We start from the raw sequence: 144,179 nt of genomic DNA, 5'->3' as shown, positions 1-144,179 counted from the left end.
TTCCTATTTGGAACTAGTCTGTTGTTCCATGTCCAGTTCTAACTGTTGCTTCCTGACCTGGAAACAGGTTTCTCAAGAGGCAGGTCAGGTGGTCTGGTATTCCCATCTCTTTCAGAATTTTCCACAGTTTATTATGATCCACACAGTCAAAGGCTTTAGCATAGTCAATAAAGCAGAAATAGATGTTTTTCTGGAACTCTCTTGCTTTTTCGATGATCCAGCAGATGTTGGCAATTTGATCTCTGGTTCCTCTGCCTTTTCTAAAACCAGCTTGAACATCTGGAAGTTCACAGTTCATGTATTGTTGAAGACTGGCTTGGAGAATTTTGAGCATTACTTTACTAGCATGTGAGATGAGTGCAATTGTGTGGTAGTTTGAGCGTTCTTTGGGATTGCCTTTCTTAGGGATTGGAATGAAAACAGCCCATTCTTTAAATAGTATAAAAAATAAAATACTCACCAACTACAACACATCACCTGTTTGGGCAATCACATTAGCTATAAGATGCTGATAAAGTTCATTGTTTTAAACTTGTTTAAATTGTTTTAGGTGCTTGTAATTCTTCTGGGAGGAGGCAGAGACAATACAGCAATGAATGAGATAATTTCAGATAATAGTTTTAAAAATATAACAATATAATGGAGTAGAAAATGACCATAGGTGTGGGTGAAAGGCTGTATATTATATTTATTTTTATAATGAAAACATTTCAAGAAATACAAAAGTAGAGTACAATGAATGGTAGTACATTCCCCAGATTTAACGACTATCAGTTTTCCCCACATTTATTTCATTTGGCCATTTTCTGATTTTCTTTCATTTTTCCCTTCCTTTTTTCTGAAATATTTAAAAATAAATTCCAGATTTCATTCACTTCACCCCTACATACTTCAGTATTCATCTGTAATAATAAGGGCTAGGTAAGGTTTTTTTTTTTTAACTTTAGTGGAAATAAGTTTGTAATTCATAAAAATTGTATGAATTATAAACATATGAGAGCACAACATAACCTGCCATTTTAATATTAATAATTGTTATATAAATTATATAACACAATTATAAAGTTATAAATTATTAAATAATAAAAATTATAAAACAACATTAAAAATGAAATTATGTAATAGCTATAATCTAGTCACCCAAACTTAGTAACTATTTGAATTTAGGTGCTTTTTTTTAAATGGGGATGTGAGTTTTCTTATTTCTCTATTAAACAGTTTATTTATTTATTTATTTACTTTTTGGCCACACCACGCAACATGCGGGATCTCAATTCCCTGACCAGGGACCTAAGCTGTGCCCCCAGCAGTGGAAGCAGAGTCACCACTGGACCGCCAGGGAAGTCCCTAGATGCTTTTCCTAACCTCTTTTTAAAAAGATTCTTATTACAGTGTAACAGACTGTTGAGACGCACACTTTATCATGAGGTTATCGTTTGCTGGAGAGTCCTTAAGTGAACACATCTGTGTAACTACTACCCTGGCACTTCGGGGCTTTTCTTTTGCAATTTATTTATTAAAGACATGTCTCGTTGTTTTATAGTTTTCCACATACCAGATCTATTCAATCTTTCTTCTATTTCTATCTGTTCTCTAAAATGGTCTTTAGATCCAGACTCTAGACCAGGGTCAAAATCAGCAATAGTGCTGAGCCGTAATGGAGCCTGGGACAGAGGAGAAACCAGTGATTCTGATTCTGTCTTTATTTAAGCTATTTTGGTCCTAATTGTTTTGCATTAATTTCTATTTTAAAAAACCTGCATTAAAATGTTGTTTATCTTGGCATCCCTTAGTATCAGCTTTTGGCATCCCCTAGTATCAGCTCTGGCTAAAGGCTTGGTTGGTCTCAGGCTCAATTTTTTGTCAAAAATACCTCATAGCTGACTGTGCATCCTGTTAAAAGTGACTTGCTCACTGTCTGGCTGTCTCTCTCTTTGTCATGTTAAAAATGATCAGTGGAGTATAATAACTAACCACAACTGTTCCGTATTGTGCCGGAAATCCTGGCAAGTAATAGACAACCTATAAAAGTAATTGGGGTGGAAAGGTAGAAATAAGACTGTTTCCGATCACAGATGACATTATTGTTTACGTAGAAAATCCCAAGGAATCTATAAAAAAAACACTTCTAGAACTAAGTGTATTTAGCAAGATCAAGGTCAACACACAAAAATCAACCACTTTTCTATATCTACAAATGAACAATTGGAAACTGAAATTCAAAGCATTCAAAAGGTTTTAAAAATTTCAAGAATGTTGACATCTATATTAGCATCCAAAAGAATATGATATACTCAGCTATAACTCTAACAAAATATGTGCAGAGTCTATATGGTAAAAACCACAAAACACTGATGAAAGAAATCAAAGAAAACCTTAATAAATGGGAAGACATATTCTGTTCATGTATTAGAAGGTTTGTTATAGCTAAAATGTCACACTTAACCAATGGATCCGTAAATTTAAGACAATCTTAAGCAAATCCCAGTATGATTATTTATAGATATAGATAAGCTGTTTATAAAATTTATATGTGAATGTAGAAGCACTAGAATATCCAAAACAAAGTTGAAAAAGAAGTTGAGACTCATACTACCTGATTTTAATATATATTATATTTATATATTAAATATATTATATTTATATTAATATAATATGCAATTATATATCTTTTAATATATTATATATAATTATATATAGTTGAAAATATATAATGTATATTCAATTGTATATATATAATAAAACTACAGTGATCAATACCATGGTATTGACTAAAAGTGATACAAAATAGAGGCTTCAAAAACAGATTCATAAAATATGGTCAATTTTAAAGAGTTTTGTTGAGGTACAATTGACGTAACAAATTGCACATACTTAAAGTGTACAATTTGATAAATCTGACATGCATATACATCTGTAAAGCCATCACACCTATCAAGATAATGAACATATCTCTTATCTCCAAAGCTTGCCTTATGTCTGCTCCTCTACACCTTCCCATCTTTTTTTTTTTTTTTCCATTTATTTTTATTAGTTGGAAGCCAATTACTTTACAATATTGTAGAGGTTTTTGTTATACATTGACATGAATCAGCCATGGATTTACATGTATTCCCCATCCCGATCCCCCCTCCCACCTCCCTCTCCATCCGATTCCTCTGGGTCTTCCCAGTGCACCAGGCCCGAGCACTTGTCTCATGCATCCAACCTGGGCTGGTGATCTGTTTCACCCTAGATAATATACATATTTCGATGCTGTTCTCTCGAAACATCCCACCCTCGCCTTCTCCCACAGAGTCCAAAATTCTGTTCTGTACTTGTGTCTCTTTTTCTGTTTTGCATATAGGGTTATCGTTACCATCTTTCTAAATTCATATATATGTGTTAGTATACTGTATTGGTCTTTATCTTTCTGGTTTACTTCACTCTGTATGATAGGCTCCAGTTTCATTCATCTCATTAGAACTGATTCAAATGAATTCTTTTTAATGGGTGAGTAATATTCCATGGTGTATATGTACCACAGCTTCCTTATCCATTCGTCTGCTAATGGGTATCTAGGTTGCTTCCATGTCCTGGCTATTATAAACAGTGCTGCAATGAATACTGGGGTGCACGTGTCTCTTTCAGATCTGGATTCCTTGGTGTGTATGGCCAGCAGTGGGATTGCTGGGTCATATGGCAGTTCTATTTCCAGTTTTTTAAGAAATCTCCACACTGTTTTCCATAGTGGCTGTACTAGTTTGCATTCCCACCAACAGTGTAAGAGGGTTTCCTTTTCTCCACACCCTCTCCAGCATTTATTGCTTGTAGACTTTTGGATAGCAGCCATCCTGACTGGCGTGTAATGGTACCTCATTGTGGTTTTGATTTGCATTTCTCTGATGATGAGTGATGTTGAGTATCTTTTCATGTGTTTGTTAGCCATCTGTATATCTTCTTTGGAGAAACGCCTGTTTAGTTCTTTGGCCCATTTTTTGATTGGGTCATTTATTTTTCTGGAATTGAGCTGCAGGAGTTGCTTTTATATTTTTGAGATTAATCCTTTGTCTGTTGCTTCGTTTGCCATTATTTTCTCCCAATCTGAGGGCTGTCTTTTCACCTTGCTTATAGTTTCCTTTGTTGTGCAAAAGCTTTTAAGTTTAATTTGGTCCCATTTGTTTATTTTTGCTTTTATTTCCAGTATTCTGGGAGTCCACCTTCCCATCTTATCTCCTGTCAATCACCAATTATGCTTTCTGTCATTTATGTTTGCTTACAGTTCTCAAAATTTTGCAACAGTGGAATCATACAGAATGTACATTTTTGTCTTGCTTCTTGAATGCGACATAATCACTTTGAGAATCATCCATGCTATAGCGTCTATCAGTAGTTCACTCTTTTTATTGCTATGCAGTATCCTGTTGTAACCATGCTTATTCATTCTGTTGTTGATGGGCATTCAGGGTTTGCTTAGTCTCCCTGTTAGAGATAAAGATGCTAAGAACATCCTGTATGAGTGTTTGTATGGAAATATGCTTTTATTTCTCATGAGTAAATATCTCGGAGTATAATGGCTGGATTATATGGTAACTGTGTGTTTGACTTCCAAGAAAACTAACAAATTGTTTTCCTAAGTTGTTAAACCATTTTACATTTCTACCAAGAGCATATGAGAGTTCAAGCTCTGTGCCATTCTTGCTAGCCTAAAAAGTGCATGGTGATTATTTATTGTGGTTTTAATTTGAATGTTCCTAACATGGAAATTGAATGTCTTTTCACATGCTTATTTACCATCTGTATATCTTCTTTTGTAAAGTGTCTGTTGAGAGTTTGAAAGCAATTCAATAGATGTCTATCAACAGATAGTGCTAGAACAATTGGGTATTCATATGTAAATTTTGAGCCTCAACTATACCTCAAATTATATACAAATATTACTGAAAATGTGTCATAAATCTAAACGTAAAATTTTAAAAGTTATGAAACTCTTAGATTCAAAATATATGAGAAAATATTTGGACTCTTGGATCACAAAAGATCCTTAAAAAAATTGAGTTTATTGAATTAAAGGGGCTTCCCTGGTGGCTCAGACAGTAAAACGTCTGCCTGCAATGTGGGAGACCCAGGTTCAATCCCTGGGTCAGGAAGATACCCTGGAGAAGGAAATGGAAACCCACTCCAGTATTCTTGCCTGGAAAATCCCATGGACAGAGGAGCCTGGAAGGCTACAGTCCATGGGGTCACAAAGAATCGAACATAACTGAGCAACTAACACCTTCACTCTTCATTGAATTAAAAACTTTTGCTCTACAAAAGACACTGTTAAGGGAATGAAAAGATAAGCCATCGACTGGCATCCGAAGTATAGAAAGAACTCTCAAAACTCAACAATAAGTAAGCCAACAGCCCAATTTTTTAAATAGACCAAAGAATTGAACATGTACCTCACCAAAGAATATATACAGATGGCAAATAAATACATGAACAGATATTCACATCAGTTGTCACCACGAAAATGTAGATTAAAAACCACAGTGATATACCATTATGTACCTATTAGAACAACTAATATAAAAATTCTGATAATACAAAATGTCCACAAGGATATGGAACAAGTGGAACTCTCATACATGGCTGGTGAGAATGCAATATGATACAGGACAGGCCCTCTAGATAATAGTTTGGTATTTTCTTATAAAGATAAAGAACATATATTTTACCTTTTGACTGAGCTATCTTCTCTGTAGGTATTTATTTATTACAGAGAAGCGAAAACTTACATGCACACAAAAACCTGTGTATTAATTTTTAATGGCAGCATTAAGAGCAGCATTATTCATAAATTTCCCAAACTGGAAATGACTCAAATATTCTCCTGTGAGTAAATGGATTGGAAAAAAAAAAGGTGATATATTCCGCAAATGGAATACTACTCAGCAAAAAAAATAAAATAAAAAAGGAATGGACTATTGCTACCACACAACAACTTGCATAACTCTCAAATGCATTATTCTAGATGAAAGAAATCAGCCTCAAAAGGTAATATACTGTATGACACCCTTCATATCACAGTCTGGAAAAGGCAAAACCGTAAGAACAGATGAATGGCTGCCATGGGGAGGGGCCAGAAATGGACTATAAGAGGGCAGCATGACGGAATTCTTTTGGGTGTACATGTTGTTTCGTATTCTGTTTATGGCAGTGATTACAAAAATCTATGCATGTATAAAACCTCATAGGACTGAAGAACAGCAAAAATGGAGTTTACTGTATGTAAATTTCTAAAAAAGTAATGAAAGTGGTTGGTGAGTGGTTTCAAGAGTATATGCCACCTAATCCATCCTAGGCTAGCTAGCTGTGCTATGCTCAGTCATGTCCAGCTCTTTGTGATCCTGTGGACTGTAGCTCTCCAGGCTCCTCTGTCTGTGGGATTCTCCAGGCAAGGATACTAGAGTGGGTTGCCATTTCCTTCTCCTGGGGGATCTCTCCCACCCAGGGATGAACCTGCATTTCCTGCATTGGCAGACCGATTCTTTACCACCTGGGAAGCCCATCCTTATCAGTCCCCCAGACCTGAAGCGTTTGGTACCAAAGCCAATGTGGCTGGAGCTAAGGGATGGGAGGAGATGCAGTGAATTCAGACAGAAGGGCAAGGCGAGCCCATGTAGAGCCATAGAAAGAGTTGGAAAGGAATCTATTCCTGCTGCTATGTGGAAAATGAATCTGTAACAATGAATTATGGGAAAAGGGACTTTTCATTACAAAAAAAAGATTGATTAAAGAGGAATGTTATCATAGCTTGAGAAGAGAGGTCCAAATAATTGAAACATTGAACTGGGACTGAGGACTGGGAGGGACAAAAAACAGTTTGCATTTAAAATGTGGTTTTGTCTTGCGGTTAGAGAGAATTTCCATGTCTGGCTAACTCTGAGGACGAAGGGTCAGGGCTCCTTTCAATGTGTTTTCTTGGCTTTCTGTCTCAGAATAAACAAACGTGGTGTCTCCAAGCTTTCTTGAGGGTCCCAGGTACAGGGTGATCCAACCCAGACCACAGGAGCCTGAAAGCCAGTTTACAATGTGGGTCCTGTTGCTATAAACACACCACTCAGGAGGCCCGGGCAAGTTTGAACACCTACTGGAACTTGTTTCTATGTCATCCTGACTCCCCCTGGCTAAGGGAGGCTCAACCATGGAGCACAGAGCATCACAGGAAGGGCCTGCACCCTGACCTCAGAAAACACTGGAAAATGAGACTATTGGAAGGCCCATGAGTCACCACTTTAGTGTCTTCTCGTTTAATGCAGAAAAGAGATGATGCTTTCGCACCAATAGAAGTGTCTTTTGCTGGACCCTGTGGCTGGTAGCAAAAATGCCACCTCAAATACCAACAAAATGGCTATACAGATATTAATCCTGGGAGAGAGAGTGAGACAGAGAGAGAAAGAGAGGGAGAGAGGAGAGAGAAGTTTAAGCCTGCACTCTAAGAATCACTGAATCCTTCCTTTTGGTCTCCCCCATGTAGCCAATGCCCATTCAAAGGGGGCATTTCATTTAGTTCCTGAGTTGTTTCTGCACCTCTTTCCTGATTTGTTTCTCCTCTTCAAAGCCCTGGTCACCTTGGTCATGAGCGAATGTCTGCTCTTGGAATCACTTAGCGTGAGGACTGCAGCCAAGCTCCATGGCTCAATTTCAAGTTCCCTTTTAAATGGAACCATTGGACACACTTTGCCCATGAGATCCTGGTCACTGAGTTTACTGAAAACAAAGTGGAGTCTCTGACTCAGGGATTTAATTCTCCGCCTACACAAACATTGGTAATTACTCTGCTAAAAACAAAATGAGGCGAAAATAGACTTTAAAAAACTGAAAATAAAAATTTCCTTTAATTAGCACCAGAAAACCCAGTGCAGGAGTCTTGGTTGCTGAGTTCCCCAGAACATCTAACACATTGCCTTTCAATGTGTCCATCAGAGTCAATTTTAAAGTGGAAACAGGACCAGGAAACAGGACTTAAGAAAATAGCAAACAAAAATAAGACTTGGGGATTTACCTGATGGTCCAATGGCTAAAACTCTGGGCTCCCAATGCAGGGGTCCCCCGGGGACTGGATTCCTTAGTCAGGGAACTAGATCCCAAATGCAGCAACTAAAAAAAAAAAAATCCTGCAACTAAAGAAAAAGAGAAAATCAAAGACCCCACATGTCACAGCTAAGACCTGGCACAACCAAATTAATAAATTAATAAAAAACAAAACAAAAAATACAAGACCTGATCTGGAAGTCAGGAGAGGTGGGCTCTAGTCATAGATTTCAGATGTCAGTGATCCTTGCCCCTCCAGGCATTTCAGTTTCCTCTTGTGGAAAATGAGGAACTGGGACTTGACGTGTATCTCCAAAAATTCCTATACCTGCTTGGTGGTGGTTTAGTTGCTAAGTCATGTCCAACTCTTGCAATCCCCATGGACTGTAGCCCATCAGGCTCCTTTATCCCTGGGATTCTCCAGGCAAGAATACTGGAGTGGGTAGCTATGTCCTTTTCCAGCGAATCTTCCCAACCCAGAAATTGAACCCAGGTCTCCTGCATTGCAAGCAGATTCTTTACCATCTGAGCTATGAAGGAAGCCCCATGCCTGCTTAAATGCTCAAATTTTTATTTTGGTCTTAAATTGTTGACCTTCTACTCACCATATACATCCTTGTATCTGTGGGATGTCTCTGCCTGAATGTCCTGCTGTTAAACTGAAACAGTCAACTTAAAAATCACACCTCTGGATCAGCCCTCTCAGTCAACCATCCTTCTCTCCCCCTTCTATCTCTGTGATGAAGGAATTTATGGTACAACCTAAATGATAGCCCTCTTTCCCTTCTTAAGTGTTCCCTCCCTCCCTCTATATTTGGGAGAGCAGTCAGGGTTGTTTCCCTTGTCCCAAGTCTGAGTTTCCCTGCCCTGTGTCCCTCGAGTCTGGCTCTCTTCCTGGCTCTGGGTTCTGTGTGGGTCACGACTCAGGTCAGCACTCACCCCCAACATCCTGTTGCTTACTGAATAGCGGTCTACCTGCAGGGAAAGGCGTAGAAATGTGTCTTTTCTCTCTCCACAGCATTATCACACAATCATGAATAAATGAATGTTTCAGAATTCCCTGTTGGCTCAGCTGGTAAAGAATCTGCCTGCGATGCAGCAGACCTGGATTAGATCCCTGGGTTGGGAAGATCCTCTGCAGAAGGGAATGGTAACCCATTCCAGTACTCTTGTCTGAGAAATCCCATGGACAGAGAGGCCTGGAGGGCTACAGTCCATGGGGTCACAAAGTTGGACGTGATTGAGCGGCTAACACTTTCGCTTTCACACTTTCAGGCTTTACTAAAGGTTGTAAGAGTTAAAGTTACAACAAATGAGACAGAATTTTAAGCAGCCATTAATACCATTTTTTCCTAGAAAAACATCCAAGAAATTAAATGTTTCATAGGAGGAAATTCTTTTGGTGGGGACTCTCCAGAACATGATTTTGCTCCTTTGATCTTAGATCTGCCTTCCTTTTGGAGAGGCAGTCTCCTCTTCAAAACCTCTTGGCTCTGGGGTGTGCATCCCTTCCCATGTTTAAGAAATACCACCTCCCACCTATAGGCACTGGTCTGACACACAGGGATCTCCACCCACCCCCACGCAACTCCCCAGGAGTTCATTAAGCCAAGGCTTAGATATTCCATCCAGAATGGCCCAGCCAAGTCATATAGGATGCGCTTGGATCCTCCAAGTTCTTCAGAGCCAGATAAGCTGTCGGGTATGTGGGGACACCACGGGTGAGTGAGTGAGTCGCTCAGCTGTGTCCGACTCTTTGCGACCCCATGGACTATGCAGTCCACGGAATTCTCCAGGCCAGAATACTGGAGCGGGTAGCCTTTTCCTTCTCCAGGGGATCTTCACAACCCAGGAATCGAACCCAGGTCTCCCGCATTGCTGGTGGATTCTTTACCAGCTGAGCTACGAGGGAAGCCAGTTCCTAGGATAGCATAGAGTACCTGTAGACCCTTAAGGAGAAAACAAACACTTTCCTGCCTAACTTTCCATACATTGCAAGGCTGCCCCCTTGAAATTTCACTTAGCATTCTTTTGGTGACCAGAATATACTTCTATGCTTAACGCTTCCTCCACCCTTTCTTCTTTCCAATTGCACTCCCTTAGTCTGGCTAAGAATAAGAAAACGGGCCGACTGGCCATATACTTTTTATTAGTAGCTTGTGGAGCTTCTCAAAGACCGCCCCCTCTGGAGACCTGGAACATATTCCTTGTAATGTGAGAGACGGATGAAATTCTTAGCTGATGGGCCCTTGCTGTTCTCAATTCCTGTATGAAACGGGTTAGTGAGGAAAGCATGTGTATGTAAGGGAGTCATTCTCCCAGTTATAATAGCAATAAAAAGGGTGATGTCTGACCCATGCTCACCAATTTTTATAGCATGTTTCAATTCTGACTGCACATTAGAATCACCTGGAGAGCTTTAAAAATACCAAGGCCTCACCCTTGAACTATTAAATCAGAATTTCTGGGAGTGAGATCTGGGTATGCTGTTTTTAAAAGCCTGTAGGTGATTCTGCTGGGCAGCAGGGCTGAGAACCACGGATGTGTAGGGGGTGGGAAGTGATCACAGCTGGAAAAGGTCACGTTTGTTGCACCTGGAAAGAATTCTGCAGCCCCAGGCAGTCTAGTTCCATCAGGCTCCTTTCAGCTTCCAAGAGTCTCAGTGAGATTTCAGTGAAGAGGGAGGTTATTGGGTTCCTATGATGCAGCTGTTATGGATGGTCTGGAATGACTGCTATCATCTGTCCCAGTGAGTTTCCCACCGCATAAGCAGACTCTTATTTTTAATGTAAGGAGATGGCTGCAGTTACTAGACAGCGCCTGATAGAGAGTGGACTCTCAACAGATACAGTACTTGTTGAAATAATGAATTATTTCAGCAGAGCATTAATGGGCAGTTACCCTCTTCTACCACGAGATGGTGACCTACAAAAGATCAGTGTAGAACAGTGTTTCAACTCCGCCAAAACAGAAAAAGGGATGAACAGCAGAACCTGAAGATAAAAAACAGCATATTTTGGATGTATGGGTGTGTGGTGGGGAGGGGGGCCATGGCTTTTGTTTTCAGCTCTGTATCCTTTTATTTATTTTCCATTTCTTATTTTTGGCTGCACCGGGTCTTTGTTGCTCTGCGCAGGCTCTCTCTCATTGTAGAGAGCAGGCTTCTTACTGCAGTGGCTTCTCCTGTTGTGGAGTGCAGGCTCTAGGGCGCCGGGGCTCAGTAGTTGTGGCTCAAGGACTCAGCTGCCTTAGGTGCCTCGCAGCATGTAGGATCTTAGTTCTTGGGCCAGGGATCGAACCCTGTGTCCCCTGCATTAACAGGCAGATTCTTAAACACTGGACCACCAGGGAAGTCCCTATTTATCCCTTCAGATAAGTGGATCAACAAAATTCAACGAGGTTTAAAAATAAAAAAGTGAGTATGCAGTGAATTCACATGGCTCATCTCTCTCCTAGGAGGCTAAGTTTCTTGGTTGACATCTGTGAGCTCATGGCATTTCCAGAAGGTAGGCCAGGGCTGAGCGCTAAGTTACTTTACATGTAAGGACAATAAGTGGCCCCAGTTTGGTTGCTCTGCCAATAATCCTCTGCCTGAAAACATGCTTTCAAGTTACCCTGGTCTCTAGCTCTCTTCACCACCTGGGGAGTTTTGGGAAACAGCTAATCTGTGGAAACAAAGATACAGTCAGTTATGTAAAAGAATCTGCCTGCCAATGCAGGAGAAATAAGAGATGTGGATAGGGAAGATCCCCTGGAGGAGGAAACAGCCACTCACTCCAGTATTCTTGCCTGGAGAATCCCATGGACATAGAGGCCTGGAGGGCTATAGTCCATGGGGTTACAGTTAGATACAACTGAATAACTAAGTATATACATCAGTTAATAAAACCTCTGGACAAGCCCCTTTTAATGAAGTTGGCCTTGGCACTGGGGAAGCTTGGTAGGATTTCTTGTCTATGTGTTGGTGCTTGGAGAGGCAGGGGAGTGACATCTCATGAACAATGTTTGATTGACAGGCTGAGATCTACATCCTAGCGTCTAAAGAGCCTGTGTACTCCAGGTGACAGGCGGTTCCACCCTGGCTTGGCTGCATGCTGCTTCTGGAACACTGGGCCCCAGGAAATCCATCATCACCAGAGGGGCAGGACTGCCTCCCTTGCCATCTGCTCCTGCAGCACCCAAGGTGGCCACGGAGCCAGTCACTTGACCCTAGAGGGGAGAGGAGGCAGAGATAGCACATGAGGATGGCCTGCTGGTGACTGAAATCTTTCTACTGCTGGATGCTCTGAAGAGGAAATCATGAATTCAGCCTTCAGTGCCTCTGAGCCCTCCTTCGCTATGTCTGTAGAAGGTATCCTGTCCCTTCTCCAGGTTGACTGTTCTAGATCCTCACCACTACCCTCTCATTCCATCTTGACTCCCCTTGTCAGCAGATGGCTTTGCTGCCTAATTCTCAGAGAAAACTGAGGCCGTGCACCATGAAACCCCTCAACTTCCAGCTTCCCTCCCACAAAGGTATTTATGTCTGCACCCCGACACCCTCCCAGTGATGTAAGAGAGCAGAGGTGTCTCACTCTATAGAGACCAGATTCTCTTTGCCTATGTCCTGGCTTCCAGAGCCTTCAGCTCCTCCCGGGGTTCCTCTGGGGCTTTGCTCTACCAGCTTTCATCTCTCCCCACTTTTCTGGCTCTTTCCACCTGCAAGCTCCCCCATCATGAGAAAATGAAACAGGGGCTTCCTTGGTGGTCCAGTGGTAAAGAATTCACCTTGCAATGCAGGGGTCACTGGTTTGATCTTGTTGGGGAACTAGAATCCCACATGCTTCGGAGCAGGTAAGCACACGCAACACAAATCCTGAGCCTTTGCCCTCAGAGTCCGTGTCACACATAGAAAGCCCTAGTGCTATAACTCCTGAAGCTGCCTGCCACAACTAGGTAGTCTGTGGGCCACATCGAAAGATCCCAAATGATGCAACTAACACTGAACACAGCCAAATAAATAAATAAAATGAAACAAAGCAAAATAAAACCTATTGTAGCCCTTTCTCAAATCTGTCTCAGGTCCCTCACTCCTAAGCACTCAGCTTCAGATGTGGGGGTGACGGAGGGGGAGAAGCCCCTTCCCCTTCTTCTCCCCACCCTCTCTGTGGTCTGTTACCACTCGGCGGTGGAGCATGGAGAGTAGACGCAGGACCCCCAGCAGCAGCACTGCTGAGCTAATGTGACAGTGACCTTGAGGTTGAGCTGTTGACATCTGAGCTGGCGTCGGAGGCTTCTATGGGCAGTGAAAGCCTCTGTCCTAGCTTACCCCTGGCCTCGCCTCCTGCCAAATCTCACCTTCAGTCTCCAAGACTGAGGCCCAAGTGGACACGAGCCAGGCAAGAAGCCTGTCCTTTCTGAGGGTCAAATGGAGGCAGGAACAGCAGCAGAAATAGCACTCAGGGTGAGGAATGGGTGGATATGCTCCAGGCCGAGGTCAGAGTGGGTAGCCAATGGGCATGTGCTGCCTGGAGATGAAATGAATGGCGAGAGGGGGCTTGGCGTAATGTTCAAGTCGCTCTCCATGTTCAAAGAGCAGAGAATCCTCATGCTCAGAATCTCGTCCGGGAAGTCTCCAGGCTGGCCTTGGCGTCACAGTCGTGCCCCTACCTCGGGCTGAGTGTGTCCCTCTCTGAGACGCTGTCGCTGGGCACTGACTCAGGCCTCCTGGGTGCCTGCTCTTCAATTGCCCTGATGGTTGTAACAAAAACAGCATTGTCTGAGCTTATTCTGTGTGTCCAGCAATATGCTAAATATTCTGCATACCTCATCTCAGTTCGTTTAATCATCCCCAACACTATGAAGTAAGTTTTGTGATCCCTAGCTCATAAAAGAGGAAGTTGAGATGGAAAGAAGTCAAGTCACCACCCAAGTTTATGTATGAAACTAATGAGCAATGATGCCAGCCGCACTCTGTTTGACTCTGGGCTTCCCTGGGAGCTCAGCTGGTAAAGAATCCACCTGCAATGCAGGAGACTTTGGTTCAATTCCTGCGTTGGGAGGATCCCCCGGAGAAGGGATAGACTACCCACCCCAGTATTCTTGGACTTCCCTGGTGACTCAGATGGTAAAGAATCTGCCTGAAGTTCTGGAGACCTGGGTTCGATCCCTGGGTTGGGAAGATTCCCTGGCATGGCAGCCCACTCCAGTATTCATGCCTGGAGAACCCCCAAGGACAGAGGAGCCTGGAAGGCTACAGTCCATGGGATTGCAAAGAGTCGGACACAACTCAGCGACTGGGCACAGCTCAGCTGCTTGGCTCCATGCCCTTCTGATTCTGTAGCCCAAATGGCTATAACAAGGATGAGTTTGTTTCAACACACGCAGGCGCAGGAGAAGTGATATACTAACAGCAAGAGGGCAGGACCAGTTGTTACCGGGAGCTCTCACCTAAGCTCATTTTTCTTATTAAAAACAAGAGGCAGAGCTGATATGCCAAACCTTTATGAGGAGGTGAGTTAATCCCAGGGCAGAGACTGAGAGAATTAGGACGTGGGGCAGACAAAAAGCAAAGTGAATGCAAAGCGGTCCATTACTGAACTGACTGTGGCACCACGAGAAATTGAACAGATGGCTCAGCCATGCTGAATGTTTCTGGAAGACCATGTGAAGTCACTGCACCCCGGAACAGTCTGCTCGGGAGAAGAGTTAGGAATCTCTGTTGCTTCCTTCCTGTCTTGGGTCTCTTGTTGGTCAAAATTCACCCTGTGGGGCATTAACTCTCTTGTACTTACAGGTCACAAAGAGTCAGACGTGACTGAGCAACTGAACTGAACAGAACTTATGGGTTGTGTATCTGGGCCCCCCGGGCAGCTTTGAGGCCAGACTCAGTGAGTACAGGTCAGGGTGGACATGTGTTCAGGGGCTATTTCAGTTCCTCCAATGATGGGGGACATAATAAAGGTCATGCCCAAACCCAAAAATGACCCAAGGGTGGCTGAGGCAGTCTGTTGTTTTAGGAGGTAAGTGACAGTCACAGCACAGCTTCTCCAATGAGCAGGGCCAGGAAAAGAGCTTGGTGGGAGGCCTGTGAGCTGGAGCAAATTTACTTTTCATTCCCTTTAAGTCTATGTCCAATTTCCTCAGCATGCATCCAGGACCCTCTGTGGGGTGGCCCTAGCCAATTGTTTCAAGTTAGTCCACTGCACCTCCATCCACACCCCCAGTCAGGGCAACCATCAGCCCATGAAGCGCCTACATATGAGTAAGAAAAAGGCACCTCTCTAAGTGGTCACAGCCCTGTGGCTCTGGCTTTGGCTGGCAGAATGGTGTTTGGCTGTAAATTAGAAAAATAAAACACTTCCTGGTCACAGCTCACACCAGGGTATACAGCTGGATTTTCAAGTGTCCTCTTGCCCCACCACACTGAATCCTGGATGAGGAAACAGGCCTACAGAGGTAGACGCCCTTGCCCAGAGTCGCAGAGACCTGCCAGACACAGGGCTCAGCTTCTGACCTGAATTCAGCCGCTGCCTCCTACTTTACCCAAGGCTCAGCTTGGCAGCTTGGAGACTACCCCTCCTCCAGTCCACACAGAAATAATTTATGGAGTTTCCCAGGTGTGTCTGGCATTGACCCCATGTTCTGGCCTGCTCTAGTGCCCACAGCTGTGAGAAAGGGTTGTACCCCTGCTTTCTCCCAGCCACCACCCCGTAACCTCCAGAGAATCAGCCCCTGGGGGCTGTGCCAATGACCTCATGGGGAACTGCTGCCCACTGACTTCCTGTTTTTATATTCTTTCCTCCTCTGATTGTTTTTTCTGCTTTGTTGCTCTTTGATCATTTTTGGTTCTCCTCCCCCAGCCATTCTGCAGAAACTAAACTTGATTTTTTGTGATTATTTAAAATCCGTGTTTAGAGAAAGAGACCTCATACTTCTGTTTTGTCCATTTGGGGAATTGGAGTTAAGGGTAATTTCCCCCCACCCCACCCCTTTTTCTCTCACCTCATTCCCCATGGTTTATCTCCCAAATGATGTTCTTCAGGTTCCACAGCCCAGGAGAAGCACACTCAGAAGCTGTGTCTGCAAGGGCCATGTGAATTCAGGATTCTGTTTCTACTAGAGACCTCCCTTCTATTGGATGCTGTACTAGATGGAAGGGAAGAGATCTGCCAGCTTCCCCACTGTCATATCCTCAGCTCCAGGAAACTACAGACAGAGTCCCTACTGAAAAAACCACACGGTTCTCCATTTCTTCCAAGATCAAGGGCACATTCCATAGCATGCATCAAAGAGCCTCCAAAGGGTGAGTGGCCCAGGGTCACTTTCCACCCTAGTTCACTGTTATTCCATCTGCTTCTCCCTCCTTCTACCCTCTTTTCTCTATTCCAGCCATGCTAACCTCCTTACCTTTCCTGGAAACACTGTGCTCCTTCTTGCCTCCCTACTTTCACACTTGCTATTCCTCTGCTTGGAATTCTTTTCCCTTTCTTCCTTGGGAATTCTTCTTTACCTTCCAAGCCTAACTAAAACATCACCTTCTCAAGGATGCCTTAACCATGTCCTCCAAGCTGAATTTGTTACCCCTTCCTCTGTGTTCCTTTGGCTCCTTTTTCCTAAGAGGAAATATAAATGTATTATAAAAGTAAATATAGGGACTTCCCTGGAAGCCCAATGGTTAAGAATCTGCCTTGCAATGTATAGGTTCACTCCCTGGTCAGGGTACTAAGATGCCACATACCTCGGGGCAACTAAAGGCCCGCCCACTCTGGAGACCACATGCCACAACAAAGACCCAGCGCAGGAAAAAAAAAAAAAGGAGTAAATATAAATGTTTATAACCTCATTCATCACTTCCCTGGTGGCTCAGATGGTAAATAATCTGCCTGCAATGCAGAAGACCCAGGTTCCCTTGGAGAAGGGAATGGAAGCCCACTCCGGTATTCTTACCTGGGAAATCCCATGGACAGAGGAGCCTGATGGACTCCAGTCCATGGGGTCACAAAGAGTTGGACAGGATTGGGCGACAGACACACACAATTCAACCTCATTTATGTGCTTTCTCTGGTGGTATTTGAGTCACTTGAGCATTGCCTTTTTTTAATTGTATAATAGTTTCCTCCTCTCCTTTATTGAATTAGTCCTCTGTATTTATATTTATATGCTTGTAAGTCTCTGAGATAAATGTTTCTCTTTATTCTGTGTATGCCTAGGAATGTGCATGTGTGTGATATGTATGAAAGTTTTACTGATTACAGTGTTGAAATATGATTTATGCCACGAAGGTCTGTGGGGCAATCCCCCATGGGAAGGCGTGAACTGAAAAGGTTGGTCACTCACAGCGTTGGTCTCCCAGGAGATTATGGTTCATTTAACAGGAAGCCAGAAGCTGGGGCAAGTGGGAAAGGAAATGCTTGTGTCTGCAGGACAGTGCTTGTCAAAATATAGCTTGTGATCCAACCAGATCAGAATTACCTGGGGATGGGGGTTGGGAGGTGGGACTTGTTAAAAATTCAGACTCCGGGGCTCAAATTCAAGCCTTTTGAATCCAGCTCTCTGGGGGTAGTTCTCAGGAATCTGCATTTTAATAAATTGCCGGGAGGTTTTCCTGCACCAGCCTTTGAGAACCACTGATCCAGGTGTTTGGGGAGCTGCAGTTCATGCCACTGAAACCTGTGCTTGTCAAGGTCACACCTTCTGAATGTTCAGTCTACTAGCTGCTTCCAGGCCTCATTCTCCGGTTCTCTGGTGGTTTGGGACTCAGAGGAGCATGGCCTCTTTTTTGAATCTCCTCACCACCTCATGCTCTGTGAAGCCCTCTGTTCCCGGTTCATATTCTGACTCTTGACTCATTCTTTTCCATAGGCCCCACCAGTCTCCTCTTCCTCTAAATGCTCCTTCACTCTTGGGGCCTCTCTCAGGTTTTGCCCTCAGCCCTGCCCTTGACATTCCGCAGCACACCCGTGGCTTCCCTCACTGTCCGTGGACACTGACGGTGGCTAAGTTTATGTTTCCAGCACAGATACTCTCCCCGGATTCTGTCCTATACACATACCTCCCTATGGGAGGGTCCACTGGAATGGTCCAGGTCTCCCAAATTGCACATTTCCCAAGCCTTTCTGTGTATCTTCCTCTTATATTTCTTCTCTCTGTGGACCCTGAGCTGGACTCCTAAGGGTCATTCCACCCCGAGTGTCACCTTGAACAAGTGACCTATTTTTCTGTGCCTCCACCTCCTCATCTGAAATATGGGCATCATGATAGTACCTGTCTTGCTGGATTGTGAGGATTAATTAAATTTGTGCCTATAAAGGGCTCAGGATAGTAGCGGGCGTGGTGCACATGCTCAATAAACACCAGCTATTAATAATAATACTGGTGATGACACTAACTTACTTAACTCTACTTAGTAGTTAACAATCATTTTTATTGTCTGGTCTCCTCCTCCTTCACCTCACTCCCACCCACTAGACAGTCACCATCCAATTTCTCTCTCTAACACTCCCTCTGTCTGATAACTGCCCCATCTTCCCAATCACCTCTGCTCAGGCTCGGCCAGAGTACCCTCGTGTCTTCCCTAGACTTGTCTAAGACTGATCTCGCTCCTAAATTCTTGTCTCCTTTCCCACCTTTGTGACCGCCTCATTTCTCTTTGGGTCTCCTAGCTCCTGAGTGTATTTTAAGTGTTTACAGGATAAATAGGTGAAATAGTGGATGAATGGATGGATGGATGGACAAAATCAATGCATTACGTAGAAATCTTTGAAGGGGGTAAGATGCCTTATAAACCAAGGGGCAATGATAGAAACTTGAGAAAACAAACTCTAATTAAGGTTGAATTCCCAGGGTTTCCCTGGTGGTCCAGTGGTTAAAAATCCACCTGCCATTGCAGGGGACAAGGGTTTAATACTTGGTCAGGGGAAGATCCCCAGGCCCCAAGGCAACTAAGTCCGTGGGCCACAGCTACTGGGGCCTGCACGCCTGGAGCTTTGCTCCACAACAAAAGAAGCCACTGCAACGAGAAGCCCGTGCACCGCAAAGAAGAGTAGCCCCCACTGTCTGCAACTAGAGAAAGCCCAGGCACAGCAATGAAGGCCCAGCACAGCCAAAAAGAAATAAGTAAATAAGTATTGTTTAAAAAAAAAGGTTGAATTCCCATAAGGTGCTTCTGAGTAGAACAGTAGCAACAGCTTCACCAGTCTGGGGAAGCATGTCTCCTAGAAGGAGTGGGATCTGCAGAGATGTTGGAAGAGGAATCCTTGTCTCCAAGCTGTCAATGTGCCTCCTGCTATTCTCAAGGGAGACAGGCCCTGGACCGGAGAGTCTGCGGTTTTCCCACTGCCGGGGAGAGGGCACTGTTGTGAGACAGAGGCATTTCATCCGCCTTTTCTGACTCGTGTGAAATATTCACTCTGAGCCTTCCCACTTACTTTCCTCTCATTCCATCCTCTTCATGGGACTGAGTCTTTGTGATGTCTAATTTAGTCTCGGGAGCAGATAAGATTCATTATACCCTCAGAGAATCCTCACATTTTATTTTGCTATCAGTATCTCACAAATGTGGTTCTTGTTGGTTTCCTCCCAAGAGACCAAGCAGTTCCAGATGCTTTACCAACACTGAACTTCTGGACCTGTGAAGCTGGTGAAGACGTCTGTGGCGCTAGTAAAGTCACTTGGGACTGCTCCAGGCAAACCCGGCTTGCCAGCTAGTCCCACATCGTGGCTTTCCTTAGTCACAGAATTGCGTTCCCTGGTGATATCAGTGGTCCCCAACCTTTTGGGCACCAGGGACAAGTTTAACAGAAGATAATTTTCCGCAGATGGCGGTGGAGGTGGAGGGATGGTTTCAGGATAATTCAAGAGCATTACTTTTATTGTGTACTTTATTTCTAATCTCATGCCACCACTAATCTGACAGGGGGCCCGGAGGCTGGCCCTGAATAATGTCTGGTTGAGTTCACTCAAGTTCTGCCTTCACCATCCCTGTTCCCAGGAAATGTTACCTAACTCATTGGAAAATCCCCTTTTCAACTGGCCCATTTAACATTTAACTTTGATGATTCTGCTTTCCTTACTCACTGACCACTGATTGATAATATGGAAGAAGGATGGCACATTTAAGGCAGACATATTGCCTCTATGCCCACACATGTTCTTTGCACACACTGCTAGAATCTTGGCTTTCTTTTCCACCAGGTTGTCCTCAAATTCTTCTCAACACGGCCTTCTAGAAAGACACTACCAATCAATAAAGTTGATAGATGGGATGTAACTTGTCTATCATTACAGATCTAAAGTCATATGTATATATACACACACACATATATTTACAAAGAAGTAGTATCTCAATTATCTCTTACTGTATAACATGCCAACCCAAAAATCAGCAGCTTAAAACTACAATTACTTTTTCTTTTGATTCTATGGGTCAGTTAGCAACTTGAACTCAGCTCAGCAGGACAAGTCTTCTGACTTTGTCTGGCTGCAGCCACCTGGTGGCTTGGTAGGAACAGGAGGTTCTAAAACGGCCTCATTCACATGGACGGTGGTTGAAGCTGTCTGCTGACTGTGCATCTCTAGCAACCTGGCTCAGGCTTCTTCATATGATGTGCGTGTTCTCATGTGATTTTCAAGCCCGTGTTGTATCATGTTTGCTAAGGTCCCATCGGTGCCAAAGTGAATTATGTGGCCAAGCCCAGAGTCAATGTAGAAGATAAACAAGGACATGGACTCAGAGAGGCATGATTCATTGTGGATCATTTCTGTAACCATACACCCCAGATTGGTGGGCACTTCATTGATCAGGAACTTACTGATTGGCAGATACTATGCTTGGCACAGAGTATAAAATGACAAAGGAATTTGGAAGACCTTTAAAGACTGGAAAGGCTCTGACTAGGTGCAAAGAGGGAAGAATTCAAACTGCTATTTTTTAAAAAATATTCATTTATTTGGCTGCTTTGGATCTTATTTGTAGCACTTCGTTGCATCATGAGGGATCTTTCTTGCTTCACACGGTCTTAGTTGCTCTGTGGCAGATGGGATCTTAGTTCCCTGGCCAGGGATCAAACCCGAGTCCTCTACATTGCAAGGCAGACTCTTAACCACTGGACCACCAAGGAAGTCCCCAAACTGCTATTTGAATCATGATGGATGTAGTTGCCTCTGTGCCCGCATGTGTGTACATGTTAGAAGGAAGAAGAGTGTTGAATCATTCAGAAATTTTTTTCTATTTTCCATTTCATGTGATCTATGCAGCCTTGGTTGAATGAGTAATGCTATTGTTGTCCATCGTGATCTGTCCTCTAAAGCTTTGCTTCAGACTCTAATGTTCAAAACAATCACAGAAGTGTGGTCTTCATGATTACAAAGAGCTACTTCAGGCTTTTTTTTTCCCCCTAGAAACCTGGCCAAGTCCTAGGCTGAGGCCCATGCTTGCTAACTCTGATCTCCCCGCCCCCCGCCCACATTCCTGCCACCCACAGCTGCTCCAATGCAGAGTGAAAGTTCAGAGGCCAAATACTTACTGTCCAAATAGCTCTCCAGCGGTGATGGCAAAGAGACAACTCCACTTAGGAAAACAAACAATCACCCCTTCCACTTACATAGCTCTTGAGCCTGCTTTCCAATGCACATTCACATCCTTCCTCTCACTAGATCACCCCCAAAAGCCTTTGGGATGGGCAGGGCAGGTAACAGATGGGGAAACTGAGGACCAGAGAGGGGAAGTGACTTTCTCAGTGAATGATAAGCAAGGCTGAAAGTAGAGCTCCAGCTTTCCTGTTCTAGATCTTGGCATGTCCAATATGTTACACAGCCATGAACTGAGCTGCATCCTCCTCCCAGGTCTAGGAAGCCTGCTTTGAGATCCTGCTGGGGTTTCCTACTCCATACCCTAACAGTTCTACTGAAACAGAGCGGGGTCCTATGGTCCTTGTTCCCCACCCATGTCCTCTGCCCGCCTTTTGTCTGTGGACAGCTTTAGTCAAAGAACAAGTTTAATCAGAGCAGTGAGAAATGTGGAAACAAGGGAAACAGTCAAAGGAGACTAGATAATAATAATGTAATCATTTAGCAGAGTCAAGGACCTTTAGTTCTTTCTCAAGGGCTATAGCTAATATTCTGAGCCACATCCTGTGAGCTGTCTTATAGATACTAAAACACACAGGTGGAGAAGTTAACTACATGATGACCAGACCATACCCAGAACATGAAGTGCCACAATTCTGAGAACTGGCCTAAAAGAACAAATGGACCCTCGAACAAATATAAGACCCTGAAACTGAAAATTAACTACCTAAAACAATCAAGATCACTGATCAGACCACTGATGACCAATCTGAAGATGACTTCAGAGCTGATTGTGCTATTTTTCCATGTAGCCCCTACCTTTTGTCTATAGAAGCTCTTGCCTCACTGGTTTCTGGGGGGGCCATCAGCCTTTCGACAGACATCTGCCCTCCTCACCCCACAAGTTGCTGGCATCTGAAATAAAGCAAACTTTCCTTTCCACCAACCTGGCCTGTTTATTGACTTTTGAGAAGCAAGCAACTGGACCCTACACACTCTTTCGGTAACACTACTAATAGCCATTTTATTTTCCAAATAAAAATTGTTTATTAATTTATTTTTGTTTTTAGCTGTGCTGGGTCTTCATTGCAGCTCAAGCTTTTCTCCAGTTGCAGCAAGCGGGGGCTACTGTTGTAGCTGTGGTGTGTGGCATCATCGTGGTGGCTTCTCTCGTTGTGGAGCGCAGGCTCCAGGGCAGGGGCTTCAGTAGTTGGGCAACGTGGGTTCAGTAGTTGACGCTCCTGGGCTTTACAGCATGGGATCAACAGGTGTGGCGCACGGCCTTAGTTGCTTCACCACAGGTGGGATCTTCCCAGCTCAGGGGTCGAACCCATGGTTCCTGCCTTGGCAGGCGGATTCTTCACCACTGAGCCACTAGGGAAGCCCTAATAGCCATTTTAAAGTTGCTTTACTTTCATTTCCATGGAAAGATTGAGGGGAAATATCAAACATTTCCGTGTGCACCAGCTTCGAAATTCTTTTGTCACCAGAAGATAGAGGATTCTCTTTGAAGTTCCAATTTCCGAGCCATAAATGATCCAGCCAGTATCTTCCTGGTGGTAAAAATAGGGGCCTGGAGCCAATGGCTTCTGTGATTACCCACCATGCCTCCTCAAAACAAAATGTGATACAGAAGAAAATTTTAAATTAACATCAAGAGAAGGCTTGGAGAAGATAAGTCACATCCAAGAGTAAAAAGCGAATTGATGAAGTCCTTGCCTCCGTGCTGCTAGGAGGCTTTGGTGCTGTGCAGGTCTGCTCTTTTAGCACCAGTCAGCTCCTTCTCCCTAAACTCATTTTTCTTGAGAGAACTGGTTTTCTGTATCACTATCCTAGGGCACAGGAACCCTTTGGAAAGCTGGAACTGGAACAAATACACTGATTTTCATACAGAAGCTCAGGGAAGGAGAGAGAGTGTGGTACTGCTGCTTTCTACATTCCTTCTTTGGGGCAGACATGGCAATCTTTATGGTTGAGAATGGGAGTGGCTTAGCATCCTTTTCGGTATAACCCTTGATTAGGCTGCCATGCTGAACGAAATCCCTCTGTCAATTCCCTAGTCCCTTGTGACCCAAAGGCCTTGCAGAAAGGAAGAAGAAGTGGGAAAGTATTCAAGTACATGTGAGGTGGGCATTCCTCTCTCCTAAAGGCTCCCATGTGCTAGGTTTTAGATTCAGGGGGCATGATCAGTTAGAAACCAGAGCTTGTGGCTATAGAAGAGGTGACTGAAGGATTCTGACACTCTCATCAGAACATCAAAGTTTGCCTTGGAGTCTTTCCATGCCATTAGTGTAGGATCAATACCCACCTGTAAGATTCAGAAAACACAAAAGGTTGTCAGTTGTCACAAAAGGAATGTTCTAAACCAGGTAACTAAATAAACTCATCATGTGACGGAGGAAAGCAGTGGAGCAGCTAAAGGAGAAAATGATAGCAGAGCTCATCTGGTCTGGTGCTCCTGGTTAACTGATGAAGGAACAGGACCAGGGTAGGAAAGCAACTTCTTCAAAGCCACACAGCACATTGGCAGAACTGGAACCCTGTCTCCTCACTCCTAGCGTAACACTCTGTGGATTCACTGCACACCCTCTCCTTTCTTCTATACCCCTCACCTTTCATTGTTTAGGTGCTAAATCACGTCTGACTCTTTTGTGACCCTGCAGACTACAGCCCACCAGGCTCCTCTGTCCACAGGATTTCCTAGGCAAGAATACGGGACTGGGTTGCCACTTCCTTCTCCAGGGGATCTTCCCATCCCAGGGGTCGAACCTGCATCTCCTGCTTGACAGGTAGATTGTTTACCACTGAGTCACTTGGGAAGCCCTCCCCACACCAGTATTTCTTTATAAACCTGTTGCCTGCACCAGCACCCATTCCCTATCCACCCACCTCCCTCCTTGGTGGGGAAGATTACTAGTTTAAAGAGTCAGCTCAATTTAATTTGTACTAGGGAAACTTCCCTGGTGGACCAGTGGTTAAGAGTCCATCTGCCAATGCAGGGAACATGGGTTCTACCCCTGGTTTGGGAGATCCCACATACCGAGGAGCATCTAAGCCCATGAGCTGCAACTACAGAGCCCACATGCCCCAATGACTGAAGCCTGTGCACCCTAGAGCTGGTGCTTTGCAACAGAGAAGCCACCACAATCAGAAGCCTGGGCACCGCAACTAGAGAGTAGCTCTGCCTCACTACAACTAGAGAAAGCCTGCGTGCAGCAACGAAGACCCAGCACGACCACAAATAAACAATTTTTTAAAAATTGTGAAAAATAAATAAATTATACTAGGAAGTTGGGGTGGGGGATGGTGGGTGGGAAGAATCTTACCCTGTTGCTGTTGTTCAGCCGTCAGTCGTGTCTGACTCTTTGCGACCCCGCAGACTGCAGCACGCCAGGCCTCCCTGTCCACCACCAACTCCCGGAGCTTACACAAACTCATGTCCATCGAGTCGGTGATGCCATCCAGCCATCTCATCCTCTGCCCTCAGTCTTTCCCAGCATCAGGGTCTTTTCCAATGAGTTAGGTCTTTGCATCAGGTGGCCAGAGTATTGGAGCTTCAGCTTCAGCATCAGTCCTTCCAGTGAATATTCAAGGTTGATTTTCTTCAGGCTTGACTGTTTGATCTCCTTGCTGTCCTGCTTTCTAACAAATCCGGCAATTTGTGTTTCTGTTCTGAGCCCGTTGGCTTGTTCTCCAAATGCTCTCAGGGCAGAGGTGAGACGTGAGAAGTAACCGAGTAGCCCGAGAGTACCCGGGACCTGGGGCGCTAGAAGGTGAGTAACTCCCACAGATGACGCTGAATTCAGAGCCTTGGCTTTTCCAAGAAGCTGTAGTGCAATCGAGTCCTCCGTGTGCACAGCTGGCCCCCTTCCTCTGACACCAACAGTCAGAGGAATCTGGCGCGTCCCTTCCTCATCTCACAGCGCAGACAGCACTCTACCTGAAGCCAGCAGGTCTGGGCTCTGGGCCTGGGCAGTCTGTTCTGCCACCACCCCCCACTTTTATTCCTTTTGTAGCACTTTCGGCCAATCTCTGGGTTTCATTTTCCCAACATATGGAGATCAAAAAGCTGCAAGCAATTTGACTTCTGGGAATGGATTCCAAAAAAGCATTAAGCATTTATGCAAATATTTAGCTGCATGAATGTTCATTACAACACTCTTATGAATAGAGAAAAAGTTGGAATAACGTAAGCGTTTAGCAATGAGGGACTGGTTAAATAAACTGAGTAATTCAGGTAATAGGAATGCATGCAGGCATTAAAATGATGTTGAGAAATATATCTATAGCCTCATAAAATGTTAGGTAAGAGGCAGGGAAAAAAATCACGAAAACAGTATAAACATGATGAACCCATTTTTGCTTGAAAAAAGTACATTTGGTGTGTGTGTATATATAATTATATTATACATAATATAATATATAGTACATTATGTATTTTATATAGTACAATATATTCCTTATATAATAACATGTGTACATATATATATATATATATTTACTGAGGAGGGTATTCTAATTATCTAACCTGGTGTTAATAGTGTAAAATGTTATACCAATTATAAAAAAAATTAACATCTTTATTTTTATAGGGGGATATTTTCGTTATCTAGCGTGGTGTTACTGGTGATTGTTTTAAACAGGTAAGATTATGGATATTTGACCATTTCTTCTTTTCACTTGTCTGTATTTTCTCATTTATCTCTAATGAGCAGTGGTGCTGTTTAAAAAGAAAACAATAGGACGTCCCTGGTTGCTAAGGTAAGGATTCATCTTCCAATGCAGGAGACTTGGGTTATAGTCCTGGTCAGGCAACTAAGATGCTATTAATACATGCTGTGGAGCAACTAAGCCCTCTCGAGACAACTACTGGGCCACAACCAGAGAAAAGCACATGCCGGAACGAAGACACAGTACAGCCAACAAATAAAGGTCTTAAAAAAAAAAGCCAATAAAAGAAATTGTATTTTGACAGAAAGGATTGCTTGACTATGATTGTTGAAGTTCAGTCATGCTCAAGAATTCTGGAAGGAAGATGCACTTCCTATAGAATAGTGGTGGGATGCCTCGCCCTGGGCTGAGGGCTGGGGAAGCCACCACCACCTTGACTTTGGCCTGTACTCTCCCACGTAGATATCCTCTCCACCTGGCTCGTGCACCATCCTGGACTTACTCATCCCTAGCTTTCTGCTTATTTTGCCTTACTCCCCAGACTTCATCTAAAAGGAATTTCTGTTTAACCACAGCGCCCACATGAAGAATTCTAGTAAAATTTCATTTTAACTAAATTCCAGCAGACAGATGACTTAAATAAGCTACAGTGGGCTCAGAGAAAATGATGCCGCAGTTGTTGCTCACAGGCCTGACCAGCAGATGGGCAAACTCCATTTTATACACACACACACTCGCCCCCTACATCCACAAAGTCCAGGCATCAGGGGGCAACATGTGCTCTTCATTCTTGAATCCCCAGCGTGGACCCGTCTCCAGGGCTGGCTCCTGGTGTGCCCCTGTCTCCACTCCGGCAGCTGAAGGGAAGCCCCTGTGGTACCAGGGACACTTATAGCCTTAGATCCAGACTGACTTTGAGAGCTGTGGATGCACTGGTCCATCTCACAGGGAACTCTGCCATTTTCCCTGCATTTGGCTTGCCTGAATGCTGATTTTCCTTTCTGTTTATTTTTCCCCTCAGGCCCACCCAAGGAAACTTCCATCGAGAAATGTGCGTGGGCTTCAGCATTTACTTGGCTGGCTCTTTGGGAAGGCCTTGATGTGCCGTTATTTTTCCTTTAATGTTAAGGTCCCCTGGGGTCCCCTCAACTCTTGTGGCCTGGTTACACTTGGCTTAAGACTGGACCCCGCTGTGTGTGACCAGAAGCGGTGTAGCAGGGTAGGACTGGTGGGAAACGGGGGTGGGGGACTTTTCCACATCTTTAAGGATAAAATAATAACATCATGCTTAAGACGAGAATGGAAATATCTTCAGTTCAGTTCGGTCGCTCAGTATGTAAGAGAAAGCAAGACTGTGAGACAGATGGGGAAAAGCTACCCCACCCACCAGTGGTGGAGGCTCCGCTGCCCCAACTCTGCCAGCTTAGCTCTTGACCACCCCTCTGCCTGTACACCAAAGCTCTCCTTGGGATTTCTTAAGAGTCCCGGGGCTTATTTCCCAGGATTCCTCTGCTCCCTGCATCTGCAGTCTTTCTTTCTTTCAATTTTTATTTTCAATTTATTTTTAATTGGAGGATGATTGTTTATAATGTGTTCGTCTACCATAGAGCAATGTGAATCAGCTATAAGTACACATATACCCTCACCTTCTTATGCCTCCCTCCCACTTCCCCCCATCCCAACCCTCTAGGTCATCACAGAGCACCAAGCCCCCTATGTTGTATAGCAGTGTCCCACTAGCTATCTATTTTACACATGGTAGTGTGTGTATATATACATAATATACTCTCAATGCTACTCTCTCAATCTGTCCCAGCCTCTCCTTCCCCCACTGTGTCCACAAGTCCATTCTCTATGTCTTCAGTCTTCCTTGCAGCGTGTCTCTGTTTAGCCCCATGACAACAGAGGCTCACCTCAGCCCTCCAGTGGTTTCCCAACAGCATCTCCACACACCTCCATCTCCCATGCCTGGCCTCCCGGACAGGTGCTCCACTCTCTTCCCGATCCAGCACACTCTCTTGCTGACACTTAGGGTCTCCACTCCTTGCCCCTGCATCTCTTCACTCTATCCCCGGAACAGGCACTTTCTTCCTTTCTCAGCATCAGACTTACGCCTTTTCTGCCTTGAGGCACCAGGTCCTCTTCCTTTAGTTTTCATTCAACTGTGAATCATTTGTCAGGCAAATCGCTTCTCTGCCAGTATCTGTTCAAAGGTGAAGACTTGCCTCACCTTTCCCATCCTCCTCCCCCACCCCTCTCAATTCGAGGTTTCCAGGGACTACTTGGCACCAACTTCTGCCTTTTTTTTTGAAGCTTATTATTATTTTTCTTCTAAGGAGGAAGCGTCTGGAAGAAAAGCTATGACCAACCTAGGCAGCATATTAAAAAGCAGAGACATTACTTTGCTAACAAAGGTCCATCTAGTCAAAGCTATAGTTTTTCCAGTAGTCATATATGGATGTGAGAATCGGACTATAAAGAGAGCTGAGCACCAAAGAATTGCTGCTTTTGAACTGTGGTGTTGGAGAAGACTCTTGAGAGTCCCTTGGACTGCAAGGAGATCCAACCAGTCCATCCTAAAGGAGATCAGTCCTGAGTGTTCATTGGAAGGACTGATGCTGAAGCTGAAGCTCTAATACTTTGGCCACCTGATTTGAAGAACTGACTCATTTGAAAAGACGCTGATGCTGGGAAAGATTGAGGGCAGGAGGAGCAGGGGACGGACATTAGAGGATGAGATGATTGGATGGCATCACCGACTCAATGGACGTGAGTTTGAGCAAGCTCCGGGAGTTGATTATGGATGGGGAAGAAGCCTGGTGTGCTGCAGTCCATGAGGTCGCAAAGAGTTGGACATGACTGAGTGACTTAACTGAACTGATTATTATTTTTAAAAGAACACTATTTTATTTATTTATTTGGTTGTGTCAAGCCTTAGTTGTGGCGTGAGGGATCTTTTGTTGTAGGGCACAGGCTTCTCTCTAGTTGCGTTTCTTGGGCTCTCGAGTGAGTGGGCTTAGATGCCCTGTGGCCTGTGGGGTCTTAGCTCCCTGACCAGGGATCAAACCCATGTCCCCTGCATTGGGAGGTATATTCTTTTTTTTTTTGGATCTTTAGATGTAATTTTATTTTTTTTCCAACTATTTAATTTAGAACATGAACATGTTTCCGTACCATCATCATACATCTTCACATAAGTACTTTCAAGTGGCTACTTTAAATTCACATGCATGGATGTAAAATACATTTGAAAACCAATCCCTAGCTGGCAGCTGTTTTAGTATTCTATTTTTCCCCTTGACACAATGCTATCATAAATATATAGATTTCATTCTTTTTAATACCTATTAAGTAATCTCTCTTTCTCTTATAATTGCTGCTTCCTTCTCATCTTTAGTTTTATCTTAAATGTTACCTCCTCATAGAATTCTCATCTATTTTATTAAGTTTTCTTTCCCATTATCATCTAGCATAAGTACATTCTTTACCACTTTCATAGAATCATGTGCAGCTTGTATTGCAAATATAGTTCGTTTTACTGCCTGTTATTTCCACTAGACTCTAAGTTGCGTGGGGTTCCTGGCACAATGGCTGACAATATAAGTGCTTAGTGAATATTTGTATTGCTCAATGGTTGCATGTATAGATGAAGGAAAGAATGAATCCATGACTGTAGCCCAAGTTAAATTACTGAAAGGAACTTCATGGAGCAAGGTCTAAGCTACGTGTGAATCATTACTTAATTCCCACCGAAGCCTCCAATGGAGAGATTTCACAATAGCCCTTATAGTTGTTTGTATCTCTTTACAGTTGGCCAAACAATATGGCCCTGTTTACACTCTGTACCTTGGATCCCAGACCACTGTGGTCTTACATGGATATGAGGCGGTAAAGGAAGCTCTAATTGACCAAGGTGATGAATTCCTTGGCGGGAGGTATATTCTTAACCACTGAAGGAAGTCCCCAGACTTCTGCTTTATACCTAGGACTTTGAATCATAACTAGTTTTCTCTCCTTGGACTGAACAGTGAGCTTGGTACAGACAAGGACTGGGTCTTTCATCTATGTTTCCAGCTCTGCTTATGACCTATGTCTTTAACATGCACTTGAGCAGGTATTGAATGAAGTTGGGCTGGTGACACTGGAGACAAGACTGAATAATGCCTACTTGTAGGCTAGGTTGTCCATTTTGTGCCCGCCCACCAAGAGGAAATCCAGAAAAGTGCCTCCATGGATGGAAGAGAACTGGTCTGCAGTAAGTGGTGTATGGGTGTGGTAAGGAAGGGAGCACCATCCCATATGTCTCTTCTCAAAGGGGAGAGGTTCCCATAGCCTTCCCCAAGGGCCTGTTTGATGAGACCTACCCTACCTTACCCTTGTCATTCATTCAACACCATTTATCAAGCATCAAATGCTTCCCTAGTGGCTCAGATGGTAAAGAATCTGTCTGCAATGCAGGAGACCTGGGTTTGATCCCTGGGTTGGGAAGATCCCCTGGAGAAGGGCATGGCTACCCACTCCAGTATTCTTTCCTGGAGAATTCCATGGACAGAGGAGCCTGGTGGGCTGCAGTCCATGGGTTGCAAAGAGTTAGATACAACTGAACGACTAACACTGTCACTACCTGCCAGGTCCTATCTCAAGTTTAAATGGGGAAACTGAGGCACCAGTCAAGCCTCTTGTCTGAGGCCTTCCATGTGACTCCCACTGCAGAGCCCTCATTTTTTGCCTCAGTGCCAGATGTTTGAGATGAAGAGCAGAAGCCTTGAGTGTTATCCTGGGTTTTGTTCAGCTTGGAATCTGCTGGGAATCTGACCTCCCTGCAACTTCAGCCTACCAGTCTTTGGAGCCGCAGAGAGAAGGGACAATCTCTAGTGGAGTCACCTGTCCAGCTGGCAACTGGCCTCAGCTGACTCTTGCTGGTGGTGTATGGGCTGGGCATTTGTGGGGATCAGTGAGTCCACCTCCAGTTCTCAGGATAAACAAGCTGCACTGGTTGGCCAAGATGTTTGCAAGCGCCGTTTCCATTCAACAGCACAACCCAGATTTGGGTTTCTGAGACCTGCTAAGCAGCCGCCCCCTTGGATCTTTATCCTTCCTCCTATGTCCTTCCTGCCACCTGTAGTCTAAATTTAGAGATAAGCACAGCAGAGCACCTTCCGGCCTGGGGCGCTCTGGCGGGCCCTTGAGCTGCTGATGAGCACTGAGGGGCTGGGGAGTGTGTGGGAGCCTCCTGATAATCATCCCGGGAGGGTCTCCTGAGCTAAGGGCTTTCTTGCATTGTTTTCCTTTGATTATACAAATGATATATAGCTTGGAAAATGCAGAAAAATATAAAGAAAAAATAACAATTGCATTCCCTTTGTTAGGAGGTTTCATTGTTAATATTTTGTCCAGGTTTGCTTCTTTATATTTAAATCATATTTTTATTCTGATAATAATAAAACTTATTGATTAAAAAAAGATGATTATGAGCAAGGAAGAATCCTAGCCCCCAGAAATACCACTGCTAACATTTTGACATATTAGGTTGGCAAAAAGTTTGTTCTGGTTTATCTACAATGTTACAAAACAACTGGAATGAATATTTTGGTCAACCTGATAATTTTTTAAGGTATTTAAAAATTTTTCTTTTTTTGACTTACAGAGTTAAAAACATACATACAATCAATTTTGTCTCCACCCTCCCCACTTATCACTTTGCAAAATAAGCAGTCTCCAAGTTTTTGTTTCAAACTCTATAAGATCATTTGTCAACACAGTATTTTGTTGCTTCAATAAACTATGATTTCCTTAACCATCTTGGCTTCCTTCCATCTCTCTCTTTTGAGGTTGCTTCTAATATTTTGCAATTATAAATTATACAACTTGATGATGAACATCTTTATGCCTGAATGTTTAATGACGTTTAGAATTACATCCTTAAGATTAGTGTCTTAGGGTTATAAAATAAAAGACTATGAATATTTTTAAACATTGTGATCCTTCCTGCCAAAAAGTTTTCCAAAAGACCTGGGTCATCATTCGTGATCTCCTCCCAGTAGTGCAGTCAGCATTTTGATGTGCGTGAAACCAAGTTCAAAGAAAGAGAAAAAGAAATTGAATTCTCTGGCAAATAGTAACCTAAAGGGAAAAGTCAGAAAGGGAGAGAGTGAAGCATTATCTTTGCAGTGTGTTAATTGTTCAGTCATGTCCAATTCTTTTCAACCCTTTGGACTGTAGCTCTCCAGGCTTCTCTGTCTATGGAATTCTCCAGGCAACAATATTGGAGAAGACGATCCAGGGGATCTTCCTGACCCAAGGATCAAACCTGTGTCTCCTGCACTGCAGGCAGATTCTTTACTGTCTGAGCCACCAGGAAAGCCCACAGAGAGAACAGTTTTCACAAAAAAAGTCATAGGAATGAGACTTTTGGGACTTTTTCCAGATCAGTCGGAAAGTCATCTGCTATTCCTCCCATCACCATTATGGATAACGCCCTTGTCCACCTCTCTTAGAACAGCGAAACAGCAGTCAGCTCCCCTGCGGACAGATGGCTCTTCCTAGCACAGTCACCTTCCAAAAGGCAGAAACTTGCCAACAGAAAGAGATCTGAAAAATTCTTTGGTCCAATCCTTCATTTTGTCAGATCAAAGTCTAGACAAATGATGTGATTTTCCCGAGAAGTTATTCACAGCTAGTTTGTTGGAATATGTTGGACTAATACCCATATTTCCATCCACAGTTGATGATAAATAAAAGTCATTATGTAATAGTTCAGCACAATCTTTGTATATGTGATTCCTTGTATATATTTCCCTCATTAAGTTTTGGGGATGTATGTAGTTGTCTACAGTTCTTAGAAGGTGCACTTTAAGAAATCTGAAAAAAGTTCAATTTTAAAGTCTCCTGACTGATTGGCATACATTATTGATGTGAATGATTTCTTATGTCTTTGCAAATTGTCTGGAAGCTCTTTAAATTAACCTGAGGTCTACATCCACCCATGCTCCAATCCATGTGTGTGCTTTCTGCTCTTGAAGTGTCATGACCTCTCAATGGAAGGAATTGCAGCATGTAGGTATGAGGCATTTCTTGTGGCCTTTCTCCTTTCATTTGCATTCTTGTTGTTTAGTCATAAGTCATGTCTGGCCCCGTGGACTTGAGCTGGCTAGGTTCTTCTGTCCATGGGACTTCTCAGTCAAGAATCCTGGAGTGGGTCCCAATTTCCTTCTCCAGGGGATCTTTCCCACCCAGGAATAAAACCAGTATCCCCTGAATTGGCAGGCAGATTCTTTATCACTGAGCCACCGCAAAAGTCCTTCATATACACTGCTGCTGCTAAGTCACTTCAGTCGTGTCCAACTCTGTGCGACCCCATAGATGGCAGCCCACCAGGCTCCCCCATCCCTGGGATTCTCCAGGCAAGAACACTGAAGTGGGTTGCCATTTCCTTCTCCAATGCATGAAAGTGAAAAATGAAAGTGAAGTCGCTCAGTTGTGTCCAACCCTTAGCGACCCCATGGACTGCAGCCTACTAGGCTCCTCTGTCCATGGGATTTTCCAGGCAAGAGTGTCGGAGTGGGCTTAATATACACTAGGACATCTGAAATGGGTTGAGCCTCAGATACGCCCTTGCTGTTAAAAACTTAATCATTATTCAAAGATGAATTAAAATCCCATCTCTTTCAGGTAGAAAAAAAAATCCTTTGACCCACCTAGGCTAACATGTTCACTTTCTTTTCTAAACTTGGTCTGTCTATACCAGTGGTTTGCACAATCCTATTTGGGTATGATCATCTCTCTTTTTTAACTTCAAAAAACCTTTGCATAACCTACATCACAATAATTGTTCTTTTAGTACCTGTTATAAAAATTCATGATGACCAAAGGATAGCATGGCAAATAGCTGTGTATTTTGTCAATCATAATATGTATTTGAAAAGTAAATATATGCATTTTTTGAGATGTGTCTAACGCATTTTATAGATATGTGGATTTCTGAGGCTTCGTTCAACCCATAAATTACAAGAGATTTGAGGTCCAAAGTTTGGGAATCACTGGTCTATGGATTTATTTGCAATGAATCACAGGTCAAGGGAACTGCTTGCATTGTCACACAGTTCTTCAGGTTGGACTGTATCCTTCATTTAGACTGAATCCTCCCTGAGGACAAGAACTTCCTCTAACATACCTTTGTACATCCACCATGCTAATGGACCAATTAATCAAGGATCATTAATTAAGCACTAACCATATGCAGGACACTGAGCTTGATCCTGTGGGAGATACAAAGTGTAAGATCCAGTTCCTACCTGTGAGTTCTCACAGTTAGAAGAGACACGACATATGTCTCTATAAATGGATTAATGAATGAAGGCTTTGAGAGCAAGGCTTGAGATATAAAGCAACAATTGGATTGTTAAACTCCACAGGCCTATAGGACGAATTATGAAACGAGTTGAACAGACACCAAAAGGAAAGAGCACAGAAAAGAAGGAAAGTGTGCCAGCGAGCAGGAAGGCTTTGTAGAGGAGAGCTCTGAGTGTGAACCTTCAGGTGATCAGGACTTGGCTGCTTGCCTCAGCCCTGGGAGGTGCTCAGAGAATAATGTAATGAATGTGCACAAAAAGCATTTTGGGTCATTTATACCTCTATAGATCCAAGTGAAATCCTTGTTCTTTTAAAGAACTCCAGTGGTGCCATGACTCATCCAGGATCATGCAACCAGTTAGTAACACAGTCGGGACTTGACATCTGGGAGCTGGACTTCAAAGTTAGTGTACTTTCCACTCTATCCTGTTACCCCTAGAATTCCCTTCCTTTTACCGAACTTTCCAGAACAACGTGTATAAGTTAAGTTTCCCTGAGGCTAACCATTCACACCTCCTTTTTCTAATCTCAGTGCTAGACAGGCGTTTCTTCTCTTGCTATCCAAACATGCCCCAATTAAAACTTAGAAGCAACTTCTGGGCACTGGCCAATGCTTCAAAGGGACTGTGTATTGGCGCCCACTATGCCAAAGCCATCTTGTAAAAGACAAACTATTAATTACAAAATCCAAACCATTGCTTTGTGGATTGTGGGGATCTCATGAGCATGGTGGGGTGTTTCTGGAGGGCCCTCCCCACTGCCATTAGGTTTCACCCACAACAGAGAGATTTGCCTCCTTTAGGATACCACAAACCAATTAGTTTGGGACCCTTCCAAGGAAACTATCACCATCTATTGAATATTCAGGCAGTTTGGGTGATCTGAAAAGACAGTGGGTGGTCACTGGGATACACAGACAGGACTTACGGCCAAGGATGCTCCAGGCTCAGGAAACTGGAAGGCAAATACCCTTAAGAAATTACCCTGGGCATCTGTGGCCTGAAGTCAAGTCATTGGTTTAGCTTGTTCCATTGTGAAGTATTTAGCAAATTCTTTGTTAAGAGGTCTTGGCTTCTCCTAACTGTACACTTTTCTTATTTCAGTGATAACTATCTTTATTACTATCAAAGACTCCTGGGCCTTCATACTTTCTCTTTTCTGATCTACCTCAACAAAGCCTTGTTCTCAGAGCCTGAATCCATTAGTCCACTCACAAAATGTATCTACTTCGCTGGCTTAGTACAGTGAAGTCACTACTTAAAGACCACTGGGATATGTGAATTCCTCTGATTCTACTGCTCACTGTGTGGCTTGGGCAAGGCATTTACTCTTCTGGTCCCTCTGCTCTAACCTCCTTCCATATAAAGTGAGGGAGTTGTACAAAATGATGCTTTTTCACTATCTTTGCCATTCAAGGTAGGAAACCGAAACCATACTGTACTAGGAACAGGGAAGCTTTCATATGAAGATTTATTGGCTAATAACAGAGAACTAGCAACTCAGGGGTAAAGTAAACTTCTAAGAATACTGGAACCATAGACAGAAGGACCCGCTTAGGGCCTACCCCAAGGGCTGAGGCAGAGTACCCAAGGAAGGAACACATTTGGAGAATACCCACCCCCAAGGCTGAAATAAAGACCTTATAGGTGCATCCCGACCAATGGCGTAGAAATTCACTGGGGTATTACAGAGTGGGGCTGACAGGTGAGAGGTACTAGGAAAACTCACTGAGGAGCTGCCTGTGACAGTGCTGCTGGGCTCACGGAGATGTCAGCTTGGATGCTGGTGGAATTCCACAGACGTGCTGTGGGGCTCCCCTGATGCTCACCTGCCCCCAGCCCCATCCCTTGTCTCCACAAGAGAGCTGCAGGAGTAAGAAGAAAAGAAAACACACCTGGGAATTCCCGGGTGGTCCAGTGGTTAGCACTCCGAGTTTTCCACTGCAAGGAGCTCAAGTTTGATCCCAGGGTGGGGAACGAAGATCTCAAGTCAGATCAAAAAATAAAAATTAAAAAAAAGAGAAAGAAGTCACCCTAGAACTAGGAAAAGAAGTCCCTTTCCCGTACTTCCCCCAGTATCTCTTCAGAACCCTCTGCTGTCAGATAGAGGCATGTTTTAGAGGGTCCAATTTGCTGGGTAATGAAGGGTGAATTTGGAGATGAGAAGCAATAAGTCAATAACTGACATATCATCATTATATAATGTGTGACTTTGATTTGTTCAGTTTTTACATTAAAATGTAAGAAAAAAAGTGAATCAACTATATTGTACCTAGCCTAGACATGATCTTAGCTTATTTTTCTATGCCTCCCTCAATAGTTAACGAATTGTTTCAGACCGAAACTACTCCTGAGTGAGATGACCTTTGACCTTGACACTCTAAACATGCCACAATCATGTAAGATCTAGAATAAATTCATATATGATTCTAAATATTTATCTATAATTGGTCATTAGTTATTAGTAATATCTATGCCAAGGACAGAAGTGGATCTGTGAGCTTCCAGCAAAATGACTAGAAGATACCAAGGCCTTCCATATCCTTCCTGGTGACAGCAAATAACTCAGAGTTATTTGATTAAGAGTGAAATTAATCTCAAACCAGATATTATCAAGAACCAGGTGAACAACAGAAACTGTGATAAAAGTTCACAGGAAGGAAAAAGATTCAAACACTGAAATGGTCAAGCAAAGGTTTGTGATGGCAGCGAAACTTGAGAATGTTGAACCATGGACAGAAGTTACACATAAATTGCAAAGGAAATAGTCCAAGATGTGGCTACAGGTGAGAAACAGACTAATGGTCCCTCGAACCCCAATTGGCTAGCTTCAGGTCTGAACTGAGCCAGTTCATTGCCAACAGATGAGTCATGCACGTAGGACAGATAGTAGGGACATCAGCGTGCAGGACCTCCAAGCGTCAGGCCTGTGGCCTCTGAGGAAACCTCATTACATGGACCTCCTCCATCATGTAGATAAACCTGTGGTTCTCACATCAATGGGTTGAGTGTTTGCTGGTAAAGAGGATTTACTGTTCTAATAACTTCTCTGCACATTGTTTAACTGAAATATTGAAATACCAAGAAGTAAAAGCAAACAAATGTCCCAAATAATTGTGATCAACTGTGCAAATACATGGAGAAGGAAATGGCAATCCACTCCAGTACTCTTGCCTGGAAAATCCCATGGACAGAGGAGCCTGGTAGGCTGCAGTCCATGGGGTCGCTAAGAGTTGGACGCTACTGAGTGACTTCACTTTCACTTTTCACTTTCATGCATTGGAGAAGGAAATGGCTACCCACTCCAGTGTTCTTGCCTGGAGAATCCCAGGGACGGGGGAGCCTGGTGGGCTGCCGTCTATGGGGTCGCACAGAGTCGGACACGACTGAAGCGACTTAGTAGCAGCAGCAGCAGCAGTGCAAATAGAGTCTTGCCATGTCAGGCTGTGTTGGGTGCCTTAGGTTTATTTGTTCTCTCACGAGTGAAGATAGGGTGTGGCTCAGAAGTGTTCTGAGTGTTTGACAAGCTGTGCTCTGTGAGAATGACAGTAGAAAAGTAGCTGTTGACTTCCGTCTGTATCACTTGCACTTAATATTTACTGACATTTGGCCTCTTGACCCTGAAGTTTGCTGGCCTGCATTTCTCTATCCATTCTCTAAAGACTACCATTCCTTAGGCTCTGTCCTATGGTTTACTGGGTTTACTCTACATACCTCCTGGGCCTTCTTATCTATTCCTGTGGCTCAGATTATCATTTATATTTGCTGACAACACCTGAGATTTTTATCTTTAGTTCCAGGCTGGAATAGCCTCCGTGCTGCTAGATAAGGGTGCATTATAGGCAACGCTAGCTCAGCACCAGAGAAAAGTCTTGAGCCCTTACAATATCCTACTGGGAACTACATGATATAACTTTTTACTCCACCTTACTTCTCTCATTTCATATCCATCTCTTGCCCTTTTTCATGTTGTTCCAGTCACATGGGCATGTTTCACTTTCTGTTCTTTGTCCTTCAGGAACAATGATTAATCTCAAGGAGTCTGAAGAGTGCCTGGCACTTAAAAAGTATTCAGGAGTATTGAATAAATGAATGAGTGAATCAATTTTCTCAATCACGAACTCTCATATTGCTTAATTTTTCCTGTTTTTAATGATGCTGTTTGCTATTTCAATTGCTTTTTGAAATGTTTATGTAGAATCTCAATTTTAGACAGCATTGACTAGATATTTGCTTAAAGTGGACAAGAGAATGCAGGGCTCCTACAATACCGGGAACATTAGCCAAAAAACCAAAAAAATCTGGGGAACATGTCTGAAAGAAAACTTGCTTTCACTCTAGAGTCTTTTTCAATCCTACACTCTAAGTCCTGCTTGTTCTGACATGAATCAGGAATGAAAGTGGGAAGACAATCTTTTGGAATTTCACATAACAATCACCAATCACCTGTGACTTTATAAATGCACCACTTTGGTGAGTATTCATAATCTTAAACCTGAGACAAGATGGTCAATGAATCCTTTGTTTAAGATGACATTAACCTAAATCTTTGTGTTTGAGTTGTTTTCAGACAGAAAACTCAGTCACTTACATTATCCAATGTCAACACCAACTTCTCAGCACTTATTTGTGGAAGCTGTAGGCCTCAAATTATACAGATATATTAAAACACAGAAAGTTACCACTCTGAATCTCTGTATGTGATTACACCTTATTCATTTCATTAGTTCAATATTTTGGAAAAAAAGACAGAAGATCTGAACAAAATTCAAACACTGGAACAAGATGTTCTCTTACACCTATTCCTAATCCTAGTATCAAAAGTACATTAGAATCAGTGCTCTTATAGTTAGAGATTTCCTTTTATTTTATTCATTTAGCCCATAGAAGGGGTGCCACAATTTCAGAACAACTGAAATTCTGAGATCTCAAAGTCATCCTTGCTAAACATACCCGAGGAAGCATGACATCTGATGGTCCCAGAAGGTCTCTTATTCACTTTTTCCAGTGGTGTGCTATAAGAGCTGATTCTTAAATTTTAAGGAATTTTTACAAGCTGAACTCCATGCTGACTTGAACTCCATGCTGACTTGAACTCCAAAGTGGGATTACTTACACTATGGAACTGGGCAATTACTGCAAACCCATTAACCCCACAAGAAAATTTAAAAAGCCAACTGTTAAACATTTTACCAATTCTGCATCACCAGTTGAATCACTTCTTTGACAGACTTTGTGGAATCGACTGGGGTTTCTAAATTCCGTTTATCCATGTTGGACTTTCTGAAGGATTTTAACTTTCTATAGCAAATCGTATACCTTTATAGGTACAGGTCTTTTATTCCAGTTTTGGCTTTATAGTTTTTTTCTCTGTGGGCAAATTATTAACAAGCATGAATACCTTATTTACTAATAGATTTGGTTTTGCATTCATTTACACACATCTTTTCTAATTATATGGCATGATTAATAATTGCTGACTCTCTGTCTTTCCCATCTCATGGACAACTTCACTGTCTCTCATGTTGATACAATTTAGCCTTTGTAAGCTTCATATGCATCACTTATAAAACTGAGGTAATAATAGTACATGCTGCTCAATTAGTTGTTGGGAGTATCAAAAGAAACAACATATGTAGAGAACTTAGCACTGTGCTTGGTACATGGTGGTATCTCAATACTTGTGACTCAGGTAGTAAGCAAGTCACTGGGACTTCCCTGATGACTGAGCAGGTAAAGAATCTGCCTGCAATGCAGGAGACACAGGAGATGCAGGTTAGAACCCTGAGTAAGGAAGATTCCCTGGAGAAGGAAATGGCAACCACTCCAGTATTCTTGCCTGGGAAATCCCATGAAGAGAAGAGCCTGGTGGGCTATGGTCCAATGGGATGCAAAGCGTCGGACACGACTGAGCAACTAAACACAAACACAGTAACAGCAGTATTCAATAGTGGCACTTTGTGTGGTGGGGTCCATACACACAAAAGGTGAGAGGTGGTCCTTTGGTGGCTCAGTATCTTAACCGATCCCTGCTTTACAGCCTGGGAACCCAAAATAACCAATATGTGCTGATTGGTGGTTTAGGTATTGGGGGTCCCGGTCTGAATGGATCCCTTTACTAGTAGAAATTGATCAGTTGGATAGTTGTTTCACACTCCCAGAATAACATTGAGGATCTCAGTTCAGGCAGAGAAAATTGATATTTTTGGAGTTGTAAGACTGAAAGATACTGGCTCTTTCATAGCTTCTCATTTCTCCTCAAACTTCCAAAAACCCCATTTCCTCACTGCTCATCTTTCCTTTAACTGATGAGCATGATTCATAAGAAAATAGATGTAACCCACTTGAGACCTTCTATTTTTCTTTCCTCTAAATATACCAACCTCTGTGTATCTGTGCCTGTATATTTTTGCTTTCCTTCTTGTTAATACAGATGATGACTTCAGGCTTCTGTCTGAAGAATCAGACCCTCTTTTCACCTTCTCAAGGACTTAATCCCTATGAATAGCTCCCTTCTCTGTTTCATGAGTCCTTGCCCCTCTCCTGGATCATTCTCCTTCCAGCTTACAGAAAAGCTTTAGTAGCAATAGCTCCCACCTTAAAAAGACTTCTACTGACCTCTTGTTGCCCTCTAGCTACTATCCCCATTTCTCTGCTCGCTTTTACACCATGTTGGTCATAATCTCCTTCCCATTACTTTCCATTCTGTCTTGAACCTATTTTAGCCAAATCTGATGGAAATTGTTTTGTGAAGGCTGTTCGTACTGTACTTGATGCCAAGTCCAATGGTCTCTCGTCTGTCTTCATGCTTCTCCATCTTGCAGCACTATTTGGCGGAGCTGACCTTTGAAAATCCATCCTCTCTTGGCTGCTGCATCACCACCCTCTGGGTTTCTGCCTGCTCTCTGGCCATTGTTCCTCAGTCTCCTCCTCCTCACCCTCTCTCTTGTTTTCTAAGTGCTGCAGTATCCATGTCTTGGCCTTTGACCCTCTTCTTCCATCATAGAGCTCATCTGGTTCCATGGCCTTACATTTCATTTATTAGCTTTTAATTTCCAAATCTGTGTCTCCAGCCCCATCTCTCCAGTGAGTTTGACTCTGGCTGTTTAGATTGTCTAGTTAAATACTGCTGTTTAGACTGTCTAGTTAAAGTTCTTTTGGGGTTTTTCTATAAGATAGTTCATTCATGGTTTTTCCATAACATCTTAGGGGAAAACTCCAAATGAACTTTTTGGCCAAACCAATATATCCCCACTGGGATGCCCAATGGGAAGTTCAAACAGCATGACCAAAAAATAACACTCAAATAACATGCCACAGTACACAAAATTTACACAGTTCCCTTTGAAACAGAACTCCTGTAGTCATTCCCACCCAGTAAATGGCACCACCATCCACTTAGTTGATTAATGTCTCCTCTCCGTATCCAGTCTGCTAGCAAGTTAGTTCTATCTCTAGACTGTGTTCCAGTCCTGTTCATACCCTCCTGCTTTCCTTCTTGGTCATTTGTGATCAGTTCTTCCCCCATAAAAAGAAAGATATTTTTAGTATATAAAATGATACCATCATCTCTTGCCTAATTAGCTTCCTGTTAGAAAACAATCCAAAACCTTACATTGGCCCACAAGGCCTTACTTGTGTTGGCTTCAGCCTGCATCTCCAAACTCATCTTGCTCATATTCTTTCCCCATTATGTGCCAGTCATGCTGGCCTTCCGTGTATTCCTTCAACACATGAACCTGGACCTCCCCTTAGGGCCTCTGCATTTGCTGTTTCCTCTGCCTCCACAGTTACACTTTTTGTTGTTGTTGTTAAGATCTTTTGATGTGGACCATTTTAAAAGTCTTTATTGAATTTGTCACAACATCTGTTTTATGTTTGTTTTTTTTTTTCTGCCACAAGGCTTGTAGGATCTCTTTACTCCCCGACCAGGGATGGAACCCATACCCCCTGCATTGAAAGGGGAAGTCTTAACCACTAGGCTGCCAGGGAAGTCCTGTCCATATCTATACTTGGCAGGCTCCTTTAAGCCTGCCTGAGGAGGCTTAATTTGATCTCATCCAAACTTGAGGTCAAATTCATTTCTCTAAGAGATCTTCTTGAGTACCCAATCTGTGGTAACCCCCTCCTCCCTTCTTCTCTAGCACATGACTCTTCCTATTTTCCTCAGGTACCACTATCTGAATTTATCTTGGTCACTTATTTGTGTGTCTACATTTTCTCCTCCCTTCCACCACTCTTGCGAGAATTAAGCTCCATGAGAGCAAATCCCTTGCCCACCTCGTTCCCTTTTGTTTCCTCAGCACTGTCTCACACATCATCTGTGACTAACACTTGCTGAGTGAATGAATGAACATCCTGGATGCTTAACAAAGGTATTTCTAAATACTGCAAGGGTAAACATAAGCGAGGAGATTGTCTACCATACTGCTCACTGCTCTGTATGTGACGCCACACCCATACGAGAAATATATTCTAGAATGCAGCATCAGGAAAACTTGACTTCTATGGAGAACCTGTTGTGCCTCTTCCTTTCCTCATATTAAAGCTGTCAGTGATTGTTTCCATTTTTGTTTTGCCCTAGCTGTTAGGAAGTGGAAAGCCAAATTTCAAACCCAGAACAGTGGGACTTCCCTAGTGGTCCAGTGGCTAGCTAAGACTCCATGCTCCCAGTGCAAGCGGCCTGGGTTTGATCCCTGGTCAGGGAAGTAGAGCCCACATATCACAACTAAGAGTTTGCATGCAACAACTAAAGATCCATATTATGCCACAGTGAAGACCCAATACAGTCAAATAAATTAATAATAATAATAATTAAAAAAAAAACAGGCCATCAATTATAGTTGTTTTAACAGTCCCTTCCTCTGCTTTATTTCCTACTTTTCTTAAGGAAAGTATGGTAGTAAGATTTGTTTAAAAAGTGAGTGTTAGCCTTTCAGTCATGTCTGACTCTTTGTGACCCCATGGACTATAGTCAGCCAACAGCCTCTGTTCATGGAATTCCTCAGGCAAGAATACTGGAGTGGATAAATATTCCCTTCTCCAGGGGATCTTCCTGACCCAGGAATGGAACCTGGGTCTCTTGCATTGCTGGCAGATTTTTTACCATTTGAACCATCAGAGAAATCTTTTATGTCACCTCAGTTTCTTTTTGGAGAGAAGTGTGATTTAAATAAAAGCACTGAAAGTGTGGACATCTAGTGTTTACTTGGAGCAATGTGATATCGGATGGGAGCTTTCTGGCCATAAGGGTTCATATGGTAGTGTGAGCTTTGTTGTTGTTAGGAGTTTGTTGTGATTCATATTTGGGGATTCTCCAAAGTCACTTTAATTAGGATTTACTCGGCTAATCAGAGCCCAACCCTTCAGGCATTAGGGTTATTTGTTAACTTGATGACTGTCACTTCAGAGTTACCAGCCGAAAAGTTGATGCATCTTGAGAGTTTATTATTCTCTTCATGTCTCAGGAGTGGAAGAAAGATGCCTTTTAGTTTAGCCTTAAAATGCTATGCCTTGATCTTTGGGTAATTCATGAACTACACCCTGCTAAGATTCAAAGGAACAGTTCTTAATTGTTATTTAGGTCTAGGGATGGTCTTGAAGTTTATGGAACACAATATGTAATGCTTCTCCTTAGTATTACAGAATTAAAATGTAACTCTTTGAAGTCCAGACTGTGATGATATTTTAACTGATTAGTTATTTTATATATTTTGCTTGTGGCAACATCATTCATAAAACAGCAATTGTGAAAGCAAAGCATAAATTGATCCATTATTATTGAATATCTTGATGCTTATACTAAATTGATATCACTGATGTAAAGAATATATACATGGTTAATTCACGAGGGCATCAGGGTGGACAAATCTCTTTGAACAGTTAAAGAATGCTTTTAAAACTTCCCTTATTGCTTATGTCCAGTGTGGAATAATGCCACAGTACACAAAAACTGTACCTTAATTTAAAATTTTCTCTCAAATAAGCATTGTAATTAAGCATTACTTAGAAATTTGATACAAAATTAAATTTTAATTTTTGATAGTAATTTAAACATTGACACAAATAGTTTTTAAGAAAGGGTACAGACAAAAATTTTTTGCAAGCTTTTCTTATACAGGAAGCAAAAGTCTGAGTCATTTGGTAACCAAATCAAAACACACATAAAACATAAATCCTGTATGATACTGTGCAAGTAACTGATTTTGAAGATTAACCTTTTGAAATACAAATTTACCCACACTAATATGGTTCAATTTTTTATATGAAAACTAGGACTTACATAAAGATTTGCTAATTTGTGAAGCTATTTTAAGAAGAATTCCATTTTCAGTCTGCTGACTTTCTGAATAAAGTCACTATTGCCTCAAAAAAATGGATCCTAAATAATGCTTAAAAATAATAATATAATATAATCTTGTATAACGTGAAGTACAATAATATAGTATCTAATATACGTAATAAGCTGTGTTTACATATACCTTTTTTAGAACATCTATTTATTCAGCATTTTGCTGTGACTTTTCTTTCAGCATAACCTAAACCACTATAGTTTTAATTCAAATGACTGTAAGATCATTGCTAAATATGTACCATAAAGCCTGGGACCTTTACCAAGCATATTTGAACGTGAGATTTACCTTGACTTATTGTCTGGAATGTTCTTTCATTAGCTTAAGTAGCAAAGATTGGCATGGAACAACTTATGGTATACCAGTAACATAATTTATTAGTAATTATTCAATCAAGACTATCATTTAAACTCTTACAGAGATATTCTTTATTTGCCATATTTTCAATGTAAAAGCAAGAAACTTTTCTATTCCACTTCGACAGTGCTGAAGTCTTGAAAGTTTTTTGGCTCATTGTGAATATCCTGGTGTGCTGGCCAAGATAAGAAAAATCCAGGGTCTGGAATCCAGGAAAGTTTATCATGGAAGTCAGATGCTTACTGGTTCCTGAACCAAATGCCTTGAGTTTATCTGGGTTCCAGGTTGAGTAGCCTGTTTTAAAAAAGGCAATCCAGAGCTTCTACCACTCACACTGAGGGCCATCAGTCTCACAGAGAGGGGCCAGTGGTGTTTCTGGAGCTTTGTGTAATCAACACTCGATAATAAAGGCTACTTTTCACCAAAGGAGATGGGTTGGACTTTCTGACTTTAAACCTGACTGAGTTCAGAGAAAAAGTTAGGGCTGTTTTCAGGTGTAAGCTCAGTTATGACAGGGAAGTCTGGTTTTGCTCCTGACAACGCCGCTCCCTGCTTTTCTGCTCCCTCTTTCAGTATTGAAACTAATGACACATTTGATGTGTCATACATGAATGACAGTCTGTAAATGCCAAGGAGGACAGGGAGACAGAAAGCAGTCCTCTTCAGGAGATAATTGGTAGGCTCAAGCTTGCTACAGCAGAACACAACACAGCCCTCAGCAGGAGATTAAGAGAGTTTCTGTAAGAGGGAAGCAGTTACCTCCTCTGCCTACTTTTCTTCTCCCCACTTCTTCATCCACTTTTCCAGGATGGCGTCATTGGAGAGCTTACTAGAAATGCAGATAGTTTTAACATTAGTGCCAAAGATGACCTATTTATTTTTTTTAAAGCTCTCTTATGCACCGTGCTTTAGTTCTGACCGTGGCAAGGGAAGAGGTGTGAGAATTGCCTCTGGTCTCTCATTCCTGGGGCTGCCCTATAAGCTGTGGGTGGAGGTGCCTTTCCTCTGACCCTGTGGCCACACGTGGTTCTGCCACTAATCTGCTTTGGCATCCGAGCTGGGAGAGAATGGCTGATGTCCTGGGATTCTCCACCGAATTACTGACTGACTTTGTTGGCAGGGTTCTCTGGGGTTACCAGGGGAGACAGGAAGTTCTCAAAATGAAGAGGGAAGTTGTTGGACATAAAGTTCATAAAATGCGTGATTAAAAGTAGATCATTTTAACTGTAAATTTTTGATTCTCTGTGCTCAATTTGTCTTTGTCATCATGTTGCCATTATCATCACATGGTTATCAATGAGCATCTCCCAACCGAACTCTCTTATCTGCTTTGGCTGGTCCCCAGGGAATCCTTTGCCTTCTTGGTGTTCCTTCTCAGTACACTCACTGAATCTTCTCCCAACCTTGGCTATTCTCCCTACATGCAAACTTATTTCCTGATCTTTCCTTCCCTAAATACCACCCACATCTGCACTCTACCATATAGTTTAGTAAGCAGTTGCTCTCCAGTTGAGCTATGTGTTAGCTTTGTCCCCCAGGCTAGAATACAAGTTCCTTGACTGCAGGAGCCAAAGAATAGAGGTGGTAAGCAGATTCACTTCCCCCCTTCTGTATTACTTGAGGTGTCTTTATATTATGAATGTATAACCTATTAAAATAATTTTAAATGCATTTGCCTTCCAGACCTCATATATTATAAGAAGCAAAACAACAACAAAAAATCACATAGATTCAGCATGGTACCAAATAAATTCCATCTGGATTTGATAAGTGTCTTTTGCTCTGAAGAAAATAAATAATAAAAAATAAACAACAGTAATAAAATGATAAAAAATAAATAATAGTGATAATGGTTAAAAAAAAAAAAAAACACCTGTCTGGTTGAATACTAATAAAAGTGCCTTTACTTCATGTGCAGAGCTTCTAGATCAATACAAAAAAGATGTACTGCACATTCAAACCAGTGCTATTTACTTAGCAGCTCTGGAATGGGAATACGCAGACAACAGCTATCAAGTTTCCAGCCTGGAAAAATCCACAAAGGCCACTGAACACAGACACCATGGGGCATCATGCAGACAGTTTATAAAAATAACTTGCCCACGCATTTTTGGAAACTGATGTAAGCTGTACTTGTGGCTGTCTGCTTCCTTTGCTTTATCCAGTAACAACTGAAAAGAGACCAGTTACTAGGACTCCGAGAACTTGGATGCTCAAGAGACACCCAGCATTCACCACAGGGAAAGCAGCAATCCTGTGTTACATGAATACAAACAAAAAACTGTAATGCAGTCTAGTAACAACAACAACAAAAAATGCATCAATCTATTCAGAAATATTTATCAAGCACCTGATACATGCTGAGCACTCTAGAGAATTCAAACATGGATCAGTTACTCCCTGGGTTTAAGGAGTTTGAAGTCTAGTACTGAAATAATGCTTGTTCAGAACATATGTGTTAGTATCATCTGAGAAGTTCAATTTAGTCATTCTGAAGATGGAGAAATCACTTTCAGTTGAGTGATCAGAAAATGCTCTATTAGAGGGGAGGACACTTGGAATGGATGTATGAGTTTAAAAAACTTTTTAAATTCAAGTATAACATATATAAAAGTGCACATATCATAAAAACTACAAGCTAACTGATTCTATACAAACTGAACACATTAGTTATGTAATCAGCACACTAGTTATATAACCAGATAGAATAGTACAATACTCCAGAAGTTCCCATTGTGCTCTCTTCTGATCATTCTTGGTGGGGGGGCAGTAGAATTTTGTTAGATGAATGTAGACAGAGAGAAGATTACTGGAGGAAGGATTAGCATGCATAAAGATGTGAAAATTAAAAGGCAAGACCCATGCTTGAGGAATGGGCCGAAGAGTTTGCTTGGAGTGTCAGCTGGAGGACAGGGTTGGGTACATATTATACGGCCTTAAATGCCAAGTAAAAGAGTTAAATTTTATTAGCGCTGAAGCTGTTTGAGCAAAGGAGGAATATTTTGTAAAATCTTTTGACGATTGGTAGTTCAGAGGTCAGCAAGCTGACCAACACTCTGTTGGAAAGCTTCTATAACATCCAGGTATGAGATAATTTTGGATCTGCAGTGGCAGATGAGGACAGAGAGTAACTAGCTATCCACAGACACTATAAACAGCCAACAAAACTGAATGACTGTAGATCTTGAGGAAGGAGGTGGAAGAAAATTTACTTCCATAGAACTAATCAAGAGAAAATTTAATAATTTTCTCAAGTAGTTAACTGTTATTTAGTGTTTTGTTAAGGGTTAACACGGGAATGTTGTCTCTCCAAAACAGTTCTGAAAACTTTCTTACACTATTTGAATAAAATCTTTAGTTATTCTAAGGAAACTCCAAAGAAGCAACTGACCTTTCAGACAAAAGGAGCCCTTTGTTAGTGGGAAATGGGGACTGTTTATCTTTTCAAATGGGTGACTGGTAGAATAAATATTTCCCTGGGAAAAACTGACTCCCAGGAAGACTTCTGAAGATGTCACCATAACAGCAAATTATTGGGTGTTGCTCACTTGCCTGTTTATCCATCCAGATTTCTGGACAGGATGAATTAATTTCATTGTATACTTTCACCTGTAACGTGTTTCTACAGGAAACACCATAATTTTGGGGGGAAAAAAGACAATTTTTTTTTCTTTGACAACTTTCTATGTAGCACTTTGACCGTGTGCGTCATTTTTGCTTAAAGCTCTCCCCCTCCAACTTTCAACTCTTACCCTCCAAAGCAGTGGACTCTGGACTCAACAAATAATTATTGAGCACATAACATGTGCTTTGATTTTCTATAACGTTTTCAATCTGTTCCTAACACTTCTGTACAACTGTTACCTTATTCTTCAAAGTCTGTTTTTCCTTTTTTTTCCCCCTGGAGTTTTGGATACGAGGAGTTGTTTCCAGATACTGGGATCTGTCTAGCGAAACATCAACCGATGTAAGGGAAGTTGTTCTTGGAAGCCGGTGAGTGTGCAGGTGACCAAGAGTCTTTTCTTTTTTTTTTTTTTTTTTTTTTTTTTTTTTTTTTTAATATTATTTTATTAGTTGGAGGCCAATCACTTTACAACATTTCAGTGGGTTTTGTCATACATTGACATGAATCAGCCATATAGTTACATGTATTCCCCATCCCGATCCCCCCTCCCACCTCCCTCCCCACCCGACTCCTCAGGGTCCTCCCAGTGCACCAGGCCCGAGCACCTGACTCATGTATCCCACCTGGGCTGGTGGTCCGTTTCACCATAGATAATATACATGCTGTTCTTTCAAAACATCCCACCCTCACGTTCTCCCCCAGAGTTCAAAAGTCTGTTCTGTATTTCTGTGTCTCTTTTTCTGTTTTGCATATAGGGTTATCGCCACCATCTATCTAAATTCCGTATATATGTGTTAGTATACTGTAATGTTCTTTATCTTTCTGACTTACTTCACTCTGTATAATGGGCTCCAGTTTCATCCATCTCATTAGAACTGATTCAAATGAATTCTTTTTAACGGCTGAGTAATATTCCATGGTGTCGCAGCACTGTTTATAATAGCCAGGACATGGAAGCAACCTAGATGCCCATCAGCAGATGAATGGATAAGGAAGCTGTGGTACATATACACCATGGAATATTACCAAGAGTCTTTTCTGGGATCAGACGGAAGAAAGAGAAATTTACTTGGGAAAGAGCACGTGGGTGGAGAGAGGAGGGGAGTCCGGGTAGAAGAGAGCTGGTGTAGGCTAGGCTCCATGCTCTCTCTAGACCTGACGCTCCATCACCCAGGTAGTCGGGGTGCCCATGGCCTGGAGCTTCTAGACTCGCTCCACATCGCTGGCTGCTCACCTCCATCGCTTCCCCAGCTGAAGTTCCAAACTTTTTCCTGCGTCGAGAGGAAGGGTGTTATTAAGTTTGAAAGGGAAGTCCCTCCCCCTTCCCGGATTCCTATTGGTCAGAGCCAGCCCATCCCCACCAGGGTCGTGGGCGGATTGGCTGTGGGAGGGGAGTCCCGCCGCAGGCTCGGAGCCGACGGCAGCCCGGGGCCCCCAGGTGGCAGGTGGGGCCGGGACCGCCCGCGCCGCCGCCTCCTCCGCGCGTTTCCAGCAGGCTGACTTTAAGGTTCGCGCGCTGGTCGGGGGCGCCGCGCTCGGCGGGAGCGGGACTGCTAGGTCTTGGCCATGAAGAGCCTCAAGTCCCGCCTGAGGAGGCAGGACGCGCCCGGCCCCGCGCCGTCCGGCGCCGCCGCCGCCGTCAGCGCGGTGAGTTCCGTGGCTAGTGCGCGCCCCGAGCGCCCGGCGCTGCCCTCCCGCGAACCGCAGAGCCCGTCTCTGCTCGGCTTTCCCTCACAGCGTCCCGCTGGGTCGGCCCCGGCGGCTCCTCCTCCCTCCTCAGACCAGGGCTCCGCGTTGGCCCGGAGACCCCGGGAACCTCCCCGCCGCCGCCTCCGGGGCTCTCCGGCCCCTTCCCCACCCTTCACCCTTAGGTCTCCAAGCTCCTGGCCTTTAGGACTGGATCGTCCCCTCTTCCTCAAGTCGGTGTTTTCGGGGTTGTCCACCACCTCGGCCCTTCTCCGGTGACCCCAGCCCTGCCCTCTGCCCGGCTGACCCCCGCATCCCACGCGCGCTCAGTCCCGGCCCGGCTCTGCTGGGCACAGCGGGCGCCCCTCAGTCCCCGGGCCTGCGGGTCGGGCGGGGGCTTGGCGCCCCACGGTCCAGGTGGGCAGGGCAGTGGACCCGGCGCCGCCCGGTCCGGAGTCCGGACCTTTCGTGGGTGAGCGCTGCTGGGCTGGGTGGACGCCGTGTGCTGGCCGCTGTTGCGGGATCACAGGGACTCAGAATCAAACACAAAAGTTTGATATCTGAGTGAGGCAGATGCATCTGGCATAGTTACAAAGACAAAGCCCCAAATGGGTGATGATCCTGAAAGTGGTGGTGAAGTTGGGAAATTGTAAGTCTCACCTGTGGGACAGACAGACCCCGGAGACCTGCATTCGGCCGTGATCCGCAGCCCGGCCTCTGCTCGCTGAGAAGTTCTCAGGGCCTCTCTGTAGTTGGCAGGAGAACAGAAATGTTGAGAAACAGCCTGACTGCAGATGTTGGGATTTAGATAATTTGGCAAGTAGAAGAACGGCTATATCTTCCACATTATATATTATTGGAATAAACGTTATTTTAAAAGTCTTGAGAGTCAGAAACGTTTACCGAGATGTAATATTCAAAACTGCCTGGTTGTCCGTTTGGAGTCATTAAAACAGATCTTAATAATTTTACATAGGTTTTGCCAAATGATTAAATGCTTTTTTTGAGACTACTCATTAATCTGCTTTGGCTTTTGAGTGAATTCAGAATTATGCCTTTCTCTCCACTTGACTACTTCTAGGATGATTTTACTTGGGCTTTAAGGAAATTGTGGTGAAACTTGGCTCTTTACTTCCCAATTGAAAAAAAAAAAGGGATAGTTTCAGATAGCATGATATTTGATGATTTGATATTGGTTAATATGGCATGAATTTGTTTAATTAGCCCATAGAAGGGACGATTACTTTCAGATTTTTTAAAAGAAAATAATTGACAGACTAGTGATTCAATGATATCAGATCACTATACATAGTTGAGGTGAAGATTCAATTTCTTTGTAGTGCAGGTTGTTTTCAGCTTTACCAGTATACTTTTCTAGGATTATTCACAATGTTTTACCCCATTTGGTTTGCACTAGGTTTGTACACCTTAATTTTAGCCTGTTTTCTCTTCTAGAGATGCAGAGAATGTAGTTGTTATTGATATTACCGGCATGCCAGTTTGCATTTTATACATTCAGCACATAAAATGCATCTTTCTGAATGTAAATCTTTAGCACTTGTTACACTGGGCATTCTGTTATTTTTTTTTTTAAATACCGTCATAAAAAATAAAGAGAAATACATGGTATAAAAAAATAGAACCTACCTGCTTAGAAAAAGTGAACATCTCTCAGTTTTAGCTAAATTTTCAAATATGTTTTGTAAAATATTTAAATGAAACTATATAAGTATGATGAGTAATAAAACCAAACTAAATATTGATAGAGTTTAATAAAGGAACAGGGGGAAATAGATTCTTTCTGCTTTTCAGTCTATAAACCATAAGCCCTAATGTCCTATTTGGTCACATGTGTGTGTATTGTTATGATTGAGCATTTAAAAAAATCTTTTTGCTTTCAAAGTTATTTAAAAATTTATTTGTTTTTGAATAGATAATATAGCACATGGCTTAATATTTAAAAGGAACAAAATTATTTACAGCAGAAAGTCCGTCTCCCACCTGTGTACTTCAGTTATTCTGCTTGCCCCCCACCATTCCTCAGAGGCCATTGGTGTTATTATCAGTTGCTTGTATATCCCACCAGAGAGAGTTTAGCATATACAAGCAAATATTAATATAAGTATTCACTCTTTATATAAATGGTAATACACTGTACTTGCTGTTCCATATATTTTTTTAAACTGTAGTATCTAGGCCCATTTAGAGCATCCCCAATCAAATCTTTTGCTATAATGTACAATGCTATGATGAATAAGCCTATATATATTGCAAGCATGTGTGTGTATACTTGTCAGATCAATTCCTGAAAGTGTAAGTGCTAGATTAAAGGACATGTGCATGTGTAGTTTTAAAGAATGTTGTTAAATTTACTTGTGCATCATATACCCAGTGTATAAGAAAGTATTATTTCACATGCTTTATTTAAAGTTTGTTCAAATTGTTAAGTTTTGCCAGCCTGATAAGTAAATATGGTATCTCGGGATAGTTTGAATTGGATTTCTTTTACTGTGGGTGAAGTTGAGCATCTTTGCATGTTTTTAAGAGCCCCTTCCATGTTCTTTTCTGTGAAGAGTTTACTCTTTCCATTTTTGTATTGGGTTGTCGATTTCTTTCCTTTTCGTTTGTATGTACTTTATATCGGGGAAATTAGCCTTTTCAATATGAATTTTTCTTCTTCATTGGTTTTTGTCTTATGACTTTGTTTATGGTGGCTTTTGCTATGCAGAGTGTGGCTTATTTTTATACAGTTGAATTTATCAACCTTTTATTTTGTGACTTTTTATATCTTGGCCTTTCCACTCTGCCATATTAAGCAAAAATAAAGAAAAATCTCTAGATGGTTTCATCTAGTCTTTGTTTCATTTTTTAAAATATTTAACTCTTTAATCCATATAGAATTTTTTCTGGTGTAAGATAAGAGGTATACATCTTGTTTTCTTCCTTCTCTCCCATTTTCCCCTTGTGGCTGCCTAATTGAATCTTAAAGCATTCATTTAATCATTACGGAAATGATCACAATTTGTACTTTAAAGATTTAAAAAGTGTATTTCATAAATAGTTTTCTTCATGCATTTATAATATTTAAGCTTATTTGGAGACTCATTAGAAATAAACAACTATGTAAATATTTTATGATATTATAGTATGTATGCAAAATACAGCATATTAATGTAACATGCTAAATTATAATTATATACTATATAAGGAATTTCAAATATTCTGAGTAGTAACATGGTTATAAATATGTCAGTGAGTTTTGAGTTCACTAAAAGAGAGTGTGTTTATACACATAAATAAATATAGTTCACAATTTTAAATTGTGCATAGAATACATGTGTGTGCCCTTTACTAGCTAAATCTAGAGATAGCTGCATCTTTTAATCATAAAATAAGACAATTTTTGTTGTCAGATTTATTTTTAATTACTAAATTGGAATTTCAGATTTCTGAAAGGGATAATTAAATAACTATAAATGCTACTTCAGATCTAGTCAATTATACATACAGTCAATTATGTGTACAATTATGTGTACAATGAGAATAGGCTTGTTCCATTTTCACCTAGTTCAGATTAGGAAATTTGAGTAGTAATTAAAAGGACTACTGCAAACCAGTATTACAAGCACACATTTTGGAAGGAGGTTCCGTTTTAAATTGTACCTATACTACTAATCTCTGACCTGGGAAGTTCCGCAGTGATGATTTTTGCTGTCCTTTCTTTAGGCTGCTCTTAAAATGGGGCAATCAGTTTTATAAATCAGCAACCAAATATGTTCTAAAGCATCTCATTAATGTCTCAGTACCCTGAAAAAAAATTTGGTATTTCTAAAAGAATTTAGAGTTACAAATATAGCAACTGAAAAATCTTCAAAAAACTTCTTTTGGTTCCCACCAAGAGCAGAAGTTTGAGATGTTTTGAAAAGCATAAAGGACTAAGTATTATTTTGTTTTAGTTGTAATTTTGAGAATGAGGCATTTGTGTTTTCCACTCAGTGATATGGGTGTGTTTGAAAGGATGTTATTGTTATTTTTGTATTGATGATTTTGTGGTAATGTGAAAATTAAGATCACAGGGTGGGGTCAGGGATAAAGGTAGAAAGGTGAAGCTTGAACATGGGTCACATAGAGTTTGAAGGGCATTGAGGGCAAAAGAGAAGTGAGCACAGTGTTTTGGGGTTGTGAAATTATATAGCCAATTGTGGGAGTATTAGGTTTGAAAACAAAATTTGGTGTTCTTGTAAAGGATGGTACAGATGAGTTACAAGGATTCCAGTGAAAGTCAGGAGTTAGAGGGTGACAACTTGCGAGAAGAGTGAAAGGAAGATTTTCTTTCTTTCTATTTTTTTTTTTTACCTTGAATTAAAACTTTGAATTTCTTGACAAGTTTTAACCATTGTTTAGAGGGATCTCTGACTAGAGTCAGTTAAGTCTCATCTTCAGAAATTATCCTGTTAATAACAAGTTCATGTTCCCACTCATCCCTTCTCCTCTAGAATTAGCTAACAGCCAGCAAAATTTTGTTCTCATCAAACTGTTTCACTTATGGTTGTATCCTTGCTGAAGAAATCTAGATCCCAGAATATTAGATTTAAACATAACTCATGTAGTCTCTGGGTCAGTATCATATGGAAATCTTTACTGTCCTGTTACAGATCATGCAAACATTTGTCTGTCCTCTCATAAGGGATCTAACAAACTGGTGAAAATTTCCACCTGCATGAGCTATCTGTGTGAGAGAAATCAAATTGATTTCTGTAATGAATTTGCCTAAAAATAGATGTTTGAAATTACTTCCTGAAATTATAAGCAAAATGATAGGCTAATATATGCATTTTGTCTCTTCCTAAGTCATAAAACATGTAAAAGCTTTACATAGTTTTTATATAGTTGGAAAAAGTAATAGGTCTTTAAGGTTTAAAAATATAACACAAAAACACAAGAGTAAACTTACTTGTTTGTAGTTACAAAAATAGTTTTGTCTGTTGGGCTTTTTTATATTCTCGGGAATCCTGAATATTGTTGATGTGGACTAATTTATTTCCACATAGTGTAGTCTCTAAAATGAAGTGTAAAACATGAACCAGTATAGTTGAGTGACTAAAGCTCTGACCAGGGCTGTGATTTGATGAGCTGTGTTTATGTAATGGAATCAGACTGGCAGGTGCCCTTAAGAGAGAGGAGATATTTGACTGAACCAGTGAGGATAAATGGCTGTTGATTTTAAAAATCTTTTTTTTCCCATAAAAGTCACACATGCTCATTGTAGTAAACAAAATATAGTTGAAGATAAAGAACAAAACAAGTCAATTGTAGTTCTGTTCATCAGATTTGAAACCGCAGGTAACGCTATTTATTGAAAGATTCCTTAGTACCTCTTTGTTATTCACTTAGCATTTAGTGACCTTAATGCCACAGTAATGATATGTGTATGTTTTTGAATAATATTTGATTCTAAGACATTTTGTACTTAAAACTACAAGTAATTTGAAATGATTTGAGCAGATTCAAATGTCCCATTAGGAGAACTCAGTAAATGCTAGTGAATTTTCTTAAAAATAAATAGCCAATATTTATTGAACATGGATGTCCAGGCATCATTTTAAGTGCTTTGCATGAACTCACATACTCCTCACAGCAACCCTAAGAAGTGAGTACTCTTGCCATCATTTTATAGATGGAAGTTAAATAATTTACTTGCCCAGGTGCTATGGCTGTAAGTGGAGAGCCAGGTGGTCTGACTCTGGAACCATGTTTTTAACCATCGTGAACTGATATAATTTCAAATTGAAAGCTATGGAATTTGTGTCTTAAGCCAAAGACCTAAAAAATTGGGAGGCAGGGTATTTGGGCAGAAGGAAGACCTTTAAAGGTAAGCCTCAAAACCATTTTGTGTTCTATCCAGCAGTTGCATTCCCCATACCCTTCCAATAATCATACTATGATTTAAAAAATATTTACTTATCAGCCAAAATATTATTGCTTTAATCTGTGTCTTTATTGTCCGGGGAGTATGACAATATTCTTGTGATTATTGGTTCTTTCATGTTATTTGACCATTTCCTTCTGTTGATACCTTGTTCACATTGATCTTTGAGAGCTCTATATCTCTATTTTTGCTATTTTATGGCCCATCATAGCTTTGAGAGTGGTGTATCTTTGACTATACAAAGATAGTCCTTTCCCCTTTATATTTCAAATAGTTTTTGCTTTATGTGCTTAATTTTGTTTTAATTGATATATTAAGGTTCCTGGCTATTTTATATTCATTGTAAAGTCTAACTAGTGATTATACAAATCTTGAATTTATTTGTCCCATTATAATTTTGTCTTGAATTGTTGATATTAATACTGTCATATTGCATCCTCTTTGCCTTTTGCTGTTGTGTGTATGTGTATGTTCACCCAATACATTATCCCATCATCCTTAGTTTTAGCGTTAGTTGGAGGATGTATGGGTGAAGTAAGTCCTGAGTATCCAATAGAGCTAAAAATTGTTGGCTTACTGTCTGGAAAGGGGTGTGTGTGTGTGCGCACACACGTGCATGCATGCTTGTGTACATGTGTGTCTAAAAGGGTATATGCTTTTTGGGGTGGGGGGAAATATGTTTTTAATATTGACCTTATTGATATGTTGTCAAGGTCAACATTACTTCTGTAGTAAAGTTTTTCCTTTCGGATGCACAAGCATGTTTTAAAAAGTCTCATTGGCTTCTGGTTAATTTTTTTCTTACCAAATACTGGTATTATTAAAGAGGGGGGGAGGGAGGAAGGACATAAAACAATCATGCTTTCTAAACTAAAAAAAAGTGTCTGTAAATTTTCTTCTAGCTTGTTTTGGTTTTCTCTATAGTTTTCTCACCCACATGATACTTAGCCTGTGTAGAGGGTGGGGTATCATGAAAATACCCCAGCCTCACCAGTGGGGAAGTCTTGTGGCTGTGGTTCTAGTGAGGCTGATGCTCTCTGATCTTTTCTGCTATGACATGAGAAATAGCTCACAAACATGTGCTGATTGACACGTGAGAGGGTTTTTTTTTTTTAATGGGAGATTTTTTTATGATTCACCTCTATTTTTTTGACTGTTGGATTCTTTTAAAAAGTTAACATTCTGTATTTTAAAAACATTTTATAAAATATAAACAACATTTGTGGCAATGGATAAGTAGAAAAATGTGGAAAGTAGAGTGTTTTCTCAGCCTTAGAGAAGGCACACTGGAGGCCAGACGGTTCATATTTTTTGAAACTATGCCTGGAGCAATGTGAAGGGGCGGGTAGTGTGTTAGCGTTGTAGGGTCAAGCTCTGAAGTCTGGTAGCCTTGAACTTGGATCTTGCTTCTCCCAATAACCAGCTTTATGACCTTAGGCAAGTTACTTCAATATACTTTGTTTCCTTATTTGGAAAATGGGGTTAATAATTGCAGTTAACTCAATAAATGGTAGTTCTTTTCATTACTCCCTGAAAAATCTCACCTGAGTTTTATAACCAGATAGATAGCAGTCTTCTTGATCTTTTTCTTTCCAATTAATACATGCTCTTATAGGCTTTTTATAGAACCTAAATCTTCAAAAGATCATTTGCCCCTCGCTTTTTGCCCCCAGGGAGATAAACGGTATCTCTGTTTTTTATTTATTAAAAATTAATTCTTGAGGGCCTAGGCCAAGCCCAGGGAGATGAGAAGATGAAGAAGATAAAGAGGCTCAAAATACTGTGCAGGAACTCTATAAATGGATCATACAAGGTAATAAGTGCTGTGATAGAGGCGTCACAAGGTGCCGATCCAGTCTGGGGCTGAGGAGTTGGTGAAGGTTTTTGGTATTTTTTTGTAGGGTGAGCTGCTGCTGCTTTTTTTAAAATTAAGATGAGAGTCACGTAACAAATCATTTTAAAGTGAACAATTCAGTGGCATATGATATATTAACAGTATTGTGTTAGCACCATCTCTGGTTCCCAAACTTTTTCATCACCCCAGAAGAAAACCCTGTACCCATTAAGCAGCTGCTTCCCAACTCTTCTCCCCTACCCCTGGGCACCCCCAACCACCAGTCTGCAGGATGAGCCTCTTCATCTGAAGCTTAAAAGAAGTGGGTAGGAGTGATCCCGGAGAGGAAGACATTCCTTTCAGAGGGGACAGCAAGAGCAGAGGCATGAAGGGGAGAAATGTTGGAGTTGGGGGAAGGGGCAGTCGAATTGTCAGCTCAACTTTTTGCCACCAAAATAATCAGCAAGGGATTGAAGGGGAGCTAGTCAGGAAGGGAGGTTGGGGCTAAATCTTGGAATGGCTTAAAATAGGCCACGTTGTTAGTGTTGGACTTTGTCCTGTGTATGCAGAAGTGGCGAATCATATGATCACCGGTGTTTTATTAGATGGATTACTGTGTAGCTGTGTTCAGGATGGATTTGAGGTGGTCTGTCTTAGAGGTGGGCAGATTGTTTATGAGTCTGCTACCATAGGATAGGCAAGGGTTAGTGAGGGCCTGAATCATAACAGTGCTGGAAGGGACGGAGAAGAGGGAGTACATTAGAGAAACAGGGGTCATCTGAGACCAGAGAAGTTGTGACTTGCCAGTCATCCAGTTAACTTGCCCTGAGCCAGTCCCACTAAGCCCCCTGCACCTGATTGCAGTGTGGGGAAGGTACAGTCCCAGGCTGGAGGTAGTAACTCTCAAGGCGGGAGTGGAGGGTGGCCGGAGAGAATGCTGTCTCCATGCTCCTGTATCCTGACATCTTAGCCTTGTTTAGAGTACACTGATTCATAGCTTGGATGAATAGTTCAAAGTTCTGATGATGATGTTTGAAAAATATGTTTGAAAGCTTAAGGTGCTTGTTAATAATCATTATAAGCACATTAGAAGCATTATAAGCTTACGTTGCTTATAATAATCATTATAAGCAATTCGTATAATTCTTATAAGCATTGTAAGAATCCTCGATTTAGACTGTTTTGCTAGCTGTGGAAGACATTACTCGTGTATTTGATAGAGTTGAAGCTATAGTTGTATTTTTATTTTTTGGCCTCACCACATGGCATTGTAGTTAGTATTTTATATTTACCACTGTATGAGCTTATCATTCCATGGTGTCATTCACATCTATCAGTGTACTCTTCCCACCGGTTAATACAAATAGGCAGAATCTGGCTTATTTTGCTGGGAACAAATCTTTGGAATTCTGTTGAGGAACATGCAATAGCTACTTGTATTGATATTATTTGTCATTGTATAAATTATAACTACTTTGAGACTGAAAATTTCAGTTCTGCTCATATTTGTCAGACTTTCTTTCTTGGGCTTAAAACTTCTAATGTTGGCCTTCATTTTCTTCTCCGCTCTCAGGAACTGCTCTCCCGTCCCCTTGCAGATTGCCCCACCTTGGACCCATTGTCAGTCTATCGGTAGCCAATTGATAATGTTTAGCCCATTAGTAGCTGAGATTTAGAAAGAGTTCTCTTCTCTGTCCAGAGGAGTGAAGTTCCTGAAGGCTAACAAACGTAGCCTTTTCCTTTTTTTTTGGCTAGATTTCTGTGGTGAGCATGAGGACTGTCTCATACCAAAGTCAGTTGGCTGAGTCCCTCTGAGACGCCCAGCTACCCTGATCCCTGGGTTGTATCTTTAGTCGTAGTTTTTCTTAATGGACCTTGGGTGGAATAGCCTAAGAACCCGGTTTTCATTTGGCCCATTTACTCCTCTGCTCTTTATAGCAAGAATCAGACTGGGGTTTTGTACTATAGAAATTGTCACTGGTGTTAGGGATCTTCGCTTCTGGTTTACCCAGTCATTATGATTTGGCCTAACCTTTATTTCTATAGCCATACTTTGCCTTTTGGTGTAGAAAATTGGCTCCAAAAGGTGATGATTTTGCAAAAACATGTCTTACATGTTGTTTTTTTAACTAGGGGAAAGTTCAATTCCCTTTTTAATGTGACTAATTTTTAAATTCATATAATTTGATTTTCTTAATGAGTTTTAAAATAGCCCTTCACTTTATCTCTTTAATTTGTTTAAATATTAGATTTTTAAAAAGCATTTTAGGATTAGAAAGGACCTTAAAGTTTAACTGTTATCCACAGTTGGAAATACATTTTCTATTGTGACAGAGAGGTAGTGGGCAGAATTCTAAAAATGACCTTCCATAATTTCCCACCTTAATCCCCAGGACTTTGGATTTGATGAGATACTATATCCATGGTTATGTTCTGTTACATGGCAAATGAGTTTTTGCAGATGTAATTTAAGGTTACTAACAACTGGACTTTGAGTTAGACAATAGGGAGTTTATCCAGGTGGACCAATTCTAATCACATGAGAGTGAAAAAACAGATTTACCTCTGGCTCACAGCAGAATTGGAAAGCAGAGAGATTTGAAGGACAGGAAGGACTTGGTATGTTGTTGCTGGCTCAAGGATGGATGGGGCTGTGTGTCAACAAATGCAAGAGGCCTTGAAGAGCTGAGAGAGAGGCTCTGTGCTGACAGCCACCAAAGAAAGAGAGTCCTTGACCTACAGCTTCAGGGAACAAAATTCCACCAATAACCTGAATGAACCTGGAAGTGAATTCTTCCCAGACGAGAACCCAGCGTGGCTGGCATCTTGATTTTGGCTTTTGAGAGACCCTAAGCAAAAAACCCAGTCAACCCCACTGAACTTCTGACCTGTGAACTCATAAATAAGTTTCGTGTTTAAGCCTCTAAGTTTGTAGTAAATTTTTACACAGCAGTAGAACAATGCGTATTAAAAAGCATATAAAAAAGTGGAGACATTATTTTGCCAACAAAGGTCCGTCTAGTCAAGGCTATGGTTTTTCCAGTGGTCATGTATGGATGTGAGGGCTGGACAGTGAAGAAAGCTGAGCACCGAAAAATTGATGCTTTTGAACTGTGGTGTTGGAGAAGACTCTTGAGAGTCCCTTGGACTGCAAGGGGATCCAACCAGTCCATCCTAAAGGAGATCAGTCCTGGGTGTTCATTGAAAGGACTGATGCTGAAACTGAAACTCCAATACTTTGGCCACCTCATGCGAAGAGTTGACTCATTGGAGAAGACCCTGATGCTGGGAGGGATTGGGGGCAGGAGGAGAAGGGGACGACAAAGGATGAGATGGCTGGATGGCATCACCGGCTCGATGGGCATGAGTTTGAGTAAACTCCGGGAGTTGGTGATGGACTGGGAGGCCTGGTGTGCTGCGATTCACGGGGTCGCAAAGAGTCGGACACGACTGAGCAACTGAACTGACTGACTGGGAACAATGCAAGACTTTTGCCATACTCTTATTCTGCCATATAAATAAATTCTATGGAAGAAATGGAAATCTTATAAGTGAAAAAAATCAGAATAAAAAATATAGGTACAACTTGATAATAGCCATATAAAAATTCACATGGGAAAAGACCAGCAGGGGAAAACACAAAGATGATCATCGTTATGGATTATGAAATATTTATGTTTCACTTCTTTGTTGTGATTTTAATTTTTATAATAAAAATAGACTAATATTAATACAATTTTAATACACTTATTTATGAAAACTAGCAGCTTAATTTTATTTGGGGATTTATTACTGGGAACATGTAAGTCCGTAGGCCTGAAAGATTCTTGCTGGCAAGAGTAAAAAGCTTCTGAGTGGTTTCCCTTGCCTTAATTATTGAATGTATATAATTAAGATAATTGGTAGAAAGAGCCCATTGACAATAAGCTAAAACCCCTATGTTCCTTAGGATTCACCCCATCGATAATTTGCTGAGGAAATAGCCTTTGCTGTCCTGTGTTGTTGAGGGGAACACATAGGCCTGCACAGTTTTGGAAAAGAGATTCTGTGTAGGGGTCACGAGGTGGCTGTTGGAAAGGTAGATTTAAATTGCTTATGTGTGGCCTTTAAAATACAGATGGGAAAGGACTTGTACCGAATATGACTCGTCTCCAAGCCACTTAAAGTGATCTAGGCTTAATAAGTAGCTTTACTGCAGGGGGTTGGGCAAGTCAAACTTTGTTAATCAGAACTCTTTCTCTGCACAGCTGAGGAAATGGAACAGCAGTTTTCCTAATTGCTTAGATCTAATAGCATTCCTGCTGTTGAACTGTTCGATAGCGTGGGAAAGGGTGAGTCACAACAGAGGAAGGAACTATACTTAGGACGCTTGACAAACACCTCTGGGTGTGGTGGCGTGTTTGGGTCTACTCCTAAGACAAAAAAGTGTCTCATTTTATGTAATGAGGCTATCATGTGGGGTTTTTGTTGTCAGTGGTTCTAACTTATAAATTTCCTCTGTTTTGCTCCTCAGTAGCATTGAAGATACTTCTTAAGACTGTAAGTAGGGGAAGGATAGTATTGCATTATGAAGATGAAGTCCTACCCTATAGTTAGTTTTGGGTTGAAGCTGATTTATTAAAACTAATATTGCTAACCACAAGGTATACTACTGTTTTTCAGTGTTTCTAGTCAATAACACTGATTGAGTTAAATAGTGATAATTGGGAAAAGATGTTGAAAATGATAACCTTTCCATTGAAAGTGTGAATACACATGCTTAACAATTATAAACCACTTATAAACACAAGACCAGCTTTATGAAGGACAATCTTGGAGTTCCTGAAATGCCCCCTTTTTTTCCAGCGTTCAAAATTTCAAAATTTAGGTGTTCCAGTTGTATCCATCTGGGTGACTCTTTCTGCTGCATTCCCCAGTTCCTTGTTTGGTACCATCAGACTAACAGTTTAGGCAGGCCCTGTGGTTCTTTGAGGGCTCTCAGAGATAATGAGAAAAGTGTAAGTGCCAAGGCTTCGGACAGGACAGAACTTGGGGGTGCGGAAATCAGGGTGCCGTTTCCTGCTGTTAAGTGCAATCCCTGCTGAACCGGAGGTAAGATTAAAACAGCAGTTGCTTTCCTCATATTTTAGCTTATTACCTGGCCATCAGAATGAGTCCTGCCTTAAATTTGGTGCCCTTAGCACTTTACTCCCCTTACCGTGGTCCCAGCCCTGCTCATTGGTGCATCACTGGGTTAGCAAGTTACCACATTTTCTTTTCTCTGAAGGAGAAACTATTAGATTTTTGCCCAGAGAATCCAAAAAGAGGGTCTTTAAGTTGGTTCTTGTATATATGACTTCACTTGGCCAATACCATCACAGATATGTATATGAGTATAAGTTAGAGGATATTTAGTTTATGCATTTGAAGTAGTTTGGCTTGTGTGTAGCGTTTCCAGAACATAAGTATTGTGAGAACAGTTTAGATCAATACATAGTTCATGACTGTGACTGCAAGGTCTTCCAGTGTGCCCAGGAATGTTCTAATTTGTTACTTTCTTCCTTCTTTTATTGAGATTTTGTTCTCCTGTAATTTATGACAGAGGTTTTCATGGTGTGTCTCATGTTTGTAATTGCTGTTAAGAGTGAGGGGTGGAAATGGGACGTATATTGCCGTTTCCTTGAAATGGGGAGAGAGAGGATTGGACATGAACTGCAGTTTTGAGACAGAATTTTACCTTTGGAGATTGGGAGAGAAATGCCATCGTTTCTTGGTATTCATTTGTTATAAAATATAAATAGTAAACCAATCTGGGATTTATTTATGCACCACATACCAAATCCTAGAGGTAGCACTATTAGTTTAGTTGAACTTCTGATAATTAAATTCTTTCATATTGATTGCCAAAATATAGTTGGTTTTTGGTTAAATTGGCAGGAATCTTAAGTATTATCAGTGAAATTTTGAATTTTTAATATGTAAACTGTTAAGAATTTGGTATACATCTTACATATCTGTAAATAAATTTGCCTTTTAGACTCATTTGAATGGCCTTCTAAAGTAAAATTAAGTTATATTGGCAGTAATAAGACCAAGTTGTCCTTACTTTATTTCATTCCTTTTTAGCTGCAGTTCGGAGCTGTGAGTGGTTTCTGTTCCCTAGGAGATATTTGGCAATATCTAGAGACACTTTTGGTTATTACAACATGGGAGTGTACTACTGGTGTGTAGCAGGTCGATGCCAGGGAGCCATCCTGCAAGCATCCTAGAGTGCATAGGACACACTCTTTGGTTGAGAAAGCATGCTTTATAGGATTTATAGCAAAATATGTTTATATCATCCTTTGTATATTTTATTCTCCTCACCCACACATCTTAGATGAACCAGCGTTTTGAAATCATGTTCTTGTCATCCGTGATGTGTGGTAGACACTTACAAAATGGTTCTATTCTTTACCCTTCACTGTACCCATAGTCTTTGCAATGTGACTTTGCCTGTTTCCCTGCTTCTTGTATATAGGTTGTACAAGCAGCTTGCTTTGGACAGTAGAAAATGTTGGAAATGATGTTGAGCCTAGGTCTCAAAAGGCCTTTCATGCTTCTATTTTCTCTTGTGATCAAGCCCACACTTGTCTGGCTAGACTGCTAGTTACTAGTTGCTCCTATTTTCCCAGGAGGCATCTCACCAATCACCAGACACGGGAAAGAGGCCATCCCAGTCCAGCCAGCCGGGCTATTTGACGGTAGACACATGCATCGCCGAGATTACCCAGCCTCACCCAGCACAGCAGAACTGCCCCGCTGACATGTAGACTCATGAGCAATAGTATTACTACATGGTAGCTATTTTAAGTCTCTGTGTCTGGTTTTGCAGCAGTGGAAAACTGATAAATTATGATATAGTAAGCTTTTTGAAGGGAATGAATGTATCTGCTTTTTCTTCTAATTATTAATAATTCTAGGCAGATGTCTTGTTAAAAAGCCTTGAGATGCAATTATATTTGTTTTCTTTGTAATTTGAAAACAGGGAGACCATTAAAATTGAAGTGAAGTGAGCAAAGGGGAGAAAGTGGAAGAAAATTTTGTCAGTGATCTCTTGCAGGTACAGATCATGTATGGGTAAGGATTTTGGATTGTATTTGGATCCCAATCTAAAAAATCCAGTAGGCCAATTCTTGTTTGTTTGTTTGCTTTTTACAAAACATCCCACAGTTTGACTTTTCTTGATTTCTTCCTAATATTACTTTCAGATTAAATATTTAAGAATACTAACTACTAGAAGATTTTAAGCAAAGGAGCAATATGATCTGACTTAGGTTTTAAAAAGTATTCTGACTACTGTGTAGAGTGTAAACTGTAGCTTACAAGTAGTCAAAGGGCACAGATAGAATGGGGAGGCCAATTCATAGATTACTGTAATAGTCCACAGTGATGCAGAAACTAAAAAAAAAAACAGAACTCCCAAGCAAAACCGTGATGTGTGCCTGTGCTCAGTGGCTCAGCTGTGTCCGACTGTTTGTGACCTCATGGACTGTAGCCCATCAGGCTCTTCTCTCTGTGGGATTTTCCAGGCAAGAATATCGGAGTAGGTTGCCATTTCCTCCTACACAGGATCTTCCTGACCCAGGGTTTGAACTTGCATTGGCAGGTAAATTCTTTACCACTGTGCCAGTTCTTCTTATTGCCATTAATTAATATAAATCAATTTTATCATAGGCTCTTTAAAACTTTTTCTGTATTTTCCATATACTCTCACTTAAGAAAGAATGAAATGTTTAAAAATTGGCCTTTTAAAATAATAAACTCATGGGTTTATTTAAAAGCTCATCTCTCCTCCAAACACTAAGGAGAAAGGTGAGAATGGAATAACAAATTATAAAATGTGTGAGGCTGTGTTATATCTATATTTTTGGAAAAGTCTAAGCAAATTTTTTATTGTAAGAGTGAACCTCTGAATTTGGCTTGGTTTGTACTTAAGTACTATAACCACCGAACTTGTTCTTTTTAAAAGAAATTCTTTCATTTTTAAGGAAAAGGCTGTGATTGAAGTACAAAAGATATTCTTAAAAAGAATTGAACCGTCTCATATTTAACAAAATAATTATATTGTATAAATACATATAAGTAAGTAGATTTAGCAAGTGTTTTTGAATATGCGAAAAAAATGCTGTGCAAATTTAAAACTGAGTAAAACTTATTAGGAAAAATGTAACAAAGTTTAAGATTTTTACCTCAGGAGCATACAGGTTTTTTTCTCTTTAATGTGTATATTTTATATAAGACTTTGAATGAAATAGCTTGCTCTTCTTGATTTGTTCACAGTATGGAAGTTGTCCCCAAAAAGGGTCCTGCTACACTCTAAAGGGATAGACAGTCTTCTCAGACAGTCTCACACCCTGAGCCCTGATAGCTGCCTATTCAGATTTGTTTCCCAGCTTTGAACAGTAATGATTTTAAAGCACCGCAACTCTGCTAGATCTCAGATCTCCTCATCATTAAACATCCTTGAAATTCAGAAAAATATGGTGATGAACATGAGCCACCCTTATACCTCTCACAATGCCTGAGAGGATCACTAGGCAAGAGTTCCAGTGACCTGAAACTCTTATTACACGCAGTGCCCAGCCCTGCCGTTAGTAAAGTCATGAGCTCTGTCACTGTCAACCAAGAGGTTATAAACATAAGCATTTATTAACTCCAGTTAGAGTAATCACTGCAGTACAAGTAACTACAATCCTTTGTTAAGAAGAGAATAAAGATACTGAACTTTAAGCTCCATAATTTCTCAAGTACAGAGTACTATTTGAAATCTATTGAATATGCCATCATTTTATTAAAATCAATACAAAGTACCTCAGTTCCAATTGTATAGTGAGATACAATTGTTAGAATAGTTTGCTATAATTTAATTATAAAGTAATACTTAAATCATACTAATTTGAAAACTACTTATTCATGCTAAATTCAAATTATTCTTCATATGCAGTTACTTGACTGATGTAAAATATGTGAAAAATTCAAAATTGCTTGTAAGAGTTATTAAATATTTTCAAAACATGAAGACTATAATTAAACTAATTAACCAATTTAGAAGTCTGCCAGGGCTTCCATAGTGGCTCAGATGGTAAAGAATCTGCCCGCGGTGCAGGAGACCTGAATTCGATCCTTGGGTTGGGAAGATCTCTTGGAGAAGGGATTGGCTGCTTACCCCAGTGTTCTTGCCTAGAGAATCCCATGGACAGAGGACGCTGACAGGCTATAGTCCACGGCGTCGCAGAGTCCGACATGACTGAGTGACACTTTCACTTTCAGTGAACTTCCAAACCCGAAACCAGGAATGTTTCCCATAAAGGTACCTTCCAGTACAATATTAATATTATAATCCCCAACATTAAATTCTAAAATCAATTCAAAGTACTCAAAATAACAAAAATAGCAGTGGAAACATTTGTTATTCATTCCTTCTTAAAAACTTTGTTTTCTCTGATTATAGAAAATTGTAATCCTTAGAGATTATCATTTAGACTGTGGAACATCGTCATATTTACATATATGTGACACGTCAAGATATCCAAGATATATTTATTCTGTGAAAAAAGCAAGTTGGAGGAGAGCCTGTTAGTATAATCCTAGTTTAGTTAGTGGAGACTTTTTTTTTTAATTGGAAAAATATAAACTAAATTCTTTATTAAACTCTTAAAAGTAGTTTCCTGTATTTAAGGAGTACAGGAATATGGGGTTCTCAAAGATACTCTGCACCACACTTTTAAGAGATGCGTTAGACTTGGTATCACTCTGTGTGTTGAATAAACTCATGTACCAGGTCATTTTGATGCTGGTGGCTTCCCTGCTATAGCTCAGCCTGCAGGCCTGAGCTGCTCTGTGGAGTGTCTTAGATGGTAGAGGACAAAGGAAAGAATACAGCCAGCAAAGGGACCCTATTTTCAAAGAGAAACTCCTCTTCTTTATTCACTTCAGGACTTCTTTGAAAAAATTTTCTGAAATTAAAAAGATATGAAAACCACCGTCCGAGATTGCTGTCCACATCAAGCAGAAGTTCTAGAACAGTTTGAGGGTAGTTAGTAATTAAAACTTAAATGTCTCTACCTTATGTATATTTGGAGTTTTTAGCTTTTGAGAACATTTTCTCAGTTATTTTCATTTTAATCAATTTAATCTGAGCAGGACAGATGGTAAAGCATATTAGGAAAGAAGATATTTCTCCCATGATGAAATATTTCACATAATTTATAAATAGGTTGCCAATATAAATTAATCTGCTCTGTGGACAGTAAAGTTCAGAAAAAATATCTATTTAAAATGGAACCAGTTTTATAGTGCTTCATATTATTTATATGTGATGCAATATCAAATAATTTCAAAGTAATCTGTTTTGGTTATGTGTATTTTCTAATTGTTGTATAATCATTGTTTATGTATTAAAATGAGAAGCTAAGGATATTGTGCTTTCTTAAATAATATTTTTACAATTTTTAGAAATATAAATATTAACTTTCCTTTTATAGGTTATTCTTCCCCACCTCCAAATATCAGGGAAGATGAGGGAGACTTTTCCTTTTCATATTCCTTTTTCTATACTGTCTTGTTGTTGTTTAGTAACTAAGTTGTGTCCGGCTCTTGCCACCCCATGGGCTAACTTGTCAGGCTGCTCTGTCCATGGGATTTCCCAGGCAAGAATCCTGGAGTGGGTTGCCATTTCCTTCTCCAGGGGATCTTCCCGACACAGGGATCGAACCTCTGTCTCCTGCGTTAGCAGGTGGATTCTTTACCCCTGAGCCACCAGGGAAGTTGTACTGTTGGCTCTTTCTAAAAACCATGTGTGTGTATTCAATACATAATCTTAAAAAGTACAGTTCAGTCCATAAGCAAAAGCTGCTTATTTTCCCAACCTTCTTATACCTTAACACATAGCCTTCTGCTTAAAATGAAGGAAATATGGAGTTTAAGGTGGAAGCAAAGAAAGCATGTCCATGGCTGGCTGAGTGGAAGACGTGCATGGGCTAGAATTGAGCAATGTATGTGGCAGAGCTTTGGTGGGCAGCTCCACTCAGTCCTCTTCTTGAGGTTCCTGGAGCAGAATTGATGCCGGGGCCACCTCAGCTCCAGACTTGTAGAGCTCAGCTCAACTGTCATTTTCTGTGAGATTTCTCTTGCAGCTCTTTGTTTATATAGCTTTATGATAAATTTAATTTTTCTTAAGGCAACTGAATGGATGTTTTTTCTTGCAAGTAAAGAAGCTTGAATAGAACAACATTCATTGTAGAAAATACAGAAAATATAAAGAATTTAGGTCTTCTCTAACCCCATATTCCATTGCTGTTAACTGTTTTGCTATTTCCTTCCATTATTTTTCTGAATGTTTATTCCTTAAAATTGTGATCTTACAACCTAGATTAATGTTTGCATGCCTTTTCAGTGTACTGAGCTCTATGATCTTATTTCTACTTCAGATGAAAATTAAAGCCAAGTGAAACAAGAATTGGAGAGACTAGTAGGTATGTACTTTTAAAACCTGAATTTTGGAGAGATTTAGTTTTACTTTTAAAAGAGCAGCAAAGAGGATGCTTCTAAGCTAATGAGAAAATCAGTGCTGTTTACAGTTTTTACAGATTTCCTCTGTGTTGCTCATATATTATATGTCTTGTAAAAGTTTAAATTAAAAGTTTTGTTAAGGGAGACCCAGTTTCCTGTTGTCAGGTGAAGCCTTTTTGTCACCTTAATAAATTCACATTAGGCTTGTTTGAGCAGAAACTCAATCTTGATTGGATTTGAAGATGCTGAGTTACACTGAAAGTTCACTGAAGTATTAAATGTCACCTTATTGTATTATAAGAAGTAAGTAGCTGACTAGTGGGCTAGATACTTCATCCAGTTTTTCCCTATAGGGAAGCAAGTTTATCAGAAGTTTGCTTGGTGAAGGTAGCATCAGAAGAGTGGGAATGAGTCACACCATTCCAATGCTTAAAGCCATCATTGTGTTTTGATGATTTGGTGTCCCGTCATCTTCCTTGGATTGTTCCTACAAGGTCAGTACTTGAATTTCTGAAAACTTTCCCTCTTAATACACCTCTGCTTTCATTCCAGTTTGTTCACAGGTACTTTAATTGTGCCTGTCACTCTTGATTCCTATTTTTTGGTTAAATGACAACCTAGGAAATGGAAGGTTGAACCTGATTACAGCCCATCCACCTCTGTGGAGATTGTGGTGCATTAAGAGATCTATCACCAGAGATCCTCCTCACGGCTTAAAGTTCATCGAGAAAGTTGAAGGATTTCCTTTTCAAATGTGGAGGAGGGAGATTACCAGAATTTGTTGGCTATCTCCTGTCAACCATCAGCAGCAAATGTTCCCTGTAACAATTAAAATCACTTGTTTTTCTCACATTTTTGACTACTGCTTTATTCTCAGAGAGGTCTATGGACATCCTTCATCAAAAGGAAAGAGTGCCAAGATTAATTTATCTATATTTGCCATGGGAGTGGCCACATATAATGCTAAGTATTTATCATTCCTGAACTGGATGATCCCCCAACAGCTTGAGTCTATTATATATATATGAGCTTATTTTAAAATTTTAATTTTCCCTAACATAACAAGGGAAGAAATTAATTTTTAATTTTGTATATGTCATAATGCAGCTTTAGAGTCATAAAAGTGAAAGTGAAAGTCACTCAGTCGTATCTAACTCTTTGGGACCCCATGGACTGTACAGTCCATGGAATTCTCCAGGCCAGAATACTGGAGTGGGTAGCCGTTCCCTTCTCTGGGGTATCTTCCCCGTCCAGGGATCAAACCGCCAGGTAAGCCTATTTTGGAGTCATAGGATCTGCTAAAATCATTAGTAAAGAGAAAAATCTATCCAACACATCTGTCAAATGAATTTATCAAATATCCTATCAAATAAAATTTGAGTCTAGGAGGTATGTTGCAAACGTTGCTTTGTTGGTTGGGGCTTTCCTCGTTGAGGGAAAGCCATTTGGGGCAAAACTTACATACTTGGGAATGCTTACTATATAAGGAAGGAGCTAAATCTATAGAAAGGTCACACTCTTTAAGGCAGGTGGAGGTAGGTGTTGGTTTAAAATAGTGCAGTACACATACTTCTGGAAGAAACCATGAAGCACAGCTTTTAGCTGGTTATTGCTAGCTCAACTAATTCGCTAACCATAAATTCCCTTGGAAAGCAAACCTCTTAATACCGTGTAAAACATCAATTTTAGACAAATTTTCAATTGAATATTTGTTACAAAGACAAGCCATTTTAAAGACATTAAAGACATTTAAAGACATTTTACAGACATTAATTAAAAAAATTAAATCGTGTTAAAGGATTATCATATATTTAGGTTTCTGTGTTCTTAAAAATTCTTCTCTTTTAAGTGTGCAACTTAGTTAAAGATATTTCTGTGTATTATTGTCTAACTTCATGAACAGGCTTTATGAGCAGCTGGCCTGAGAAGTTAAAGGAAAATATCCATAATGTTGTTTTACATTACGTGGCCACCTTTCCGTGTGAAGTAGTCAGGCTGAGAAAGAATTCTTTGATTTCAGTATTTGTTAATTAAGTTTATTCAGTCACTCAACAGATACTTAAGTGCCTACTCTATGCAGCCAAGAGGTTGTGAGGATACAGAATACTGCTCCCTGATCTTGAGGAACTTGTAGATAGACAAGGGTGGGTCAGGAGGCAGTATTACAGGGCTAACACATTTAAATGTACAGTGACAGCTCTGTGTGATAATATGTAATAGAGATAATACATAATAGGGAAAGTCTGACTTGGTCTGGGAAAGCAGAGCAAGTGTCTCTGCAAAAGCTGAACTGAGATCTAAAAAATGAGTTATTGTTAAGCAGCATTGAGGAAGGAAATGCTGTAATTAGGTAATCTGTGAAGGAACCTGGTACTTTTGAAGAACTTCACAATGAAAAGAGATTGGACGACTGAAGGGAGAGTATCCAGGTTCAAGATTACACTTCAGAGGTTAATAGGGGCCAGACCATGAAGAATCTTAGAGGTCATTTTAAGGAATTTGGTCTTGAGAGCAATAGGAAGTAGCAGAGAGCAATAGGAAGAAGCAGAGAGTAAGTACAGTAAGTTTACATTTTAAAAGTTAATCTATTTGAATTTGATAACTGTATAGTATTAATAATTCTTTAGAGGGTATGCTGTCTAATCCCAACTTAACTCCTTGGTGGTGGTGGTGATAGTAATAGCAGTAATACTTAACAGCCATTTAGCTTGCATTTAGTCTATTAATTTGAATTTTTATAACTAATTGTGTGATTATAAATGCTAAATGATATTAGCTTCATTTTGCAGATGAGGATACTGAAACTCTGAAGGGATAAATAATTTGATCACAGTCATTAGCAAATAAGTTATCAAGCTGGGAACTTGCTGGGAACTCAGTCCAGGATTTTTTTATGCTAAATCCCTGTTGGCTAATAGGAGCACCCTCTTTCTGGCCACATTATACATTCAAACAAGTTCTCAAAGATGTTTTTAATAATGATAAATGAGTGCTTCTCTGAGACTGAGTTTTTTAAACAAAATGAATAATAATAAAAAGCTTCTCTTAGTGTCCAGCAGAGGGAGCCAGAAAGACTGATATTTGAATACAGTGAAATTCTCCAGGTTAGGAATATACATTTATAAGCAATTCTGTTCAACTCATATTAAAAATAACTATGTAAATGAAATATATGTATTTTGATTTAAAAGTAATTGTGTATCTATCTATGGAAAATGAGGAAGGTTGTGTAACAAAATGTAAAGTTGTTATTATCTCTTTAATTGTGGTTTTGCTAGCTTGTCTTTTCTGCTTTTTATGAATTTATATTAGTCTTGTATAATTTGTCTACCCTGAATGTGTGTTATATGATAAAATAGCTGTCGGTTTTTGTTTATATGGGTGAGATAAGGGCTATTAAATGGTTCTTAAAGTGTTTAAAATGTTCTTCTAATCTAAAATGCATTGCCAGTCATTTTCTTGCATTATTGATTTGCTTGGGAAATCTCTTTCATATTAACTAGGTAAATTTAGGCCATTACTTGACCTGAATCTTCAAAATTTTGAATTATTATAATATTTTATATTTTCAGTTAAGAAAATATATTCAGTAGAATTAAAAGATGTATTGTTTTAGATTCTTGATTGTCATATTAATAGGGACATCTTAGAGTATAAAAGAAAAAATTCATTATGAATAATATGTTTAATATGATTCGGATTTAGAACTGAACTCATGACATCAGCTTTCTCTTACATCTATTTTGTAGAAATGTAAAAAGTATAAAACCAAAATAACTCTTCTATGGACTGATGACTTGATAATCTTTGCCCTTTTTTTGACAGCATGGTATACAAAAGCATTGAAATTTAGAATTAGAGAGTCTTGAATTTGAATTTTTACTCTGTCATTTGGTAGCTGTTTAATGTTGGCAAGTTACTGAATGTCTCTAATTTTCTTTCTCTTTATATGGAAAATGAAAATGGTAATAAAAGTCTTTTTGCTCGAGTTGACGATTATGTGAAGGGAATGTGAAGTGCTTATTATTAATAATAAATATTAACTTATTATTAACAAACTAAGGTTTGCAACCTTAGTTTTATTTTTGCTGCAACCTCACTTCCAACAACTGAACTGAGCTGATTTATCCATTATGGAATCTATATTTACTCATACCCCCAGCTGCTAGAGAAATATAGATCTTTCACTAACTGTGCTAGCCTATAATCATAGGTATCCTGCCCTATATTCAGCTACTAAAGTAATAGCTACCCATCACAGAATCCCTCCACCTTTTACCTTTTGCTTCATTTGATTTCTGTGTTAATCAACTTGGCTATAGAAATAGATAACTCCCAGATTTCGGTGGCTTATAATCATATTACCTTACATAAAGAGTTTGTGCAGAGTGGCTCTCCTCCACATGTTTTCAATCTTAAGACCCAGACTGAAGGAGCAGCCTCTGTCTGGACCTGCCATTTGCATGGTATTGAGAGCTCAGAGGGCTGACTGAAACTTGTGATAACGCTTAAAGCTTCAGTTCAGGCGTGGAGTGCCTCATGATGGCCAAAACATGTCGCCTGATTAGGTTCAAAGTCAGATGCACAGACAAATATTGTTCCCACTGGAGGGTGTAGGCAAGTTATGAATTAATGGGCAGGGATATAGAGCCTCTTCCAAGGATGGGTATGGTAAAGAGTGAACAGTAATATAATCTGCCACAATCTCGCCTCTTAACTTCCTTCCTTTCTGTGTACTAGATTTATTTATCCTTTCCTCAAGAAAAATAGCTCATGAATTTCTTCCAATCATGTTGAAGTCTTGAAGCACAGCAAAATTTCTACATCATTTCTGTATGTAGACTTTCTTGACCCAGAGACAAGTCATCTTGCACCCTGTCTCCCCAGCGTACAGTGATGGAGCGGGGATAGGCTGTCCACAGTAAACCCGTTTGTTAAGAAAGGGGAAGAAAGGAGGCATACAGCAGTCACTGTGCTGTGCTCAGTCGCTCAGTCGTGTCCGAGTCTCTGCGACCCCATGGACTGCAACCTGCCCGGCTCCTCTGTCCCTGGGGATTCTCCAGACAAGGATGCTGGAGTGGGTTGCCATGCCCTCCTCCAGGGGATCTTCCCAACCCAGGGATCCAACCCAGGTCTCCTACATTTCAGGCGGATTCTTTACTGTCTGAGCCACCAGGGAAGCCCAGGAATACTGGAGCGGGCAGCCTATCCCTTCTCCAGGGATCTTCCCGATCCAGGACTCAATCTGGGGCTTCCTGCATTGCAAGCAGATTCTTCACCAACTGAGCTACCAGGAAGCCAGAGCAACACATTCTTACAATTGCCAGAGAGAGAGAGAGAGAGAGTGAGAGAGAGAGAGAGAGAGAGAGAAAGAGAGAGTGCGCGCATGCTCAGTAGCTCAGTCATGTCTGACTCTTTGAGACGCCATGGACTATAGCCCACCAGGCTCCTCTGTCCATGGGTGGGTTGCTATTTCCCTCTCTCAGGCATCTTCCTGACCCAGGGGTTGAACCCACATCTCTTGTGCCTCCTGCACTGGCAGGTGACCTGTTTACCACTGCACCACCTGGAAGCCCCAATTATAAGAATATTCTTGGGTAAATATAGCGAGGCCTCCTTTTCTTTGGACTAGGGGCTGCTCCTTGTCTAGGCCCTGGTTGTGCTCCTGTGTGAGGCTCCCTCGTTCATCATTTTCCATGGCCATTGGCTATGCCCTCTGTGAAGTGTTTCCTTTAATATATCATACTCATCCATATTGGAACAGTATTGGAGGGTATACCCTTCTCAGCTGGGGAATGAGGTAAGTGTTGAGCAGCTTTCCTGGCCTGCCTCTCATTTATAGAAACTTGGGGACCCAAGATGATCTAGAAGAGTAATAGACCCTTAACTCAGGCTGGGGATTGTTTTGGAAGTTGTCTTTTGTCTTTTTATCTATTTGATTTCAGTCAGATCCATGTGCTATGAACTACACCCTCAATTCTTTGAGAAATGCATTTTTCTCTAGACATCAGTACAATTATCTTGAGCTTATCAGGCTTCTGTGGCACCACATCCTTCGACTCTTCCTGTGGGGAGTTACCCTCCAAGCCATTTTGTTCCACTGAAGGAGTTTACTGGATGAAAGGAAAACATTTGTTTCCTTTACTCACAACTCACTGAATAGTTTTGTATTCCCAAGTATGTGTGGGTTTTTCCACACCAAGCAGTTCTCTGTGGGTACCAGCTGGGTGTCCTATAATATAACTCAGTGTAGGCACTACCCAGAACTAGCTCAGACCTCACAGCTTCAGGGATCAGTCATGTAACTTTAGATGCTCCTCTCCCACTTGGTGGCTCTGGTTAGCTCATGGGGTCGCAGAAGAGTCAGACACAACTTAGCAACTAAACAACAACATTAAGGTAATAATGACCTTAAATTTTAAAAAGGATACTCTGATTTTTTGTACATTATCCAAAACTATGGAAGGAAGTTGTGGTAGACAGTATTATTATTTGAGATTATCCAATCCCCTACTTCCTCAAAGATGATCATATGTGTGTGTGTGTGTGTGTGTGTGTGTGTGTGTGTGTGTATCCCCACATGTATGACTTTTGCATACCTCACAAAGACTCTACCTCCCATGGTTATTGATTTGGAGACTGCTCATGTCATATGCAGAAGAAGGCAATGGCACCTACTCCAGTATTCTTGCCTGGAAAATCCCATGGATGGAGAAGCCTGGTAGGCTGCAGTCCATGGGGTCACTAAGAGTCAGACACGACTGAGCGACTTCACTTTCACTTTTCACTTTCGTGCATTGAAGAAGGAACTGGCAACCCACTCCAGTGTTCTTGCCTGGAGAATCCCAGGGACGGGGGAGCCTGTGGGCTGCCGTCTATGGGGTCGCACAGAGTCGGACACGACTGAAGCGACTTAGCATCAGCAGCAGCAGCATGTCATGTGCTGTGGCCAAATCTGAGCCAGCCTTCTTGTTTCAATACTTTTATCAAGAGACTGCCATGTTTCCTGTAAGGGGTGTTCCTTCAGCCTTGGTTCTGGAGGGGCATCACAGGCTATTTCCACAGAGCTGACCCACAGTCTGCAACATAATGTTAATAGGACATACAAGTTTGTTATTTTGAGAAACCACTGAAATTCGGAGGTAATTTTTACAACAAAATGAACACTGCAGGAACTGGAACCAGAAGTGGGGTGCTACCTTTAATACCAGTACCACCAAAAATAATAAAATTATGTAGGCATGGAGGACAGGAGGCTGAAGCAAGGAAGCTGTAAGGGCAAACCACATAATGTAGTGGTAAACAAAAATGTTAGGTGTAAAATATTAGGCAACTTGGTGAAAAGACTGGAATTGTGATTGGCATCTACAGTGGGAGTATGTAAAAGTGAAGTGTTAGCTGCTCAGTCATGTTCAACTCTGCAACCCATGGACTGTAACCTGCCAGGCCCCTCTGTCCATAGGATTCTTCAGGCAAGAATACTGCAGTGGGTAGCTATTCCCTTCTCCAGGGCATCTTCCTGACCCAGGAATCAAACCTGGGTCTCCTGCATTGCAGGTGGATTCTTTGCCACTGCTGCTGCTGCTAAGTCGCTTCAGTCGTGTCCAACTCTGTGCGACCCCATAGACTGAGCCACTAGGAAAACCCTATTATTGTATCAGGTAGGGTTCTCCAGAGAAATAGAATAGAAGATATCTATGTATCTATATCTCAAAGATATCTGTATCTAAGAGAGAGATACTTATTTACTTTAAGGAGTTAGCCTACATGAATATGGGACTGAAAAATCTGATTTGTAAGACAGGCCAGCAGGCTGGGAACTCAGGCAGGATTTCTGTGTTATAGCCATGAAGCAGGATTGCTTATTCTCTCGAAGTTTTCTGATCTTGCTTTTTAGGTTTTCAAGTGATTGGATTAGGCCCTACCCTACATTATCAAGGGATATCTCCTTTACCTCAGATCAGCTGATTTCAGATGTTAATTACATCTACAAAATACCTTCATAGCAACATCTAGACTCATGTGTGACCAAACAACTGGACATCATAGCTAAGCCAAGTTGCCCTATAAAATTTACCCATATATATGTGTGTGTGTGTGTACACATACATATATAGTGCTGTTTTGAAGAGAGTGGAATATGAATACAGAAGGTACTTTCTAATAAATCTCATGATAAGGCAGCAAACAAATTAGTTTGATGACAACTAATAAACTAAGGATGTTTGAGCATCTAAAACAGAGGTTGGCAACTGTGGCTCACTGCTTGTTTTTTATAAATAAAGTTTTATTGTAACACAGCAGTGCTTATTTTTTGTATATTGTCTGTGGCTGTTTTCATTCTACAGTGACAGAGTTGAATAGTTACAACAGAGACTGCATGGCTTGCAAATCCTGAAATACCATCTAACCCTTTATAGCAAATGCTTGCCAATGCTTAAAGAATACATAGAAATGTTGCTTGTGGTTCTTGCTTTGTTATAGTTCATTCCTAGCTCAATATTTCCATTCAAGTATGAATGTATACTTATTAAACATTACAGTAGCAATGTCTTGTTTTTGAAAGCCACAGATTTAACTAGTTTCATAAAATTTAATAATTTCTTAACTTTTCGTAGCATAGACATTCAAATTTGCTCTTAGATCACTTGCTGAATTCAATTTTTATGGACAAAATATATTTGAATGCTGTTAGTTTTTAAATGAATACTTGTGTATCTTTGGGAATGAATAGAAAGTATTTTTTGTACAAAATTTTGTCAGCTTCATATTACAATTGCAGAATTCATTGTTTGTATCTATCTTCCTTCTTTTAAGATGGTAAAAAGGTGTATTTCTATGTCCAGCTCATCCCCTTTTTTTAGATAATGGATTTAAAAAAAAGTAATCTATTTTTTAATTTGCTCCTTTATCTGTAAAACTGAATCAGACTACAAGATGCATTTGTTTCCCAACCAAGTAATAAATTGCAGCTTTGGTTAGTAGAGAGAGTCCAGGCCCTGGATTCAGACAGTCCTTGGTTTAAATGTAGTGGTTTAAAACAACAGCTATTTTACTTGCTGCTGACTCCATAGGTCAGCAGTTTGGGCTGGGTTCTGCTGCTTGGTTGTCCCACTGGTCTTGTCTGGGATTACTCCTGAGGCTGCCAAGTCATCTGGTAGTGCCTCTAAGGCTGGGTGGTCTAAGTTGGCCACGCTAATGTGTCTGGCAGTTTTTGCTAGATTGCATGACTGGGTGGTTGGGCTCTTTCTCTCATAAAATCTCTCATGCTCTAGGAGGCTAGCTTGCTTACCCTGTGTCAGCAACAGCCCCAGAGGGGAAGCTGCAGGGTCTCTTGAGACTTCGATTCAATGTTCTACAAGATCACTTCTGCCACAGTTCAACTTCTCAAGTCCAGCCCAGATTTAAGGGATGAGAAAATAAATGCCATCTTTTGATGAGAATCATGGCAAAGTCATATTGCAAAGAATGGGTTTACAGGAGAGGAGGGAATTAATAGTAGCTGCCCAATCTAACACCATCAGTTGCTTAGTTTCTTTATGCCCTGTTTGGAAAGTAGAAATAGCAATGTGACTTAGAGAGTTTTTCTTATAGTGTAACAATTATGTATATAAAGCACTTAGAAGTATTTCTTAAAGAATTTTGAAATTGAATCTTTATTTTAAATGCTGTGTTTTATTATTGTATGCTTACATGTCATGAGAGTATTCATTCTTCTTCATTATTAATTTGGTCATGTATTTTTAATGAGGAGAAACATATTAAGACTCATTGGGAGCAAATCCTGTGTAAAATAACAATGCAGGAAGAGTTAGGCATATGTGTAGAACTATTATCCTTTTCATAATTAAAAAGAAAAGCCGCTAACTTCTAATGTGTTTGTAAAAACATATATTTTCTTATGACCCTCTGTCTATACATATCTTTGTATTTCCAACTTTCAATTTTAAAAATACTGGTTAGTAGGGTAAGATTTATTATCAGTTTAATTCTCGAAGGGTCTTTTTAGTTCTAGCAAACATATTTTTATTTAGCTGTTTCTCTGCAAAGCCAAGAATAAATAGAAAACCAAAGAAACAAAAATAGCTCTTACTTTTCACTGTAGTCAAACACCATCAGAGGCTCTTTTATAAGTGTATCTGTTTTGCTTTTTACTTTGTCAAGAATAAACATAGACTGTTTCCTAAATCTGTCCTGTTTTCAGACATTAGCAGAAATGTTTGTTAAAACTCATCAGAGGTATTACTGTGTTCATTGGTGTGTGTAAGGTAGGGTAGGAGGCATAATAGACCCTTCTTGGTTTTTACCTTTATACTGAAAAAAATTCACTCATGACACTTAGATGTTTAAAGAACTCTAATTTGAATACACTTTTCTCTAAAATTTTCTTGGGAGAAAATTTTCTCCCAAATAACCAATTGCTTAGCACTTTAAAGGGAATCTTAAATAAGATCTTATATATCCAGCCTAAGAGCTCTATTCTTGTATGATACACATTTATCATTTGTTGTGTTCAAGATCTATGTATATATTTACTTTAGAATTTGATGCTTCTTCTGTTGCCAGAAGATTGTTAAAATAAAACAGGAAGGGTGAAATATGTAATATTATTAAATAAATGATACTTATTAAAATTGGAGAGGCAATTTCCTATCTATTTTAAACAACCTCTTTTGGGCCCCTAGACAGCTCTAATAAAGGAGCAAATACCTGCAATAGTTAGTGGTAGACAGTCTGGTATTTATACGACAGACTAAGACTAGAATAGAATGAAACGGAGTGGTGAGGAAATCTTATCAAGGCAGTGCTGAGTCTTTTAGACTGCAGTTTGTTTAAAGTTATTATATTTGTTTTTAAAATTTTATAGCACCTTCAGTATTTAAGATATTCGATTTGTTATTTAAGTAATAATAACAATAATTGTTGTTGTTTTTTCTTGACATTTTTATGTAGAGAAATTCAGTAAAGCAGGATTTAGCCTGTTAATGTCTTGGTCAGAGAAATGGTTGACAGGATAAGTTTTTCCCTTCCTCTAATTGTTCCATTGAGTCCTGACTAAATAGTACTTTCAGATCATGTAGTGGAGACTTGAGTAGATAACATGGGGCCTAATTAAACAAGGAAAAGGGAAAATCAGAAGGGAAGAGTCTGGAATGTAGGAGAAAGATACTGGATGTACAGTTTGTGTTTTCCTGTTTTATTTTAGCATTCTTTTTTTTTTTCCTTTTTCTGTTATGTAAGCTCTAACTTGCTGTTATATAAGAAAGAAGAGTAAATAACCTTTGGACCAAATGGAATGGGGGAAATATTTCTAACCATCATCAATCCAGTGAACTGGAGAACAGTCCTTAATTGTGCAGCCTAATCTTCAAGGAATGTTTATGCTTCATGAGCTTTGCTTTCTGCTGCTCGGTTGTGGCAGGGCTTGTCTTGGGTTTAGTAACGAGAATGGTGATAATTGTAGGGTACCGTGGAAGCCTTAAACTCATTGAGTTATGTGCTCTAAATATGTATTGCTTTTTACATGTCAATTATACTTTAATAAAGTGGTTTTAAAAAGAGAGATTTTGGCTATCTTATTAACTTCTATATCTCTGGTGCCATGCCTGACATATTATTAGGTGCTTCATTAAAGTTTGTATCTGCAAATATGGAAGCTTTTATTTTTTATTTTTTTGATGTAAAGGACATCTAAGTTTATGTTGCTTAATTTTTTTAAAGATACTTGCATTTTTATGTCAAAGATTTATTTTGAGATGATTTGAGAAGTTGAAATTTCTTAATTAGTAGAAACCACTGGATAAGTCTAACAAAAGAATTCTCTAATCATTCTGTAACTGCAATTGCCTTAAACAAAATCCCGTAATCTCCCAGTGACTCAGTTTCTGCATAAATAATATGAGAATCAGTTAGCATTTCAATATGAGGAGGCTGAAGGAGGTAGTGGGGATAACACTTTTCAGGGATTTGTAGACATCATGATCATAGCCTGGTGTGCTACAGTCCGTGAGGTTGCAAAGAATCGGACATGACTAAGCAACTGAACAACAAGACATCATGAAGGAATTTGTTTTTCTCCTCCAAGAATAGGAAACTACTGAAAGATTTTAAGTGAGGTGGCAGAGGGTGCTTGAAAGGGAGTGCTGGTGATGTGACTTGGTTTTCATTCTGAAAATCACTTTGGCTACAGTGTGGAGAATACAAGGGAAGGGGCTGGAATGAATCTGGACAGACTGTTTAGGACATTAATGCAGTAATCCTGGTGAAGGATGGTGCTAACTTGAAGTAGGGTGATGTCGGTAGACATGGAGATGAGCAGGTGGATTTGAATAATGGGGAGGTAAAGTCTCTGAGATTTGGTACCAGGGGAACAAGGAGGGTCAGTTGTCAAGACTCATCTCTATGTTTCTGTCTTGTACAATTAGATGGATGATAGTACCATTTACTGTGTTAGTGAAAGTTGGAGTAAGATCAAGCTTCAGGAGGAACATGTTTATAGTTTGAAACATGGAGGTACTTTTAAGACACTGAAGACGAATTGTCACAAAGGTGTTTGAATATGTGGGCCTGAAGCTTAGAGAAGCCTCGGTTGCAGATGTGTATATGACAGTCATATGTGAACAGATTTTTTAGTTACAATATGATGAAGTGCTTTGTCTACAAGCTCTGTTTAGTTTCCTAATTTGTGGTGTTATTTCAAACCTGGTGATTTTTCTACTCATCTTTTTAATTTTTTTAGAATATGTATTTAGAATAAAATAATTTAATTTTTTAGAATAAAAATTCTTTAGAATTTTTTAGAATAAAAATTTTTAGAAAAATTTTTATTTTTTTAGAATAATTTTTTTAGAAAATATTTTACTAAAACGTAAGATTTACAAAAGTTTTCAGATAAGCCACACAAAATGATCACAGGGTTTTTCCTGAAGGGAGAATTCTACACTTGACAGGAGGGTCACAGTGTTACTCATAAGGGCTGTGATATTTGTTTAATGTTTCCATTTTGGTTCAAACGATAGAGCTTGTCCATCTACAGTGTCTAAATGAAGTTAGACTTGGCTGGAGAGCATATTCTAAAAAACTGGCTAGCTGTTTTTACCCAATGCAGTTAGATCACCATAAGACAGGAGAAAGGAACTCATAAAATAAACTAAAACTACTTTCTCCCCCACCAAAAAAATAAAGTATAACACCTGCACCCCTGCTGCTAACCCTGACAACTACCTTTATTCACAGTGCTTTCTATTTAAACCATGATGGGGGAAATGAATAAAAGCAGAGAGGGGTCACTGCTTTTGAATGTTTTGCAACATCCAGATGGTACTTGTAGCCTCTGCTCAGGCTTTACAACAGTGAATCAGGGCAAGACATAGATTTGCTAATGTACATTTAATCACCAAAGGACTGAAGCTGTCTGGGCTTTTATTCTGTAATGTTTTTAAGACTGTGTCCATTAAATGCAAACAAAAAAGGAAGAAGTCTTGGCAGAACAGAAGTCATGCAGACTTGATGATCAGATCAATGTAAATATTATTCATGGCATATAGCCTAGTCCATGCTCTGGCTGTTTCAATGACTTGGGCTTGGTTGGCCTTCCACTGCTCTTAAATTGTTTGCTAATGGATTATCTGGTTTGGAAACACTTAACAAAGCCAGGATCCATGGCAGAACTGTTCATATCTGCAGTGCTGGGGACCACTTATTCAAAATATCTAAACATATTCTTCCCAGCTTGTCTACATTAGGATGATAAATTTTGGTTATAAAACATACTTTAGGGCCTGCCATTGGGTATTCTTCTGGAAGGAATCGTTCAAGTTTAAAAGTCCCTTCCTCAAAGGGGGAATCCTGTGGGCCAGCAGTGACCGCATGAAAATAACAGGCATTACTTTTATCTGGTTCTCTTTATGCCAGGAACTGGTTCTGCCAGCAGATGCTGGGTTTCCTTGATAATCTTTTGGGGCAGCCCGGCCATCTTGTTAGATCCCGAGTTCGGCCTCTGATCTTGTCTCCCTTCTCATCTTTTAGTATATAGTTTGCTAAACTATCTACTTTTTTCCTACCATTTTTTTTTTCTGATTTTCTCTCTTTTGCTATACTTCTATACCTTCCATATAATTAATGTCATATTACAGCAGTGTATGAACACCCCACTCCAGTATTCTTGCTGGGAGAATCCCATAAACAGAGGAACCTGGCGGGCAACAGTCCACGGGGTCACAAAGAGTCAGACACAACTGAGCATCTGAGCATAGAACATAGATAGATAGCATTGTATTATGATTATTTGCATGTTTACATATGTATCTTTTTCATATTGTGAGAGCAATTGAAGAAAATAACTGGGTTTTATTCCTGTGAATTGCCTGAGGCCAGGTCTCATGTATGTTTCGTTCCCTGTTTTATATCCTGCACCTGACATGTGGCATAGCACATACCAAATGATCATGTATATTTAAATCCTGAATTGAGTATTTAAATATATCCCTTTACACATAATGCTTGGTAAATTTTTACTGAACAAAATAAATTATCCCATCTTCTGACAGTTATTCAGTATTTTAGAAATATTGTATGAAAGACAGAACTCCTTTGCAGCTTCTCCTTGTCTGTGTTAGCGGTTTTTGACTTGGGGTTCATGGATTCCATATTTGTAGAGAGATCAGTGACCCTCCAAAAGTAAATGTAAATTATTTTGATTATGTGCTTATATATACTTGTAAAAAGAGCATCCATTCCTTTCATCTGATTCTTGAAAGGGTCTGCGACACTAAAATGATAAACAACTGTGAATTAGGTACTTTCTTTTAGCATGACTTTTCTTGGTTTTAAGCAGTTTTCTATGAAAGTTTTGTAGTAATCTGTGAAAGTTTTGTGTATGTTTCTCTTTTGGATAATGCATCTAGAATGGCCTTTAGGCTAAAACTGGTCTTCAAATAATATTACCTGTGATCTGTTGAGTCTACCCCTTAAATATATAAATACTTTATATGAATTTGCATATATTTTAAAGTCTACTTGCTTATTTGCTTCTATAAAGTACTTCTCAAGAGACCTTTTATCCTAAATATTGAATAAATGAAGCAGCTGTTGGACTCATTTACATTTAAAAATCTTGACTAGACCTTTTAACAGAGAAGAAATTAGAGGTTAGTATACAAAATTTTTAGTAATTTTTCTGCATGGTGGAATTTCTATTTTTATATGTAAAGTTAAATGTATTACAGATTTTCTACATTAGAGATATATTACTTAAATATTTTAAAAATTTCAGTTAATTTCTGAAAAGTTGTGAATTTGCAGTTAATGCTAATATGAGGAAATCACTGTCAAAACTTTTAAGTGATTTTCTTTATGGTGATTTAGTGTTTAAAGATATCTCTTTAGGTCTACCTAGAATACTTTGTGTTAGAATGTTTTATTTATTCTCTAGAAACAACTGTATTTTGATTTTTACCATAGATGTGTTGGCTTGGTACATTCTGCGTTTAATGAATAGCTTCTTTTCAAATAGTACAGTCCTGAAGTACAAAAATATATTTATTATAATATGTGGTAAACATTTAATGCTTTTTTTAAAAAATTGCTTCTTTTCAGAATGCTTTCATTCCATAGCACAGGACTTATCTTGTAAGTATATGGCTGTGAATGAAAATGGCTTCATTTTAATCCAGAGAGGACTGAGTGGAAAGGATATACTGTGTTTCCTGCCAATTTAATGAAGGGCCTTGGTAAGAGGCATGTAATATAGTTTAGAAATGTATGCATCAACCAAATTTATTGGAAAAAGTGTCAAAAGGGCATGAAACACAGAAGTTTAAAGAATAGTTTAGCATAGTGAACCCCTGATGAACCTATAACTCAGCTTTAACAATTATTGACCTGTGGTCGATCTCATTTCATCTGTATCTTCACCCTCTTAATTTTGTTTTTAAAAGTTTATTAATTAATATAAAGCATGCTAATGATATTGTGAGATTGCAGTTCTTTTATTTTTAATTGTGGTGAAAAGCACAGACAATTCACCATCTTAACCATTTTTAAGTGAACATTTCAGTAGTGTTAAGTATATTCATACTGTTGTGCAAATTATCACCAGAAAATTTTCATCTTATAAATCTGAAATGCTAAAATATATTCATTAAATAGCAACTCCCCATTTCCCTGTTTCCCCTAATCCATTCTATGTTTTGTTTCTCTGAATTTGACTACTTTGGATACCTCATAAGTGGAATCATACAGTAGTTGTCTTTGGAGGGCTGGAGTTTGTTTCACTTAGCATAAAGTTAAGATTCATCTGTGGTGTAACATGTGAAAAATTTCCTTCCTTTTTATGCCTGATTCCTATTCCATTGCATGTATATACCACATTTTTTTTTTTATCAATTCATCCATCAATGGACATTTGAGTTGCTTCCACCTCTTGGCTATTGTGAATAATGCTACAGTGAACATGGGTGTGCAGATACCTCTTTGAGACTCTACTTTCAATCCATTCAGATATATACCCAGAAAAAGGATTAGTGGATTGTATGGTAGTTCTATTTTTAATTTTTTGAGGAATCTTCATCTTGTTTTCTGTAGTGGTTGCACCATGTTCATTCCCACCAACTGTGGTAAGGTTTCAAATTTTTCCACCATCTATGGGAAGGGTTCAGGTTTCTCCACATCCTTAGCAGCACTTATCATTTTCTAATTTTTTGATAGTAGCCATCCTAATGGGTGTGAAGTGATATGTTATTATGATTTGATTTGTATTTCTAATTTAATGATGTTTAACATCTTTTTATATGCTTGTTGGTCATTCATATATCATCTTTGGAGAAAGGTCGATTTAAGTCCTTGGGTCATTTTTTATTGGGTTATTTGTTTCTTTATAATTGAGTTACAATTCTTTATATAGTCTCCTTATTAACTGTTTATCAGATACATGATTTGGAAATATTTTCTCATTCTGTGTCTTTTGTACAGGAGTTTTTAAGTTGGATGTAGTTCCATTTTTGCTTTTGTTGCCTGTGCTTTTGTTGTCATATATAAGACATTACTGTTAAATCCCAAGTCATAAAGCTTTTCCCTGTATTTTCTTTTAGGAGTTTTATATTTGAATGTTAAATTTAGGTCTTTAAATTTAGTCTTTAATCATTTTGAATTAAGTTTTCTATATAGTGTAAGATAAGGGTCCATCTTCATTCTTTTGCACATGAATATCCAGTTTTCTCAACAGAATTTGTTGAAGAGACTGTCCTTTCACCATCAACTGGTCTTAGCACCCTTGTTGAAGGTCATTTGACCTTATATATTAGGGTTTATTTCTGGTTCTTTATTCTGTTTCATTGATCTGTGCTGTGTGTGTGCTTAGTTGCTCAATTGTGTCCGACTCTTTGCAACCCCATGGACTGTAGCCCACCAGGCTTCTCTGTCCATGGGGATTCTCCAGGCAAGAATACTAGAGTGGGTTGCCATGTCCTCCTCAAGGGGACCTTCCCCAACCCATGGGTCAAACTCAGGTCTCCCGAATTGCAGGTGGGTTCTTTACTGTCTGAGCCACTGGGGAAGCCCAATGATCTGTGTGTCTGTTTTCATGACAATACCATACTGTTTTGATTACTGTAACCTTGTAACATATTTTGAAATCAGAACAGGTGAGACCTAAGACTTTTTCTTTCTCAAGATTATTTGGCTATTTGGGTTCCCTTGAAAGTCAATATGAATTTTAAGGTGAATTTTTCTATTTCTGAAAAAAAATGCCTTTGGAATTTTGATAGAGATTATATTGAATCTGTGAATTGCTTTGAGTAGTATTAACATTAACGATAGTAAATCTTCCAGTCGAACATGCTCTGTCTTTCCATTTATTTGTATCTTCTCTAATTTCTTTCAATAACGTTTTGTAGTCTTTGGTATACAAGTCTTTCACTTTATTGGTTTAGTCCTAATTATTGTATTATTTGTGATGCTATTGTAAGTGATATTGTTTTCTTAGTTTCATTTCTGGATTGCTCCTCGTTAGTGCATATAGAAGCATAATTGTTGTGCGTTGCTTTTGTATAGGATTTACAGCTGGTATGGGCTTCCCTGGTAGCTTGGACGGTAAAGCGCCTGCCTGCAATGCGAGAGACCCAGGTTCGATCCCTGGGTCGGGAAGATCCCCTGGAGAAGGAAATGGCAACCCACTCCAGTATTCATGCCTGGAAAATCCCGTGGACAGAGGAGCCTGGTGGGCTACAGTCAATGGGGTCACAAAGAGTTGGACACGACGGAGCGACTTCTCTTCTAATTGTGCTGAATTCATTGATTAGGTCTAAATTTTTTATTCTTGTGGAATTTTTAGGATTTTCTGCATATAACATCAGGTTCCCAGGTGGCTCAGTGATAAAGAATCTGCCTGCTAACACAGGAGACATGGCTTTGATCTTTGGTCAGGAAGATCCCCTGGAGAAGGAAATGGCAACCCACTTCAGTATTCTTTCCTGGGAAATCCTGTGGACAGATGAGCCTGGCAGTCTATAGTCCAATTGGGTTGCAAAAGAGTTGCAATACAACTTAACAACTAAACAACAAAGAACAACATGTAACATTATGTCATCTGCAAACATATAATTTTGCTCCTCCCTTTCCAATTTGAATGCCTTTTATTTCCTTTTTTTTTTTTTTGGTCTAGTTGTTCTGGGTAGAACTTCTAATACTTTGTTGAATAAAAGTAGTGAGAGTGAACATCCTTGTTTTGTTCCTGATCTTAGAGGAAGTGTTTCACCATTGGATATGATGATACCTATGTGCTTTTCATATGTAATTATTATTATGTTGAGGTAATTTCCTTCTTTTTTATGATTTAGTTATTTTTGGCTTTGCTGGGCCTTCATTGCTGTATGGGCTCTTCTCTAGTTGCAGTGCAAGGGCTTCTCGTTGCCATGGCTTCTCTTGTGGAGCACAGGCATGCAGGGCTCAGCAGTTGTGGCGTGTAGGGTTAGTTGCTCCATGGCGGTATGGGATTTTCCCAGACCAGGGATTGAACCCGTGTCTCCTGCATTGGTGTATGTGGTGTCATGGTGTATAATCCTTTCAGTGCGCTGTTGAATTCAGTCTGTCCCCCTGGTTATTTTAATTATTTTTGAAGTAAATACCAGAAATAGGAAGTAGGCTAATAAATGGGTAAACATATGATATACTGGCAGATACTGATAAGTATTATGAAGATGGATGAAACAGGGCAGAAAGATAAAGAGTGGCAAGGGTAGCATGGGGCTAGTGCTGTAGATACAGTATTTGAGAAGTTCTCTGAGGAAGTGATGTTTAAGAACTAGAATGAAGGTAGGGGAAGAACCTCATTGGCACAGGGGGCAGCAGAGGTGGGAATTTGTCTTGAGCTCTCTGGAAACAGCTGAGGAGGAGAGAGAGTAGGAAAAGGAGACTGAGGAACAGAGGAGGTTCAGGATAGCCACAGTTTAGGAGGTCCATACATCCTGTCTCCTGAGCCTTGGTTATTAGCACAAGACAGCTCCATATACGGCTTTTATTACTTCTGCAGATTTCCTCCTTTCTATTTCCTTTGCCTTTGCTGTCCTATTTCTAGAAAGAATGTGCTTGCTTTGTTAACCAAAGGATAGGACCTGAGTTCTATCCCACCCAGATTTCCCTGAAGAAGGGTGGAATCGAGTGGGCAGAGTCTCTGGGTCCAGCCAAGAATCCATTGTGATGTCTAATGTGATTTGGGGGGAAAAAAAAGTTGTTTCAAAAATAATACATTATGGTATGTGATCTTATATATCTTAGAATATGTACCTAATATTTTACATAGTAGGAAATGGATTTCTTGATGATATTCATAACAGAGTTTAGCTGGCGGCATGATCTGTAGTGTAGCCCTTACCTCCTCCTGTAAACAGTCGTGTTGGGCTGTTTTTCATTTCCATGAAATAGTTTTCCCAAATCTGACTTTTTGGAGGAAGTGTAAATTACTCTTGTGTTAATGTGGGAACTAGAACAGAAAAAACCCCTGGAGCTTGTGGAAATTTGTCACCATCCTTGATAATGTAAGGGATGTTGTGTTACATGGAGGTGAAACATCGCGGAGGAGAATGTGGAGAGGGTATTTACTTTGTCCCCAAGTGGAGTTTTATTTACAGTCTAGCTCAGTGATTAATATGCATTTGCTTCTTTTAATATTTAATCATCTTACTTGTTTTTTAAAATCCCTGAATCCAGATAATTTGATTTTCCACTGATAAAATATTTACTTGCTATATCAGGCAGGGTGCTAAACTTGGAAATTAAGAGCAGTGAGTTAAATTTAAAATTTGTTGAAAAGTATTCATCATAATGCAGACTATTTAATGTCTTGGCAGTGCTTCACTCTTCTCATTTCACATGTTAGGAGACAGGCTGGCAGCGGTTGTAAGCTGAAACCTGGTTGCATGCAGAACGAGACTGAGAGGGGTACAAGGAAAATGGAGAAAAATCTGAAAATGTTTCTGTGTGTGTGTGTGTTTCCTTAAATTAAAGTGTGATTCTATTTGCCAAAAGTAGAATTTTATATTCTGTTTATCATGGTTATTATAACTTCTGTTTAGACGATCCTAAGACTGAAACTGGTTTAAAATATTTTTTTGTGGGAATAACCAAATTTGTCTGTTAACAATATTGTTGTAATGTCACGCAAGTTGCTTTGATATAATAAGCATGTTTTACAATGTGTTTGAGTCATTTTTCCCTTGCAGACCTTAAGTTTATTACTCAGAGGAGAAGCATGCATTTACAGTATATTCTTAGCTGCTTTTCTCTATCTGTCACTCAGCTGTCAAGGCCTATGGAATCTAAAATAGATCCTGACCAATGGGAGGCAGTCTACACACTGTTTACGGGGATGATTCGGATGTGGACAGCTTTATTGTGCACAGGCGCTGGTCTGTGCCGCAGTGTTGAGGCGGCAGGATGTAGAGTGCTGTTCCAGCTTTCCAGTGGAGTCCCCGAAAGGGAAGGCAGTGAAAGACAGCTTCTAAAGAATAACAAATAGGAGGAGTTACAGTACCTGATTTGGGGCTGCTCTTAATCAAGTGCTGCCGCTGCAAGGAAGATAATTTTCAAGCGTTATGAAGGCGGAGAAGGATTCCGAAGACGAAGAAAATATCCTTAGAGATCCAAGCTAAGCGTAGCGCAGCATGAAGATTGCAGAACAGGAAGAGCTGTAAGAAGAAGGACTGAGTCACTAGTTAGGAGTTTCTCTGAGGGCTCGCTGTGTGAGCCACAGTGATTTGTAACTTAATGCGAACTAATTTGCTGTTAGCAACAAGAAACTAAATCCTGTCTATGATGAGCTGTTGGTTTTCTTGTGCTCCTAAGAACAGAGTAGGTATCCCTATAGCCAGTGAAACAAGAGTCTTGGCCAGGCTTTCTGAACTGTGTTCTTTTAAAATGTATTACTTTTTAAAAAATTTGGTTTCTATGTCTTATTCTATTCTCTCTGGTTTATTTGATTAGCAGACTGGGGCTAGTGATCGAAAACAAAAGTGCTTGTTTCTTTTTCTGGATTTAAAAAGCTCATAATAGAATTTTAGTAATTGAGCAGTATTTCTGTTAACTGACAGTGGGCCAAAGTGCTTGGTAGAGTAGAACTGAAAAATCACCGGATTAATACCAGACTTTAATCTTATTTAGTTATCTTTTAAAGAGCCTTACTTTCGGATTTTGCAATTGTTCTAGTGTTTTAAATAGCTCCTTTCTCCACCAGCTAGTTTACTTGGAAATAAAATTGAGATTGTTCTAACTGCAAGGGTAAACTAATCAATTTAGAGCAAGGGTTTGTGTGCTAAAGGTGACTTAATCCCTTAGGCATTTGAAATCACAAAGCCTGCATCTACTACCACTCCCCAAATTAGAGCCAGCACACTGATTGTTTTGTTTTAAAGCTAAAGAAAGGGGAAGCTGAAAATGTTGTTTAGACTGAGGCAGTAAGTAGAGCTCATAGGACTCATAGCATAGTTGATAATTTGAACTTTTCAAGTTAGAAGGAAGTAGTTCATCTCCAAATTTGACTGCAGACAGCAATTCTGAAGTCTTTGTAGATACTTGAACCAGATTCCATTGAAATGTTACATTTCATTGGTGGGTTAAAATTTTAATTTATCTTTTTTCATATTCAGTTTTTATATTTTTCACTTCAAGTATTTAATGAATACATTATTTATTTAGCTAGAAAATTGGTTACTTTTTTTGTTTTGTTTTAGAGGAGAGTAGATATAAAATAATCCTATTGCTCAAACGTTTAGAGGATATGCTTTATATAAAGTGATTCATTTTTTCCTCCAGAGATTTGTTATTGTATTTGTGGACATAAGAATTGCTTTGTAAGATAAGTGAAAGATATGTACATTATTTTTTGTTCTAAAAATGATATTGGACTTAGCAAAGAAGAATTTAGCAATAAGTTTACTGTACAGAATGTTAAAAGGCTAAAACCTTACTTGTTTAATGTATATTTTAGTTCTGAGTTCTACATTTCTACTTACTGAGAAAAGGTTAAAGTTATTGGCTTCAGAATATCTAATGTCTTGAATGTATTTTCTCCAATTAAAACTTGATAATCTTGATATAATTAAAATTATATCATTTGATATGTTTTTCTATTTTTAAAAAAATTGCCTTTACTGTTCCTTTGAAATACATATGCACTGTTTTTGTTGAAATCAAACATTTTTTTTAATAAAAAGCATTATATGTTGAATGTAAAGAAGCAAGAAAATGAAAGTCGTCTCTGATCCTATAATTTTAGGATTTTTAAGTAGTTAATATTTTTAGAGTTTTAAAAAATTTTTTTCTATGTAGATGTTTCTTTTTATCCTAATATATAAGCATAATGGATTGCTTTTTTAATTGCATGTATGTGTGTACAATTTGCTTCTATAATTATATTTCCAATAGTACCTTTTAAGCAAGTGATGCTGGGGGGAGAGGGGTGGGTGTTCTTAAATGTGTACAGAATTTCACTGCCTCTAAAGGTCTTGGGTGATAGGTAACCAGAGCCAATTTCAAAAGCTTGAATTATAGAACAGGAAAACAAGCACACTGATTTGGGAAGTGATGAGAAGTCATAATTGGGCTTGGCCTGTTAAGTCATTTGATATCCCTGGAGCCTTGATTTTTCTCATCTGTTAAATGGAGATGATAAATCTAGTTTATTAGGGTTGTTCCAGTAATTTATACCTGGCACATGGTAGGTATTCAACAGTTAATTCCTTTCCTTTCTTTGCTCTGAAGGCAAAGAAAACAGGGCAGAAAACATGAGAAATTCCCTTTTTCTCAAATATATAATATATAAATTATTTCTTGTATGTTGTATGTTTTGGAAAGGCTCTTTTCATCAAGTTAGAATAGTGAGGAGAAAGGAATTTGAGATACATTGGGCAACCCAGTGATGTATTATACAGCACTGTTTTCCCTTCTCTTGTTTCCCCTTCTTTGGAGAGCCATACTAATATAGTATATAGTATGCTATGTTTACTTTCTTTTTTCTTTATTGTAGCAAACAGCAGATTGGAACAAATATGATGACCGACTGATGAAAGCAGCAGAAAGGGGAGATGTAGAAAAAGTGTCCTCAATCCTTGCTAAAAAGGGAGTCAATCCAGGCAAGCTAGATGTGGAAGGCAGATCTGCGTGAGTATTACTCGTGGTAATTCTCTCAAGGGTACACCCTTGGCATACAAATGAAATTTGTGAATTATGGTTATCAACATGTAATTTAAAAAATCTTTATCAAAACCCACACTCTAAAATCTTTCAGACATCACTTTCATAAATTTGGACTAATAATTGTCCTCAATATGAAAGATTTTCAAAGTGAGAGAGAGAATACTAGAATACCACCCAGTGGTCTAGTTGTTTGGGCCCTATGGCAAATCACAGCCTGGGTTATTTGGTGCAATTTTGTTTTATAAGCTTTTTTTTTTTTAATACTCCTTATCATCTTTGATCCTCACAGTGGCCCTCTGAAAGAAGTAGGAAGAAGTTTACAGAGGCTAAATAACTTGGTGTCTAGTCTCATTAAAAGTCACAATCTGGGATATAAACCCAAGTTTTCTATTTTGGAAGAGTTCTATAAATTACACTACCTTTTCCCCTTAACCCCAATCCATTTTTTGTATTGGCGTAATTAATTTAAATGAAGATGTCTAGGACAACAGAAAGGCAGAATAACTAGTGTGACTTAGGGAGATATAGGCAGTGATCCTGCCCTTTTGTTTTGTGTTACTGAAGGCTGCTGGCTTGTCTATATGCTTATAAACCAGGTATCTTTTTTTCTACCTCTTCCTAGTCTTCATCATTTCCCTTCATGTTGAGGATAGGGAGCAGTTGGGTTAAAGGGTAGATCTAGATTCTGTTACTATCCTCTATAAATACAGCAGTTCAAACCTTATCTGGGAAACCTTCCAAAGTTAGAGGTGAAAAGTCTCATTTCCTTAAATTCCTCTCTGCCTTATACTTGGTTGAGTTTTTTTTTTTTTTTTTTTAGAATACTGGAAACTAGATACTAAATATAGAAATGAATATTAGGAAGTAAATAGTTAATGTTTGATGTAGGTTACTATCTTAGAATGCTTAGATACATAAATATAGTAAAAATAGCAGAGCATGACTTTAAGTTGTTTATAAGAGCACTGAAGTTTGAGGAGTCCCAATTTTTTGTACTGTTTCAGTTTTGTAAAGTAGGCAATTTGATAGCTACAGAAACTGGTTATTTTGAGTCCTGCTTCTATTTTTGCTAAATTTTAAGCCATTTATAGGACTCGCAGTATAAATAGTAAAAATTTAATATCAAAATTGTTTTTCATATTTTTTCCCCGAGTGCCATGATTTTAAAAGTTTAATGAAAATCTTCAGTGAAACCTTATTTCTTCAGTTTTGTCTGCCCATGCTTTGAATGTTTTGAATGAATGGTTACTTGAGATTTTGTTCAGACTTTTTTGATCTAAGGTTCAATTTTGAGGGAAATTACTTATATTAATAGAGTTATGCAAATCTGGTATAATATGATGAACTGTGGACTTTAGTTTATGATGAACTCTGAGCTTTAATTTATGAAATATTTGAGTAGTGTAAGTTTTTGAGGTATTCACTATAGAAGTAGAATTCTTTCTAGGATTCATAGGATAAAATATTTTCCTTTTGTTATTCACACACAAAGTGTTTCTTAATTAAAGCATTTTATATTTAGTCAAGTACAGGACATACTACAAATATATATTTTCTATAGTTATAAAAATAGTTTAATTTTGAATGGTTTTTTTTTTTGTTGTTGTTCTTAATTTTTGAAATTTAAGGCAAAATTGACAAGTCCTTCTTGATCTCTGTAGTGAAAGTGTAAGTCACTCCATCATGTCTGACTCTTTGCAACCCCATGGACTGCAGCCCCCAAGGCTCCTCTGTCCGTGGGATTCTCCAGGCAAGAACATGGGAGTGAATAGCCAATCTCTTCTCTAGGGAATCTTTCCGACCCAGGGATAAAACCCAGTCTCCTGCATTGCAGACAGATTCTTTACCATCTGAGCCATCAGCAAAGCCCCTCTTGATCACTATACAGTTTCAAAAATGAAATATTTGAGGCCTTGTGATAGTCATTACAAGAATCTATTTTATTCCTGGTCACCTCCTTCCCAGGGATGTAGCCCTTTGCCAGTACAAAACGGGGCAGGTTCACCTAGAATCCGTATTGCCTCCTGGAGAGCTGTGGGTTCCAGTTCCTGACTCGCCTTCCCCTCAGGCTGTCAAAAGTACTGTTCAACCTGTCAGTTCTTTTCTCTCTAACCAGCAAATGCTCCTAGAGAAAAAGTAGCCCCATATTCCAAGTTCACCTCTCTGGGCCTCTGTGCTTCCCTGCATACTGTCTTAGTAATTTTTCACTATCATGTTAGCTCACTGATACCTTTAGGCAGATTTCTTATTTTGTATGCTTTTCTGGTTGTCTTTAAAGGTGGGGACTGTCCAAATTACCTGGATCTCCTATTATAGTAGTAATACTTGTCTTGTTTTTAAAAAGAAAAAGTTGATTTTTTAATTGAAAAAGCATATTTCTATAAAGCAGTTTTCCAGATTTCCCTTGCAACTCTGCATACAGTGTAATGATTGATATATCTTCTTTCTGAAGCACATCTACTATTTATAGCACACCCATATTAATAATGCATTGTAGATTTGCTCTGATTTCTGCCCTCTTAGTGCATCATCAGTATAACGCTAAGTTATTTTGGAGAAAGAAGTCTTTCAAATTTTGTGAGCCTAAGAAGTGAAAACAGGTAGACAAACAATGAGATCTCCAAAGTTGTTTGAGGATGAAAAACCTTTGCTTGAAGTAAATTATCATTCTTCAAAAAGTTCTCAGTGCATTGCATAATATAATTCCCCACTTCAGTGTTGCAGATAGAATTGAGACCCTCAGCCTTATAGCAGTTTAATTCTACTATATAAGGAGAACTTACCTGACTTTTAAGAACAGTGTATTCTTTTTATCAGAAGTACCTCTCTCTCTCTCATTTAAACTGTACGCAAACCTGATTTACTTTACTTAGTAGTGCTCAGTCTCTGGTTTGCATTTATATTCATCATAATGCTAATGGAGACATAATTTAATATCTGAAAATGAATTTGCAAGGTATCTCTATATTTTGTTCCTAAGCATTCAGTTATTCAAATATTGAGGGTCCATCATCTGTCCGGTGAGCTTCCCAAGTGACTCAGTGGTAAAGAACCCACCTGCCAATGCAGAAGACACGGGTTTGATCCCTTGGTCAGAAAGATCCTCTAGAGGAGAAAATGGCAACCCACTCCAGTACTCTTGCCTGGTAAATCCCATGGACAGAGGAGCCTGGTGGGCTACGGTCCATGGGGTCGCAGAAGAGTCTGACACGACTTAGTGACTGAAAAACAACACATCTGTCTGGTACTTTAATTGGTTCTGGGAATATAATAGGAAGCAGAACAGCCAAGAATCCCTGATTTCTTAGAGGAGATTAATAGACCATAAAATAAAATTTGAATTTATATATATTAGAAAATGCATAGTTATATTTAAAATAATGAAGGCAGGAATGAGGGAGCTAGGAGTACTAAGGTTTCAAGGAGTGGGAAAATGTAAAATTTTTAAGTGGTATGGTGAGGGAAGACCCCCTACTGTGGGGTATGCAGTGTGTCTGTATCCAGGTAACTTGCTGAGCCTTTATCTCCTGGCATCTTCACAGTAGTTACTGTACTTGTTTATGGCCTGAATTCAATGTCCTTTGCCAACAAGTCCTACTGTATTTACGTACAGTATCAGTTCTTAATGCACACAAAATATTCTATGTTTGTTCATTAAGAAAAAGTATTAGATGATCAAAAAAACAATGGGATATTTTATCCTGTTTCTTGAATACTTGATGACTTAAAGTTATGTTTTTAAGTAGGCTTTGCTTACCTTATTAGAAAACATGTTCAATTCTGCCTGTTTATGTGAAATTTCAACCAGTCACACAGATCTATTGAGTGAAAGGAGGAATTATGTGGTGGTACTTTGGGGGAAGAAGATGATGCCAGATCTTTTGTGGCTTTCAAGTATAGCTTAGCTTGTTTTGAAAACTTTTCTATGCCAGCTTTAATATGATAATTCTAAAGAGCTGGATAAGTGTTTTGATTTCTCTTTAGCCTTAGCATTCTGTGATATCTTCATTTGTTTTGGCAGTTTCCGTATATTTGAAATTAAGTAAAATAATCTGATAGAAATTTTTCAGTGCATTTAAGGTCTAAACCCCAGTGCCTCTGTTATTGAAATGATAAACTATAGGGGTAGTGATATAAATTTGGATTAAAATGAGTTTTTCAATAATGTGAAATAAGTTTCTTTTTTTCTTGTATTAAATATGTAGTATTTAGCCTTTAAAATGCATGTGTGTACGTGTGTGTATGTATGAGTATTGAATATAAGATGACATGAATGTGACATTAAAGTTAACCTTGGGTAGTTTCCATGGCATAACAAAATTTTCTTTTTGTTTAGCTTTCATGTTGTAGCCTCAAAGGGAAATCTTGAGTGTTTGAATGCCATCCTCATACATGGAGTTGATATTACAACCAGTGACACGGCAGGTATGTTTGCCTCCATAGTTAGTGCAGAGAAGACAAGCATTGTCCACTGATAATGCTCTCAGTCCAGTTCAGTTCAGTCGCTCAGTTGTGTCCGACTCTTTGCGACCCCATGAATTGCAGCACGCCAGGCCTCCCTGTCCATCACCAGCTCCCACAGCTTACTCAAACTCATGTCCATCGAGTCGGTGATGCCATCCAGCCATCTCATCCTCTGTCGTCCCCTTCTCCTCCTGCCCCCAATGCTGTCAGTCAGACTTAAATGTGATTTTCAGAGAGAAGGCCTTAACTTGGCTTCTAATTAGTTGAGGTATTGTGGGGGAGAGGGCAATGTAGCGGAAAGCATGAGTGAACAGATTAGCAGCTGGAGGCCTGAAGTCTAGGGCTTGTCCTGGTAGTGTTATAGGATTCTAAAAATCTCAGACTTCAGGGAATCTATAGGGGCCATTTAATTTATACTTATATGCTATCCATGGCTCAGCAGTAAAGAATCTGCCTGCAATGCCGGGAGCCGTAGGAGATGTGGGTTCGATCCCTGGGTCGGGAAGATCACCTGGAGGAGGGCATGGCAACTCACTCCAGTATTGTTGCCTGGAGAATTATTCTACGGCCAGAGGAGCTTGGTGGGCTACAGTCCACAGGGTCACAAAGAGTCATGTGTGACTGAAGCAACTTAGCACAGATGCATGTACTGTTCAGTATGCAAATTCTTGCTGTCCTGAGGTCGTTTGGCCTTTGGTTAGACTTGTTGGGGAACTAATTAGGTAACATTTTCACCAGTAGTGATCATGACAAGAATAGATGATGCTTTTTTTAACATGATAATAGATGACGCTATTCTGCTAAGCACTTTGCATGTACTAACTCATTTTATCCTCACATCAAGCCAGTGAGCCTGCAAGGCACTGAGTTGTTAAGTGGTGTGCCAGGGTCCTTCAGTGTACGAGTCACAGTCAGAGTCTGTGTTCTTAACCGTTATGCCTCATGAGGAGACCTGGTCTGTGGCTAGCTGTATTTATAAACAAGCATTTCTTCTAGACAGGCCTCCTGCTTAAACTTAGTCATACCTATGTCTGTCTTTTAAAATACTATAGCATATGTTTGTTTGCATATCACAGGATAGATTTTAAGCGTTTGAATATAGCTATCACTTTTCTTTAGTGAATGTTTTAGTTTTCTGTTCATCTAGACAATCATTCTCAGTTCTCTGAGATCCTTTACAACTTGTATCTCTGAGCTTATACTTTGTTACTCAATGAAATATGGGAGTTGACCTAGAGCAGAGAGTTTCCTTAATAACTTGAATGTTTTATCCTGTGACTTCCTGTGTGGACGAATAAATGCATTGCTGTTAACAGCATTCTGTTTGGAAATGGAAGGCAAGGAGGGAGAGAAAGAGAGACATCACAGATGAGTTAGTGAGATAAATCTTTACCTAAAGGTACATCAAATTCTTAACTGAAGACCAAACTTTATTTACTTGCCAGCTTTGAATGAACAAAAAACTGTTTATTACACACACACACATATATACACACACGTGTGTGTGTTTTCCATTGAAGCAGAATATTTATTTTTAGAAGTTTTGTACTAACCATACCTTTTCAGAACTCATAAAACTTTGTACGTGTATTGTGCTGATTCCAGCTCCAACATATGTCTTTTTTGTTTTTGTCTGTGTTCTTTCTGCTCTGGATGCTTTGCCTAATGACCAATCTGAGTGATTTTTGCCCTCCCTCCTTCAGTGCAAATAAAGCTCACACTTAAAGCATGCCTATAAATAAAGTAGTCTGTCAACTGATTTTGGAAAAATCAATCACATTTTTAAGGGGAGTTCACATGTGAAGAAAATAACCCTTATCATATATTTAAAATTATCTCTTTTCTAGGAAGGAATGCTCTTCACCTGGCTGCCAAGTATGGGCATGCGCTGTGTCTACAAAAACTTCTACAGGTAGTAAAAGTGGTTAATACTTTGACTTTATTACTTTGACTGCAAATAGTAGATGTGTTTTCAGTGCATTTTTGGAACTTGAGATCAAAGAAAATAGTAGGCTAGCTTTGACTGTTAGCTTACATAATATTTTTTCCATCATTTGTGAAAGAATGTGAACAATAAAGAGCAAAAACTCTGAGGGAAGTGAATTGCATAACTCAGTGTATTAAAAATAAACAACAAAGACTTGACCTTCCTGTTGACATTAGCTAGAGATTGGAATTTTCTGTGGTCTGGTATATGACTTGAGATGAAGTGGCACAGCATAGGATCTATATGTTTCTATATAAACATCAGTAAGTCAGACTTATTATAATAGCATCATTAGTTAAGCTTGTAATCAGGCAGCCACAAAGTTCTATGACCTAGTGGGCTAGATTAAGCTTTTAGTTGAAAAGTCTAGTCACATGTTTCCTTGAACATGTTTGCTACTGAGTTTCACAGCAGAGCTCATTTGTTTTTTCTGATTCAATTGTTCAAGTTTTAACTGCTACAGAAAAAAAAAGCAAAAACCCAAACAATAGCCGTTTCTGTATTCCATGCTTTTGTAATATACCATATGTTTTCCTGTTTGCTGGGATACTGTTAAATTTATAGTACAATGTTATTATATTTGTCACATGTCAAAATATTTATGAGTTGTCTAGTACTCTTTATAGAGTTTTTGATAAATGCAATATTTTTAAGATGAAGTAACAGCTGTTCATTTGAATCATGATATTTAATTTGAAAATAAAACTTCCTTACATGACTAAATTTCTATGTTTTAACAGTACAATTGTCCCACTGAACATGTAGACCTGCAGGGAAGAACCGCACTTCATGATGCAGGTAAGCAAAGGTTTCAGTTGGACTTAAATCTTTGTTAAAATGGCTGGGCATTTAAATTAATTTCAGAGTTTAACATGCATATATTTATGTAATCCATGGAGAAACAGAATGTTATGAATTTTTTATTTACTCAAGTTTGAAATTGGGTAGATTGTACAGCTTAAAAAGATTCATTCAGCCAGTATTTCCAGGCCAAGATGCGAGATATTGAGAGTCCAAAGATGAATAAACCATAACCTTGTTCTCCAGGAGCTGTAAATACCATGTGTGTGCTTGGGGACTGGTAGGAGAAATGGAAGAAGGAAGACTTGTCTCTTTCTTAAAAGCTGTGTTTACCTCATTGACATGTCTGTGCCTCATTTTCCTCATCTGCTGAATGAAGTTAAGACTACTACTGCCTTGTGTGTTTAGTCGCTCAGTCGTGTCTGACCCTTTGCGACTCCAGGGGCTGTAGCTCAGCAGGCTCCTCTGTCTGTGGGGATTCTCCAGGCAACAGTACTGCAGTGGGTTGCCAAGCCCTCCTCCAGGAGATCTTTCCCACCCAGGGATCGAACCCAGGTCTCCCGCATTGCAGGCGGATTCTTTACCGTCTGAGCCACCAGGGAAGCCCAGTAATGGTTATAACTATTCATGATTAGTGAATAGTGCCTGGCATGTAGTAACTTCTCAATTAATGGTGGTGGTGCTTGTTTTGGTTTAGAGGTATCAGTGCTGAATTTGATATCATTGTAATGTGCTCTATTTTAAAAGAGTTTTATATTAGTAATTTCAAGAATGTTATTAATATCAAAGTTTATCTGCTTTATTCTTTAGGTGTCTTAAACAAAATGATTAGAAAAAGTTAAATATTTAAGGATTGTTGAAATGTAAGATATTCTGACCCCTGGCTGGACTTTTCTAAGACTGAAATTCATAGTTAACTAGAAGTTCAAAGAAAAGGAAAAAAAAACAACACACTGTTTCCGTTCATGTATATGGAGTAACTGTGGTAGTTAGAGTGGTCCCTTGAAAAATGTATTATACTTCAAATTTCCTTCAAACTTTCATAACTTGATTTTCTTCCTTTGGAAAAATATGTACTTCTATGATAGTTTAATCTCTTACACAGTGCATTTAAAAAATTTTTGGAACAGAGTAGTGTTATTTGCAAAGCATTTTTACATACATTATCATTTGAGCCTCACAATGACCCCTCCCTGTGAGTTTCTGTAGTTTTTTATTTTTATGATAATTTTGTATTGCTACTTGTATAAAAATAAGTAGTTAAAAAAACATAAACCTAGATTCATATGTAATATGCTTATCAAGCTTGTGTAGTTACAGAATCACCAAACAGATTTATTTAAATTTAACACCATAAAAAAAATACAGTTCATTTCTGTAGCACTAATTTATTATGCTTGATAGAAATTTTAAAATGGTTTTGCTGCTTAATGAAGTATGAATTTGTGTCATGTGATATTTCTGTTCTCCTACCACCTTTTCATAGTTATCTTTTAATCAGGCCAACCTTATTAATAATCATTTTAAAAATTATTTAAAAATTTTTATTATGGAAACTTTCAACCATAATGTTAAACTGTCATATTAAAATACCTTATACTGTTCATCCAATTTAGACAGTTGTGATCATGTGGCCAATCTTGATTCATTTATACCAACACCCATTATTCTACTCTCCTGACATATTTTAAATCAAATCCAAAACGTCATATAATTCTATCCATAAACAATTCAGTTTTTATCTCTGAAAGATAATTATTCTATTTTGTAACCTAAATGTAACATCATTATTGCACTTAGTGTGTTTGAAAATAGTTTCAATATCATCTACTCAATGTTCAGCTTTCCCCAGTTATTTTTACTTTTTTAAATACCTGAGGTATAATTATTATACAAAAATTTAGATAATTATATAATATAATAATGTATTGCATATTATTAACAACATGATATTGTATAATTTAAAATATATTAAGAAGCAGAATATTTTAATAAGTATTCTCACCAAAAAAAAAAAACCCTCAAACCCCAAAAACACATACGCACAAAATGACACAAGGAAATTTGTGGAAGTGATCCATATGTTTAGTATCTTGATTGTGGTGATGGTATTACAATGTATTCTCTAGTCCATACTCATCAAAATGTATACATTAAGTGTGTATAATTTTTTCTATATTATAGATTTTATTATCCTTGTTTTTAAAACTGGTACAACTTAACCAATTGAAATCTAAATATTTGTCCATTAGGTATATTGATGAAGTTAGGATGAAGACTGAGTTGATATAATTAAAGAACTTTAGTACCAGTTGCTTATTTTAAAAATGTTGAATGGTATATAGGTTAGCACATGGCTTGAGGTCTCTGATGCACTGAATTCCTTCCATCTTGTTGCTCCACTTTCCTCTGGTGTCTTTCTCAGCTACATCATTGCAGCTGGGTTGTAGTTGTATCTGTGTTCCAGCCAGCAGCAAAGGGAAGGAGAACTGGGGGAGCAAATGCCCGCGATCTAAGGCCCAGATTTGGAAGTGGTAAATAGCCCTTTATTCCTAATCCATCAACAAGAGAAAAGTCAGTTGGTGGCCTGCAAAGGAGGCCCAGAAATGTAATTTCCAGATAACTAGTCACGGCCCAGCTGCCCCACTGTAGAAGAAGGGGAGAGCAGGTTGGTGACAGTCGCCACAGTCCAGCCCTCTGGCCTTCCAAATATCCCCGCAGCCGCCACTTCCCACACACAGAACCTCTGCCCCCCACCCCGCCAAGGAGAGGATGCATAACCAGTTCAGTTACGGAGGCCACCTCAGAGTCGGGCTTCTGGGCGCTGTGCTCTTGTTGGCTCTGAGATGGCTCTTCATGGTCCAACAACTGGTAAACGCAAAGACAAGAAATGTACTCTTCATAATATATAGTGATGAAACAAGACCAGGATAAATAAAGTCTCTGTTCCAGAAAAGGGAGAACTGGGAAATACACAGCAATCACTAATCAATAGCGGGTACCACATGCTGCTGAGCAAAACTTGCAAAGGCTTTCAGCTGAAGTCTGGGAGTAAATTTCTTGGTTAACTGCTCCATGTGCCCCCCTGGTTCTGTTTCCCATGAGAAATCCCTTGTCATTGTCATCTGTGGGCCCTAGCGCTGCCATCTCAGAGGTTCTTACTTATCTGTTATCCTCAAAGACACAGATAAATTGGATGCTGGAAGGTGTGCCTTCTGTATAGGCAGCTTAAGTGCAGGAAGAGTTATTGGTTTGGCTGCCTGGGCTTTTGGATTTGGGATAGTACATTCATTCCCTCAGAACCTTGGAAGGTTTCTCACCTGTTGTTGCCAGTCACTTTCATATTTATTTCACCATTTATTTTCTGGACATAAAAAATTTTAACCCTCCTTTATTTCTTGTCTTTATTTCTAGAGTCATGATTCTCTACCTCATTTTATTTCTTTGGCCAAATTTAGAAAATTTATTTATTTATAAAATGTTCCATACAGTATAGAACATTAGGTTAATTTACAAGGTTTTAAAAAATTGTTATTGGAGTATAGTTTATTTACAATGTACAAGTAAGTGTATAGCAAAGTGAATCAGTTATGCATATTGCCACTCTTTTTTTTAGATTTTTTTCCCATATAATCCACTACGGAGTATTAAGTAGAGTTCCCTGTGCTGTAGAGTAGCTCCTTATTAGTTATGTATTTTTATAGAGTGGTGTGTATATGTTAATTCCAATCTCAATTTATGCCTCCCCTCCACCCCCTGGTAACCGTAAGTTTGTCCTCTATGTCTGTGACTCTACTTCTGTTTTGAAAATAAGTTCATTGGTTCTCTACTTCATTTTAATACTGCTATCTCAAAGTCATCTGAAATAATAGTCTTGTATAGGAATATAGTATCCTCAATTCGATCTTTATTCCAGGACTGGACCTTTTTTTCCCCCCTTTCTTTATTTTCCTTATTGCGCAGTCTTTGAGAAAAGTTGTGACCAGCAATAATTTTAGATCTTGCTGTTTGGTAAAGAGAAATAATTAGCTTCCCTATACCTGTGAGTTCCCAAATATCTAGGGATTCTGTTTGCTTCCAACAGTGGGCATAACTAATTTTTGCTTAACCTCATCACTTTCTTAAAATATCTTACTAAAAGCAGTAAGCAGCTGTCAATATGTACTAAAATTTTGGCTCCTGTTGCTTCACCTAGAAAGATTCCATAGTCACATGGTGTACCTTTTAAATTAGAACACATGATAAATCTAGCAAATGTTTTGCTACAGCATGAGAAAAATCACAAGGTTCCTAGCCTGAAATACATTTTATTGACCACCTAGTATCCATCCAGTAAACTGGTGCCATGTAATTTAGTTATTTGTTTAGTTATTAGCAGGGCCTGACTTCTAGTAGCAATTTTTGTCTTGATTAAGGATAAGATTCTACTGCTGTGACAAAATAACATTGGCTTTTAAAAAACACAGTTTCTTTCATGTCACAGCCCTGATGATCAGATTGGCTTCTTCCTCTGTTCCATATGGTCCTGCAGGGACCCAGATTACTCCCATTTTGCAGTTCTGCCATTGCCTAGGGTGTTGTCCTCTTCTTTAAGGCTAAAGCTGACAGCAGGTATCTGTTTTCCTGCTGACAGGAAAGAGAAAGACTATGGAGGAATGTGTAACCACATTTTGCAGCCCTAGCCTTAGAAGGTAGCACATATCCCTCCGGTCAGACTCAACTGGTGTGATCTAACTCATGTACTCTTGCCTGCATGCAAAGGAGACTGGGACCTATGGTCTAGGTGAACCACCCTGTGACTGGCACGGTTTTATTACCACGGAAGAATGGTGAACAGCTAACTTTCTCCATCATAGCACCTTTAATACTGACTTGACTTATGCAATATGGTATAACTCTCAAGTTTTTTTATCCATTACATTTGTTCATTATTATTTGGACCTGAATGGTTGTTTATTTCATAATTCTGGAATTAATATATTTGATTTCAGTTTTATCTTTTTAAAAAGGTTGATGGTATATTTTATATAAAAGATTGCTGGATTAAAGACGTCAGAAATGAAAAATTTACTTGATTTTTTAAAATGTATGTTTGGTTTTACTTTATTGAATTTTACAAAAAAAAAAAAGAACATTGACTTAGTTCTTTTTGTGCAGATAATCTAATATCAACTCATAAAATTTTATAAAAAGTCATGGGAAGTATAAACAAATTTTACGAATTTGACCATTTTTTCCTGATATAAATATGAACTCTAGTGTCAATCAGAGAAGAAGCATGATGTGACTTTGTAATATAATTTTTAGCAAAATGACCCTGCTTTTTGCATAATTAAGGTCAGATATTGCAGTTTCTGCTTTGAAAGGGCATGTGAACTATATGAGTCATACTTTATTAACTGTAGCTCTTCTATTTAAAAAAAAAAAAAGAAAGGATATGATTCTTTAAAAAAAATCTCAGCTAATACTTCAAGGGTCCAGTCAGTTATAGCCATATTTTAAAATATACTCTAATAGAAAATTTAAGTTTGATTTTCATTGTCAGTGTTTACCCTTAGAACAGCAGTATATTCTTATCTTCTATAAGAATGACAGTATTCCTTGGTTCTAATAAATTATATAAAACTTACAAAATGATTTTGTCTAATCCATTTTCAGATAGAAAAATCAATGCTTATAATGCTAAACTGAGAGTGAAGGATGTAAAGCTTGGTCTTTTAGGGATTGAAGAATTTAGGCCTTATATGGGTCTTGCAAAACACCACGTGTTACCAGCAGATGTTCACCATTTATCATTTTCCTTTGTTCCTCAAAGCTATGGCAGACTGTCCTTCTAGCATACAGCTGCTCTGCGACCACGGGGCCTCGGTAAATGCCAAAGATGTAGTAAGTCAGTTTATGTTTATTGTCGTTCCAACTCATGGATTCTAACTTTCACATTTTGGGAGATTTGTTGTCTTAATGCTGTCTTATTTTTTTGTTGCTTAGGATGGGCGGACACCACTTGTTCTGGCTACTCAGATGTGTAGGCCAACAATATGTCAACTGCTGATAGATAGAGGGGCGGATATTAATTCCAGAGACAAACAAAACAGGTAATTCTTTTATCAAGGTTCCTTAGACACGAACTGGATGCCCAGTGATCCTGAAGCTCTGCTGTTGTGACCTGGCCTTCCCACCCCCTGTGGTTCTCCCTTCCTTGGAATTAGCATTCACTACTTATTTTTCTTCAGAATTGTCTGAAGAAGAGGGGAGAGGGAAATACTCGAAATATATGCAGTGACTATGGCCTGTGTTTGAGTCAAAGAACTGAAGAAAGAGGAATTATATCCTAGTTATTTTTAACGTTTAAAATAACCTTTAGTGAAATGGGCTCAAATAAGGAAGAAGAATAAAAAGCTACATCTACAATCTACTTCTTTATTAGTGAATCTTTTGAGAGTAAAGGAGTTCTTGGCTTTCCTGGGAATGGACATGTTTCAGTGTCGATTTTCTCAAGGTATTTTCTCTCCTTTCTACCTGGGCACAATGCCACCTCCTTCTCTGAAACTGAGTTCATTTCTGTACCCCAATACAGATCCCATTCATTTACTTCTGCGTCTGTATTTGATGTTGTTTTAATTGATGTGCACTAACAATTTCTGTCTGTGTTTCTCCTTGTCTTCTTTTCTGGGCTTAGTGTATCGTGCCACTTGTTATAATGTAATTCTGATGTTTATAGTCACAGAGGTTCTGACAACAAAGTATTCCAAAACATGCCCATTTCACCAGGTGAAGCATTATAATAATTTATGACGAGTTTCTGAGATTTTTATAGATGAATACTAGTAAAATTGTTGGTTTCTTTTCAGTTAATTTTATTCTTTTAAACATGCATTCTATTGTCTGTAGTTCACTGGAAGTAGATAAGTATAATAGTCTTTGGATGTCAGGTTTTATAGCTCTGATCGTTTTTACTGTTCAGGCATCCCAAAGGAGGAAATTCTTAAGCAATTTAATCATTAGTGTGATTTTTAAGAAAGTGACTTTTTTATATTACTTTGTTTTTGTGATACTATAATCTGGCTCCAAGCATGATTAATAAAATTTGATATAAAAACAAATTTTAGATCAGAGAGGCGTGATCTGGCTGATCCATGTATATAATGTCTTATTTAATAGATCTTATGTTTTTCCAAGTATGTTTGTCTTTTTTTCATTGCTGTGTTATGCTTAGTCATGTCTGATTCTATGTGATCCGATGGACTGTAGCCCGCCAGGCTCCTCTGTCCATGGAATCCTCCAGGCAAGAATACTGGAGTGGGTAGCCATTCCCTTCTCCAGGGGATCTTCCTGACCCAGGGATTGAACCCAGGTCTCCTGCATTGCAGGAAGATTCTTTACCGTCTGCGCCACTGTAAACTAAGGGAAGCCCTGCAAACTAAGACACAAGCACATGTTTTTATAAATGCAATGGAGTTAAAATATAAAACAAAAATATGAAGTCAAATCTGTGTGTGTAACAATATAGCTTTTATTTTATTTTTTTTTAACAATATAGCTTTTAAAAGTCATATCTGTTCTTTAGGAATGGGGCCTCTGGAAGAGATTTCTGAAATATTTTTTGGATCCTTCTTATGGTCTTTTATTCTTTCGTCTTCCCTTATAGGACTGCTCTCATGCTAGGATGCGAGTATGGTTGCAAAGATGCAGTAGAAGTCTTAATCAAAAATGGCGCTGATGTAACCTTGCTGGATGCCCTTGGCCATGATAGTTCTTACTATGCAAGAATTGGTGACAATCTGGACATTCTAACCTTACTGAAGACTGCATCGGAAAATTCCAACAAAGGTACCAGCAGTTTTTTGTCACTAGAAAGTGCTAGTTAATAAAGTGTGCTAATAAAGAACAGCTTTTTAAGATTTACATGGTAGAGCTACAGTATTTGTAAGGGGCAAAACACTCCTTAATTTAAGCAGTACTGGTTCATCTCCCTCTCTGCCCCAGCTGTGCAGGTTTATATTATAGTCACTCATTTTGAGGCAGTGTGTGTTACATTTACTGTCTAGCTTATCCAGTCAACCCCCCTCTACTGCGGAGTAATTTAAGAACTGAAAAGAAAGACCCAAATAAAGGGCTTTACTAATACATGTTTTTTGATGAGGGGTGAGGAATTTAAGGTCTTAAAGAGTTTTAAAGAATCATTGTTTAAACGTGTATATAAAATATTCAACCAAGATTTATTGAATACTTGTGTCAAGTACGTTTCTGTGCTTATTAAAGAGAAATTGGAAAGTACAGAAAAGCACAGCAAATAAAATTAGCCAATCACTCTGCCACTTCCCTGCTGCCTCAGATGGTAAAGCGTCTGCCTACAATACGGGAGACCCAGGTTCAATCCCTGGGTCAGGAAGATCTGGAGAAGGAAATGGCAACCCACTCCAGTACTCTTGCCTGGAAAAATCCCATGGATGGAGGAGCCTGTGCAGTCCATGGGGTCGCAAAGAGTTGGACCCGACTGAGCGACTTCACTTTCTGCCACTGAGGAGCCTCTACTAACATTTTGAGGAATATTCTTCCCCGGTCTATTCACTATGCATAAAATTGAAGTCACCTGTAGTAAGCTGTAGATTACTTTTTGTGTAATACAGTTTAAAGACTTTTCCCTCATAAGTATTTTTTCTACAGTATGATTTTTATTGATGCATAAAATTCAATCTGTTTACATTTAATTTGGTTAAGTAATTTTCTATAGGTGTTATTTAAGTTGCTTACAGTTTTTACTAATGTAAATAACCATTTAGTGATTGTCCTTATGTGTAAATGTTTTAGCATGTTTTTATTATACCCTTAGAATCACTTCCTAGAAATTGAGTCAAGAGGTTTCAGGTTATGCACATTTCTTTAAGCTTTTGATATATATCAACAAGTTGCCTTCTCATTTAGGAGTGTTTTCAGTTTTGCATTTTTCACCTCCCTACCCTCCCTAGCATTGAATATTATCTGCATAGATTTTATCCTAGGAAAAAAATACTTTACCAATTAGATAGGCAAAAGTGATGTTTCACTATTGTTTTAACTGTAAGGTAGTAAGCTATAAAGGAAGAAATTTATTTGTTTAATATTGACTTAATTATATAATTAGGGAATGGAAATCTACCTGAGTTAACCTTCTGTCTCACTGTTCCTCTTTCTCCTCTCTTTCCCTCTCTTTAAATCTTCAGGGAGAGAACTTTGGAAGAAAGGACCATCTTTACAACAGGTTAAAAATTATGTATATTGTACAATTTAAGTAAAGTGCTTAGCAAACCTGGTTAATGGTTGTGTTTAACTGTTTTGAGTTTAAATTCATGTTGTTCTCTCTTCTCAGTTAATCATGCCCATGTAGAACCTAGGTCATGAGATCCTGAGGCTTTATACAGATACTGTCACTCAGCTTCAGACAGTGGGTCTTAATTACAATGAATGTATCCAGTGGGCAATAAGCAACCTCCTGATCGCTGGTCTTGAACATACAGCCCTTTCAAGTGTGAAATATTGCACCTTGTTGAGATTCTTTGATGATGAATATTAGTCTGGCAGACCATAGACAGTTTTCTATTTTCACTTAGTAACAGAACCAAATATATCCTGAGGTGGGAAAATTCTTACAGTGCAATAAGAAGTGAAGAAAACAATTCAAGGAAGATTATATATGTGACTTCAATGCCATGTTAACATTTTGATTTTCTTTTTTCTTTTTTGCTGTGTGTATTTAATTTAATGAGGACTTGACTTTAAAGGGGGCTTCCCTTGTGACTCAGCTGGTAAAGAATCCGCCAGCAATGTGGGAGACCTGGGTTTGATCTTCCCTGGGATGGGAAGATCTCCTGGAGAAGGGAAAGGCTACCCACTCCAGTATTCTGGCCTGGAGAATTCCATGGACTGTATAGTTCATGGGGTCACAAAGAGTTGGACACAACTGAGTGACTTTGACACTGACTTTTAAAAAAAAACACAGTACATGAAGTAATTCATCCCTTGTACTAACTTTATTATCAAATCACTACTTAACCCTGGTTTTGTGTCTCAGCAGATGTCTGATGATTTCCCCTATTCTCTTTGAATTAAAATGAGTGGGGTTGCTTTATGCACTCTAACCATCTTGCCCAAAGCTAGTGTAGGCAACTCTCCTCTTCTGCTGGCTGTTCCCTTCCAGGCTTTCAGCTTTTCTCTAGTGAGAAGGACCTGAACATTTCCAAACCCTGAAGAGAAAGTAATCAGGTACCTTCTCAACCATCCTGTCATCATTCTGCATCATTTCTCTAGCCCGCACCTGAATCTGAAAGCTATATGAAAGCATGCTGCCTTTTCAGTCCATCAGAATTAAGTAATATGTCCATGCATGGGTCATGTCTACTTGTCAGTTTTTTTTCCGTCTGGAGCAGCTGTCTCCTTAGGTAACCTAAGTTGGGGTAGAGGGAAATAAAATGTACACTCTTATAACTGTACCAATCATCTCACCCAGCTTCAGAGAAAAATGATTCTGAAATATACAGGTATTTAAAAGAAAGAATTATTGAATATTAATATGGGACTAGTATCTTAATGAATAAGTTATCTACATGAATTCATGAAATTAATATTCTACTAAGAACAATGAAACTTATTTCAGTTATTTATTAAATACATTTTATATTAGCTGTCATAAATAGGATTTGTTTCCGTACTAAAGGACATGTAATCCTTGTTATCAAGATGCATATAGTTTAAAAATAAGATGTATTCAGTTACTTACTTATTACTGTCCTAAGTGCTGGGGATATCAGTGTTCCAAGTCCCTGCTCTCATGGAGCTCCCAGCCTAGTGAGAGAGATGAATAATAAACAAGTAGGTATTTAGTATCCTAGGAGATGCTTTGAAGACCAGCAGAACAGGATGAGGGGAGGCAGAGACAGAGGGCAGGAAGCTATTTTAGATGGTGTGGTCAGGAAGTAACATTCCAGCAGAGGTCTGAAGGAAGTGACGAGGGAGCCAGGGGCTCTGTGGGTGAAACCTCAAGGGCAGAGGGAGTGGCAAGTACCAAGCCTCTGATGAGGGAACGTGTCTAACATGCCCAGGGGGGCAGTAGAGGGCCAGAGGGACAGGGACCAGAAGGGAAGGCGAGGGCAGGACATGGTATGATGAGACTGGTCAGATTCCACATGAGAACTGACCTTTGGTAGAAGCAGTGAAGCTAGAAATGTAGTTTGGGCCAAATGGTGGATACGAAGTATCATCTTAATGGGAACTTTTTTCCCCTCCAATTCCAAATCCAAGCTCATTAGATTGAAAGTTTAAACACTTGATTAAACAAAACTCAACAAATAATGCAAAATGTAATTACCTTAGAGAATTAACGCGTTTACTTTTTTATTTGGTTTTTTAGCTGTCAAATTATTGTGTAGATTTACAGATCAATTTGGGCAAAAAGAGGTTATTTTCTCTCTTGTTTAATGATTGTGTTGTGTTTTTATTAAAGCAAATCTCTAAGCTGGAATAAAGTTTCAAAGCAGTAAGTGTACAGAAACAGATCATGTACCAACCAGCCAAGTCATGTAGCTTTCGTCAGTGCATTGTCTGTCTCTTTCTTTTCATGCCCTCTGATATTTTATTTCATCAGTACTCAAATAATTTCCATATTTTTCTTTCAATATTAATATAACTCTCCCTTCTCTTTTTAAACACCAATTCCCTTGTTTTTGGGAATAGTTTTGCTTCTAGTATAAATTCTTCTTTTTAAAATTTTGTGACTTTGGTGAAAATAAATAGTTAATAATAGAGATTTTAAATTCTGTTATTTTTTAGTATTTAAAAATAGACTATATTTGTTTCATTTAAAACCTATATTGTTAAATATTTTTTCCATTTGGAGTTTTAAGTGGAAACACTGCCACCTTGTGTTTTGTACAGGAAAATTAAAACTTGGTTAAGCTGAAAATCACTAATTGGGTATATTTCCTATTGAGGAAAATGTACTTTTCTTTATTCTCACACTTGCTAACCTGTGTTTTCCTATGTTTTACCAAAGCGAAATTTGTCTCAGATGCTAGATGAAGTAAATATGAAGTCAAATCAGAGGGAGCATCAAAACGTTCAGGTAAAAAGAAAAACATTGGTATCTTCCTTTGCAGAGAATTCCAGTGTTGTTTATAGTGAGGTTTGTGACAAGAAAGGAAGCAAAAATGGGAAGTGCTGTGGATAAGTAAGGGCAGGAAGAGAAGCTTATTATATTTTGTGATTCTATTTCTTGCATAATTCCTTCTAAAAGAATTGACTTTTGATATGAATGTTTGTGTCAGTTTTATCTTACAGAAAGTATTGTTTTAATATACTTTAGGAAGTAGATAACTTTATATAACTTTTTGTTGATTTAAATATATCTGTTTTAGGCCATAAATCATACATTTGTATTTATTTCAGAAAATTAATTATAATGACAAAATGATTATCACTGTGAATAAAACAAAATCTGAACATTTTCTTAAATTTTAAAATTTTGACTAAAAAATATTTTTGTTATCCACACAGTAGTTTTACCTTTTATGTTCATTAAAGTGTTCAAATAATAATTATTATTTGGGTTGCATTGGAAGATGAGCCATAATTAAATGATTTGCTTTGTGACAAATACTATTAAAATATAAGTTGAATAACCTTTTCTGTACAGTGAAGCAAAAGCATTTGGGGGGATTTCATAGTTTACTATGTAGTGTTAAGAAAGTGAACTATAGCCTTAAATGTTTTATCAGAGCACTGAAGTGATGATGATTAGGTTAACAAAGTGTAAGAATATTCTTCACTTTTTTAAACTCGTTAATTTGAGAGGTGTTTGGCAAAAGTTAAAATGACATATTCTTCTGCTATTTTCTATTTCTAGATGATGCGTTTATTTCTTATTTATTAGAATCATGATTTGCTGTCTTATATATAACTATGTTTATTAGTTATCATAGAACTGTAATTTTCTACATTATTTCTCATGTATAGATTTTGTGGTTTAAATGTCATTGAAATTATTGTATCTTTATACTTAAAGCTCTTTGTATATGTGTATATTTATGATAGTGAGCTGCTTTCAGAAATTTCTTCCATAAGAGTTGCTCCTTTAAAGTTGGCCTAGTACCTGTTTTCTTTACTGTTGAAGGATCTGGAGATTGAAAATGAAGATCTGAAAGAGAGGTTGAGAAAAATTCAGCAAGAACAGAGAATATTATTGGATAAAGTCAATGGTTTACAGCTACAGCTAAATGAGGTAAATAATCTGCACGATACCAAAAACATCCAGAACTATTTTACTGTGAGTCATCATCCTTGTCAATAACAAATTGTTAATGATCAAACCCTCCCAGCAAGTCATGGTGTCAGATGCTAAAGGAGGTAAAATCAGATCATTGCCCTTGAGGAAAGTTAGATCTTATTAAGACCTTTACATGAAGGTGAAGGTGAAGTCGCTCAGTCGTGTCCGACTCTTTGCGACCCCATGGACTGTAGCCTACCAGGCTCCTCCGTCCACGGGATTTTCCAGGCAAGAATACTGGAGTGGGGTGCCATTTCCTTCTCCAGAAGATCTTCCTGACCGAGGGATTGAACCCGGGTCTCCTGCATTGTAGGCAGACACTTTATCGGCTAAGGCACCAAGAAAGTTTCATTACATGAAACTTAATGTCAAATCTAAGAACAGAGAACCCTGTTGGTCTATGGTGATAACACTGGAGTTGTGGGATTGGAGAGGAAGGAATGGACAGAAGTGAGGAGGAAGAGCAAGTAAGAGTTGTAAGGAATTGACAGGCTGTCAGATGAGTCTGAAGTGCTTGTGAGCAAGGTTAGTGAGATGAACGAATGACAGTGGGAGCATAGGAGTGGGGGCACAGGCATCTCCTCACATCCTTGACCCCGGGCTCAATGACATGCACGTCTGTTTAAAAGGTATTTGCCAGGCTCATGCTTCTTAAAATAAGCTTTCAAGAGTGAAAATATTTCTTCTTCTTTTTAAATTTAGGAAGTAATGGTGGCTGATGATCTGGAAAGTGAGGTAGGATGATTAAGTTTTACTTTAAAGCTGTAAAATATTATGTAAATTGAAGAGAATATTGCAGTAGAAGTTTTAAGTCCTAAATTGAGATGGAGACAGAATTGCTTTTTCGGTTAATTGTTCAAAGGGAAAAACAAAACCTATGTGTGACTGTAAAATTATGTTTTGAGAATAGTGGCATGGGTTATTGTAGGCATTTTGTTGTTACTCTTCTGAATGTCTCATTTTCCATGAGACTTGTTGTGAAAAGATATAAAATTCTAAGCATTATAAAGAAAATGTCTGAAAATAATATGACTTAAACCACAGAAATTTGAATTTTTCATAATGTTATTTGTATATTTTGTGTATTATTGGTATATTGGTATGAAGTTTGACTAATAGTTAAAAAATCAACCAGCTTAGAGAATTCATTAACAATAGTCCTCAAAGTAATTCTAATGTACATTTTCTGTAATACATTTCATGAACATGTATTTCAAGCACAGTATGATTTCAAGCACAGTATGATTTTGTGCTGTATTTATTCCTTTTCATTTCAGAAAGAAAAGCTGAAGTCCCTTTTGGCAGCCAAAGAAAAGCAACATGAAGAAAGCCTAAGAACTATTGAAGCTCTGAAAAGTAGATTTAAGTATTTTGAGGTACAGAAAGCTTAAATAAAGTATGTTGTGTAACCTACAATGGAAGTGGTAAATGGCTTGAAGTCAGACTTGAATTTGAATTATCACTCTCTCTTTTATAGTGTGACCTCAGGTGATTCATTTAAAGTCTCTGAGCTTTTTGCTGCTTTGGCAAAATTGGGGTGATTGTCCCTTTTCCCACGGAGTTGTCGTAAAGGTTAAATGAAATACTTGAAATTGACTAAACCAACATTTAGTTCAGTTCCAGTTTCTCTTCCCCAACCTTCCTCTTTGTCCTTTTTTACCATTTCAAGATGTCATACTTTTACCTGTAAAATTACAGTGATTCTGATAGTGTTAATAAAAATCATCATTTAAATGAATAGTGGTAATTCCAGGATTATCTCAGAAAGAGCCTGGTGCATGTACAAACTTGTTTGGTGAGGATAGTGTGTTAATAAGGCTCAGATCATATACTTATCTTTTGTTGACTCAGTTAGCTCTTAGTTTTTCCAAGACTATGTTTTTCTAAAAACTTTTATTCAAAATACAATATATGTTAAAAAGTATATGTTAAAGTGGATAAGTTGAAGGATTTTCACAAATTTCACAAATCAAACCTCCTAGATCAGGAAATAGCACATCACCTTTATCCAGAAGCCTCCTCATGCTCCCTGCACCAAGGGTGACCACTTTCCAGACCTGCAACTGTATAGATGTGTTTGGCAAGGCCATAATACATATTTTTATAAATGTTGTTCAGCAATGGGGTCGCTGAAGAGAGTAGCTGATTCAATGTGAGTCTTTTATCTTTATTATGAGATATAACTCCAAAATACATAACAAAAGTCAATTTTTTCTTTGTAAATAAAAAAACGGGTATTGCTATGCTATGAAAAAGAATATAAAGACATGGATGAAGCTCACAGATATAATGCTGGATGAAAGAAATCAGACGCAAAGAGCACATACTGCATAATTCCTTTTTTATGAAGTGCAGAACTAGACACAGCTAATCTATGCTGACACAAGGCTAATCTATGCTGATACAAAGCTCATCTATGCTGATGTGGTATTCTTAGCACCTGACCATCTTTTCAAACCTTTCTGTGTACATGTGTGTGTGTGTGTGTGCTCAGTCTCTGAGTCGGGTCTGACTCTGTGACTCCCATGGACTGCAACCCACCAGGCTCCCCAGTTCATGGGGTTTTCCAGGCAAGAATACTGGAGGAAGGTACCATTTCCTCCTCCAGGGGATCTTTCCAACCCAGGGGTTAAGCCCGTGTGTCCTGTGTCTCTGGCGTTGACTGGAGGATTCTCTACCAATGAGCCACCTAGGAAGCCCCTTCTTTGTACATAACTTTTGTTATAACATGAATTCATCAGATGGAATCTTATTATACATCCTATTTTATAAGTTTTTGCATTCAGTATAATGGGGACATTTTCCCTAATCAAATGAATTTTTATGCTGAAAATGATTTTTAACCATCCAAGAGAAAATTACAAGGTCTGCTTCATTTGTGACCCAGTGTTTATGAAAGCCGTTATTAAAAACTAAGGAATCATTATTTGTAATATGGAATATCCACTGCTATCTCACCTCCCTTGAAAGTCTTCATAAACTGCCGCCAGCATTGCTGTATTATGTGTAATACTTAGTTCAGTTCAGTTCAGATGCCCAATCATGTCCGACTCTTTGCGACCCAATGGATTACAGCATGCCAGGCTTCCCTGTCCATCACCAACTCCCGGAGCTTACCCAAACTCATGTCCATTGAGTTGGTGATGCCATCCAACCATGTCATCCTCTGTGGTCCCCTTCTCTTCCTGCCCTCAATCGTTCCCAGCATCAGGGTCTTTTCAAATGAGTCAGCTCTTCGCATCAGGTGGCCAAAGTACTGGAGTTTCAGCTTCAACATCAGTCCTTCCAATGAACACTCAGGACTGATCTCCTTTAGGATGAGCTGATTGGATCTCCTTGCAGTCCAAAGGCTCTCAAGAGTCTTCTCCAATACCACAATTCAAAAGCATCAATTCTTTGGCGCTCAGCTTTCTTTATAGTCCAACTCTCACATCTATACATGACTACTGGAAAACCATAGCCTTGACTAGACAGACCTTTGTTGGCAAAATAATGTCTCTGCTTTTTTATATGCTGTCTAGGTTAGTCATAACTTTTCTTCCAAGGAACAAATGTCTTTTAATTTTATGGCTGCAGTCACCACCTGCAGTGATTTTGGAGCCCCCCAAAATAAAGTCTGCCACTATTTCCACTGTTTCCCCATCTATTTCCCATGAAGTGATGGGACCAGGTGCCATGATCTTAGTTTTCTGAATGTTGAGCTTTAAGTCAACTTTTTCATTCTCCTCCATCACTTTCATCAAGAGGCTCTTTAGTTCTTCTTCACTTTGTGCCATAAGGGTGGTGTCATCTGCATATCTGAGGTTATTGATATTTGTCCCAGCAATCTTGATTCCAGCTTGTGCTTCATCCAGCCCAGCATTTCTCATGATGTACTCTGCATATAAGTTAAATAAGCAGGGTGACAATATACAGCCTTGACGTACTCCCTTTTCTGTTTGGAACCAGTCTGTTGTTCCATGTCCAATTCTGACTGTTTCTTTCTGTCCTGCATACAGATTTCTCAGGAGGCAGGTCAGGTGGTCTGGTATTCCCATCTCTTTAAGGATTTTCCACAGTTTGTTGTGATCCACACAGTCAAACACTTTGGTGTAGTCAATAAAGCAGAAATAGATGTTTTTCTGAAACTGTCTTGCTTATTCGATAATCCATCGGATGTTGGCAATTTGATCTCTGGTTCCTCTGCCTTTTCTAAAACCAGCTTGAACATCTGGAAGTTCGTGGTTCACATATTGTTGAAGCCTGGCTTGGAGAATTTTGAGCATTACTTTAGTCTAGCATGTGAGATGAGTGCAACTGTGTGGTACTTAATATGTAAGCATTTTCTTCATTTTTACAGAACAAGTTTGGGAAACATGGATATTTTAGAACAGGGCTAATTTTATGTTGTAACTCATGCATTTGTTGTCATTTGAGTCATCAAGGCAAGGTAGTAAGTCCAAACTAAGTTTTTCGAATTTCTTCTGTGCCATGGCCTCCCTTCACCCATTCATGTATAAGCCCATTTAGTACCTATTGCAGATTCTAGTATTACATATTATTTAGAACAAAGAGCTTACCTAAGTTTACAGATCTTTTTCCATACCCTTGGGGCAATAAGTATTAGTGGGACATTAATTTAGTTATTGAACTGTGGGCCATTTTTATCATGGTTTGACACACATCATTTTTACCAGAGTTTGACACACAGCCATTTGTATGAATATAGACAAATATAGAAACATGATGTACATCTGCATATCTTTACTCTTGACAGTATAGTATTTTAATTTCTGTTAGGTTCTTTGTACTTGGCTAACTTGGGATATGGATCAATCCAAGTATACTTTAACTCAGAGTATCTAAATTTTCTCTATTTTTCTCCTTTTCCTTACTGATGCATTGGTGGATTTATTATGAACTATATGCAGTTCTTTGCTTCAGTTTTATTTCCTGCTCTCTGTCTCTGTTACCTTCAAAGGTAATTAGCATTTTATAAATTTGAAATAAAGGGTTAGGCTAATGTTTCATAGTTGATGAGTTAAGGTTTCTGCTCCCCAACAGTGATAGAGTAAATTGATTTCTTGGTGCGAATGGGGCATTTCCTTCCTTTTGAGGTAAAGAAGCAGCAGAGAGTATGTGTTCAAAGTTGTTTCAGTTCATTTGGAGCTTGCTTTTCTTTTGAACAGTCAAAGTTTTTTCTTGAAATACTTGTCTGCTTTTATTAAAATGCTTAATGAAGTAGTTTATTCCCAACTGATCTCGCTAATTGTGCTTTGCCTTTTTATGAGTTTGAGTAGAATAATACCCAGGAGAAACAAGGAATGTTGAAAATGTGGTTTTATGACTGGATCATTTAGAGCTAAAATAGATACAGAATTTAACAAAATTGAAGCAGTATTCATCTAAAATGTTTTAATGTATTCTTCTGATTTCAGAGTGATCATTTAGGATCAGGAAGTCATTTCAGTAAGTATAAAAGTATAGATTATCGTTACAGTTCACCCAGTTTAAGCAAAAAAGAATGCTTTTTCTGACTATAAATGTACTCCTGCTGCAAAACTTCATCAACTACTTGTATCTTATACTTCAGCATGGCACAGGGAAGAGGTTAAAATGACTCCTGTAGTCTCTTAGCAGAAAATCTGCTAATCACTAAGGCTCTGATTTTCCTTAGGACCTAAATTTTTAAATTGTGTGCTGTACAAATTACCAGATTTGCATATTAATTGTTAAGACATTTAACCTGTGATGTTTGGGACTTGCTCTTTATTGAAAGAGATGTAAACATAGTTTTCTGATTTGGAAAAATCTTTGGATATAGCCTCATGCAGGTAAGCATTTTAGAATTATTTAGATGTTCCATAAATACTTCTTTATTATTTTAAGACTTTACATAATTAATCTTCACTGTGTTTATTCTCCAACTTTAAAGTTTCTCTATAAAATCTAATTTTTTGCTTCCTATTGAATATTAAATTATTCCTTAGCTAAGTACAGTTGTAATATTTATCCTATAAATTGCAAATGATACCATTTTTATTTTGACTATAATATACATATTTTATAATAATCATTTAACTTATGTAGCCTAACAGTTTTACATAATTCTAAAAACCAACTTCATATCTACTCAAAAGAATATACATGCTTTCCTTATGTATATAGAAAAATAAGTTAAAATATGGCCATTTTAGAGCAGGGTAATTTTATTTTGTAACTCATGCTTCTTTTTTATTTGAATAATAAAGGAGATAACAACAAATTAATGCTTAGTCTTCTTTGGTATGGATATTTAAGGTATCCTTTATTTGGATTTATTTAGGGAAAGAAGATATGCTTCTTAAACAAGGTCAAATGTACATGACAGAATCACAGGTAATGTTTTATTTTAAAAAATATTTATAAAAATATTTGTGCCTTTTTAAAAGGAGGAAAGCAGCATTGTTTATTTATCATCTATATATACATTGAATTAAGTTTTCATTATCAAAGAAAAATTGGTCTTACGGTCTTGAGTTTAGTAAAAGCAGATACGCTGTTTAGTGCCGTCTAGAGTATTTTTGGTGACAGTGACTTAAAAGATTTGAATTACAGTTTCATTGTCTTTGATATTAGGCCTCTATTCTTTAACAGCAGTTGGCCAACTCTTCGTAGTTGCCTGTTTACAGGGGAGACAGGTATGAATAATTCAAAAGGCTTTCATTTTGACTTTGAGATGTATTGTTCCTGGAATTCAAATGTGTATTTTATATTTGGGAAATTTACCTGAAAATAATGGAGAAGGAAATGGCAACCCACTCCAGTATTCTTGCCTGGAAAATCCCGTGGACGGTGGATCCAGGTAGGCTACAGTCCATGGGGTCGCAGATAGTTGGACATGACTGAGCGACTTCACTTCACTTCACCTCAGAATAAAGCTCCAAGAGGGAGTGTTGTCTAATTCTATTGCTTAACTGCTCTTCACTTTTAGTTTCCAGTGGATACAAGGTTTGCCTTCCTAGTACCCTCTATGAACTGCAGAACTGATAAATATTTGGACTTTTAAAGGTTTTATATATATACCTTCATCATCCGTGGGCAGAGTGAATTAGCCTATATGATGTCTAGGGTCCCTGTAAGTTGGAAACTTCTAAGATTCTAAGTTGAGAGAATGGATGTCAATTAACTGAATAATATTTAAGAAGATAAGATAAATATTTGATTGTAGTAAAATAAGTATGAGAATTGTGAAACTGTGTAAGTAATTTGTTGGTGAATTACAGTAGTCTTAGTCCAAAGATAATTGGTAAGTAGAAAGCAGACTGAGCCTGAGAAATTATTCCATGTTGTTAATTTTCTTCTTTGGGTTTCCCAGGTGGCTCAGTAGTAAAGAATCCACCTGCCAATGTAGGAGACATGGTTTTGATCCCTGGGTTGGGAAGATCCCCCAGAGGAGGAAATGGCAACCCACTCTAGTATTTTTTGCCCAGAGAATCTCATAGACAGAAGAGCCTGGCAGGCCATTGTCCATAAAATTGCAAAGAATCAGACACGGCTGAGTGACTAGGCACAGCATGGTTTTCTTCTTCATCAATGGGAAGGCAGTGTTAATTGAAGTGAACAACAGTTTTGGGACATACTCATAGCACATGGCTTTTATCAGTATTTTAAAAGAGCCCTTACTGTAATAGGGTGGATAGGGAAAAATAGAAAAGTTAAATTTAATATTTCATGGTTATATGTTTTGTGTTCTGGTACTTATGAAATATTTCAGTGAGAACTTAAATTATACTTCTTTTTGTCAGCATTTAGTAGAAGAAACGATGTTGATTCAATTTTGTAGTAAGAGCATATGGTAAATTCTAATTTATCATTCTGTTTGAAAGAAGAAAACATGTTTATATTTTGTGAATTTATTAATATCATTCTCTTGATTCTTATTCTAGCTAGGTTTATTTTGGTATTATTTTTGTAATTTAAACATTACACTGGCGTTAGCATTGAGGGAACTCAGAGGTCAATATATGTTATTAGATAATAATATATCATTCTATAAAATTATTTGCAGATTTAAAATTGCAAAATCCTTGTTTTTGCTCAAGGGCTTTGATGACTTTCTTCAGAATTTGAAGTTCTAAGCAGATTATGTGCCATAAGACATAGAAATAGTAAACGGATTTTGATCAGTTGACATTCATCGGTAGATATTATAAAAAGAGAAAGAGAAAAAAGTCCCCAGAGACTACAACTGTTTCCTTCTTTGGTCTGCCAGAAACACACGTAAAGTGAACAGGCTTTCAAAATGTCACTGCATCAAGGAAATCATGCTTAGAACTGTTTTTCTTACCTCAAAAATCAGTACTACTATATTTTTCTAATACACTAGTCTGGAAATCTGTTGGCTACTGATGATGTGGCACCTTTATAAGTTTGGTAAATAAGTGTCTTCTTTAGGCTTTTGGGATGATATTTTATTGTGTTACTGTTATTTTTGCAGTGTACTTCCGCAGGCGTGCCAATCCATATGCAAAGCCGATCTATGTTAAGACCACTGGAGCTAGCCTTACCTAATCAAGCCTCATATTCGGAAAATGAAATTTTAAAGAAAGAGTTAGAAGCGATGAGAACTTTCTGTGATTCAGCAAAACAAGACAGACTCAAACTCCAAAATGAACTAGCTCACAAGGTGGCGGAGTGCAAAGCCTTAGCACTGGAGTGTGAAAGGGTGAAAGAGGATTCAGACGAGCAGATAAAGCAGCTGGAAGATGCCTTGAAAGACGTGCAGAAGAGAATGTATGAGTCAGAAGGCAAAGTGAAACAAATGCAGACACATTTTCTTGCCTTGAAAGAGCACTTGACAAGTGATGCAGCTACTGGGAACCACAGACTGATGGAGGAACTGAAGGATCAGTTGAAAGACATGAAAGTGAAATATGAAGGTGCGTCTGCAGAAGTGGGGAAGTTGAGAAACCAGATCAAACAAAGTGAAATGTTAGTTGAAGAGTTTAAGAGAGATGAGGGCAAGCTGATGGAAGAGAATAAGCGACTGCAGAAGGAGCTGAGCACGTGTGAACTGGAGCGGGAGAAGAGAGGAAGGAAGCTCACTGAGACGGAAGGCCAGTTAAAGGACTTGTCAGCCAAGCTGGCCCTTTCTGTTCCAGCAGAGAAATTTGAAAACATGAAGAGCCTGTTATCAAATGAAGTAAACGAGAAGGCAAAAAAATTAATAGATGTGGAAAGAGAGTATGAAAGATCACTTAATGAAATTAGACCGTTAAAGAGAGAACTTGAGAATTTGAAGGCCAAACTGGCTCAGCAGGTCAAACCAGAGGAACATGAGCAGCTCAAGAGCAGATTAGAGCAAAAGTCAGGAGAACTTGGGAAGAGGATCACTGAGTTAACATCAAAAAATCAGATGTTGCAAAAGGAAATAGAAAAGGTCTGCCTGGATAATAAGCTCCTTACGCAACAAGTACATAACTTAACAACTGAAATGAAAAATCATTACGTCCCTTTAAAAGTAAGTGAAGAAATGAAAAAGTCACATGATATAATTGTTGATGATTTGAATAAAAAGCTTTCAGATGCGACACATAAATATACAGAAAAGAAGTTGGAAATGGAGAAGTTGCTTATGGAAAATGCCAGTTTAAGTAAGAACGTCAGTCGCCTGGAAACTGTGTTCATACCTCCTGAGAGACACGAAAAAGAGATGATGGCTCTGAAATCCAGTATCACTGAACTTAAGAAGCAGCTGTCTGAACTTAATAAAAAATGTGGTGAAGACCAAGAGAAAATATATTCACTCATGTCTGAAAACAATGATTTGAAAAAGACCATGAGTCATCAGTATGTGCCAGTGAAAACCCATGAAGAGATCAAAACTGCCTTGAGTAGCACATTGGATAAAACCAATAGAGAATTAGTAGATGTGAAGAAGAAGTGTGAAGATATAAATCAAGAATTTGTGAAAATAAAAGATGAGAATGAAATATTAAAAAGAAATCTGGAGAATACTCAGAACCAAGTAAAAGCTGAGTACATCAGCCTAAGAGAGCATGAAGAAAAGATGAATGGCATAAGGAAGAGCATGAAGAAGGTCCAGGACAACAGCGCTGAAATACTGGCTAACTACAAAAAAGGCCAGGAGGAGATTGTAACCCTGCATGCTGAGATCGCAGCCCAGAAGAGAGAACTCGACACGATACAGGAATGCATCAAGCTCAAATATGCTCCGATCATCAGCTTGGAAGAGTGTGAGAGAAAATTTAAAGCCACCGAAAAAGAACTTAAAGAAAAATTATCCCAGCAGACACAGAAGTATCATACCAGCGAAGAAGAGGCCAAGAAGTGCAAGCAAGAGAATGACAAGTTAAAGAAGGAGATCCTCACTCTTCAGAAGGATCTAAAGGATAAGAATGTTCTCGTTGAGAATTCTCATGAAACAGAAAGAGCATTAAGCAGAAAAACAGAAGAGCTGAACAGACAGTTAAAAGACCTGTTGCAGAAATACACAGAGGCAAAGAAGGAGAAAGAGAAGCTTGTGGAGGAAAATGCCAAGCAGACTTCTGAGATCCTTGCAGCACAAACTCTTTTGCAGAAGCAGCATGTTCCGCTGGAACAGGTTGAGTCCCTGAAAAAATCTCTTGGTGGTACAATTGAGACACTCAAGGAAGAACTGAAGACTAAGCAGAGATGTTACGAGAAAGAGCAGCAGACAGTGACCCAACTGCGGCAGATGCTGGAGAATCAGAAGAACTCCTCTGTGCCCCTGGCTGAGCATTTGCAGGTTAAGGAAGCATTTGAGAAAGAAGTTGGAATCATAAAAGCTAGCTTGAGAGAGAAGGAAGAAGAAAGCCAAAACAAAACTGAAGAGGTCTCCAAACTCCAGTCTGAGATTCAGAATACTAAACAAGCGCTAAAAAAATTAGAGACTAGGGAGGTGGTTGATTTGTCGAAATATAAAGCAACGAAAAGCGATTTGGAGACACAGATTTCCAACTTAAATGAAAAATTGGCCAATCTGAATAGGAAGTATGAGGAAGTATGTGAGGAGGTTTTGCATGCCAAAAAGAAGGAATTGTCTGCTAAAGATGAGAAGGAATTGCTCCATTTCAGCATTGAGCAAGAAATCAAAGATCAGCAGGAACGATGTGACAAATCCTTAACAACCATCACAGAGCTACAGAGAAGAATACAGGAATCCGCCAAACAAATCGAAGCAAAAGATAATAAGGTAATGATAATACTTTAGGGAAGCATGGCTTGGTGTTGGCAACCCCAGGGCAGAACTGCCAGGGTACATACGATAGGACTGTTTACTGTAGCACTCCACAAGACAGGTTTACCAAAGCATTTGACAAAGTGATCATTAAATGCCGCCTTTTTAGTGTGACTGTGAATATGCCGAAAACAAAAACAAAACAGAGTTGAGAAAAAGGTAAAGTTACACAAACAGAAATCAAAAACAGTTTTCCTTTTGTTTTCTCATCTGGTTCAGGCAAGAACTGTGGAAAAGATAGGGAGACTCAAGATTCGCTTGCCTCAAAAATGAATAATCAAAACCCAGGGGTTTTTAGGGCGCCTAAAGAATGGGAAAGGAAAAATATTAAACCATGTTTCTGGGCTGCAAGAAGCTGAAGACACTGCAGAGCCTCCCAGAATTTGAAGCCTCCTAGAATCTTGAAACTCACTCATACCAGTAAATTGAGCCCTTCAACTCACTGTACATTTTATCTTCCTTTAGACAGAATGTCTTTGCCCCTCCTTTCTACCTACTCAAATTCTCTACATTTCTTAATGCCCACATCTTCACTTAACTCTCCTTCCTAAAGCCTTCATTGGCCGATCTAGCCTACAGTAAACGGTTCCTCATCCAAAATGTATGTTGTGTTTTGACATCCATTTACAGGCCTTCCCTGGTGGCTCAGAGTTTTAAAGCGTCTGCCCGCAATGTGGGAGACCCAGGTTTGATCCCTGGGTCGGGAAGATCCCCTGGAGAAGGAAATGGCAACCCACTCCAGTATTCCTGCCTGGAGAATCCCATGGAGGGAGGAGCCTGGTAGGCTACAGTTCACGGGGTTGCAAAAAGTTGGACACGACTGAGCTACTTCACTTTCACTTTCACAGCATATATATTACCGTGTCAGAATGATATGGGTGATCTTCCCAGCCAATTTTTAAGAGCAGATTCATAACTTATGTTTCCTTCTTACTGTTCATTCTCATTGTACAATTTACAGAACAGGTGCTCAATAACATTTTCAAAACTGGTAGTTGAATAAAGTATGTACTAGGAAGATGGGAAATCAGGGAGATTGAATGCAGTTTTATTTTACCCATTCAAATAATTATTAAATGCCTTCTGCCTGCCAGGGGCTGTGTTTAGTGCTGGGAATACAGTGACACAGCCCCAGCTTCAGCCCAGTGGAGTGGTGCAAGTACTGACCTTCTGGCATGTCTGCTCATATGACCTAGAACTTTAGTGCTCGCACCTTGTTTGGAAATCAGTTATGGGTATAATATGAAATTATGATAGCAAGTTATTAATTTCCCACTTATAATTGTTGCCACTTAGTAAGCACTACTACATACCAAGGAGCTTGCCAGGCGGCACTAGTGGTAAGAACTTGCCTGCCAATGCAAGAGACATAAGAGACACAGGTTCGATCCCTGGATCGGTAAGATCCCCTGGAGGAGGGCTTGGCAACCCGCTGCAGTATTCTTGGAGAATCCCATGGACAGAGGAGCCTGGTGGGCTACTGTTCATAGGGTCGGACACGACTGAAGTGACTTAGCACGCACACCCACATACCAAACATATATTAGGATTTTACTTGATTTTCTTAACTATGAAAGATTCTCCCTGTACTGGGAGAAAATCATATACTGCACATACTGTTGAAACAGTCTTGACAGTATTCCTTCCTCAATTTTCTGGTATATAAAGGTGAATTTTGTGTCTCAGAGAATGAGCTCTGTGTAAAGATGTTCCTTACAAGTGAATATGTGACTAATAACGTGTTTCTCCCACAACCCTTTTTCTTTTTTCATAAGATAACTGAACTGCTCAATGATGTGGAGAGATTAAAACAGGCCCTCAATGGCCTTTCCCAGCTTACCTATGGGAGTGGGAGTCCCAGCAAGAGGCAGAGTCAGCTGATTGACGGCCTGCAGCAGCAGGTCCAGTCCCTGCAGCAGCAGCTGGTGGTGAGTACCTGGGACCTGCAGGGCTTCATGCTGATATGTGTAGAGTCACCTTTGCTTGTTTGTAAAATCTTATTTACACTAGGAAGACCCAGAGGAATCAGGTGGAGAGGGAGGTGGGAGGGGGGATCGGGATGGGAAATACATGTAACTCTATGGCTGATTCATATCAATGTATGACAAAACCCACTGAAAAAATAAAAAAAAAAAACAAAAAAAAGGAAAAAAAATCTTATTTAGAAATCAGATTAATTTGTGGCTGTGTTCAGATCCAAGAATGTAGTCATTTTTACTAGAAATTATTTATACTATGATATGATATTTTTGTGTGCTTGTTATGTACCAGGCACTATACTAAGCATTTTATGTGCTTGATCTTTAAACTTGATCTTCTTCACAGTCCTACAAGGTTTTATTTAGCCCCCCATTTAATTCTTAAGGAAACAAAGATGAAAATATGCCTGGGATCATACAGCTAGGATTTAATCCTGGGACTTATTCCAAATCTGATAGCTTTCCAGCTGTTGCAGACTCTAAAATTTTGGTCCACTACTTGCCTGATGGCTAAATTGGTAAAGAATCCACCAGCAATGCAGGAGACCCCTGTTCGATTCTTGGATCAGGAAGATCTGCTGGAGAAGGGATAGGTGTGCCCACTCCAGTATTCTTGGGCTTTCCTTGTGTCTTAGCTGGTAAAGAATCTGCCTGCAGTGTGGGAGACCTGGGTTTGATCTTTAGGGTAGGAAGATTTTCTGGAGAAGGGAAAGGCTACCCACTCCAGTATTCTGGCCTGGAGAATTCCATGGATGGTATAGTCCATGGGGTCACAAAGAGTCGGACACGACTGAATGACTTTCACTTTCACTTTAAAGCAAGCTTCCCAGGTGGCATAATGGTAAAGAGCCTGCCTGCCAATGCGGGAGATGCAGAAGACCGCGGTTTGATCCCTGGGTCAGGGAGATCCCCTGGAGTAGGAAATGGCAACCTACTCTATTCTTGCCTGGAAAATGTCATGGACAGAGGTGCCTGGCGGGCTACCATTCATGGAATCACAAAAGTTAGACACAACAGAGCACACTTTTTAAAATAATCTTTTATCCTTATGAATAAAGGTAGGCATTCCTATGGTTTTTATACATTATATCCTTATATATTAAAAGACAATATCTGTGTGTGTGTTGTGTATATATATATATATATATATATATATATGTATACATTCATAAATACCTTTGTGGATATGTTATCTCCTTTATATATTAAAAGAAAACATCTGGATTAAGAAGGTGAAGTTGGGAGCTCAGTTCTAAGCCCTGCCAGTTAAAAGAGAGTGACATGATACATTTCCCTTAATCCTTGGCTTCCTCATCCTTAGAATAGGATAATATGAACTGACTGCTTGCTTGTTTCCTTTTTTTAGTTGAATGAGCTGTGAGGCTAAGTAAAATGTAGCCCAATCAAATGTAAATTGTTGGCTGCTATTTTTCTAATCTATAGGAATTTGTTGTGAGTTGTTTTTGAATAGAAGAAAGTTATTTTTTAAAGTGTTCATTTTATAACACTCGGCCTACAGATTAATGATGACCTATTGCTAATTTGGATCTTACCAAAAGGATGTGGTGGATTTTTCAGTATTCGGAAACATTTGTATATTGTTTATTATTATTATTAATTTGTTTATTAACAAATTAACAATTTGTTAATTCTTTATTGCTAAGCACTGTCAGGGATAAAGAGAGTATACAGTCCCTGTCCCCAAGGGTTCTGGGTAGTTAGGCAAAATATATATCCATAAAAAGTAAAATAGTGGGACAAAAATATCAAATATAGAATTGAGTATATGGTCCCGGGATCTAAGTGATATGAATTGCCAGGAAGGAAAGGTTACTGATGTGGTAGGAGCCAGTTTGAAAGAGGGAGGGAGTACCTGGGCTGAACTTGTATATGGATGGTATTTTGGTAGGTGAAAGGAAGACAGAGCCTCCCGCAGGCAAAGGAAATGGTGTGAAACAAGGCCTGGAAATGAAATCAAGTGTCATGCGTGCCTCAGGGTAGTAAAAGGGTGCTGGGCTGGCTGGTCCTGGGAGCTGTGTTTGAGGCCCAGTTGTGGAGGCTGTTGAGAATCAAGCTGATGAGTTCCAGTTCCCTCTTACAGATATGAGATATTGGATATCAGATAATGAGGTGTCACCCAAGATTTTTGAGTGAAAAGTGATGTGAGGACAGAGTTACCTGAGTCTCAGTAGCATGAAAGGGAATTAAGTCCAGAGACAGGTGATGAGATGGGAAGTTTTTGCAGTAATCTAAAGCATACGTTGATAAGTGTCTGGATAATTTCATGGCATTAGATGTGACCTAAGGCAATAATTTCATATTACCTAGGATGAGCGGCATTGCTTTCACTGTGAATGTTCCCACACTTTCTTTGGAAAAGTTTATACTATTGTTTTGCTTTGGAATTTTGCATCTGGTGGGTCCAAGGTGGTTTGTTACCGCAGTATAGCAGGAGCGCTTTAATACTGCTACTGTTTAGAAGCATCAGGCCTGAGGGCAGCATTGTTACCAGCCTCCATGTGTTTGAAAACATGAATGCTGATAGTCTGACCTCCCCATCTTTCCCACTTGTAGGATGCCGACAGACAGCACCAAGAAGTGATTGCAATTTATCGGACACACCTTCTTAGTGCTGCGCAGGTAAAGTAGAGCTCCTCCTTTGGATAGGATATCATTTTAGAGAAAATAATTCTTTATTTTCCAGTAAATTTATGTGAAAGTCATTGATGTTTAACGTAGTTGTACCCCCATATGCTTATTTAAAAATAATTGTTTCTTTTAATCATGGGTTGCATGTCTTCCAGAGAAATTTACAAAGCTGTGTGGCAACACAGCATCTTAAATTTAGTGTTGTCTCCATCTGCTTGTCACTCATTTTGTAGACAGTTTGGCAACATGTGATGGCGGCACACATTACTAGTATCGCTAGCTGGAGATAATGCCTTGACATCCACACATGGCTGTTGCTGAAAGAGGAGAGTAGGAAGAACTTCACTGTTTCTTGGTTGCTCAGAAGTGTTTCTTTGAAATGTAGAGAATACCAAAAAAGTGACAAGTGTGCACAGAATTGTAATAATATAAGAAAACAGAGGTTCTGTTAGAATATCAGCAGTATTTATTTATTGAGCCTTAATCTCAGTGAAGCGTAAGACCACAGATTGCTTTCTTGAGGGGTGTAATGAGAAAACTATTTAAAAAATCACACTAAGAAATATGTTTAACATATAAAGTGTTTTATACTTAACACTCTGTAGAAACACGATCAGCATCTCCAAAATTCTCAGGATAGATTTTTTGGGAAGACAGTTGAGACAATGTTAGAATAGCAATAAGCAAGTGAGATGTAATAGAAATTGTTTAGGATTTGAAGTGTCCACACTGGGAAAAAAAAAAAAAAGATCATTTTTAGGAAAAGAACTAGGTAAAATAAAAAGGAAGAGATTTTTACAGTATCAGTTTCTTAAAAAGGCCTGCCTTTTCTGTAGGAGATAAAGGGGAAACCAATGGAAAAGGATGAATAATATGGTAGTCACTTTGGCTGCTTTCTTTTGAGTAGATAAAAGATAAGCTGGGGTTTGAAAGTTGTTATTATTGTAATTATTAGAGAAGACTGTTGACGGGCAGCAGGATGAGGAGTTCTTTGGAGGGAAAATAGTAGAAAAGCATAGAAGCTCTGTGTGAGTGAGGGTGAACTTGCTTGGCTCTGATAGTGGCCAAGGCAGGGAGCAGCATACTGAAAGACAGCAAACCTAACAAGCCTATCAACTTTTTATCATGTATGCTTCTGAGATTCGAAATTATTTTCTACTGACTCCTAATGAAACATAACAAAAGCAATTGGCATATGAAATAGTCTTGCCTTCTGGCATCATAAAGTTAACTAAGAAATTCAGTTTAGTCAACTATGGCTAATGTTTCGAATTAAAACATCCCGCTGTTATAGAAACAGATTTTGGAAGCTAAACTTTTTGTATTAATAGGAAGTGTCATGCTGAAATGCATTCAAGTACTCAAGCAAAGGAAAAGTGAAGGGGGGTGGCTGTTGTAAGCCTACCATATTGACTTGCATTTAATCAACCTCTTGCCATCATTTTAACTTTAAAGTGTCTCTTTGTAAATATAAGCGAATAACATTCGTGTTAAAAGACCTCAGCATAACTAGTAAAAGGGGAAATAAACAAGGAGGTGCCATTTTTCACTGCTGGGATTGGCAAATATTAAAGAAAAGGATAATCTGTAGCACTGTTCAGGGCATTGTGGGAAATGGACACTTATACCCTGTTGGTAGGAGTGTAGCTTGTCATTATCTCTGTAGAGGGAAATTTTGTAGTACTTAGCAAAATTTAAAAATTGAGCCTGCTTTTTTGACCCAGCAGTTTCTTCTCTAGGAACCTGCCGTGAAAGATTGGAAACTCCATAAATGTCTATTTTTGAGAGAATGAATAAAGAAATTATCATACATACACATGATGGGATATTATACAATAATTTAAAATAATTAAGGCAGGAAATTCTAGTGGTTAAGACTCTGGCTTTCACTTCCATGGATCCAGGTTTGATCCCTACTTGGGGAACTAGGATCCTACAAGCCATGTGGTGTGTCCAATAAATAAATGAATAAAAATAAGCAATAACTTGGAAAAGATTTCTGTGACATTAGGTGGAAAGGCAAATTGCAAAATAATATATATGATCCTATTTATGTAAAAAATATAAATATAGGAATTTTCATTAATTACTTTTCTGATTAAAAAAAATGGCATAAGCAAAATAAACTTTTCCTTGTAGTAGTTTACATTGCTTATCTGTAACTTACGCTACCTTTATCATCTGAGCCATTAGTAAAAAGAGAGAAAGAAGTATGTCCATCTGTTCTCTGATACTAGACAGAGGCACTGGTGTGCACTACCTTTACGTTGATTGTTCTTCTTTCCATGATAGAACTCTACTCTGCTTTCCAATAAAATGTTGAGAATGTCACCACGATGGTGAGAATTTAGCATTTGCTGAATCACAACCAATAAGGTCCTGTTATAAAGCCCCGTGTCTTAAGAATTTGTGTGTGAACGGAGATGACATAAAATACTTCTCCCCTCTCCCCTTTCTCCCCAGGGCCACATGGATGAGGACGTGCAGGCCGCCTTACTGCAGATCATACAGATGCGGCAGGGGCTCGTGTGCTAGTGGGCACCCGCCACCCACGGGGGCTCTTCCTGCTAGTGCCGAGCATTCTGTGTGCAACTTCATGGCCTTTCTGGGCCTTGCTGTGCTCGTATAATTAAAATAAAGTGTATTTTGATCCATCAGTAGGTTTTTAATTTAGACAGCTATGTTACTGAGTTCTTCAGTATCGGTTCAAATCTTATATTCTGTGTATGTTAATTTTACAGTTAGGCAAACAACATTAACACTTTGCCTTGGATTGTTTTAACTGATTGAGTACCCAGTAAAACCTGAGCCAACTGAGTGGGTCCATTTGAAGAGGGGTTAGGCGGAAATAATTAAAGGTTTCTTCCAGAGAAATTAATTGGATTGGGAGCCACTTTTAAGTGGCTCAAAAGATCTTTCAGGTCTTCAGTCAAGCCATGAGACCTCATGAAGTTTCAAGGAACACATGGTAACTTGGCCAACTTCCATTTTTATTCAAGTAACTTAATGAGTGCCTTTGACTTCTTTGGGAGGTACACGTTTTTTTTCTTCTTACACTAGTAACATTTATACCTTTTAAAGTAAATTTCATTTCACAGATGGTTTGCGGTGCTAAATTACATTTAGGTTAAGAACAGGCAAGGGTGGAATATATCAGGAATTCGTAATAAAATTGCCTCATAATCTCCATAATGGTATCTTAATTTTCACTTGTGGTGACTTTTCTTGCCAGAGTATGTAGGAAACTATGATTAATGGTATACTAGATTTTTCAAAGTGTCAAAAGTTTTAGGCATTTTTTTTTAGTAATTACTATGACATTTGCTACTATAGTAACCAAGCACTCATTATAGATGCATCCTCCAAATGTTTTGTACTTATTTATAGGAAAATTGCACTAATGAGATTAATAATGTAAAAGGCAGTTTTCTTGCAAAATTAGCATTAGAGAATGGATTTTAGAGGACAGATCTTTAAGGATTTAGACAAAAGTACATGAACATAGTAAACTATAAGAATATAGATAGCAAGAAAATAATGCAATTGGACATGTTTATAGTAAATATTATAACCAACCATTTTTATTATTTCTGTCTCCTTAAGGAAAGTTTGTTTTGTTATTTTGTTAATATTTTATTTACAATTCAGATTGAAAATTACTAATGTGACTATTAGCAAATAAACTACACAAACGAATAATTTCAACCAAGTTTTTTTTTAATTGCAAAATGTGCCTTATTAATAATCTTTGAGCATCCTGAACCAGGTTTTTGATCCCATTTTTGCAAATTACAAGGACAGAGGACCATCAGAATAACTTATCTCACCAAAGAATAAGCTATCATAGTTCTTCAATATAGAAGCAACAATGAAAAGTCAGAAATGGATTTATTTTTAATTCTTTAGTTAAGTATACACAGTTTACATAAGCAATATTTAGATTCTTTAAATTTTATATTTAATGTTGTCCTTCAGCATGAGTTCTATTTCATGAGTTTTAAGTCACCTATTGAAGCTCTAGAGTAGAGAAGTTCTTAACTGAATAATTTTCAGTGTTTATACATTCCTTATTAGGGATGGTAAGGGAACCCCTGTATGGGTTTATTTATGTTTTATTTTGTCTTCAGCCATCAAAAAAATTTTTTTCTATGGAATATTGTTTTGAACATCCTTGCAAGAGATTTACAAGGTGATCAAGTCCATTTGCTACTTTTGGAGAATTCTGGGTAGAGAATGATGGGGTACAAAGTACAGATCAGTTTAGTTCATTCACTCAGTCGTGTCCGACTCTTTGCGACCCTGTGAACTGCGACCCTGTGAACTGCAGCATGCCAGGCTCCCCTGTCCGTCACCAGCTCCCGGAGTTCACCCAAACTCATGTTCACCGAATGACACCTATTTTCAGTTAGCTATGTAGAGTGCAATACCAAGTAGCCTCCTTGAATTAATCTCATTTTCTCATTCAGTCACCTCTGGATGTCAAATGCAGAGCTCCTACAGGCCTTAACAAATGAAACATACACAATGTGTGATGCTGGTCACTTTGCTGTTCTGTATTCAGAAAGACTGTGAAGTCTGAACTTAGGCCCAGAGGAAGATCAGTTGTCTAAGATACGAGTGCTCTCTGAAAGAATCACTGAATCCCTTCATTGAAAGCTTTATTACTGTTTGTTGCTTGTTTTTTTTTAAATCACTTCTACTTCATCAGAAAAGCTCATTCCTTTTAACAAAGGGTTAGTATTATAAAGAACCTTTAAAATACAATATTAATGCAATGAACATCTTAAAATTTAATAATGCAGTGACTCTTAAGCACTAGCTCAGTTTCAGTTCAGTTGCTCAGTCATGTCCGACTCTCTGCGACCCCATGGACTACAGCACACCAGGCTTCCCTGTCCATCACCAGCTCCTGGAACTTACTCAAACTCGTGTCCATCGCATCAGCCTTCTCTTCCTGCCTTCAGTCTGTCTCAGCATCAGGGTCTTTTCCAGTGAGTCAGCTCTTCGCATGAGGTGGCCAAAGTACTGGAGTTTCAGCTTCAGCATCAGTCCTGCCAATGAACACCCAGGACTGATCTCCTTTAGGATGGACTGGTTGGATCTCCTTACAAGGGACTCTCTAGAGTCTTCTCCAACACCACAGTTCAAAAGCATCAGTGCTTTGGCGCTTAGCTTTCTTTATAGTCCAACTCTCACATCCACACATGACTACTGGAAAAACCATAGCTTTGATTAAACAGACCTTTGTTGGTAATGTCTCTGCTTTTTAATATGCTGTCTAGGTTGGTCATAGCTTTTCTTCTAAGGAGCAAGCATCTTCTAATTTCATAGCTGCAGTCACCATCCACAGTGATTTTTGGAGCCCCCCAAAATAAGTCTGTCACTCTTTCCATTGTTTCCCCACCTATTTGCCATGAAGTGGTGGGACCAAATGCCATAATCTTAGTTTTCTGAATGTTGTTTTAAGCCAACTTTTTCATTCTTCTCTTTCAGTTTCATCAAGAGGCTCTTTAGTTCTTCTTTGCTTTCTGCCATAAGGGTGGTGTCATCTGCATATCTGAGGTTATTGATATTTCTCCCAGCAATCTTGATTCCAGCTTGTGCTTCATCCAGCCCAGCATTTCTCATGATGTACTCTGCATATAAGTTAAATAAGCAGGATGACAATATACAGCCTTGATGTACTCCTTCCCCAATTTGGAACCAGTCTGTTGTTCCATGTCCAGTTCTAACTGTTGCATCTTGACCTGCATTCAGATTTCTCAGGAGGCAGGTCAGGTGGTCTGGTATTCCCATCTCTTGAAGAATTTTCCACAGTTTGTGATCCACACAGTCAAAGGCTTTGGTGTAGTCAATAAAGCAAAAGTAGATATTTTTTCTGGAACTCTCTTGCTTATTCGATGATCCAGCAGATGTGGCAATTTGATCGCTGGTTCCTCTGCCTTTTTTAAATCTAGCTTGAACATCTGGAAGTTAATGATTCACGTATTGTTGAAGCCTGGCTTAGAGAATTTTGAGCATTACTTTACTAGCGTGTGAGATGAGTGCAATTGTGCGGTAGTTTGCACATTCTTTGGCATTGCCTTTCTTTGGGATTGGGGTGAAAACTGTGGCCTTTTCTAGTCCTGTGGCCACTGCTGAGTTTTCCAGATTTGCTGGCATATTGAACGCAGCACTTTTACAGCATCAAACACTAGCTACACCTGTGCTGTTCTAAAATGTCAGATGTGTGTGTCTGTGTGCTCAGTCGTGTCCAACTCTTTGTGACCCCATGAATTGCAGTCCCCCAGGCTCCTCTGTCTGTGGGATTTTTCGAGGTAAGATTACTGGAGTAGGTTGCCATTTCCTCCTCCAGGGGATCTTCCCTACTGAAGGATTGAACCTGGGCCTCTTGCATCTTCTGAATTTGCAGGTGGATTCTTTACCAGCAGTGCCACCTGGGAATTAATCTTTCTTATAGCTTGTTTTTTATTTAAACCTTTCCTCTTGTCCCTAACCAATATTATACAGTTTAATTTTTTCTGTAATTCTAAATGCATTGGCTCACTGGTGCTTTAAAAAGCCTGCAGCTTTAGAACATGAGCACTTTTTTTTTGCCCGCAGTGTTAACCACCTTCCTTCTAATAAAGACCTGAATATTGGTCTCATACACGAGCTTCTTACCTACAGAGAACATGGCTCATGTTTTCAGTTTGCTTGTTTCAAAGAAGAAAAGAGAAGAGTTTCAAGTTAATTTTTGGTGTCCATGATAACTAGATACATCAGTGCCTGCTTACACTAATGCCAAGTGGGTAATATTGACAGTAGTGATTACAAACTTCTTTTGACATCTGCTTCCCCATGGTGGAGGAAAACTGTTTCTTGCAGTCTCTTTATCTTCCTCGTCACGATTCTACAACCTTGTGGTGATCCTTTTCATCCTACAAGTCCTATGTATCAAAGTAAAGGCGCCAAAATAAGGATTGAAAGAGAATTGCCTGTGATAATTGTGCAAATTATGGTTGCACATGTATGGTGGGGGAAGAAGAACCTGGATCTTGCTCCTGGCTGCTGAGTGTTGTGAATAAATTTCAGAGAGGAAAAACAATTATTGTGAGTAATTTTCAGAAAAAGAAAAAAACGGCACCAGAAGATATATCATGCACAAAATGCTAAATAGATGTTTCAGCTCCCACTTCATTCAGTGTTGTTCCCAACTAAGCTGGATTTAAGACTTTGTTGTTGGAAATTGAATTCTTTCTTATGTTTTGGGCTTCAGTGTTTGAAACAAGAGTGTCTATACTAGCCTCCCCAGGTACATACTGACCTTCTTAACGTGGCTCTGTTTCTTACTGCACACATGGATTTTTGGCTCATGAGAATCATGGATGTAGAGATTTAAAGAGAAAAACTGCAGCAAAGATGGCACTCAATAAGATTCTCTGGGCATTGAGACTGTGTTTAGCATAATTGGACATGTGGCATCACTTATGCATTAGAGGGCATTTTCATTATTTATGCCTGCATGAACAAACATTGATGATGAATGAATTCAACCAAAAAGGCAAGGTTACAAAAATGTCATATGTAAATGAAAAAGAGCCAGGATTTGTGAGGGTTGCTTCTCCAGTTATAGGTGTGTATCTGTATACACATACCTACAAACACATACATACATATAGTGAAATAATAAAGGAGATAAACATCTATAAAAATAATGTCCCTTATAACTGATATTTAGCATCAAATTGTACTTAATAGGCCCAATTTTTATTTTATATTTTAAATAGGTTTGCAGTTTTTTTTTTTTAAGATAGCAGTCCTGGGAATATTCTGAATTCAGGAAAGAGTTTAGAGAGGTTATTGCCTTCTTAATAATTTAGAGCTTCTATTGCTCTGCCAAGTCAGAAGATTAACATTTAATAGAAAAAAATTCTATATCTATAATTCAGTCACGGCTATTAGATCAGATGGATTTTACATTAAGTGAAAAAGATGTTGAGCATTTAAGGACCATTAAACTACAGGACTCTCTTATTGGGTTTTAAGGCCTTCAAGCCCGGGTCCTGCTGCGAAGAGTATTTATTTTACATATACAGAGCGCATTAAGGATGGGAAAAGGGCGTACATTTTAAAAGAAAATAGGCCATGAAAAAGTGTGATTTTCCACATTGTGAACAGCTACCATACAGATTCAGTCTTATTTTATAATAATTAGTTTTATGCATCATTAAGTAGCTCTCTCGCACACTGAAGGAGCATGGTGCGGGTCACTTTAAAAGTGGTACCTGCGGGGAATCCCAGTAGCTGGGTACGCTCTGTTGACATTTCACTTCGAGGAACCATATTTCTAATAGTTTCAGGTAGCTCAACATTATAAAGGATTTAAGTTTGAAAATGCATTCTCTGGTGGTCCTTAAGGACTGGGGGGGGAAAAAAAACCTAGAGAGAAATGACTTTTAATCAGTTTCTACTTTTCTCTACTGATGCCCACATTACCTACTAAAGGCTGGAATTCAACTCTTGAGAAAAACAACTCACCTATGGGAAGAGATTCTGTACCATCCAAAGGTGTACCACCCCCCCCTTTTATAATTAATTAATTAATTGGTTGCACTGGGTCTCAGTTATGGCACACAGGGTCTCTGTTGCGGCATGAGGGATCTTTAGTTGCAACATGTGAACGCTTGCTTACAGCACGTGGAATCGATTTCCCAGACTAGAGATCAAACCCTGCATTGGGAGTGGGGAGTCTTAGCCACTGGACCACTGCACTGGCCATTTTGTTAAGTGCATGTAACACTTGACTTTGTTGCAGTTAAAACATGACAAGCAATATCTTAAATAATATAAACTCTTTTTACTATTTACATCATACCTCCTGTCCCATCCCCACCTCCAAACACTGAGGAAGAATTTTATGTAGAGTGTAAACAAGAACAAATAGACTCAGGGAGGATGGAGGAAAGGAGTTCATATAATTTGTAACTTTTTTCCCTACAATGTCCAAACAAATTGTGTGATTTTCTTTCTTGCTATTCTGGGCTGTTTTTAATTGCCTCCGACTCAAGTGGCACCTTCTGGGCTGCTTCAGAAATTCTCTTTAGGATTTAAAAATGAAGCCGATTCATATTCAGAATCTTCCTGCTAAAATCTGTTAAGCCAAAATAAAAATGACGGCTACTTAAAAATTTTCCCTCTTTGTTGTTGCTACAAAGATTGTCTCAACGGAGTTGCGGGTTCCCATCAATGTACAATTAAAACCTCTTCCTTGAACAAATGGATAGGGATGAACCATCACAGGACTGCCAGCACACGTCCTGAGGATTGAAGTGTATACGCCTCCATCAAACAAAGACGGGCTGCTCTCTTGAGCTTGGAGGCTTATTTTGTAAAAGTGAATTGTTCCAGTTGGCCTTAATCCCTAAGCAGTATAGCTCCTTTAAAGCCATCTTTATTCATTCACACCAATTGACACTTTGAGAAATTCCCTCAGCTACTGTTCATCTAAGTCTAAATATATCTGTTAGAGTCGAATGCGTTTAAGAGGATTTGCAATCTGTGATTATCCAAAGTACTATTCATTGTCAATATTTTTGGTGTGCCATAGCCAATCTTGTTATTATAACGTACATAGCCACTTAACTGCAGCAAAGCCCGACTACATCACAGCAGCGGGAGTAACCTGGGGAGGGCTTGTCTCCGCTCCATGCTACCACTCTGCCACAGCTTGTTGTGTGGTTACGAACATCAGGAAGAATTCCTTAATACGCTGCTGCTCTCCTTCCAGACCCTTTTGGGCGATATCACCCTCTGTGTTCTCTAAGCGGAGAGCAGTTACCAGGACGACAGAGAATCTGAGGAAGATTTAATTGTGATCTGATGTCTAACCAGAATAGGGAGCTAGTGCGTTGAATTTACATTTTAGGTTCCCAAGCAAATGTCAATATGCATATTTATTACTTTTTGCCCTACCTCATTACAAAAAAAGATTTTTAAGGTGGCTTGCAATTTTTTTCTTAGTATGGGCGAGGGAAAGAGGAGCGGCAAATACTAAAAAGACAGGAAAAACAAGGAACAGCTCGGGATCTAGAAAATATGCCATGAACACTATTCTGCTTACATTTCTGGAACTGGCCTCAGTTTGACAGGACTTTCTAGCAGCCAGTGTAAGGAAGTGGACATCACACATGTGAGATACCATATCCGCTAGGTAGAGCAGTTGTTCCTGGTTCTGAAGCTGGCCAGTCTTTCCCCCAGGTGTCCAGCATGTCATTCCAAACTGGAGTGAAAACTCCCTTCAGGGCACATGCAGTGGGATGAGCAGGGTGCATCTTCCTAAGTGCTTCCATCAGATCTCACGGTAAAAGTTTAAGCTATTTTGTAATAATTTTTAAATTTTGGAATAATTAGCCTATGATAAGACTGAATCTGAGTAATAATGCTCCACATTTTGGATCCATTTGGGCCCACGAGGAAGAATTTGTATTTTTCTTTCCCCTTATGTTTTTATTGAACTCCTATTGATTTACAGTATTGTGTTAGTTTTAGGTAGATAGCATAGTGATTCTGTATTTGTCCAGATTATGTTCCCTTATAGATGATTACATGATTTGTGTAAAGTCCCCGTGCTATACAGTAAATTCTTGTTGCTTACCTATTTTATACATAGTTTCTGTTAATCCCGTACCGCTATTTGTTCCCCTCTTTGGTAACCACAGGTTTTCTATGTCTGTGAGTCTGTTTCTGTTTGTATATAGATTCATTTGTATATGGCTTCGCTAGTAGTTCAGTTGATAAAGAATCCACCAGCAATGCAGGAGACCCTGGTTCAATTTCTGGGTCAGGAAGATCCGCTGGAGAAGGGATAGGCTCCCCACTCCAGCATTCTTGGGCTTCCCTTGTGGCTTGGCTGCTAAAGAATCCACCTACAATGTGGGAGACCTGGGTTTGATCCCTGGGCTGCGAAGATCTGCAGTCGTCTGTTGATGAGCACTTAGGTTTCTTCCATGTCTTGGCTATTATAAATAGCGCTACTATGAACACTGGGGTACATGTATCTTTTTGAATTAGAGTTTTAATCTTTCCTGGATATATGCCCAGGAGTGGGATTACTGGATCATATGGTAGTTCTATTTTTAGTTCTTTAAGAAATTTCCATACTGTTTTCCACAGGGCTTGCATCAATTTACAGCCTCACCAACAGTGAGGGTTCCCTTTTCTCCACACCCTCTCCAACATTCGCTATTTGTAGACTTTTCAGTGATGGCCATTCTAACAGATGGCTCTCTCCTTTTTCTTGGTTGACAGATATTTCAAACAAAATTTTAAAGTAGCTATCTGTCTGTGGTATTTTTTGCCTTCCATTCCGCTCTTTTTGTGCATTCACTCCCCGTGTCCCTTCAGGCCTCCTATGCTCTCACCATACCCTGAATCCTCCATTTTGCACCCCCTTATCCAGGCCTGACATGGACCCCAATTTTCTTTTATCTCCCTCACCTCTATTCCAAGGAAAGTAATGGTGAAGCTTTCAGAGGCAGGAGTTAAAAAAAAGCAGTATGACCAAATGAATATAAATTATTGAGAACATGTTAACTACTATATAAGTAAATTTTTTACTTAAAAAAGGTATGTTTAACCCCAAACAGTGTACTAATTAGCAGATAATCTTAGAGACAGTAATAAAATTACTGGAAGAAATTCTATTTTTAAGGGGAGAAGGAGATAATTTGTCACATGAGGAGTCATCTTGGCTGCCTGAGTTACCCCATCACAATTCCCTCTAAACTGCTGTTGCTTTTCAAATTCCTACCTCCCTCTATATTTTTAATGAAAATCTCTAAAATGTATTATGTCGTGGCCAATTACTTTTCTCTTGACCACCAGCCTATGAACCACTTTTCCATGTCTAGGGCATTCTCTGCCTCGTGTACCTTAACGAGATGAAGAGATACCCGCCCACTATAGAGGCTGCAAATGCCAAAGGTTTGCCTTTCCCCAGCATCCTGTGATGCAGGCACATGACCCAAGCCAGGTCATTTTACCAGCTGTGCCCTTGACTTTGACTAGGGGACTAAAAGTAAGAGGGGGAGATGGCACTTGTCTCTCTTTCTGGTTGCAGGGGCAGTTGAGTTTGCTCCAAGACAAGTTCCTGGTTCTGAGACGGAGGTGATCCCAAAGATTACCATCTAGTCCTTGATGGGACCACTGTTGTCTTCTCCTCAGACTTTCAAATATGATTTGGAAAATTTTTCTGTTCACTCAGGCCCAAGTCTGGTTTTCCACCTTCTCTATAACTCAATGAGCTTCCAAATGCATCTTAAAAATTATTATTTAAAACAATTTCTTAATCCAGTGCATTCTTAATAAATCCCCTATTTACTTAAAACAGCCAGAATTGAATTTTGTTGCTTGCAAATAAGAATCCGGGCTGATTAAACATTTTCCCCCTTATTCCAAGACAACGTATATTCAATTTGAAAGCTTTTAGAAAATACAGACAAGAAAAAGGAAAAAACAATTAACCCCTCCAACTCTTCCAAACCTTGCTATAACCATGGTTAATGCTTTGTTGTGTTTTTTTCAGTCTTCCTGTTTGTGTCCTTTCCAAGGAAGACTAGCCTGTAAAACAATAATAGTACAGGATTTGGGGGCACTTCCTTCTTTGATCAGGGAATCCAATAAGTAGGCTTCCTACTGTTGTTTGAAGAGTCTGAAGTTAAGAGTGCTTAATTGAATTGGACTATGTGGGCAAGCATTTGCTCTCAACTCCTTTAAGTTTAAATTATGGTTAAATTTAACCTAAGAATCACCTTCAAAAGGATGTTAATTCTTTGCCAGATAGGCTGTAATTTTTCCCCTCTGACTTTGTTATTTTCCTTTTAACTTGGCTTTTCTCTCTCATTCCCAAGTTTAGATTTTTTATTCAAATTTGTCAGTCTTTTATGGTTTCTGGCATTGATATCATACCTTAAACATTCTCAACATATAGATCTATATTTTATTTAGTTCTCTAATTATATTGTTGTTTATATTAAACAAGTCATTTGTACTTTTTTATGCTATCACATGAGGTACAGATTCAGTTTAATTATTATCCATCTTTCTATCCAGTTTGTCTAATTAATTCAGTTATCTATTTTCTTCAATGCAATAATATTGGTTTTTTCCATTCAAAAGTGTAATAAGTTTCTATTTGGGGCTATTTTTTAATCTTCATTATATTCCATGGGTCTACATATCTGTTAACCTCCACTTCAAAAATATATATGTTATCTCACGTTCCAAATCTTTTGGCAGTTACTCTAAGAAAGATAAAAGATAATATTGGATAAATAGGCAGGGATTGGGGTAAACCTATTGATTAGAACCATCATTATGGAAAACTCTGTCCTTTAATGTGAGCAGGAGATGGAATGCTCTGGTCAATGTAGAATTTTGGTAAAGAAGCAAGTGTATTGAAGTAATTTGACTTTGCCTTTGAGGATGCATAGGGCTGTCAAGATCTTATTGTATTTCAGGATCATCAGCCACAGCACAGACACTAATTATCATTATGCTCTAAATGCACTGATGTCCTCATTAACAGAGCTTGGGCAGAATACTGCATGCAACAGAGCTGACTGAATTTGCTTTTGGAGTGCTGGGAGTGAAGTGAATGGCAGGGTCCTTGGAGACAGATGGCAAGTCCATTAATTTGCTATATGTGTTACCACATCTATACTAAGCCGATGGATGGACTTTGTGAGTTATGGTAACTAAGACAGTGGTACACAGTTGATCACTAATTCATGGAGCCATTTCCTAGGGGAGGAAGAAGGTTCTTTCTATCCTGCCTTGCTCCAAACAGCTTTCTGGTAGGGAATCCAAGAGAACCCACTTGGATTATGACAGCACACCACAGAATAACACTGCTTACACTCAGGTCTTAGAAGAATCTGTAAGATTATGGATAAGATTGGTTGTATTGGGGGGAAACCGGTGAAAACCCACATGTAGGCTGATAAGTGGGGGAACCAGGGCATTTGCACTGCGGTACTTTCCCCGCTTTTCCCCATAAGGGCCCTCTTGTATCCCAGATAAACTGGGCCAGTGTCACTGCCCTCAGAGTCCTAGGCTTGCCCGCCTCCTTGCTTTCCCCATCATAT

General features: G+C 39.2%; 1 protein-coding gene and 1 pseudogene across 3 annotated transcripts; one reads left to right on the top strand and one right to left on the bottom strand.

Annotated features, from left to right (window-relative positions):
* Positions 1-50,376: 50,376 nt before the first annotated feature.
* On the top strand, positions 50,377-133,752 carry UACA (uveal autoantigen with coiled-coil domains and ankyrin repeats). 3 transcript variants are annotated; one of them, XM_065941749.1, is made up of 19 exons: positions 50,377-50,612; positions 93,465-93,598; positions 97,971-98,059; positions 99,946-100,010; positions 100,826-100,883; positions 106,702-106,772; positions 106,875-106,981; positions 108,535-108,716; positions 110,090-110,127; positions 112,915-112,983; positions 114,031-114,138; positions 114,886-114,918; positions 115,461-115,559; positions 119,601-119,631; positions 120,488-120,540; positions 122,642-125,380; positions 127,201-127,353; positions 129,979-130,044; positions 132,517-133,752. In XM_065941749.1, exons 1-19 carry the CDS (start codon positions 50,532-50,534, stop codon positions 132,586-132,588), a joined length of 4,248 nt encoding a protein of 1,415 aa, XP_065797821.1. In that variant the 5' UTR covers positions 50,377-50,531; the 3' UTR covers positions 132,589-133,752. The 3 variants fall into 3 exon arrangements, with proteins under 3 accessions (XP_065797821.1, XP_065797823.1, XP_065797822.1); XM_065941750.1 differs by lacking the exon at positions 50,377-50,612 and adding an exon at positions 90,840-91,291; XM_065941751.1 differs by lacking the exons at positions 119,601-119,631; positions 120,488-120,540.
* LOC136172042 (ubiquitin-conjugating enzyme E2 N-like) lies at positions 83,443-83,921 on the bottom strand (annotated as a pseudogene).
* Positions 133,753-144,179: the final 10,427 nt, after the last annotated feature.

Source organism: Muntiacus reevesi, chromosome 7 (assembly GCF_963930625.1).
Source record: "Muntiacus reevesi chromosome 7, mMunRee1.1, whole genome shotgun sequence".
NCBI lineage: Eukaryota > Metazoa > Chordata > Mammalia > Artiodactyla > Cervidae > Muntiacus > Muntiacus reevesi.
This window is presented reverse-complemented; position numbering and strand designations above follow the sequence as displayed.

Excerpts from the sequence above, each read along its gene's own strand:
- UACA (XM_065941749.1), top strand. The coding sequence starts at position 50,532 with ATGAAGAGCCTCAAGTCCCGCCTGAGGAGGCAGGACGCGCCCGGCCCC. Across the intron at positions 110,128-112,914 it reads AAGGACCATCTTTACAACAG|CGAAATTTGTCTCAGATGCT; the intron begins GTTAAAAATTAT and ends GTTTTACCAAAG. Across the intron at positions 114,919-115,460 it reads CTGATGATCTGGAAAGTGAG|AAAGAAAAGCTGAAGTCCCT; the intron begins GTAGGATGATTA and ends TTTTCATTTCAG.